The sequence below is a fragment of the Entelurus aequoreus genome, linkage group LG28 (assembly GCF_033978785.1).
Source record: "Entelurus aequoreus isolate RoL-2023_Sb linkage group LG28, RoL_Eaeq_v1.1, whole genome shotgun sequence".
Classification (NCBI taxonomy): Eukaryota; Metazoa; Chordata; class Actinopteri; order Syngnathiformes; family Syngnathidae; genus Entelurus; species Entelurus aequoreus.
Genome location: NC_084758.1, coordinates 15,356,801 through 15,491,800, shown reverse-complemented (window position 1 = coordinate 15,491,800; position 135,000 = coordinate 15,356,801). Strand labels below are relative to the sequence as shown.

At 38.0% G+C, this 135,000-nt stretch overlaps 5 protein-coding genes across 7 annotated transcripts in view; all 5 read right to left on the bottom strand.

The window, feature by feature from the left end:
- ccdc69 (coiled-coil domain containing 69) overlaps positions 1 to 18,291 on the bottom strand; it is a 29,337-nt gene extending 11,046 nt beyond the window's left edge. Inside the window, exons 1-2 of one of the 2 annotated variants that reach the window (XM_062040099.1) lie at positions 17,894 to 18,291; positions 2,399 to 2,435 (exon numbers count right to left, since the gene is read on the bottom strand). In XM_062040099.1, coding sequence (XP_061896083.1) covers positions 2,399 to 2,435; positions 17,894 to 17,914 — 58 coding nt within the window. In that variant the 5' untranslated portion in view covers positions 17,915 to 18,291. Of the gene's footprint in view, positions 1 to 2,398; positions 2,439 to 17,893 lie in introns of both variants that reach the window. The other variant, XM_062040098.1, reaches the window with a different exon arrangement.
- Positions 18,292 to 20,896: 2,605 nt separating this feature from the next.
- ltc4s (leukotriene C4 synthase) lies at positions 20,897 to 29,260 on the bottom strand. Its single transcript, XM_062039605.1, has 5 exons — positions 29,122 to 29,260; positions 28,930 to 29,029; positions 21,341 to 21,411; positions 21,198 to 21,279; positions 20,897 to 21,136 (listed from the first exon to the last, which is right to left on the bottom strand). Exons 1-5 carry the CDS (start codon positions 29,177 to 29,179, stop codon positions 21,013 to 21,015), a joined length of 435 nt encoding a protein of 144 aa, XP_061895589.1. The 5' UTR covers positions 29,180 to 29,260; the 3' UTR covers positions 20,897 to 21,012.
- Positions 29,261 to 29,351: 91 nt separating this feature from the next.
- On the bottom strand, positions 29,352 to 57,632 carry maml1 (mastermind-like transcriptional coactivator 1). Of its 2 annotated transcripts, XM_062039604.1 has the most exons (6): positions 57,306 to 57,632; positions 56,362 to 56,683; positions 37,798 to 39,153; positions 35,823 to 36,059; positions 35,618 to 35,747; positions 29,352 to 30,685 (listed from the first exon to the last, which is right to left on the bottom strand). In XM_062039604.1, exons 2-6 carry the CDS (start codon positions 56,674 to 56,676, stop codon positions 29,703 to 29,705), a joined length of 3,021 nt encoding a protein of 1,006 aa, XP_061895588.1. In that variant the 5' UTR covers positions 56,677 to 56,683; positions 57,306 to 57,632; the 3' UTR covers positions 29,352 to 29,702. The 2 variants fall into 2 exon arrangements, with proteins under 2 accessions (XP_061895588.1, XP_061895587.1); XM_062039603.1 differs by having other exon boundaries at positions 56,362 to 57,632.
- Positions 57,633 to 60,950: 3,318 nt separating this feature from the next.
- Positions 60,951 to 101,232, bottom strand: canx (calnexin). The gene is made up of 15 exons (XM_062040017.1): positions 101,124 to 101,232; positions 92,357 to 92,578; positions 84,449 to 84,522; positions 84,315 to 84,373; positions 79,920 to 80,061; positions 79,752 to 79,833; positions 79,475 to 79,667; positions 79,220 to 79,409; positions 79,016 to 79,129; positions 78,774 to 78,930; positions 68,071 to 68,286; positions 67,860 to 67,979; positions 67,625 to 67,730; positions 67,425 to 67,555; positions 60,951 to 62,130 (listed from the first exon to the last, which is right to left on the bottom strand). Exons 2-15 carry the CDS (start codon positions 92,573 to 92,575, stop codon positions 62,071 to 62,073), a joined length of 1,863 nt encoding a protein of 620 aa, XP_061896001.1. The 5' UTR covers positions 92,576 to 92,578; positions 101,124 to 101,232; the 3' UTR covers positions 60,951 to 62,070.
- Positions 101,233 to 112,538: 11,306 nt separating this feature from the next.
- Positions 112,539 to 135,000, bottom strand: part of mgat4b (alpha-1,3-mannosyl-glycoprotein 4-beta-N-acetylglucosaminyltransferase B) — an 81,182-nt gene continuing 58,720 nt past the window's right edge. The window contains 10 exon segments of the mRNA XM_062040154.1: positions 112,539 to 113,201; positions 113,901 to 114,013; positions 124,230 to 124,317; positions 124,384 to 124,462; positions 129,707 to 129,851; positions 129,854 to 129,899; positions 129,958 to 130,065; positions 130,124 to 130,254; positions 133,070 to 133,184; positions 133,253 to 133,328. Of these exon segments, the coding sequence (XP_061896138.1) occupies positions 113,178 to 113,201; positions 113,901 to 114,013; positions 124,230 to 124,317; positions 124,384 to 124,462; positions 129,707 to 129,851; positions 129,854 to 129,899; positions 129,958 to 130,065; positions 130,124 to 130,254; positions 133,070 to 133,184; positions 133,253 to 133,328 (925 nt within the window). The 3' untranslated portion in view covers positions 112,539 to 113,177.

The following is a 135,000-nucleotide window of genomic DNA, read 5'->3' as shown; positions in this document are numbered from 1 at the left end:
GCCTTAGATAGATTTTAAGTTGATCATTAAAGGCCTACTGAAATGAATTTTTTTATTTAAACGGGGATAGCAGGTCCATTCTAAGTGTCATACTTGATCATTTCGCGATATTGCCATATTTTTACTGAAAGGATTTAGTAGAGAACAACGACGATAAAGTTCGAAATTTTTGGTCTCTGATAAAAAAAAGCCTTGCCCCTACCGGAAGTAGCGTGACGACACCGGAGGAAGGACTGCTCATATTTTCCTATTCTTTACACCAGCAGCGAGAGAGATTCGGACCGAGAAAGCGACGATTACCCCATTAATTAGAGCGAGGATGAAAGTTTTGTGGATGAGGAACGTGAGAGTGAAGGACTAGCGTGCAGTGCAGAACGTATCTTTTTTCGCTCTGACCGTAACTTAGGTAAAAGGGTTCATTGGATTCCACACTTTCTCCTTTTTCTATTGTGGATCACGGATTTGTATTTTAAACCACCTCGGATACTATATCCTCTTGAAAATGAGAGTCGAGAACGTGAAATGGACATTCAGTAGGCCTTTAAAGGCCTACTGAAACCCACTACTACCGACCACGCAGTCTGGTAGTTTATATATCAATGATGAAATCTTAACATTGCAACACATGCCAATACGGCCGGGTTAGATTAGTAAAGTGCAATTTTAAATTTCCCGCAAAATATCCTGCTGAAAACGTCTCGGTATGATGAAGCCTGCACGTGACGTCACGGATTGTAGAGGACATTTTGGGACAGCATTGTGGCCAGCTATTAAGTCGTCTGTTTTCATCGCAAAATTCCACAGTATTCTGGACATCTGTGTTGGTGAATCTTTTGCAATGTGTTCAATGAACAATGGAGACAGCAAAGAAGAAAGCTGTAGGTGGGAAGCGGTGGATTTCGGTTGGCTGCAGCAACACAAACACGTAGCCGGTGTTTCATTGTTTACATTCCCGAAAGATGACAGTCAAGCTTTACCATTGGCCTGTGGAGAACTGGGACAACAGAGACTCTTACCAGGAGGACTTTGAGTTGGATACGCAGACGCGGTACCGTGAGTACGCAACCAGAATGTTGCCATAAGCATTTTGTTTAATTTGTATGTGTAACGCAGTACGCAGCTGGGGCTTCCAAACATTTGATCGCTTGCCCGTACGCGCGTGCCGCTATGTGCATGTCACGTACGTAACTTTGGGGAAATATATGTGCTGTATGAACTTTGGGGAGGTGAACGGTACTTTGGGCTGTGGGATTGAGTGTGTTGTGCGGGTGTTTGAGTTGTATTGGCGGGTTATATGGACGGGAGGGGGGAGGTGTTTGTTATGCGGGATTAATTTGTGGCATATTAAATATTAGCCTGGTTGTGTTGTGGCTAATAGAGTATATATATGTCTTGTGTTTATTTACTGTTTTAGTCATTCCCAGCTGAATATCAGGTCACACCCGCCTCTCACAGCATCTTCCCTATCTGAATCGCTTCCACTGCCCTCTAATCTTTCACTCTCACTTTCCTCATCCACAAATCTTTCATCCTCGCTCAAATTAATGGGGTAATCGTCGCTTTCTCGGTCCGAATCGCTCTCGCTGCTGGTGGCCATGATTGTAAACAATGTGCAGATGTGAGGCGCTCCACAACCTGTGACGTCACGCTACTTCCAGTACAGGCAAGGCTTTTTTTATCAGCGACCAAAAGTTGCGAACTTTATCGTCGATGTTCTCTACTAAATCCTTTCAGCAAAAATATGGCAATATCGCGAAATGATCAAGTATGACACATAGAATGGACCTGCTATCCCCGTTTAAATAAGAAAATCGCATTTCAGTAGGCCTTTAATAACAAATTCCTAAAATCAAAAGTTGAGTAAAAAAATTAAATAATGCTAATTATTACACTTTAATGACTGAGACCCTTTGGGGTCTCCAAGACCTTTAATGTGATATTTAAAAAAAATTGAATTGTTCAAAAATTCATCAAAAGCACGACCCTTTTGGGTCTTGGGGTCAGTGTGAATGTACTAACTCCTGCGCACTTCATCATCTTTTTACTTTGCTCTATTCACCACTGCACTACTACTTATTAACACTTATTAGTTATTGAAGTACTTGTTTATATTTGTAGTTCATTGCTTGGTGTCTAAATGTACTTGTGTGTTAAACATACTTGGCTAATGAAGCTGATCCTGATATATAAATATTGGATTGGTACTGAAAATGAAAAATAGCAAAAACGGCCGCCGCATGGTTCCATTTTTCAGTGTGTGGCCCACAACGGAAAAAGTTTGGACACCCCCGATATAAAGTCAGTCATTGTTGAGGCGTGACAGCAACTCTGTCATGTGACAGGAAGTCATCACCGTCTAAATGTTTGTTGGTCAACAAAACATTAAACACACACTGACCTCCATCTTTGGTGGACTTGCTGCCTTTCTTACTTTTCTTCTGGAGGAAGAAAGACAATGAATCAATTATGACCAAGTCACCAAGTACAAAGCCCGTTTCCATATGAGTTGGGAAATTGTGTTAGATGTAAATATAAACGGAATACAATGATTTGCAAATCATTTTCAACCCATATTCAGTTGAATATGCTACAAAAACAACATATTTGATGTTCAAACTGATAAAAAAATTTTTTTTGCAAATAATCATGAACTTTAGAATTTGATGCCAGCAACACGTGACAAAGAAGTTGGGAAAGGTGGCAATAAATACTGATAAAGTTGAGGAATGCTCATCAAACACTTATTTGGAACATCCCACACAGGTGTGCAGGCTAATTGGGAACAGGTGGGTGCCATGATTGGGTATAAAAACAGCTTCCCAAAAAAAGCTCAGTCTTTCACAAGAAAGGAAGGGGCGAGGTACACCCCTTTGTCCACAACTGCGTGAGCAAAGTCAAGTCAAACAGTTTAAGAACAACGTTTCTCAATTGCAAGATCTACGGTCCATAATATCATCAAAAGGTTCAGAGAATCTGGAGAAATCACTCCACGTAAGCGGCGTGGCCGGAAACCAACATTGAATGACCGTGACCTTCGATCCCTCAGACGGCACTGTATCAAAAACCAACATCAATCTCTAAAGGATATCACCACATGGGCTCAGGAACACTTCAGAAACCCACTGTCACTAAATACAGTTGGTCGCTACATCTGTAAGTGCAAGTTAAAGCTCTACTATGCAAAGCGAAAGCCATCTATCAACAACACCCAGAAACGCCGCTGTCTTCTCTGGGCCCGAGATCATCTAAGATGGACTCATGCATAGTGGAAAAGTGTTCTGTGGTCTGACGAGTCCACATTTCAAATTGTTTTTGGAAATATTCAACATCGTGTCATCCGGACCAAAGGGGAAGCGAACCATCCAGACTGTTATCGACGTAAAGTTGAAAAGCCAGCATCTGTGATGGTATGGGGGTGCATTAGTGCCCAAGGCATGTGTAACTTACACATCTGTGAAGGCACCATTAATGCTGAAAGGTACATACAGGTTTTGGAACAACATATGCTGCCATCCAAGCGCCGTCTTTTTCATGGACGCCCCTGCTTATCTCAGCAAGACAATGCCAAGCCACATTCAGCACGTGTTACAACAGCGTGGCTACGTAAAAAAAGAGTGCGGGTACTTTCCTGGCCCGCCTGCAGTCCAGACCTGTCTCCCATTGAAAATGTGTGGTGCATTATGAAGCCTAAAATACGACAGCGGAGACCCCGGACTGTTGAACGACTGAAGCTCTACATAAAACAAGAATGGGAAAGAATTCCACTTTCAAAGCTTCAACAATTAGTTTCTTCAGTTCCCAATCGTTTATTGAGTGTTGTTAAAATAAAAGGTGATGTAACACAGTGGTGAACATGCTCTTTCTCAACTACTTTGGCACGTGTTGCAGCCATGAAATTCTAAGTTAATTATTATTTGCAAAAGAAAAATAAAGTTTATGAGTTTGAACATCAAATATGTTGTCTTTGTAGTGCATTCAATTGAATATGGGTTGAAAAGGATTTGCAAATCATTGTATTCCGTTTATATTTACATCTAAGACAATTTCCCAACTCATATGGAAACGGGGTTTGTAAACACCATATTCCTGACAAGTAAACACAATATTCCTGACAAGTCACCAAGTAAACACCATATCCTAACAAGTAAACACCATATTCCTGACAAGTCACCAAGTAAACACCATATTCCTGACAAGTCACCAAGTAAAGACCATATTCCTAACAAGTAAACACCATATTCCTGACAAGTCACCAAGTAAACACCATATTCCTGACAAGTAAACACAATATTCCTGACAAGTCACCAAGTAAAGACCATATTCCTAACAAGTAAACACCATATTCCTGACAAGTCACCAAGTAAACACCATATTCCTGACAAGTCACCAAGTAAACACCATATTCCTGACAAGTCACAAAGTAAACACCATATTCCTGACAAGTCACCAGGTAAACACCATATTTCTGACAAGATCCCAGCTCCTTAGCGTCGCTAAGCTAGCTGCTATGCTGACTAAAGCGCTGACAGCAAGAAATCCAATTAAAGAGATAACATTTCTATTCTGAGATCATCAAAGCTTGTTGGACGTTACGTAAGAAGCTCTGCTCAGGCCATGAGAGCCCAGGGACTCAACAGGTTTGGACTGCTTGTTTTTTACAGGGCTGTCCTCGTCTCTGATTGGACCGCACCCGACCATGTGACCATGACATCGCTGCTGAGGTCAGCACACGCTGACGGAAAAGCAAACATTTACCAGATGATGGATGTCCGAATTAAAAAAGCAAGGAAGTGTCACATTAGTAAAAATACCAACAAGTGATGTCAGCCAGGGCGTTCACACTAGAACCAGATTGGAAACACATGTTGACTCAAGTCTAACTTGGCCTGACTTTCACTGACACCTTGTTGTCAATACACTGTGCTCATGTGTGTTGTGTAAGTGTAATGTCATTTGTGTTGTGTAAGTGTAATGTCATTTGTGTTGTGTAGTAGTGTAATGTCATTTGTGTTGTGTAGTAGTGTAATGTCATTTGTGTTGTGTAAGTGTAATGTCATTTGTGTTGTGTAGTAGTGTAATGTCATTTGTGTTGTGTAAGTGTAATGTCATTTGTGTTGTGTAGTAGTGTAATGTAATTTGTGTTGTGTAGTAGTGTAATGTCATTTGTGTTGTGTAAGTGTAATGTCATTTGTGTTGTGTAGTAGTGTAATGTCATTTGTGTTGTGTAAGTGTAATGTCATTTGTGTTGTGTAGTAGTGTAATGTCATTTGTGTTGTGTAGTAGTGTAATGTCATTTGTGTTGTGTAAGTGTAATGTCATTTGTGTTGTGTAGTAGTGTAATGTCATTTGTGTTGTGTAAGTGTAATGTCATTTGTGTTGTGTAGTAGTGTAATGTCATTTGTGTTGTGTAGTAGTGTAATGTCATTTGTGTTGTGTAAGTGTAATGTCATTTGTGTTGTGTAGTAGTGTAATGTCATTTGTGTTGTGTAAGTGTAATGTCATTTGTGTTGTGTAGTAGTGTAATGTCATTTGTGTTGTGTAGTAGTGTAATGTCATTTGTGTTGTGTAGTAGTGTAATGTCATTTGTGTTGTGTAAGTGTAATGTCATTTGTGTTGTGTAGTAGTGTAATGTCATTTGTGTTATGTATGTGTAATGTCATTTGTGTTGTGTAGTAGTGTAATGTCATTTGTGTTTTGTAAGTGTAATGTCATTTGTGTTGTGTAGTAGTGTAATGTCATTTGTGTTGTGTAGTAGTTTAATATCATGTTAGAGTGTCCGCCCTGAGATCGGTAGGTTGGAGTTCAAATCCCAGCCGAGTCATACCAAAGACTATAAAAATGGGACCCATAACCTCCCTGCTTGGCACTCAGCAACAAAGAGTTGGAGTTGGGGGTTAAATCACCAAAATGATTCCCGGGCGCGGCGCCGCTGCTGCCCACTGCTCCCCAAGGGGATGGGACAAATGCAGAGGACAAATTTCGCCACATCTAGTGTGTGTGTGACAATCATTGGTACTTTAATCTTTAATGTCATTTGTGTGGTGTAGTAGTGTAATGTCATTTGTGTTGTGTAGTAGTGTAATGCCATTTGTGTTGTGTAGTAGTGTAATGTCATTTGTGTTGTGTAGTAGTGTAATGTCATTTGTTTGATGTAAGTGTAATGTAATTTGGGTTGTGTAGTAGTGTAATGTCATTTGTGTCGTGTAGTAGTGTAATGTCATTTGTGTCGTGTAGTAGTGTAATGTCATTTGTGTTGTGTGGTAGTGTAAGTGTAATGTCATTTGTGTTGTGTAGTGTAAGTGTAATGTCATGTGTGTTGTGTAAGTGTAATGTAATTTGTGTTGTGTAAGTGTAATGTCCTTTGTGTTGTGTAGTAGTCTAAGTGTAATGTCATTTGTGTTGTGCAAGTGTAATGTCATTTGTGTTGTGTAAGTGTAATGTCATTTGTGCTGTGTAGTAGTGTAATGTCATTTGTGTTGTGTAAGTGTAATGTCATTTGTGTTGTGTAGTAGTGTAATGTCATTTGTGTGGTGTAGTAGTGCAATGTCATTTGTGTTGTGTAGTAGTGTAATGCCATTTGTGTTGTGTAGTAGTGTAATGTCATTTGTGTTGTGTAGTAGTGTAATGTCATTTGTTTGATGTAAGTGTAATGTCATTTGGGTTGTGTAGTAGTGTAATGTCATTTGTGTTGTGTAGTAGTGTAATGTAATTTGTGTTGTGTGGTAGTGTAAGTGTAATGTCATTTGTGTTGTGTAGTAGTGTAAGTGTAATGTCATGTGTGTTGTGTAATTGTAATGTCATTTGTGTTGTGCAAGTGTAATGTCATTTGTGTTGTGTAAGTGTAATGTCATTTGTGTTGTGTAGTAGTGTAATATCATTTGTTTTATGTAAGTGTAATGTCATTTGTGTTGTGTAAGTGTAATGTCATTTGTGTTGTGTAGTAGTGTAATGTCATTTGTGTGGTGTAGTAGTGTAATGTCATTTGTGTTGTGTAGTAGTGTAATGTCATTTGTGTTGTGTAGTAGTGTAATGTCATTTGTGTTATGTATGTGTAATGTCATTTGTGTTGTGTAGTAGTGTAATGTCATTTGTGTTTTGTAAGTGTAATGTCATTTGTGTTGTGTAGTAGTGTAATGTCATTTGTGTTGTGTAGTAGTTTAATATCATGTTAGAGTGTCCGCCCTGAGATCGGTAGGTTGGAGTTCAAATCCCAGCCGAGTCATACCAAAGACTATAAAAATGGGACCCATAACCTCCCTGCTTGGCACTCAGCAACAAAGGGTTGGAGTTGGGGGTTAAATCACCAAAATGATTCCCGGGCGCGGCGCCGCTGCTGCCCACTGCTCCCCAAGGGGATGGGACAAATGCAGAGGACAAATTTCGCCACATCTAGTGTGTGTGTGACAATCATTGGTACTTTAATCTTTAATGTCATTTGTGTGGTGTAGTAGTGTAATGTCATTTGTGTTGTGTAGTAGTGTAATGCCATTTGTGTTGTGTAGTAGTGTAATGTCATTTGTGTTGTGTAGTAGTGTAATGTCATTTGTTTGATGTAAGTGTAATGTCATTTGGGTTGTGTAGTAGTGTAATGTCATGTGTGTCGTGTAGTAGTGTAATGTCCTTTGTGTTGTGTAGTAGTGTAATGTCATTTGTGTTGTGTGGTAGTGTAATGTAATTTGTGCTGTGTAGTAGTGTAATGTCATTTGTGTTGTGTAAGTGTAATGTCATTTGTGTTGTGTAGTAGTGTAATGTAATTTGTGTGGTGTAGTAGTGTAATGTAATTTGTGTTGTGTAAGTGTAATGTCATTTGTGTTGTGTAAGTGTAATGTAATTTGTGCTGTGTAGTAGTGTAATGTCATTTGTGTTGTGTAAGTGTAATGTAATTTGTGTTGTGTAGTAGTGTAATGTAATTTGTGTGGTGTAGTAGTGTAATGTCATTTGTGTTGTGTAGTAGTGTAATGCCATTTGTGTTGTGTAGTAGTGTAATGTCATTTGTGTTGTGTAGTAGTGTAATGTCATTTGTTTGATGTAAGTGTAATGTCATTTGGGTTGTGTAGTAGTGTAATGTCATTTGTGTTGTGTAGTAGTGTAATGTCATTTGTGTTGTGTGGTAGTGTAAGTGTAATGTCATTTGTGTTGTGTAGTAGTGTAAGTGTAATGTCATGTGTGTTGTGTAATTGTAATGTCATTTGTGTTGTGCAAGTGTAATGTCATTTGTGTTGTGTAAGTGTAATGTCATTTGTGTTGTGTAGTAGTGTAATATCATTTGTTTTATGTAAGTGTAATGTCTTTTGTGTTGAGTAAGTGTAATGTCATTTGTGTTGTGTAGTAGTGTAATGTCATTTGTGTGGTGTAGTAGTGTAATGTCATTTGTGTTGTGTAGTAGTGTAATGTCATTTGTGTGGTGTAGTAGTGTAATGTCATTTGTGTTGTGTAGTAGTGTAATGTCATTTGTGTTGTGTAGTAGTGTAATGTCATTTGTGTTATGTATGTGTAATGTCATTTGTGTTGTGTAGTAGTGTAATGTCATTTGTGTTTTGTAAGTGTAATGTCATTTGTGTTGTGTAGTAGTGTAATGTCATTTGTGTTGTGTAGTAGTTTAATATCATGTTAGAGTGTCCGCCCTGAGATCGGTAGGTTGGAGTTCAAATCCCAGCCGAGTCATACCAAAGACTATAAAAATGGGACCCATAACCTCCCTGCTTGGCACTCAGCAACAAAGGGTTGGAGTTGGGGGTTAAATCACCAAAATGATTCCCGGGCGCGGCGCCGCTGCTGCCCACTGCTCCCCAAGGGGATGGGACAAATGCAGAGGACAAATTTCGCCACATCTAGTGTGTGTGTGACAATCATTGGTACTTTAATCTTTAATGTCATTTGTGTGGTGTAGTAGTGTAATGTCATTTGTGTTGTGTAGTAGTGTAATGCCATTTGTGTTGTGTAGTAGTGTAATGTCATTTGTGTTGTGTAGTAGTGTAATGTCATTTGTTTGATGTAAGTGTAATGTCATTTGGGTTGTGTAGTAGTGTAATGTCATGTGTGTCGTGTAGTAGTGTAATGTCCTTTGTGTTGTGTAGTAGTGTAATGTCATTTGTGTTGTGTGGTAGTGTAATGTAATTTGTGCTGTGTAGTAGTGTAATGTCATTTGTGTTGTGTAAGTGTAATGTCATTTGTGTTGTGTAGTAGTGTAATGTAATTTGTGTGGTGTAGTAGTGTAATGTAATTTGTGTTGTGTAAGTGTAATGTCATTTGTGTTGTGTAAGTGTAATGTAATTTGTGCTGTGTAGTAGTGTAATGTCATTTGTGTTGTGTAAGTGTAATGTAATTTGTGTTGTGTAGTAGTGTAATGTAATTTGTGTGGTGTAGTAGTGTAATGTCATTTGTGTTGTGTAGTAGTGTAATGCCATTTGTGTTGTGTAGTAGTGTAATGTCATTTGTGTTGTGTAGTAGTGTAATGTCATTTGTTTGATGTAAGTGTAATGTCATTTGGGTTGTGTAGTAGTGTAATGTCATTTGTGTTGTGTAGTAGTGTAATGTCATTTGTGTTGTGTGGTAGTGTAAGTGTAATGTCATTTGTGTTGTGTAGTAGTGTAAGTGTAATGTCATGTGTGTTGTGTAATTGTAATGTCATTTGTGTTGTGCAAGTGTAATGTCATTTGTGTTGTGTAAGTGTAATGTCATTTGTGTTGTGTAGTAGTGTAATATCATTTGTTTTATGTAAGTGTAATGTCTTTTGTGTTGAGTAAGTGTAATGTCATTTGTGTTGTGTAGTAGTGTAATGTCATTTGTGTGGTGTAGTAGTGTAATGTCATTTGTGTTGTGTAGTAGTGTAATGCTATTTGTGTTGTGTAGTAGTGTAATGTCATTTGTGTTGTGTAGTAGTGTAATGTCATTTGTTTGATGTAAGTGTAATGTAATTTGGGTTGTGTAGTAGTGTAATGTCATTTGTGTTGTGTAGTAGTGTAATGTCATTTGTGTTGTGTGGTAGTGTAAGTGTAATGTAATTTGTGTTGTGTAGTAGTGTAAGTGTAATGTCATGTGTGTTGTGTAAGTGTAATGTAATTTGTGTTGTGTAAGTGTAATGTCATTTGTGTTGTGTAGTAGTCTAAGTGTAATGTCATTTGTGTTGTGCAAGTGTAATGTCATTTGTGTTGTGTAAGTGTAATGTCATTTGTGTTGTGTAGTAGTGTAATACCATTAGTTTTATGTAAGTGTAATGTCATTTGTGTTGTGTAGTAGTGTAATGTCATTTGTGTTGTGTAGTAGTGTAATGTCATTGTGTTGTGTAGTAATGTAAGTGTAATGTCATTTGTGTTGTGTAAGTGTAATGTCATTTGTGTTGTGTAGTAGTGTAACTGTAATGTCATGTGTGTTGTGTAAGTGTAATGTCATTTGTGTTGCTTAAGTGTAATGTCATTTGTGTTGTGTAGTAGTGTAAGTGTAATGTAATTTGTGTTGTGTAGTAGTGTAAGTGTAATGTAATTTGTGTTGTGTAGTAGTCTAAGTGTAATGTAATTTGTGTTGTGTAGTAGTGTAAGTGTAATGTAATTTGTGTTGTGTAGTGGCAGTCTAAGTCTAAGTATAAGTATAAGTGGGCGGCATGGCATAGTGGGTAGAGTGGCTGTGCCAGAAACCTTTCCATCCAAATGGCTACCGTTGTGTCCTTGGGCAGGACACTTCACCCTCGCCCCCAGTGCCGCTCACACTGGTGAATGAATGATGAATGATAGGTGGTGGTCAGAGGGGCCGTAGGTGCAAACTGGCAGCCCCGCTTCCGTCAGTGTACCGCAGGGCAGCTGTGGCTACAAATGTAGCTTACCACCACCATTGTGAATGAATGATGGCTTCTCACTTCTCTGTGAAGCACTTTGAGTATCTAGAAAAGTGCTATATAAATCTAATACATTATTATTATTTGTGTTGTGTAGTAGTGTAAGTGTAGAGTAATTTGTGTTGTGTAGTAGTCTAAGTGTAATGTCATTTTTGTTGTGCAATAGTATAAGTGTAATGTCATTTGTGTTGTGTAGTAGTGCAAGTGTAGAGTAATTTGTGTTGTGTAGTAGTGTAGTGTCATTTGTGTTGTGTAGTAGTGTAAGTGTAATGTCATTTGTGTTGTGTAGTAGTATAAGTGTAATGTCATTTGTGTTCAGTAGTAGTGTAAGTGTAATGTCATTTATGTTGTGTAGTAGTATAAGTGTAATGTAATTTGTGGTGTGTAGTAGTGTAAGTGTAGAGAAATTTGTGTTGTGTGGTAGTGTAGGTGTAATGCAATTTAAGTTGTGTAGTAGTGTAAGTGTAATGTAATTTGTATTGTGTAGTAGTGTAAGTGTAATTTGTGTTGTGTTGTAGTGTAAGTGTAATGCAATTTGTGTTATGTAGTAGTGTAAGTGTAATGTAATTTGTTTTGTGTAGTGAGGTAAGTGTAATTTGTGTCGTGTAGTAGTGTAAGTGTAATGTAATGTGTCATACAGCAGTATAAGTGTAATGTAATTTGTGTTGTGTAGCAGTGAGTGTCATGTAATTTGTTATGTAGTAGTGTAAGTGTAATGTAATTTGTTTTGTGTAGTAAGGTAAGTGTAATCTGTGTCGTGTAGTAGTGTAAGTGTAATGTAATGTGTCATACAGCAGTATAAGTGTAATGTAATTTGTGTAGCAGTGAGTGTCATGTAATTTGTGTTGTGTAGTAGTGTAAGTGTAATGTAATTTGTGTTATGTAGTAGTGTAAGTGCAATGTAATTTGTTTCGTGTAGTAAGGTAAGTGTAATTTGTGTCGTGTAGTAGTGTAAGTGTAATGTAATGTGTCATACAGCAGTATAAGTGTAATGTAATTTGTGTTGTGTAGCAGTGAGTGTCATGTAATTTGTGTTATGTAGTAGTGTAAGTGTAATGTAATTTGTTTTGTGTAGTAAGGTAAGTGTAATTTGTGTCGTGTAGTAGTGTAAGTGTAATGTAATGTGTCATACAGCAGTATAAGTGTAATGTAATTTGTGTTGTGTAGTAGTGTAAGTGTAATGTAATTTGTGTTGTGTAGTAGTGTAAGTGTAATTTCATTTGTGTTGTGTAGTATTAGAATTGTATTTTGTGTTAGGTAATAGTGTAAGTGTAATGTAATTTGTGTTGTGTAGTAGTGTAAGTGTAATGTCATTTGTGTTGTGTAGTATTAGAATTGTATTTTGTGTTAGATAATAGTGTAAGTGTAATGTAATTTGTGTTGTGTAGTAGTGTAAGTGTAATGTCATTTGTGTTGTGTAGTATTAGAATTGTATTTTGTGTTAGGTAATAGTGTAAGTGTAATGTAATTTGTGTTGTGTAGTAGTGTAAGTGTAATGTCATTTGTGTTGTGTAGTATTAGAATTGTATTTTGTGTTAGGTAATAGTGTAAGTGTAATGTAATTTGTGTATGACTATAATATAAAAACTACTGTAATTTCACCAGAATCTTATCATAAAATTTAAACACCAAGGTGTTTAGTGTGGTATTTATTGTAGTACGAGTAATGTAGCCTTGTGTGTAGTGTTTATGTTTACTGTAGTAATGCTTTTGTGTTTAGTGTAGTGTTTACTCTAGTGTGGAAGGGTGGCGTTTAGTGTGGTATTTACTGTAGTACTAGTAATGTAGTGGTGTGTGTAGTGTTTACTCTAGTGTGGAAGGGTGGTGTTTAGTGTGGTATTTACTGTAGTACTAATAATGTAGTGGTGTGTGTAGTGTTTACTCTAGTGTGGAAGGGTGGTGTTTAGTGTGGTATTTACTGTAGTACTAGTAATGTAGTGGTGTGTGTGTAGTGTTTACTCTAGTGTGGAAGGGTGGCGTTTAGTGTGGTATTTACTGTAGTACTAATAATGTAGTGGTGTGTGTAGTGTTTACTCTAGTGTGGAAGGGTGGTGTTTAGTGTGGTATTTACTGTAGTACTAGTAATGTAGTGGTGTGTCTAGTGTTTACTTGAGTGTAGAAGGGTGGTGCTTAGTGTGGTATTTACTGTAGTACTAGTAATATAGTGGTGTGTGTAGTGTTTACTCTAGTGTAAAAGGGTGGTGTGTAGTGTGGTATTTACTGTAGTACTAGTAATGTAGTGGTGTGTGTAGTGTTTACTCTAGTGTGGAAGGGTGGTGTTTAGTGTGGTATTTACTGTAGTACTAGTAATGTAGTGGTGTGTGTAGTGTTTACTTGAGTGTAGAAGGGTGGTGTTTAGTGTGGTATTTACTGTAGTACTAGTAATGTAGTGGTGTGTGTAGTGTTTACTCTAGTGTAGAAGGGTGGTGTTTAGTGTGGTATTTACTGTAGTACTAGTAATGTAGTGGTGTGTGTGTAGTGTTTACTGTAGTGTAGAAGGGTGGTGTTTAGAGTAATATTTATTGTAATACTAGTAATGTAGTGGTGTGTGTAGTGTTTACTCTAGTGTAGAAGGGTGGTGTTTAGTGTGGTATTTATTGTAGTACTAGTAATGTAGTGGTGTGTGTAGTGTTTACTCTAGTGTAGAAGGGTGGTGTTTAGTGTGGTATTTACTGTAGTACTAGTAATATAGTGGTGTGTGTAGTGTTAATTGTAGCGATGAAGTGTACAAGGGTGGTGTTTACTTAACGTAGAGTAATACTGTAGTGTTTACTTTAGTAATGTAGTGTAATAGTGTTGTGTTTACCACAGTAGTGTAATGTTTAGTGTAGTTTTTACACTGGTGATGTTGTGTAAGAATGTGTTTAGTGTAGTATAATAGTACAGTGTACAATCATGTTGTGTTTAGTGTAGTATAATAGTACAGTGTACAATCATGTTGTGTTTAGTGTAGTATAATAGTACAGTGTACAATCATGTTGTGTTTAGTGTAGTATAATAGTACAGTGTACAATCATGTTGTGTTCAGTGTAGTATAATAGTACAGTGTACAATCATGTTGTGTTTAGTGTAGTATAATAGTACAGTGTACAATCATGTTGTGTTTAGTGTAGTATAATAGTACAGCATACAATGAATGTTGTGCAAGAATGTACTTAGTATACTAGTGTAAGGTACAAAGTTGTGTTTAGTGTAAAATATTGAATGTGTGTGTGTTTAGTGTAAAATAACGTACTGTGAGTGTTTAGTGTAAAATAATGCAGTGTGTCCTGAGTGTAAAATAATGTGGTGTGTGTTTAAAGTAAAATTATGTAGTTTGTGTGTTTAGTGTAAAATAACGTACTGTGAGTGTTTAGTGTAAAATAATGTAGTGTGTGTTTAGTGTAAAATAATGCAGTGTTTAGTGTAAAATAATGTAGTGTGAGTGTTTAGTATAAAATATAATGGTGTTGTTTAGTGTAAAATAAAGCAGTGTGAGTAATAAGTGTAAAATAATGTGTGTGTTTAGTGTAAAATAATGTAATGTGTGAGTGTTTAGTGTAAAATAACATACTGTGAATATTTAGTGTAAAATAATGTAGTGTGTGTTTAAAGTAAAATAATGTAGTTTGTGTGTTTACTGAAAATAATGTAGTGTGAGTGTTTAGGGTAAAATAACGTTCTGGGAGTGTTTAGTGTAAAATTGTGTGTGTTTAGTATAAAATAATGTAGTGTGAGTGTTTAACATAAAATATAACAATGTGTATTTAGTGTAAAATAATGCAGTGTGTGTTTAGTGTAAAATAACGTACTGTGAGTGTTTAGTGTAAAATAATGTAGTGTGTGTGTTTAGTATAAAATATAACAGTGTGTGTTTAGTGTAAAATAATGGTGTGTGTGTGTTGAGTGTAAATTCATGTAGTGCGAGTGTTTGGTATAAAATATAACGGTGTGTGTTTAGTGTAAAATAATGTGTGTGTTGAGTGTAAATGAATACAGTGTGTTAAGTGTAAAATAATGTAGTGTGTTTACTGCAAAATAATAATTGTGTGTGTTTAGTGTAAACAATGTAGTGTGTGTTTAGTGTAAAATAATGTATCGAATGTGTTTAGTGTAAAATATATTGTGTGTTTAGTGCAAAATAATGTAGTGTTTAGTGTAAAATAATGTAGTGTGTTTCATGCAAAATAATAATTGTGTGTTTAGTGTAATGTATGTGTGTTTAGTGTAAAATGATGTATTGAATGTGTTTAGTGTAAAATGTATTGTATGTGTTTAGTGCAAAATAATGTAGTGTGTTTAGTGCAAAATAATGTAGTGTTTAGTGTAAAATAATGTAGTGTTTCATGCAAAATAATAATTGTGTGTTTAGTGTAAAGTAATGTATGTGTGTTTAGTGTAAAATAATGTATTAAATGTGTTTAGTGTAAAATATATTGTATATGATTGGTGTAAAATAGTGTAGTGTGTTTCATGCAAAATAATTGTATGTTTAGTGTAAAATAATGCATTGTATGTGTTTAGTGCAAAATGATGTTGAGTGTGTTTAGTGTAAAATATTAGTTGTGTGTGTATGTTTAGTGCAAAATAATGTAGTGTGTGTTTATGTTTATATTAATGTAGAGTGTGTATGTTTAGTGCAAAATAATGTAGTGTATGTTTATATTAATGTAGAGTGTGTATGTTTAGTGCAAAATAATGTAGTGTGTGTATGTTTAGTGCAAAATAATGTAGTGTGTGTATGTTTATATTAATATAGTGTGTATGTTTAGTGCAAAATTATATAGTGTGTGTGTGTTTATATTAATATAGTGTGTATGTTTATATTAATGCAGAGTATGTATGTTTATAATAAAGTAGAGTGTGTATGTTTAGTGCAAAATAATGTAGTGTGTGTATGTTTATATTAATGTAGAATGTGTATGTTTAGTGCAAAATAATGTAGTGTGTGTATGTTTAGTGCAAAATAATGTAGTGTGTGTATGTTTATATTAATGTAGTGTGTATGCTTATATAAAGTAGAGTGTGTATGTTTAGTGCAAAATAATGCAGTGTGTGTATGTTTATATTAATGTGGAGTGTGTATGTTTATAATAAAGTATAATGTGTATGTTTAGTGCAAAATAATGTAGTGTGTGTATGTTTATATTAATGCAGTGTGTATGTTTAGTGCAAAATAATGTAGTGTGTGTAGGTTTATATTGATATAGAATGTGTATGTTTATAATAAAGTAGAGTGTGTATGTTTAGTGCAAAATAATGTAGTGTGTGTATGTTTATATTAATGTAGAGTGTGAATGTTTATATAAAGTAGAGCGTGTATGTTTAGTCCAAAATAATGTAGTGTGTGTATGTTTATATTAATGCAGAGTGTGTATGTTTATAGTAGAGTGTGTATGTTTAGTGCAAAATAATGGAGTGTGTGTATGTTTATATTAATATAGTGTGTGTATGTTTATATTAATGCAGAGTGTGTATGTTTATAATAAAGTAGAGTGTGTATGTTTAGTGCAAAATAATGTAGTGTGTGTATGTTTATATTAATATAGTGTGTGTATGTTTATATTAATGCAGAGTGTGTAGGTTTATAATAGAGTGTGTATGTTTAGTGCAAAATAATGTAGTGTGTGTATGTTTGTATTAATGTAGAATGTGTATGTTTAGTGCAAAATAATGTAGTGTGTGTATGTTTAGTGCAAAATAATGTAGTGTGTGTATGTTTAGTGCAAAATAATGTAGTGTGTGTGTTTATATTAATGTAGTGTGTATGTTTATATAAAGTACAGTGTGTATGTTTAGTGCAAAATAATGTAGTGTGTGTATGTTTATATTAATGCAGAGTGTGTATGTTTATAATAGAGTGTGTATGTTTAACTTTAATAATGTAGTGTGTTTATGTTTATATAAATGCATGAGTGTGTATGTTTAGTGCAAAATAATGTAGTGTGTGTAGGTTTATATTGATATAGTGTGTATGTTTATAATAAAGTAGAGTGTGTATGTTTAGTGCAAAACAATGTAGTGTGTGTATGTTTATATTAATGTAGAGTGTGTATGTTTGTATAAAGTAGAGCGTGTATGTTTAGTGCAAAATAATGTAGTGTGTGTATGTTTATATTAATGCAGTGTGTATGTTTATAGTAGAGTTTGTATGTTTAGTGCAAAATAATGGAGTGTGTGTATGTTTATATTAATATAGTGTGTGTATGTTTATATTAATGCAGAGTGTGTATGTTTATAATAAAGTAAAGTGTGTATGTTTAGTGCAAAATAATGTAGTGTGTGTATGTTTGTATTAATATAGTGTGTGTATGTTTATATTAATGCAGTGTGTATGTTTATAATAAAGTAGAGTGTGTATGTTTAGTGCAAAATAATGTAGTGTGTGTATGTTTAGTGCAAAATAATGTAGTGTGTGTATGTTTATATTAATGTAGTGTGTATGTTTATATAGAGTGTGTATGTTTAGTGCAAAATAATGTAGTGTGTGTATGTTTAGTGCAAAATAATGTAGTGTGTATGTTTATATTAATGTTGTGTGTATGTTTGTATAGTGTGTATGTTTAGTGCAAAATAATGTAGTGTGTGTATGTTTATATTAATGCAGAGTGTGTGTTTATAATAAAGTAGAGTGTGTATGTTTAGTGCAAAATAATGTAGTGTGTGTATGTTTATAATAATGTAGAGTGTGTATGTTTATACAAAGTAGAGCGTGTATGTTTAGTGCAAAACAATGTAGTGTGTGTATGTTTATACTAATGCAGAGTGTGTATGTTTATAGTAAAGTAGAGTGTGTATGTTTAGTGCAAAAATAATGTAGTGTGTGTATGTTTAGTGCAAAATAATGTATTGTGTGTATGTTTATATTAATGCAGAGTGTGTATGTTTATAATAAAGTAGAGTGTGTATGTTTAGTGCAAAATAATGTAGTGTGTGTATGTTTATATTAATATAGAGTGTGTATGTTTATAATAATGTAGAGTGTGTATGTTTATAATAAAGTAGAGTGTGTGGGCAGGTCGGGAGGCACCAGGCCGGTGGGTCTTCGGCCTCGGTGCTGCGGTCGCCTTCGGGCGGGCTCACCTTGCTGTGGCCGCAGCCCATGCCTTCCCCTCCGCCGTGAAGCGGCTCTTCTCAGGCTGCGCTCGACGCCTTCTTGTCCCGCGTCGTCTTTGTTTTCCTTCAACCTCCTCTGCTGAAAAGTTGCCAAGCATCAAACAATCGCCACAAAAGTTTCTCAACAAACAGCCCGCCCGGCTCGAGCCGCTGAGGGGTTCAAAGACACTTTGTGAACTTCAGCTTCCGGACCGCTGGGGAACTTCCGAGGTTTAAAAACTACTAAAGAAAAACGTCACGCCGTTGATTGACTTTAACGTAAACTTATTTACATAAATAATTTGCTAAAATCAGGACGATCCTGTAATTTGACACAATTTAGGAAATAAAATACAACAACAAAAAAGAAATCACTGTGCAGGATGCGTTGAGGATACTTTCCCACTATCTTTAAATGCACCAGTGGTTCACACACGGACATGCGCAGTAGCGAAGCTAGCTTGTAAATTCAAAAATCCAGCATCATGCCGACAAAAGTAGAAAAGTGTCTGGGTGTTCTCCTTTAATCCATGAAAAATAACGAGTAGAACAGACAAGTACCTCAGTAGAAAAAATGTTTTCTTCTTTTAAATGACCGCTAACGGCATAAAAAAAACATTAAAACCACGTGAAAAGGCACGAGTTGAATCGCGCCCCCAGCGGCGGCAGAGTGTCATTACAGTCAGCAGTGTGCAGAGTTTAGTTGGTGTTTGCAACACTGGTTTTTGTTGTTGTTACAGTTGGCTGCGTGGATGACATCACGCGTGGGGGAAGAAAGCAGCTGTTGTCACGTGGAAAGTTTGAAGTGACGCAAACAACTGCTGATGAAAATAGACACGCAACACATTCCACTCATGGGGCTGCAGTACTCGGGTCACCGCTAGGGGTCGTTGTGGCTCACACATATTCATCACTCTGTTTTGATGCTGCTTATGAACAATAACACGGTAATAACTGAAAAACTACAATAAAAAACAAAACGTTTTGCAGCACAAACGAATGGGAGATTTTGACATGGCTGTGTGGCTATTATGAATAATAACACATTAGTTACAAGTTAATAACCATACAACGTTATAAAACTATGTTAGGCAAATACAATTTGCAGCACAAACGATTGGGAGAAGTTTGGGGAGATTTTGACACATTTGGGGGGGTCTGGTTATGGATAATAACACGTTAATAAACTATGAAACAGTTTGCAGCACAAACAAACAGTAATGTTATATTTGCAATGATAAGCAAATGGCAGTGTAACTTTAATATTTGCAATAAAGAAATAGCAGTGTAATTTTAATATTCGCAATAATAAACAAGGCCGTGTAATTTTAATATTAACAATATTAAACACATTGCAGTGTAATTTTAATATTTGCAATAATAAACACAAGGCAGTGTCATTTTAATATTTGCAATAATAAACACAAGGCAGTGTCATTTTAATATTAACACAATGCAGTGTCATTTTAATATTTGCAGTAATAAGGCAGAGTAATTTTAATATTTGCAATAATAAACACAAGGCAGTGTAATTTAATTTGCAATAATAAACACAAGGCAGTGTAATTTTAATATTAACAATACTAAACACAAAGGCAGTGTAATTTTAATATTAACAATAATGAACGCAGGCAGGGTTATTTTAATATTAACAATAACAAACACAAGGCAGTGTAATTTTAATATTAATGATAATAAACACAAGGCAGTGTACTTTTAATATTAACAATAATGAACACAGGCAGTGTTATTTTAATATTAACAATAAACACAAGGCAGTGTAATTTTAATATTAATGATAATAAACACAAGGCAGTGTAATTTTTATATTTGCAATAATAAACACAAGGCAGTGTCATTTTAATATGAACAATAAAACACAGGGCAGTGTAATTTTAATATAATAAACACATGGCAGTGTAATTTTAATAATAATAAACACATGGCAGTGTAATTTTAATATTAATAATAATAAACACAAGGCAGTGTCATTTTAATATTTGCAATAATAAACACAAGGCAGGGTAATTTTAATATTATTAATAAACACAAGGCTGTGTAATTTTAATAATAACAATAAACACGGCAGTGTAATTTGTAATATTAATAATAATAAACACAAGGCAGTGTAATTTTAATAATAATAAACACAAGGCAGTGTAATTTTAATATTAACAATAATAAACACAAGGCAGTGTAATTTTAATATTCATAATAATAAACACAGGCATTGTTATTTTAATATTAATAACAAACACAAGGCAGTGTCATTTTAATATTAATTATAATAAACAAGGCAGTGTAAGTTTTATATTTGCAATAATAAATACAAGGCAGTGTCATTTTAATATGAACAATAAAACACATGGCAGTGTAATTTTAATATTGACAATAAAACACATGGCAGTGTAATTTTAATATTAATAATAAACACACAGCAGTGTAATTTTAATAATAATAAACACATGGCAGTATAATTTTAATAATAAACACATGGCAGTGTAATTTTAATAATAAACACATGGCAGTGTAATTTTAAATATTTGCAATAATAAACACAAGGCAGTGTAATTTTAATAATAATAATAAACAAGCAGTGTAATTTTAATATTTGCAATAATAAACACAAGGCAGGGTAATTTTAATATGAATAATACACAAGGCTGTGTAATTTTAATAATAATAATAAACACAGCAGTGTAATTTTTAATATTAATAATAAACACAAGGCAGTGTAATTTTAATAACAATAATAATATACACAAGGCAGTGTAATTTTATTATTAACAATAATAAACACAAGGCAGTGTAATTTTAATATTAATAATAATAAACACAAGGCAGTGTAATTTTAATATTAACAATAATAAACACAAGGCAGTGTAATTCTAATATTAACAATAATAAACACAAGGCAGTGTAATTTTAATATTAATAATAATAAACACAAGGCAGTGTAATTTTAATATTAACAACAACAAAGAAGGCAGTGTAATTATAAAACTTCACACAGGTGTGACAAGTGCAATGACTTTGTGATAGTTTAGTATTGTCGGTGGTTTCAATCATTATTTAAAAAAAAAAAAACTTCCTGAAAGTTGACCACATCAAACCTTTATTAGTTCCAGGTGCACGCCCACGTACACTCGCCACAAGCACACACAGACGCCGACGCAGGAGAAGCCGATGAGCAGCCATAGCACACGAGCGCTCCAATAGAGCGGCGCCAGCCTGTCAACATGAAAATGATGACTCTTCACTTTCAGGGTCATCTCCATCACTGACTGCTCACCGTTGCTGCGGCGACTGACCGTAGCCTCGGAAGTAACGCAGGCGTGCGTACAGGTAGAGCAGGCCGCACAGCGAGGACACACCTGAGACGCACACAGTCAACATCATGCAGTCTACAGCACACCTGAGAGCAGGTGACGTCACCTTGGTGGAAGAAAACTCCAGACGTCCACAAGGTGGCGATGAAGATCGGGAAATACTCTGAGCAGTTGACTCTGAAAGGATGCACAGGAAAGAGACATTTTTCTCCAAAGTGTTGAAAAAATATTAGTAAGAATAGTTTGAATATTGGAATGGTTTGAATGTTGAAGAGTTAGAATTTCCAGGAAAAAAACAGAATTTGGTTGGAACTTGGGAAAGTGTTAGTTGGATGAGTTGAATGTGTTGAAGGTGGAATGCTCTGAATGAGTTAAAAAATGTGCGAATTGTTGAAAGTTAAAAAAATTTACAATTCATTTTGAATAAGGAAAATGTCCAGGAATTTTCCTAAATTTTTAAAGGAGAGCACGCCATTTTGAACAAGCTGAATATTTTGGAGTTGAAACGGTTTGAATCGGATAAAAAATGTGGGAATTGATGAACTTTGAAAAATGTTCCATTCATTTCAATGGGAATTTCATGGAAATTTGGGGAAAGCGGGAATTTTGGGGGAAAATGTTAAAAGACTTGAATGTTGTGAATGAGTGGAAATGGTTGGTGTTGGAATTTTTAAAATCGGTCGAGGAAATGTGGAAGTAGTAACATTTTTAACTGAGAAATGGTATTGAGAAATTCCTGGAATTTCGGGAAAACCGTGCATTTTTCCAGTTAAAAAAAAAAAGGCTTTATTTTTTGTCCTGATTAAGAGGAATGTTTTGACGGTGGAACGGTTGAAATGGGTTGGAAAATGTGGAAGGAGTAGTCAACAGAAAAAAGTGTAAAAGAAGGGTTTGAAAAAAAGGGACAATTCATTTTGAATGAGGAAAATGTCCAGAAATTTTCCTAAGTTGTTGAAGGAGAGCACACCATTTTGACAGGCTGAATATTTTGGAGTTGAAACGGTTTGAATCAGATAAAAAATGTGGGAATTGTGAAACTTTGAAAAATGTTCCATTCATTTCAATGGGAATTTCATGGAAATTTGGGGAAAAGCGGGAATTTTGGGGGGAAATGTTAAAAGAATTGAATGTTGTGAATGAGTCGAAATGGTTGGTGTTGGATTTTTTAAAATCGGTCGAGGAAATGTGGAAGTAGTAACATTTTTAATTGAGAAATGGTATTGAGAAATTCCTGGAATTTCAGGAAAACCGGGAATTTTTCCAGTTAAAAAAAAAGCTTTGTTTTTTTGTCCTGATTAAGAGGAATGTTTTGACGGTGGAACGGTTGAAATGGGTTGGAAAATGTGGAAGGAGTAGTGAACAGAAAAAAGTGTCAAAAAAGGGTTTGATAAAAAGGGAATTCTGGGAATTCCTGGAAAAAACATTTAAGTGGGAAAAATACTAGTTTGAATGTCCAGGATGAGTGGAATATGTTGAGGTGTAATGGTTTGAATCGGTTGAAAAATGTGGAAGTTTGAAAAAATGGCCAATTCATTCTGAATGGGGAAAATGTCCCTGAAAACTCGGAATTCTTGGAAATCCGGGAGTTTTGTTTTAGAATTGTTGAAGTAGAGCACACAATTTTGAACAGGCTGAATATTTTGGAGTTGGAATGGTTGGAATCAGATCAAAAATGTGGGAATTGTGGAACTTAAGAAAAATGTCCCATTCCAGGAATTTCGGGAAAACCGGCAATTTTTCCAGTTCAAAAAACAACTTTGTTTTTTTGTCCTGATTAAGAGGAATGTTTTGACGGTGGAACGTTTTAAGTGGGTTGAAAAATGTGGGAGTGGTATCACCAGAAAAAAGGGTCAAAAAAAGGGTTTGGGGGAAAAAAGGGAAATACTGGAATTTTTTTTAACTTGGAAAAATGATAGTTTGAATTTCCAGGATGAGTGGAATGTGTTGAAAGTGGAATGGGTTGAAAAACGTGGAAATGGTGGAAGTTTGAAAAATGGTCAATTCATTTTCAATTGGAAAAATGTCCCGGAAAACCTGGAATTCTGGGGAATTTTTGGAATTTGTCAAAGGAAAGCCTGCGCGATTCCCAAATAGGCCGAACAGTTTAAAGTTTAAACCGTTTGAATTGGATGAAAAATGTGGGAATTGTGGAGCTTTGAAAAATGTCCCATTCATTTCAATGGGAATTTCATGGAAATTTGGGAGTTTTGGGAAAAACTGGATTTTTCTGGGAAAATATTAAAAGACTTGAATTTTCTGAATGAGTTTAAATTGTTGGTGTTGAAATTTTTCAAATCGGTCGAGAAATGTTGAAGTAGTAACATGTTTAATTGGGAAATTGTATAAAGGAATTCCAGGAATTTCGGGAAAACCGGGAATTTTTCCAGTTAAAAAAAACAACTTTGTTTTTTGTCCTGAATAAGAGGAATGTTTTGACGGTGGAACGGTTGAAAAATGTTGGAGGAGTAGTCGCCAGAAAAAAGGGTCAAAAAAGGGTTTGAAAAAAAGGGAATTCTGTGAATTCCTGGCATTTTTTTGAACTTTGAAAAATGATAGTTGGAATTTCCAGGATGAGTGGAATGTGTTGAAAGTGGAATCGTTTGATTCGGTTGAAAAATTTGGAAATGGTGGAAGTTTGAAAAATGGCCAATTCATTCTGAATGGGGAAAATGTTCCGGGAAACCTGGAATTCTGGGAAGTCTGGGAATTTGTCTCCAGGACCTTTAACATTCATCAAAACTGAGAGGAGTGAAGTTGATCTATAGATATTTAAGTGCTAAAAGTAAAGAAAGTAATACAGGACTTATTTTTTAAAAATTCAATGATCAAGACCCGTTCGGGTCTCAAAGAGCTTCAGTGTGATTTTTTTTTGTTTTTAACAGTCGTTGTTCAAAAAATAATAATCAAAAGCAATGTTTTGAATTATTCACCTATTTAACGCTCCAAATACTTCACATCAAATATTACATTTTGAAAAATGCTTTGGGGGAAAATATTGAATATTTTGTGTTTTTGCCATAAAAAACAGTTTCTTGAAAAATTAAACGTTATGGCAATGATACATCTGAAGTTGATCCATAGATATTTAAGGGCCAAAAGTAAAGAAAGTAATACAGGACTTATTTAAAAAAATTTAATGATCAAGACCCGTTCAGGTCCCTAGGAGCTTTAGTGTGATTTTTTTTTTGTTTTAAACTGTCATTGTTCAAAAAATAATCAAGAGCAATGTTATGAATTATTAACCTATTTAAGGCTCCAATTACTTCACATCAAATATTGAACTTTGAAAAATGCTTTGGGGTAAATATTGAATATTTTGTGTTTTTGTTATTAAAAAAACAAGGTTTGTAAAAAAAAAAAAAAAGGTCATAAAACAAAAAAAAATAAACGTTATGGCAATGATACATCTGTAGTTGATCTACAGATATTTAAGTGCCAAAAGTAAAGAAAGTAATACAGGACTTATTTTTAAAACTTTAATGATAATACCCGTTCAGGTCCCGAGGATCTTTAGTATGATTTTTATTGTTTTTAACTGTCATTGTTCAAAAAACAATAATCAAAAGCTATGTTATGAAATATTCACCTATTTAAGGCTCCAACTACTTCACATCAAATATTCAATTTTGAAAAATGCTTTGGGGAAAATATTGAATATTTTGTGTGTTTGTTATTAAAAAAACAAGGTTTGTTTAAAAAACACAGCATCAAAACAAAACAAAAAAAAACGTTATCGTAAAGGATGGATCCAAAGTTGATTCATAGAAATCAAAGTGCTGAAAGTATAAAAAAGAATATTAGTACATGGCTTATTTTTAACACGTAATGACTGAGACCCTTTTGGGTCCGAGGGACCTTTTTTTTTTTTAAGAAGGTCATTGTTCAAAGACTAATAATGAATCAAAAGGCAATGCTGTTAGGAATTATTTACCTATTTAAGATTCCAATTACTTCACATCAAATATTCCATTTTGTAAAATGTGTTGGGGAAAATATTGCATATTTTGTGTTTTTTCCATAAAAACTGTTTCTTTGAAAAATAGGTAAGAAAACAAACAAACAAATATGTTATGACAATGATACATCTGAAGTTAATTTACAGATATTTAAGTGACAAAAGTAAAGAAAGTAATACAGGACTTATTTTTAAAACTTTAATGATCAAGACCCGTTCGGGTCCTTAGGCGCTTTAGAGTGATTTTTTGTTGTTGTTAGCTGTCATTGTTAAAAAAAAAAAAATCCAAAGCAATGTTATGAATTATTCACCTATTTAATGCTCCAATTACTTCACATCAAATATACAATTTTGAAAAATGCTTTGGGGGAAAATATTGAAAAAACCTGGGGCCGTACTTATCAAGCTTCTTAGAGTGCCATTTTACACTTAAGTCCTGAGAATTTGCGAAATTTAGTCCTACTCTCAAACTTAAGAATAAAAGCTTTTTATCAAAGTTCTTAAGTCTAAGAATCACTCCTACTCTCCACGATATTTAAGAGACCTTCAGAGGTGTCTTAAGTGGTTAGGAGTTGCCAGCAGGGGATGGCACTGAGGCGAGAGAGACGTGCGCGAACGTTCAGGGAACGGAACAATGTTTGTTTGTTTTTTGATGACGAGCAGCTGATCAAACGGTATCGTTTAGACAGAGCGGATATTATTTTTGTCACAGATTTAATACTTTTCGATTCCTTGTTGATTTCTACATGTGTCTGCAGTGGGCTAGTATATATAGAGCCACCCACACCAGTTTCAAATTAGTTGCCTAATTAATGAATTGGAAAGAAAATGTTATGACAGTAGCGTATGTGTGTGGCCGTGAGGTGAGTGACGTCAGTGAGTGTGTGGGCGATAGAAGAGAGGGAGCGGTAGCGTGAGTGCCGGCGGGGACTAGTTTGTTTTGTATTATTTTGTAGTTTATTGTCAAAATATACACTCCCAATTGTCCACTTAAATATTTCCAAGATATTTCTTTATTCTTAGACAACGGATTCCCTTCCGTGATTGGTCATTTCTATGGACACAGAAATGACGTCACCTAAAATTCCGTTTACGGCACATAGTAATGTCGTAATTCAGCTCTGAGTGTGACACTTAAGATTCAGTCCTACACTTCGCTGAAAGTGTGAGTAAGACGCTTGATAACTAACTTTTAAGTGCAGCTTTCAGCGAAGAATTTATTTACTCTTAAGTCAACTCTTAGCAGACTTCTTAGGAGTAATTCTAAGAAGCTTGATAAGTACGGCCCCTGGTTTGTTAAAAAAAACTAAATAACCTTATGGTAAAGGATGGATCCGAAGTTGATCTATAGAAATTAAAGTGCTGAGTATAAAAATATTAGTATATGACTTATTTTTAACACGTTATGATAGACCCTTTTGGGTCCTTTAACATTCATTGAAACTGAGAAAAGTGAAGTTGATCTATAGATATTTAAGTGCTAAAAGTAAAGAAAGTAATACAGGACTTATTTTTAAAACTTTAATGATCAAGACCCGTTTGGGTCCCTAGGAGCTTCAGTGTGATTTTTTTTTGTTTTTAACAGTTATTGTTCAAACAATAATAATCAAAAGCAATGTTTTGAATTATTCACCTATTTAACGCTCCAAATACTTCACATCAAATATTAAATTTTGAAAAATGCTTTGGGGAAAATATTGCATATTTTGTGTTTTTGTTATTAAAAAAACAAGGTTTGTTAAAAAAGAAAAGGTCATAAAACAAAAAAAATAAACGTTATGGCAATGATACATCTGTAGTTGATCTATAGATATTTAAGTGCCGAAGGTAAAGAAAGTAATACAGGACTTATTTTTAAAACTTTAATGATCAAGACCCGTTTGGGTCCCGAGGATCTTTAGTATGATTTTTATTGTTTTTAACTGTCATTGTTCAAAAAACAATAATCAAAAGCAATGTTATGAATTATTCACCTATTTAAGGCTCCAATTACTTCACATCAAATATTCAATTTTGAAAAATGCTTTGGGGAAAATATTGAATATTTAGTGTGTTTGTTATTAAAAAAAACAAGGTTTGTTTAAAAAAAACACAGCATAAAAAAACAAAAAACGTTATCGTAAAGGATGGATCCGAAGTTGATCCATAGAAATTAAAGTGCTGAAAGTATAAAAAAAATATTAGTACATGGCTTATTTTAAACACGTAATGATTGAGACCCTTTTGGGTACCAGGGACCTTTTTTTTATTTTATTTTTTAAAAAAGGTCATTGTTCAAAGACTAATAATGATTTAAAAGGCAATGCTGTTAGGAATTATTTACCTATTTAAGATTCCAATTACTTAACATCAAATATTCCATTTTGTAAAATGTGTTGGGGAAAATATTGCATATTTTGTGTTTTTTCCATAAAAACTGTTTCTTTGAAAAATAAGTAATAAAACAAAAAAAAATTATGTCATGGCAATGATACATCTGAAGTTCATCTACAGATATTTAAGTGCTAAAAGTAAAGAAAGTAATACAGGACTTATTTTTAAAACTTTAATGATCAAGACTCGTTCGGGTCCCTAGGCGCTTTAGAGTGATTTTTTGTTGTTGTTAACTGTCATAAATAAATGATAAATGGGTTATACTTGTATAGCGCTTTTCTACCTTCAAGGTACTCAAAGCGCTTTGACAATATTTCCACATTTACCCATTCACACACACATTCACACACTGATGGCGGGAGCTGCCATGCAAGGCGCTAACCAGCAGCCATCAGAGGCAAAGGGTGAAGTGTCTTGCCCAAGGACACAACGGACGTGACTAGGAAGGTAGAAGGTGGGAATTGAACCCCAATAACCAGCAACACTCCGATTGCTGGCACAGCCACTCTACCAACTTCGCCACGCCGTCCCTACATTGTCATTGTTCAAAAAATAATAATCCAAAGCAATGTTATGAATTATTCACCTATTTAAGGCTCCAATTACTTCACATCAAATATAAAAATTTTAAAAATGCTTTGGGGGAAAATATTGAAAAAAACAAGGTTTGTTAAAAAAACAAAAAAACCTATGGTAAAGGATGGATCCGAAGTTGATCTATAGAAATTAAAGTGCTGAGTATAAAAATATTAGTATATGACTTATTTTTAACACGTTATGATAGACCCTTTTGGGTCCCCGGGACCTTTAACATTCATTGAAACTGAGATGAGTGAAGTTGATCTATAGATATTTAAGTGCCAAAAGTAAAGAAAGTAATACAGGACTTATTTTTAAAACTTCCAATGATCAAGACCTGTTCGGGTCCCTAGGAGCTTTGGTGTGATTTTTTTGTTGTTGTTAACTGTCATTGTTCAAAAAATAATAATCAAGAGCAATGTTATAAATTATTCACCTATTTAAGGCTCCAATTACATCGCATCAAATATTCTATTGTGAAAAATGCTTCGGGGAAAATATTGAATGTGTTTTGTGTTTTTGTTATTAAAAAACAAGGTTTGTTAAAAAACAGAAAAAAGAAAAAATTGCATAACAATAATAAATTAAAAAAACCTTATGGTAAAGCATGGATACAAATATTAATTTATGACTTATTTTTAACACGTTATGACTGAGACCCTTTTGGGTCCCCGGGACCTTTAACATTCATCAAAACTGGGAGGAGCCCTATGGTTTACAATTAATAATGTATTGATCAATTTGATGAAACAGACGTGGGTGAAGGTGCGGGTCACTCAAGAACTCACTGGGCTCTGAAGACCCTCTGGAACTGTGGCGGCCCGGACGTAGAGGGTGGCGACACCGAGAACTTCCTCCTGGCGTAGATCACCTGCAGGGAGAAGTATGCTGCGCACGCACACACGCATTCAATAAAAAGTACGCTCCGTTTGTGTGACTAAAAACTGCAAACCAAGACAAGGTCCCAGCATGCACCTCACCTTGCTCCAGGACCGCCATGATGGTGATGGCGGCGAGGCAGACGACTTGGTCAAGCATCTCTGCCGGAGTCCTCCCAGGGAGTCCAGGACAGTCAGCCGGACTGTTGGTTTACCTGCAGGGGGCGGGGCCACACTGACGATTGACAAGTGGGCGTGTCCCCGCTTGCAAATTGCCTTTGGACTATGGACGAGCGCACGAGTGAAGGACACAGGCCAGCAGAAGGTTCTCGAGTAGAACTATATTTACATAATACTCTTGTTTTACAGAGAGATATCAAAAGTAGAAAATACTTACAAAAATTGTCTGCCATATATAAAAATAACATCTATGTCCAGATCATTAGCAAAGGTTTACATACAAAAAATAGATTTATAGACATTTACACACAAATGCTGGGAGGCCAGAACAACCGTGTCAGAAGTGAAAACAAGCTCCGCCCACAAGGCGAGGAACAAAACTCCCAGCATGCATCGGAAAGGTTCCAAACGGCCGCTCTCAGTGAGTCGGTCCAATCAGGGCCAGCCAAAGACAGGAAATGACATTCGCACCGACGCACAAGCCCTTGAGTAGGGGGCGTGGCCTAATGGTGGCTGGCGAGCAGCTCGTCCAGGTCGGCCATCCACTCCTGGGTGCTCTGGGCCTTCAGCAGTGAGTCCACCAGGTCACTCTCGCCGGCGAAGCTCCCGGACGCGGCATTGTAGCCAAAGGAGAGCTGCTGCTGATTGGCTGTCCTGCTCACCTGGTAACCTTGGTTACACGGCAGGCCCTGGCGACCGTTGGTCTGCGCCGGTCCAAATGCAGCCAGGTCGGGGAGGACGTTCTGGTTCTGAGCAGCCTGCTGCTGGTTGGACATGGGCGGGCCTAAGCTTTGAGGGTTGGGCGCCGCCCGCTGCTGGCCGACCGGCATGTTTGTTTGCATCATGGCCCCCATTGGACGGCCCGCAGGGTTGGAACTGAAGGCGGCGCTGCCGGGAGCCATCTTGGGAATGCGAGACTGCTGCATGTGGAAGGCGTTGGGGGGGTTAGTGAAGGCGTTGGGGGGCAGGCCGGCGTTACCGGACGGCGGCTGGTTGGCCAGCTGCTGCTGCCACACAGCATTCTGGGTACTCTGCATGGAGGTCGCCATGTTGGCTCCCACGTTGACTTGCATTGAGCCCGGCATGCGGGCGGCGGCGAGCTGCTGCTGCTGCTGTTTCAACATGGCGGCGTTCGGCTGCCCCTTAAGGTGCTGCTGCTGCTGGGCCAGGAGGCTCTGCCTGTACGTTGCGCTCATAGAACCCAGAGGCTGGCGCTGGAGGCCCGCCTGTTGGGGCGGGTGACCCGGGTGGAGGTTCATGTTGTTGTACAGGACCTGCTGGACGTCCACGCCGGCTCCGCCCCCTCCGCAGGATGGAAGACTGATGTCGGTTTGGCTCGCCGTTGGGGGCGGCGCCACACCGCCCGCGGGGCCGCCACCCTGAGCCATGTTCATGGTCATCATGCCTTGATTCTGGGGGAACATACGTTGGGGTCCAGGGGCTGGGCCTCCCATGGAAGCAACACTGGCCATTGACTGAGAGGAAGCTGTGCACACAAAAAAATGGATTCAAAAAAATATATATATATATATATATATACACACACACACTTGTGGTCAAAAGTTTACATACACTTGTAAAGAACATAATGTCATGGCTGTCTTGAGTTTCCAAACATTTCTACAACTCTTATTTTTTTGTGATAAAGTGATTGGAGCACATACTTGTTGGTCACAAAAAACATTCATGAAGTTTGGTTCTTTTATGAATTTATTATGGGTCTACTAAAAATGTGACCAAATCCACTGGGTCAAAAGTATACATCCATCCATCCATCCATTTTCTACCGCTTGTCCCTTTTGGGTTCGCGGGGGATGCTGTAGCCTATCTCAGCTGCATTCGGGCGGAAGGCGGGGTACACCCTGGACAAGTCGACGCCTCATCACAGGGCCAACACAGATAGACAGACAACATTCACACACTAGGGCCAATTTAGTGTTGCCAATCAACCTATCCCCAGGTGCATGTATATAATATATAAATACTACATATATGTTATATTGTTACTATGGTACATTTTAGTCTACTTTATACCTGCATTATCCTTTCCATCCTTTGTAAATGAGCTACTGTGTGGAACAATTTCCCTCGTGGATCAATAAAGTTTGTCTAAGTCTATACAATGTGACCCAGAGGTGTACTTATAACCATTTTATAGACAAATTATACTATTTATAGTCGTGATGGAGAGTGGGGAGACGCGAAATAGTTTCTTCATCCTAGGGCAGGGTTGTAACAGAATATAACTGAGAAGTGTATGAGAGTAATATCAAGTAAAACATTTTTGAGGATTTTTCGTGTGCCACAATTTTTTTGATTGATTGAAACTTTTATTAGTATATTGCACAGTGAAGTACATATTCCGTACAATTGACCACTAAATGGTAACACCCGAATAACAGCAATGTTAATATTTGGTTACATGTCCCTTGGCAAGTTTCACATTTTTGTTTTATCTGACATCACATGGACAAAGATAAGACCTTCTGGAAGAAAGTTATGTGATCAGATGAAACAAAAATTGAGCTGTTTGGCCACAAAACCCAGCAATATGCTTGGAGGAGAAAAGGTGAGGCCTTTAATCCCAGGAACACCATTCCTACCGTCAAGCATGGTGGTGGTAGTATTATGCTCTGGGTCTGTTTTGCTGCCAATGGAACTGGTGCTTTACAGAGAGTAAATGGGACAATGAAAAAGGAGGATTACCTCCAAATTCTTCAGGACAACCTAAAATCATCAGCCCGGCGGTTGGGTCTTGGGCGCAGTTGGGTGTTCCAACAGGACAATGACCCCAAACACACGTCAAAAGTGGTAAAGGAATGGCTAAATCAGGCTAAAACTAAGGTTTTAGAATGGCCTTCCCAAAGTCCTGACTTAAACGTGTGGACAATGCTGAAGAAACAAGTCCATGTCAGAAAACCAACACATTTAGCTAAACTGTGCCAATTTTGTCAAGAGGAGTGGTCAAAAATTCAAGCAGAAGCTTGTGGATGGCTACCAAAAGTGCCTTATTGCAGTGAAACTTGCCAAGGGACATGTAAGCAAATATAATAATACATATATAATTTTGACCCAGCACATTTGCTCACATTTTCAGTAGACCCATAATAAATTCATAAAAGAACCAAACTTCATGAATGTTTTTTGTGACCAACAAGTATGTGCTCCAATTACTCTATCACAAAAAAATAAGAGTTGTAGAAATGATTGGAAACTCAAGACAGCCAGGCCAGGGCAGGCGAGCACATGATGCATATCATATCTGTTGAAACTAAGAGTCAGCTTCTCAAACATGGGCTATTTGAATCAAAATACATCTAATTTCACAATATCATCAAAGAAACGTAGAAATGGCATTAAAGGGTTAAACACTTACATTCTCTTTTAGTGGGAGCAGTGCTGTTGATCACCCATTTTTGCCAGTGCATCCAAGTCTAGTATCAGTTTTGTTGCGGCAATTCTCAAAACAGATCCTTGCTCAATTTTGTTTTAATACGGAGTAAAGGAACAAATGTGGCCCGCGGGCCGTAGTTTGCCCATCCCTGACCTAACCAGCAACCTGTTTTGAAAACGTTTCATTGTAATTATTATACAAAATACATTGCAAGAGTCGTGTTGAATCGACAATGGATTCTGAATCGAATCGTCACCCTAGGAATTTACACCCAACGATTCATACCCCTACAAATTAGCGTTTCTTAAAAACAGAACGTCCACATAAGAGAATACTTTTATTATAGATAAGTAAACTGTGGTCTACGCAAATGAGCTAGCAGCCTCATTTGCATTGCCATGGTCCAAACACGCTCATGGTGATGATTTATGACGCAGAAGTCTACTTATTTACAGTGCAGTCCAGGGGCCATTTGAAGCTCATTTTCTAATGCCCCATGGCACTTTTTAAAAATACTTTTACAAAAAAAAAAAACATAATACGTGGAATGTAACAGGCAAATGTTGCAATATTGACAGTAATAACACAAAGCTACCATTTATTTTTTTTTAACTTTAAAACTGTTTTTACTATTAAAAAAACTATCAACAGAGATCTGAAATTGATTTAGAGATTTAAGCATTGAAAGTAAAAAATATATATATTGATATGACTTAAACACTTAGAGTAATGTTAAAAACACTTTTTTAACTCACTGTTCAAAAAATTATGAATCAAAAGCAATGTTATGAATATTTTACCAATTTAAGGCTCCAATTACTTTACATCAAATACTCCATTTTGAAAAATGCTTTGGGAAAACATTGCATATTTTGTGTTTTGGTCATAAATAAGTTTTTTTTATTCAAAAAAGGGCATAAAACGTTAAAAAAAAATGTATGGCAAGGGACAGAACTGAAGCTGATCCATAAATATTAAAGTGCTGATGGTAAAAAAATATATATACATATGACTTTATTTTTAACATTTTAATGACTGAGACCCTTTTATTTGGTGTAATTTTTTCAAACTGCCATTGTTCAAAAAAATTAATAAAAGCAATGTTGTTATGAATTATTTACCTATTTAAGGCTCCAATTACTTCACATCAAATATTCCGTATTTTGTGTTTTTCCCATACATTAAAAAAAAAGAAAAACAATAAAAAAGGGCAGAAACCTGGGGTACCCAAACTACAGCCCGCCAGCGTCCAAAACCCAGCCCACGGGAAGTCCCAAGTTAAAGTTTTTATTATTATTTTTAAAAATCTGTTCTTTGTAATCCATTTTCTACTGCTTGTTACTCTCTGTGTCTCCTAGCCGCTCAGGCAAATCATATTGTCTAAAAATGCAATTTTCCATCAATAACGTGACATCATCGCGCATACATACACAGTATATATATATATATATATATATATATATATATATATATATATATATATATATATATATATATATATATATATATATATATATATATATATATATATATATATAGAGAGAGAGAGAGAGAGAGAGAGAGAGAGAGAGAGAGAGAGAGAGAGAGAGAGAGAGAGAGAGAGAGAGAGAGAGAGAGAGAGAGAGAGACCGGCCCCCGGCCAAATTTTTTTTAAACCAATGCGGCGCCCCCGAATCAAAAAGTTTGAGGACCCCTGGCATAAACCATGCAAAATTAAAAACATTATAGCAATGGATATATGATATGATCTGCAGATATTCAAGTGTTGAAAGTAAAAAAAAAAGAAAAAAAGTTAAAATATCAATATGACTTATTTTTAACGCTTTAAAGACTGAGGCTATTTTAGGTCCCAGGGTGTGATTTTTTTTTAAATTATTTGGTGTAATTTTTTTAAACTGCAATTGTTCAAAAAAATTAATAAAAGAAAAGTTATTATAAATTATTTACCTATTTAAGGCTCCATTTACTTTACATCAAATATTCCATTTAAAAAACTGTTTTAGGGAAAATTCCATATTTTGTGTTTTTTTCATACATTAAAAAAAAAAAAAAAAAAACCCAAATGGAATAAACCATACAAAATTAAAAACGTTATAGCAACGTATATATGATATGATCTGCAGATATTCAGGTGTTGAAAGTTAAAAAAAAAGTTAAAACATCAATATGACTTATTTTTAACACTTTAATGACTGGGACCTTAAACATTCACCAAAATGAAGGGGAGCCTAAAGGGTGACATTACAGTGTTTCCCATAAACGGTCAAGATACCTGTGGCGGTGGGGGCGTGGTCACCATGACATCATCGAGTAATTTGCATAATTTACTACAATGATATGATTTTCTCTAAAAAGGCTAAAAAAATGTATACTTACTAATTAATAATAACAGTTTTGTTTTAAACGTCCATCCATCCATTTTAAAATATAATTACAACACTTTATGTACATATTTATTTGAACAATAAGTTATTCACTGAAATATATTTATTAATTGTGGTTCTTACAAAAAATATATCTTATAAAATATAAAAGCTAAAATGTCTCTTAAAGCTCTGCCCCTTTAATTAGTGCATACTAATTAATTTAACTTTAGCCTACTACTACAACCATATTATTTACCAGCAACATAAAGTGAAACAGAGGCAGAGGTGTCCTGCCACAGTCAGTAACAAATAAACAGAAAACAGTAGTGGTCAAATACAAATAGGGCAACAAGAGAAGTATCCTACACTTCTCTTTTGTAAAGTAAATCTGAACAGCCTATATGGGCATCTACATATGATTTGCCTGAGAAGCTGGACAGGACAAAATGTTGTTTTTTTTTAAATAAAAAATTGTTTTTTTTATTTTAATTTTTTTATTTGTGGCGGACGTAATTATTTCGTGGCGGGCCGCCACAAATAAATGAATGTGTGGGAAACACTGCATTATATACTGTATTGTACTGGTTTTGTAAATGAAAAATCTCAAAATGGTGATGTAAAAAGTTTGAACACCCCTGATGTTCTATAATCTCCTCACCTGTAAACTGGCTAACCGGCGGCTGTGGGAAAGCGTTCTGATTAGCCTGCTGGCCTGGCTGGTCCTGGTACTGCGGGGGAGGTCGGGTCAGGTGTCTCTGCAGCTGCTGGTCCTGTTGTCGCTGCTTCTCCTGGACAGAAGCGACAGAAGAGAACTTCAAACAAGTGAGGACGAGAAGAGAAGGACATGGCAGGTGTCCACGTACCTGTTCCGCCATGAGCTGCTGTCTCTGCAGGTACTGCTGCTGTTTCTGCTGCTCCAGGATCTGTTGATGCTGCTGCTGTTTGAGCGCGGCCGCCACCGCAGCCTGGCTGCTCAGGTAGGCCGCGTTACTATGGTTACCCGCCCCGGGCTGGGCCGCCATGCCGTTGTTTACCGGCGCGGACGCCATGGTGTTGCTGGGATTCGGGCCCTGAGGAGGGGCGGGGTAGGAGTTCTGGTCCTGTTTGAGGAGGAGACACCTCAAGTTATTATCTGAAAAGGCGCACTAGCGCCCTCCAGGGGTTGCATTGTTTGTTACATTAATGTAAAGCACACATGATAAATAATCTTCTGAAACAAGGACTTGATTCTTTTTCACAGCTCAAAGTTGTGAGTTTCTCATTTTCAGAGGACACAAACAAGAAGTAGCAGCTATATTTACATACAGACTGGAGCCAAAATGAAAGGCTGCTTTGTCGTCGCCTTGCACCCCCGCCCCTCCAGTGCGCCTAAGCAACCAGCTGCTAAGCATGCACACAACCCAACACACACACACACACACACACACACACACACACACACACACACACACACACTCACACACACACTCACACACACTCACACACACACACGCATTCTTGTATTTGTTAACTTCTTGAGACCTCCAAAAAATGCCTAACCACCCCATATATATAAAGATTTGTATTTACAACATTAATAATATATACAAACTATGCAAATATAAAAAAAGAGTTTGAATTTCACAAGAAAAAACTTTTGGCAGTAGTATAATAAAAGTTGTCATTTTACTCAACGCAAGTAAAAATTTGACAAGAAAAACTGAACATTTGTGCAATATTATGATAAAAGTTGGAATTTTACTCAATAACAGTTCCAATTTTACAAGAAAAAGCTTAAAATGTTGGCAATTTTATGAAAAGAGTCATCAAAAGTTACAATTTTATTAGAAAACTTTAACATTTTGGCAATATAATAATCAGAATTTTACTTAGCAAAATGATGTCATAATTTTACTCATAAAATGTCACTATTTTACAGGAACAACAAAAAAATTGGCAATATTGTGACAAAAGTCAAGAGTTTTATATGACACATGTCGCCATTTTGCATTCAATCAATCAATGTTTATTTATATAGCCCTAGTAATTTTGAGACAAGTGTCTCAAAGGGCTGCACAAGCCACAACAACATCCTTGGTTCATATCCCACATCAGGGCATTAAAAAGTAATAATTTTACATAAAGAAATGTAATAATTTTATGAGAAAATATTGCAATATTAGAGAAACAGAAACAATATGAGAAATTGTTCTCAATTTTATAAGAAAAAAGTCGACACATTGTGAGAAAAAGACTGCTTTTAGTTCATTTATTTTTGTTGTTGAATTTTTTTGTAATTTGTTTTTAATCTTCATGACTTACTTTACGTTATTACAGTATGTCTCTATTTTTTTTAATGTTTTTAAATAATTTTGGCCAAAGGGGGCGCACTTCAAATTTTTACACACACTTGTTATTTCATATGTTGACCAGAGGTGGAGCACTTTTAAAACAGACACAGTCAATTTGAAAAATCTCTCCTTTTTGGGACCACCCTCATCTTGGTAGATTTTACCACCAGGGGTGCAAATGAGACATTCTCTATTAGATGTACTGGTTTCCTGTATTGGGACCATGATTTATGTCATCACTTGTTCACACCTCCTCATATGGAAAGTACTTTTCCTTGTTGATGTCTCAAGAAGGGTAGAAATACAAGAACACACACACACACGCACGCGCACACGCACTGAGGATACTCTTGTGTGCAGCCTGAGTTAGTCAGAACCAGAACAAAAGAGCTCCCTGATTCACTTTTACTCACAATTCAAATTGTTCTGTAATGAACTCCACTCAGTCACACCTGCTGGAACAAAACCAGAACCAGAACCTGACCGAAACACAACAAAACAAAGTTACCTGTGAGTGTGTGAGATGCTGGCGGAAGTTCATGTTGTTCTTCTGCTTCATCTGTTGTTGTTGCTGCTGTTGTTGTCGAAGCAGGTTCAGAAGGGCGGCCTTGTTCTGGTTCTGGTTGATGGGGGCCCTGGACAGACCAGGTCCTGCTTCAAAGTGGGACAGGGGTTTGGTGTTGTTGTAATTCAGCATGGCCGCTTGGGCCTGGGCTCCTGGCGTTGGCGGGTGGTTGAGAGGCGGCCCCTGAGTCGGGTGGCCCAACATGTTTGGGTGTCCGCCGCCCACTGGCATGTAGCTGTTGGCCCCCGCCGCCTTGGGGGAACCCTTGGTGGGCTGGCCGGACATCAAGAGCTGCTTCTGGGCATTGGGATTGAAATCCTGCGGGTACAAGGAGGGGCTTGTAGGCTTGTCCATGCTAAAAGCCGCCCCGAGTGGGCTCTGAGAGGGTTTGGCCATTTGTGTCCAGGCTGAGGGGTGGGCATGAGGGCCCTGGGAGTGGAACTTGGCCCCCGCTTGCGGCTGCTTGTGCTGCAGCTGGCTGTGCAGGTGCTGGACTCTCTGCTGCTGGGCCGCCAACTGCTGGAGCTGCTGGGCAGGCGACAGGTCTTTGGGGACCGGGGGGCCTGGAGGAAGTAGGTGGCCAGGGGGAGGCTGGTGCTGCCGGGGGGCCGGGGCCTGTTGGGGCGGGGGCACGGCCGGGGAAGAGGCTGACGAAGTGGCGACAGGAGAGGTGGTGGGGTGAGGCGGAGGAGGACCAGAAGATGTGGACCTGACGTGGGGGGAACCTGTGCGGGAGTCCTGATCGAAAGCGGACGAGACGGGCGAGAACTCTGCTTTGACGCTGGCCAAGTCCAGAGAAAGGAGACTCTGGGAGGACTGAGCGCCTCCTCCACCAGTGCTCCCTGGATTTGGCGTCATCTCCAGAGGGTCTTTGCGATCTTCAAAGCCATCGTTAAGAATGTCCTGGATGTCCTCGTAGGCCACGGTGCGGTTCAGCTCCTCCATCAGCTCCGTCCACTCCTGCTCGTTGAGGTCGGGGAGCAGGCTGTTGTTGTTGTTGCCTCCTCCGGAGGGAGGCATGATGGGAAGGATGTCGTCCGGCTCCTGCTTCATTTCCTTGCGCTGAAACTCCGAGCCCGACTCCTTGTTGCCGTCCGTCGACTCGCCCGCCGACCCGCGCGGGCCGTTGGTGTTGAGCGAGTCGCTGATCCCCAGTTTGGAGTCCATCGGGGAACCGTTGGCGGTGGCGTCCATACACGCCTTCTTGCTGGGGGGGAAGCCATCGGAAAAACCGTTGACCTGTTCTCTTCCGAGCGGAGACGCGGCGCTCTCCAACTTCCTCTTCACCGTCTCCTGTAACTGGACAACACACACAGTCCAAAACGTCAAGAGCTGTCAAGAGTGCCCCAACATGGCATGAAAAAGTGTGACACAGCAGGGGGCGCTGCAGCTGGTGTGGTCTAATAGAAGCTGGAGATCAACCCATTATGGCATTTTGACATATTTCAGTATCAAACTACATCAGCACATACAATATATACACACACACGATACCAGTATTTTAAAAATGTTGAATTAGTCAGGTAGGTAAGTAATAACCACTGCTCAAGCACCAGCCTGTTTGCCCTGCTTACTGTGATTTCCGGACCATAGGGCGCACCGGATTATAAAGCGCACTGCCAATGAATGGTCTATTTTAAATCTTTTTTCATCTATAAGGCGCACCGGATTATAGGGCGCATTAAAGGAGTCATATTATTTTCTTTTTTTCTAAATGTAAAAGACTTCCTTGTGTTCTACATAACATGTAATGGTGGTTCTTTGGTCAAAATGTTGCATAGATGATGTTTTACAGATCATCTTCAAGCCGCTTTCTGACAGTCGCTTCGGGATGCGCCGTTTTGTGGGCGGTCTTATTTACGTGGCTCACCTACGGCAGTGTCTTCTCCCCGTCATCTTGGTTGTAGCGGTGTAGCGTGCAAGGACGGGAGTGGAAGAAGTGTCACAAAATGGAGCTAACTGTTTTAATGACATTCATACTTTATGTCAATCAATAACGGAGCATCATCCGGAAACAACAACACCGGAAATGTGTCCCGTGAAAAAACGACCGACTGGAACTCTCTAATAACTAAAGTTCCTTGTGTGAATAATGTAAACTCACTACACCGGTATGTTTTAACGCTTTCATGGCGAGTTTACTGAGCGATATAAGTAAGAACTTTACACTACATTATATTTCAAATGACAACAGTGGAGGATGAATGTCCTATAACAAGAAGATAGAGAAAAAGAAGAAGCTTATCGACTACGGCGTCGCCATGAACTACAAAGACTGATGCGTGCAATTTTTCAGGATTTATGCAGATCCCAAATACAGATCAGCAGGTACCAGAAGGTAAGAAAAGTTGCTTTTGCATAATATTGTGCAACAAAGCGCAAAAAGATCATCAGGACTCCTCTTCCTCCTATCCAGGAGATCGCAAAAAGCCGCTGCCTGACCAGGGATCAGAAAATCTGCAAAGACTCCTCCCACCCCCACCAAGGACTGTTTTCACTGCTGGACTCTAGAAAGAGGTTCCGCAGCCTCCGAAGCAGAACCTCCAGGTTCTGTAACAGCTTCTTCCCTCAGGCCGTAAGACTCTTGAACCCATCATAATGAAATTATCTCCTCAACTCCCCCCAAAATGGATTAACTCGCTGGAATAAAAAAGACAATATAACATACATCCATAAATGTGGACGCATGTGAAAAAGTGCAATATATTTATCTGTACAGTAATCTATTTATTTATTTATATAGAATTATATATATTTATTTATTTTATATATATATATTATTTATATATATTTATTTATTTATATATGCACCGTATTGCTTTTTTATCCTGCACTACCATGAGCTTATGTAACGAAATTTCGTTCTTATCTGTGCTGTAAAGTTCAAATTTGAATGACAATAAAAAGGAAGTCTAAGTCTAAAATAATATGTCTTACCTTTTACACACCCTAATAATACTCGTATGTTGAAGCACATCAAGCTTACCAAAGTCGTACTAAAACATTTTGATAGATTTTTGAGCGGTGTGTGTAATGTTCTATATTTTCAATGGAACATATAAAATGCTGGTGTTGTTTACTTGAGTCATATTGCCATCATAGTGCAACCTACACTTATCTCTTATGTGTGACTGCAATCTACTGGTGACACTTATCATTACACCATGTAGCAAATAATATAGCTTCTAGGTGTGTAAGCTCAATCAAACGTATTCCTTACATTAGGCGCACCGGGTTATAAGGCTTTTGAGGGGAAAAAAGGGGTTTAGGTGCGCCTTATAGTCCGGAAAATACGGTAATTTCTCTTTGCTGGACCCTCTTTTTTTTAGATATCCAAGAATTATAATCACCCTCATTGTCAATAATTCTCCCAAAATATGTTTTGATATCTGACGGGGCATTTATTCGAGTTCTTGTGAGAATTCTTCTCTGGGTGTGCTCACGCAGCCACGCCCACCCTTTCACTCCCTCCTGCAGTTCGTCTCCTCAGCTTACCGGCCAAATCTTTACATTTTTGCCGGGAAATCCAATTTTTGTCGTTCTTCCCTGGCATCTTCCCGGTCCCGCTTTGTTTGCGTTCGCTACCGCGGAAATCGAGTCGCTGGACAAGCCTCCGTACACAACACTCGGAGTGTGGGCTCATGAAAGGAGCGCGCAGAGTTTCTTGTTGTGTGATTCAATCAAATAATGCGACATTACGACGAGAGAAAAGTTATCTGGCAAAAATCAAAACTTTGTGTAAATATCCTGACAAATAGATTATCATAAAAGAGGAGCAGGCAGCAGCTCACACATTTTCATACTTTCTGTAACATCCAGGAAGAAATGTCAGCCAGCTTGGAAAAATGTCTCAACTATCATCTACGAGAGGGAGCCAAGAATTGTTTATATTCTAAAGTTCACGATATTTTAGGGTTCCCTTACAATTTGTTAAATCTATAAAATTTGGTAGATGGCAAGTTATTATGATGTAGAGAAACGCAATATATTTATATAAGTAAGCAAACAAAGGCTCCTAATTAGTCTGCTGACATAGGCAGTAACATATTGTCATTTATCATTCTATTATTTTGTCAAAATTATGAGGGACAAGCTGTAAAAATGTATTATTAATCCACTTGTTCATTTACTGTTAATATCTGCTTATTTTCTCTTTTAACATGTTCCATCTACACTTCTGTTAAAATGTAATAATCACTTATTCTTCTGTTGTTTGATACTTTACATTAGTTTTGGATGATACCACAAATTTTAGACATCGATCCGATACCAAGTAGTTACAGGATCATACATTGGTCATACTTTAAGTTCCCATGTGTCCAGGGACGTATTTCCTGAGTTTATGATTATACCGTATTTTTCGGACTATAAGTCGCAGTTTTTTTCATAGTTTGACAAGGGGTGCGACTGATACTCAGGAGCGACTTATATGTGAAATTATTAACACATTACCATAAAATATCAAATAATATTATTTAGCTCATTCACGTAAGAGACTAGACGTATAAGATTTCATGGGATTTAGCGATTAGGAGTGACAGATTGTTTGGTAAACGTATAGCATGTTCTATGTTATAGTTATTTGAATGACTCTTACCATAATATGTTACGTTAACATACCAGGCACGTTCTCAGTTGGTTATTTATGCCTCATATAACGTACACTTATTCAGCCTGTTGTTCACTATTCTTTATTTGTTTTAAATTGCCTTTCAAATGTCTATTCTTGGTGTTGGGTTTTATCAAATACATTTCCCCCAAAAATGCGACTTATACTCCAGTGCGACTTATACGTTTTTTTCCTTCTTTATTATGCATTTTCGGGCGGTGCGACTTATACTCCGGAGCGACTTATACTCCGAAAAATACGGTATATATGTATATATACACACGCACACACTGTGTATATATATAGTACAGGCCAAAAGTTTGGACACACCTTCTCATTTCAATGTGTTTTCTTTATTTTCATGACTATTTACATTGTAGATTGTCACTGAAGGCATCAAAACTATTGACACATATGAAGTGAAAACCATTTCAGGTGACTACCTCTTGAAGCTCATCGAGAGAATGCCAAGAGTGTGCAAAGTAGTAATCAGAGCTGGCTATTTTGAAGAAACTAGAACCGCCCGAATGCAGCTGAGATAGGCTCCAGCACCCCCCGCGACCCCAAAAAAGGGACAAGCGGTAGAAAATGGATGGATGGATGGATATAATGTAAAACATGTTTTCAGTTAATTCACCTTTTTTTGTTAAGTACATAACTCCACGTGTTCATTTATAGTTTTGATGTGACAATCTACAATCTAGTCATGAAAATAAAGAACACGCATTGAATGAGAAGGTGTGTCCAAACCTTTGGCCTGTACTGTATACAGTATATACTGCTGATTGCGGATGGACATTCGCCGCTAGCTAGCTAGCCATATCTTAAAGCACCTCTTCCTGAGGGCGTTTCATTGTTATAACTTCACCTTTATCGTTAGTTTTTAAGCCAAAATGCATCCATTCTCCCTTTTCATTAGTACAGCGAGACTATAATAGTACCGGTATACCGTACAACCCTGGTCACTACTGGTCCCATTTTTCCTAAAAAAAAAAGCTTTCTCCAGCTGTTTACTGACATATCCTATATTCATGTTTAAATAACTTTTACTGTGAAAGAAAATCGGCTCCAAATATCCGTTATCGGCCTCTTTGACTACGAATAAATCGTATCGGCCGTGAAAGAAGCGGTCGATCTCTTATAGAAACAGCTGCAGGCAGCTTTTACACAAGACAAAGAGCCTCCTCAGAGTGGGGACTATCTGATGGAAAGATTCAGAAGGCGCAGAGCATCAGCTGATCATCACACTGCTACAGTCTCTCACTGTCCCCTCATCTCGTCTGTCCACCATGGGGGCCACAGCCATAGCCGCTCGGCCCCTCGTCTCCGCAATATGGACTCATTTAGTCTCTTCAAATCAAGCAACAACAACACTTACTCTGCTTATTCACTCTAATATTAGAAATCCATTATGTTTTTAATAGACAGTCTGCAATTCCTTCCGTTATAAGTTCATCTAATTTTTTCAAGATTTTATTGGTCCCTATTTGGTGTTTTGTCCTGTGTCCTTCAGTGACTAGAAAGGCGCTTTATAAATAAAATGAAGCATCATATTTATTACAATATGGCTGAAAATTGTATCACCATATAAATGCTTTATATCGGTCGAAATCGACTATTGATATTTTTATAACCTATCAAAAATAAGGACCAGAAGAAAAATATATTAAATGTAAACGGTTTTTTTATCTCAAATGTAGCCTTCCTCTGATTATAATCCCCTCAGCTATCAAGACGGAAAGGAAATGTCAACACAAGCATGGAAATGAAGATGCAAACATAAGGAATAGTGTAACAAAATAGTTAGTGTGAAAATGTAAACATAAAAAAACACAAGAACTATTTTCTGTAGGTTTAGTGCCAGGAAGTTAGGGCTGTAAAGTGCGAGCGATTTAATTGCATTTGCGAGTACAAATAGGTTCTGTAAAATAAATCCATCCAAATTTGATCAAACTAGAGTAAAATGTTCACCCATCTGTATAGCATGAACAAGTGATTGAGCGCGATGAAAGCTGTGTGTGTCCCTCTCTCCTGCGCCATGCACAAAGAGGTGCAGGACTTGAACCCCGAGCTCACACACAGAAGAAACAAGGTCTGAATGGAGGAACTGGTCAGTAAAAAAACTTTTTTCACCACCTTAACACTTGACAAACGGCACTGCGCACTAGTTACTATACAAGGGTCGGAGGGAATATTGAAGAACACATCCAAACAATACCCTGTTTGTTGACAAGAACACAGCCATGGAAGCATATTCAATCTGTTAAGCAGAGGAAACACAAACCAGTGAAAGATTCAAGAGAGCTGCCGTCAGACGTCAACTGCAAAATGCCGCTGCTAGCCTGCTAAGCTAACAAAAACAGCTCAAGCTAAGTACCTGTGAGACTCAGAGCGTGGACTCACTGATGTCACTATGCACCGCATTTTCAACACGCTGCTCTCATATACTTGGTATAAAACTAATCTTAACTGCTTATGCCAGATATTTAAAGTTTTTATTTTTTTTTAAAGTAACAAATTAATTTATTTCCCTAGTAATTAACTACATTTATTAAAGAGTAATTTTGGTTAGTAAATCAATTACTTTTTTGGTAAAGTCATTTTCAGTACACAGCATCATGAAGCAGTTGTCAGGTTGGTGGTCTTTGTGTGTATGTCCTATAATGTGTACCTATAAAAACACCATTGTCAAAGGTCAATTATTTTCATCTTGCCGTGGACGATTGAACCGCGTAACTTTATTTCACATTTTGCTCATTTGTGTCTTTGTTAGCTGAAGAATTGAGGATAGCTAAATGTCTTTTTACAGTAGATTGTCGATTAAATTGGACTTTTCTTATATTATTTTCAAGGCTTTTTTCTTTTGTATTATCTCAAAACACCTTTTAAGTTGGGATCCTATGCTACAAAACCAATTTTTCCTACTTGTTTTTGTGTATTTACACATATGTACCGTATTTTCTGTACTATGATGGGGCACTTAAAATCCTTCTTCCCCCTCAAAACTCGACAGTGCGCCTTATAACCCGGTGCTCCTAATGTACGGCATAATTCTGTTTTTTCTTACCGACCTCGAAGCAACGTTCCGCAATTGTTAACTGTTAGCATGCTAACAATAGCATGCTAGTAAGCTAACTTAAGCCTGCTAACTTTTTCATCTAATTTCACACTTTTTTTTCTATTTCCACAGCCATACACCTTTTGAGTCATATAACTTGGTATATGAAACATGCTGACTGTTATCATGCTATCGTTAGCACACATGCTAAGTGTTAGCATTTTTATGTAAACATGCTACTGATTTAGGCTAGCTCTGTGGCTCATTTTGTACAGTTACACCTAAAACTCACGGATTCAGACACTCGGCACCATCTAATAAGTACGCCGGCGAAAAACTTCTGCTTTTTTCTCCGACAAATAAAAAAAAGTTTAGCATTTTATCAAACACATTTTTTATTGATATCGGTTACGTGTCTATTGCGATATATATATATATATATATAGATATATATATATATATATATATATATATATATATATATATATATATATATATATATACACACACCGTATTTTTCGGACTATAAGTCGCAGTTTTTGTTGTATTTCCGTAGCCATACACCTTTGAGTCATATAACCTGGTATATGACACATGCTGGCTGTTATCGCTCTTATACTCAGGAGCGACTTATGTGTGAAATTATTAACACATTACCGTAAAATATCAAATAATATTATTTAGCTCATTCACGTAAGAGACGTATAAGATTTCATGGGATTTAGCGATTAGGAGTGACAGATTGTTTAGTAAACGTATAACATGTTCTATATGTTATAGTTATTTGAATGACTCTTACCATAATATGTTACGTTAACATACCAGGCACATTCTCAGTTGGTTATTTATGCGTCATATAACGTACACTTATTCAGCCTGTTGTTCACTATTCTTTATTTTAAATTGCCTTTCAAATGTCTAATCTTGGTGTTGGGTTTTATCAAATAAATTTCCCCCAAAAAATGTGACTTATACTCCAGAGCAATTTATATATGTTTTTTTTCTTCTTTATTATGCATTTTCGGCCGGTGCGACTTATACTCCGAAGCGACTTATACTCCAAAAAATATGGTATATTATATATATATATATATATATATATATATATATATATATATATATATATAGTTTTATAACTCACCTCACAAGGTTATGAAGCTAACATCTAATTTCCTGTTGAATTCATGTAGACGACACGTTATGACGACATAAATAATAGACTTGGGGTGATGAATACATATGTTTTGCAGCGGATTTAAAAAGGTAATTAGAGCCATAAAATAAAAATGTTAGAGAGGGCTTGTAAAAGTCTGATGAATGAACTGTCCTCCAGCCTCAGAGAAGTAAGTCACATGAGCACAAAGGCGCCATGGCGGGCACCACTAAACTATGCAGAGAATTTCCTGATTGGTGGACCGGTATCCTCACAGTCTAGATCGGAGACGTGCTCCTGGTCCAGTTGTGCTATGGCGGGGGCGGGGGGGATATGATGACATAATCAACATGACACCAGACCATTAGCCCGTTCACCGGGAAGACGTGCGTGCCAGCAGCTACACGGCGACTGCTTTGTAAGGAATGTCCCTACCAGCGTCACGCAAAGAAGACAAATCCACACAATGACATGTGTGCCGTCCTCTTTGAGAGGCTTTTCTGAGTCACTCAACCTCTGGAACCTGAAATACTGGTCTGAGCCCTCCCTTTGGTTACCATGGAAACACACCTGCTTGGAAGGGTGGGGGGGGGGTGTAAAGCATTCAGGCTATTAGTGTCTTGTCTACTTCAGTGATCACGGAACAACACACCGTGGTCAACTGAAACTAATGATGCTAACATGTAGCACTTGCTAAGGGCTAACGCTACCTGGGCTACCTACTCCCAAAGAAAGTGTTTACATTGAGTACAGAAAATGGTTATCTACCAACGGCAACACAATGGATAAACAAGGTGTCTGGTGTTCTTGGATGTTGGCTGCACACAACAATGCTAAGTATGCATGAAGTCTTATCGCCAATGGAATGCTGAGGTTGTTGTGGCTGCTATCACCGTGACAACATAAACTCATGTAAAGTACGATATGTATTAGGAGTACGTACCACCATTTTTAAAGTCACAGTACAGTACAAGAACAAAATGCACAACGTATAAAACTGCTTAGCTTTTGCATTAACAGCTAGCTTCCATTGCTTTTTCCAAATCAAACCTAAAAAACAGTGGCAGGTAATCCGACAACCATTAACAATGAAAAGAGAAATATTCATGTAGCATACAGAAAAACTGAGGAAAGCTTTGTGTTATCTACGAGGTCAGATTTTAATATTGAATTTAGGGCCAATAAAACAAGGCTACAAAGCATTTATTTTAAGCAAAGTGCAACAATAGTTTAAAGGCCTACTGAAATGAAATGCTTTTATTTAAACGGGGATAGCAGATCCATTCTATGTGTCATACTTGATCATTTCGCGATATTGCCATATTTTTGCTGAAAGGATTTAGTAGAGAACATTGACGATAAAGTTCGCAACTTTTGGTCGCTGATAAAAAAGCCTTGCCTGTACCGAAAGTAGCGTGACGTCGCAGGTTGAAAGGCTCCTCACATTTCCCCATTGTTTACACCAGCAGCGAGAGCGATTCGGACCGAGAAAGCGACGATTACCCCATTAATTTGAGCGAGGATGAAAGATTTGTGGATGAGGAACGTGAGAGTGAAGGACTAGAGTGCAGTGCAGGACGTATCTTTTTTCGCTCTGACCGTAACTTAGGTACAAGCTGGCTCATTGGATTCCACACTTTCTCCTTTTTCTATTGTGGATCACGGATTTGTATTTTAAACCACCTCGGATACTATATCCTCTTGAAAATGAGAGTCGAGAACGCAAAATGGACATTCACAGTGACTTTTATCTCCACGACAATACATCGGCGAAGCTCTTTAGCTACGGAGCTAACGTGATAGCATCGGGCTTAACTGCAGATAGAAACAAAAGAAATAAACCCCTGACTGGAAGGATAGACAGAAAATCAACAATACTATTTAACCATGGACATGTAAATACACGGTTAATGCTTTCCAGCCTGGCGAAGCTTAACAATGCTGTTGCTAACGACGCCATTGAAGCTAACTTAGCTACGGGACCTCGTCAGAGCTATGATAAAAACATTAGCTATCCACCTACGCCAACCCTCATCTGCTCATCAACACTTGTGCTCGCCTGCGTTCCAGCGATCGACGAAGGACTTCACCCGATCATCTATGCGGTCGGCGGCTAGCGGCGGCTAGCGTCGGATAGCGCGTCTGCTATCCAAGTCAAAGTCCTCCTGGTTGTGTTGCTGCAGCCAGCCACTAATACACCGATCCCACCTACAGCTTTCTTCTTTGCAGTCTTCATTGTTCATTAAACAAATTGCAAAAGATTCACCAACACAGATGTCCAGAATACTGTGGAATTTTGTGATGAAAACAGAGCTTTTTGTATTGGATACAATGTGTCCGAATACTTCCGTTTCAACGATTGACGTCACGCGCATACGTCATCATACATAGACGTTTTCAACCGGAAGTTTCGCGGGAAATTTAAAATTGCACTTTATAAGTTAACCCGGCCGTATTGGCATGTGTTGCAATGTTAACATTTCATCATTGATGTATAAACTATCAGACTGCGTGGTCGGTAGTAGTGGGTTTCAGTAGGCCTTTAAATAGTGTGAGTGATTACTTTATTTTTGGTTGAAGTTCACCAATAATTGTTCACCATTAGGGATGCAAGGATAAACTGGGATGCAAGGATAAACTGTATAATGATAAAGTGCAGTAAATTTCCCATGGTTAGTATTACCGTATTTTCCGGACCATAGGGCGCACCGGATTATAAGGCGCACTACCGATGAATGGTCTATTTTTTATAAATCTTTTTTACTGGATTATAAGGCGCATTAAAGGAGTCATATTATTATTTTATTTTTTTCTAAATGGAAAACACTTCCTTGTGGTCTACATGTTCTTTGGTCAAAATGTTGCATAGATGATGTTTTACAGATCATCTTCAAGCTGCTTTCTGACAGTCGCTTCCGGATGTGGCGTTTTTTGGGCGCTCTTATTTACATGGCTCACATTTGGCAGCGTCTTATCCCTGTCATCTTTGTTGTAGCGTGCAAGGACGATGGCGCTAACTGTTTTAATGACATTCAGACTTTACTTCAATCATGACGGAGCAGCATCTCCTCATCCGGAAACAACAACACCGGAAATGCGTCCCGTGAAAAAACGTCCGACCGGAACTCTCTAATAACTAAAGTTCCTTGGGTGAATAATGTAAACTCACTACACCGCTTTCATGGCGAGTTTACTGACAGATATAAGTAAGAACTTTACACTACTTTATATTAGAAATGGCAACAGCGGAGCATGAATGTCCCATAACAAGAAGATAGAGAAATAGAAGAAGCTTATCGACTACGGCGTCGCCATGGACTACAAATGCGGATGCGCGCAATTTTTCAGGACTTATACAGATCCCAAATACAGATCAGCAGGTACCAGAAGGTAAGAAAAGTTGCTTTTGCATATTTTGTGAAACAAAACACCAGATAATATGACACCATAATAATACTTGTATGTTGAAGCACATCAAACGGTGCAGCCTACACTTATCTCTTATGTTTGACTGCCATCTACTGGTCACACTTATTGCACCATGTACCAAATAAAATTGCTTCGAGGTCGGCAAGCTCCACCAAACTTATTCCTTACATTAGGCGCACAGGGTTATAAGGCGCGCTGTCGAGTTTTGAGGAAAAAAAAGGAATTTGAGTGCGCCTTATAGTCCGGAATATACGGTACTTTTTCAAATAACAATTATCGTAAAACTGTGAATGATAACACTTTGATAATGTCACAGACCGGTGGTGACACTGCTCCTATACCGAAGAAGCAAGCTAGCCAGCTTAAATACTAATATGAAAACAAGAGACAAGGGATCGACCGATTAACAGCACCGGTATTTGACGTACATTGGAATCCATCTTTTTTTAGTGAACATAGTCAACAACATGTAATAGTACTGTAAATTCTAGATTATTATAGTGCTATCTTGCACAATTTTCACATTTATCTTGGTTATTTATGTTATTGTTTTTTCTGCCATATGATTTTGTTTATAATGCTTTTGTTGCTTTCATATGCACATTAAATGTTCTACATGTGGTCCATGAAACATTGTTTTCATCCACAGAAATGTTTCTCCTACAAATGAAATCATTTTGAATGTGTTTTTTTTAAAGAAAACTTGGTTAAAAGATTTCAGTATATTTGTAGAAAATTTTGAGCACATTTAAAAATACCGCGATAAAGAGCAACTCCTATTGTCTCCAATGTTAGCTGAATTTTGCTCACGTTTATTTACAAGTTAGAATGCATTAAAAATAAAACATAAAGCTTCTTGTCTTACATAAGGATTGTGAATGATAGGCAAAACAAGTGCACCTCCTCTTTAAAGGTACCCAATGATGCAAAAGCAACATTTCTTACCTATTGGTACCTGTTATTGTGTATTTGGGATCTGCATAAGTCCCAAAAATGTGAAATCAAACCATGGAGGCATGGCGTAGATGTTTATAAAACAATCTTGCCTTCCTTCATACTTCCTCCAAACGAGCCGTTTGGAATTTGCCCAAGTTGTGACGTCAGCAGATATCTCAATACATGGTTAAACTTTAAAACAGATCTTTGCGCGAGTCCGCCACTGTCGTCAATTAGTGCATTATTTTTCTCTATCCTCTTATCGTGGAGCAGACTGGCTCGTACATGCACATGCATCCTTTGCCGCTGCCATTTCTAAAACAAAGTAGCTTGCAGTTACAACATATAGTCAGTAGACTCCAAATGGAAGCGCTAAAAACCACAACAAAGATGATGGGGAGAAGACGCTGTCGAAGTGGAGGCACGTAAATAAGACCACCCACAAAACGGCACATTTGAAAGAGACAGTCAGAAAGCAGCTTGAAGATAAAACATCATCTATGCAACATTTTGACCAAAGAACCACTATGACATGTTATGTAGACCTAGGGCTGGGCGATAAGGCTGAGAACTATCACGATATACGTTTTTTATATTGATCGATCATTATGGATATTTTTTATGACCTATAGAAAATATTAACCAGGGGGAAAAAAATTAAATGTTAATATTTTCCTTTCCTCTGATTATAATACCCTCAGGTATCAAGGCAGAAAGGAAAGGAAATGTAATATTTACGTGTGTTGCTCATTTTAAGCATGCGGCGACATATTAATTTCACAGACGCATCACAACGTTCACTTTTCCCTTCAAAAACAACACTGCTAATCGTGGCAGATTTGTGAGAGACCACAAGGACTACTTTGGGACAAACAATGATCCAGAAACTTTTTTTCTGAAGCTGAATAAAAAGAGGATGATGTACAACTTTTAGAAGCTGTGTGGTAAGCAGATCCAGCAAGTCGCAGTATTGCCAAAAGCTAAACAAGATACACAAACTACGAACATAGTCAATCAATCACTTACTGTACAATGTCTGCTCTCACTGGGATGCAGACCGATAGGATGTTTATATATTCCAGTTTAGATGAAGAATTAATGATAAACCTCAGGATAATAAAAATTTAAAAAGGTGCTGCAAACTAGCGCCTTTTCCACCATCTCTGGGTCTAAGTTGAATGTCAAAGTTGACCAACCAGTCAGAAGGCATAAAAAAAGAAAAACGTGTGTTATTGTCTATATAAGGGATTGTGAATTTTAGGCAAAAAAAAAAAAATTGCTGTTCCCCTTTAAAGAGGAGTAATCAAATTACATAGTGACAGCTGACACGATCTCCATCACACAGTTGAGTCATCGAGTCTACTCATCAGCACGAGTAGATGTTTTGTGTACTTTGGTTGGAGCGTCCTCATAAAAACAACAACATTCTGGCTTGTCGGTCATCCACACTGTTGCTAGGAGACATGAACACAGCCTGGGCCGTGTAGTACTGGGCAGTAGTAGTATTAATAAATCATTAAGTCCTGGGCAGTAGTAGTAATAGTAAATCATGTAGTACTGGGCAGTGGTAGTATTAGTAAATCATGTTACTACACAGTAGTCGTATTAATATATCATGAAGTCCTTGACAGTCGTAGTATTAGAAAATTATAAAGTCCTGGGCAGTGGAAGTATTAGTAAATCATGAAATCCTGGGTAGTAGTAATATTAGTAAATCATGAAGTCCTGGGCAGTGGAAGTATTAGTAAACCATGAAGTCCTGGGTAGTGGTAGTAATAGGAAATCTTGAAGTAGAGGTACTATTAGGAAATCTTGAAGTCCTGGGTAGTGGAAGTGTTAGGAACTCTTGAAGTCCTGGGTAGTGGTAGTATTAGTAAATCATGAAGTCCTGGGCAGTGGTAGTATTAGTAAATCATAAAGTGCTGGGCAGTGGTAGTATTAGTAAATCATGAAGTCCTCGGTAGTGGAAGTATTAGGAAATCTTGATGTCCTGGGTAGTGGTAGTATTAGGAAATCATGAAGTCCTGGGTAGTGGTAGTATTAGTAAATCATGTAGTCCTGGGAAGTAGTAGTAGTAGTAAATCACGTAGTCCCGGGAAGTAGTAGTAGTAGTAGTAAATCATGTAGTCCCGGGAAGTAGTAGTAGTAGAAGTCCTGGGTAGTGGAAGTATTAGTAAATCATGAAGTCCTGGGTAGTGGAAGTATTAGTAAATCATGAGGTCCTGGGTAGTGGTAGTAATAGGAAATCTTGAAGTAGAGGTACTATTAGGAAATCTTGAAGTCCTGGGTAGTGGAAGTGTTAGGAAATCATGAAGTCCTGGGCAGTAGTAGTAGTAAATCATGTAGTCCTGGGAAGTAGTAGTAAATCATGTAGTCCCGGGCAGTGGTAGTAGTAGTAAACCATGAAGTCCTAGGCAGTGGAAGTATTAGGAAATCATGAAGTCCTACACAGTGGTAGTATTAGGAAATCCTGAAGTCCTAAGCAGTGGTAGTATTAGGAAATCATGCAGTCCTGGGCAGTGGTAGTATTAGAAAATCATAAAGTCCTGGGCAGCGGTGGTAGTAGTAGTAAATCATGCAGTCCTGGGCAGTGGTAGTATTAGAAAATTATAAAGTCCTGGGCAGCGGTGGTAGTAGTAATAAATCATGTAGTCCTGGGCAGTGGTATTATTAGAAAATTATAAAGTCCTGGGCAACGGTGGTAGTAGTAGTAAATCATGTTGTCCCTGGGCAGTGGAAGTATTAGTAAATCATGAAGTCCTGGGTAGTAGTAATATTAGTAAATCATGAAGTCCTGGGTAGTAGTAATATTAGTAAATCATGAAGTCCTGGGTAGTAGTAATATTAGTAAATCATGAAGTCCTGGGCAGTGGAAGTATTAGTAAACCATGAAGTCCTGGGTAGTGGAAGTATTAGTAAATCATGAAGTCCTGGGTAGTGGTAGTAATAGGAAATCTGGAAGTAGAGGTACTATTAGGAAATCTTGAAGTCCTGGGTAGTGGAAGTGTTAGGAAATCTTGAAGTCCTGGGTAGTGGTAGTATTAGTAAATCATGAAGTCCTGGGCAGTGGTAGTATTAGTAAATCATAAAGTGCTGGGCAGAGGTAGTATTAGTAAATCATAAAGTGCTGGGCAGAGGTAGTAGTAGTAAATCATGAAGTCCTCTGTAGTGGAAGTATTAGGCAATCTTGATGTCCTGGGTAGTGGTAATATTAGGAAATCATAAAGTCCTGGGTAGTGGTAGTATTAGTAAATCATGAAGTCCTGGGCAGTAGTAGTAGTAGTAAATCATGTAGTCCTGGGAAGTAGTAGTAGTAGTAAATCATGAAGTCCTGGGCAGTAGTAGTAGTAAATCATGTAGTCCTGGGAAGTAGCGGTAGTAGTAAATCATGTAGTCCCGGGCAGTGGTAGTAGTAGTAAACCATGAAGTCCTGGGCAGTGGAAGTATTAGGAAATCATGAAGTCCTAGACAGTGGTAGTATTAGTAAATCATGAAGTCATGGGTAGTGGAAGTATTAGGAAATAATGAAATCCTACGCAGTGGTAGTATTTGGAAATCATACAGTCTTGGGCAGTGGTAGTATCAGAAAATCATAAAGTCCTGGGCAGCGGTGGTAGTAGTAGTAAATCATGTAGTCCCTGGGCAGTGAAAGTATTAGTAAATCATGAAGTCCTGGGTAGTAGTAATATTAGTAAACCATGAAGTCCTGGGCAGTGGTAGTATTAGTAAATCATGAAGTCCTGGGTAGTGGTAGTATTAAGAAATCTTGAAGTCCTGGGTAGTGGTAGTATTGGTAAATCATGAAGTATTGGTAAATTACATAGCACTAAGAAGTAGTAGTGTTGGTAAATCACATAGTACTAGGCAGTAGTAGTATTAGTAAATCACGTAGTACTGGGCAGTAGTAGTATTAGTTTAATCACATAGTACTAGGCAGTGGTAGTATTAGTAAATCACGTAGTACTAGGCAGTAGTAGTATTAGTAAATCACATAGCACTAGGCAGTAGTAGTATTAGTAAATCACGTAGTACTGGGCAGTAGTAGTATTAGTTTAATCACATAGTACTAGGCAGTGGTAGTATTAGTAAATCACGTAGTACTAGGCAGTAGTAGTATTAGTAAATCACGTAGTACTGGGCAGTAGTAGTATTAGTTTAATCACATAGTACTAGGCAGTGGTAGTATTAGTAAATCACATAGTACTAGGCAGTAGTAGTATTAGTAAATCATGTAGTACTAGGCTGTAGTAGTATTAGTAAATCATGTAGTACTGGGCAGTAGTAGTATTAGTAAATCACATAGTTTGGGCAGTAGTAGTAGTATTAGTAAATCATGTAGTACTGGGCAGTAGTAGTATTAGTGAATCACATAGTTTGGGCAGTAGTAGTAGTAGTAGTATTAGTAAATCACGTAGTACTGGGCAGTAGTAGTATTAGTAAATCACATAGTTTGGGCAGTAGTAGTATTAGTAAATCAAATAGTTTGGGCAGTAGTAGTAGTAGTATTAGTAAATCACATAGTTTGGGCAGTAGTAGTATTAGTAAATCACAGTTTGGGTAGTATTAGTAAATCACATAGTTTGGGCAGTAGTAGTAGTAGTATTAGTAAATCACATAGTTTGGGCAGTAGTAGTAGTAGTAGTATTAGTAAATCACATAGTTTGGGCAGTAGTAGTATTAGTAAATCACAGTTTGGGTAGTATTAGTAAATCACATAGTTTGGGCAGTAGTAGTAGTATTAGTAAATCACATAGTTTGGGCAGTAGTAGTATTAGTAAATCACATAGTTTGGGCAGTAGTAGTATTAGTAAATCACATAGTTTGGGCAGTAGTAGTAGTAGTAGTAAATCACATAGTTTGGGCAGTAGTAGTAGTAAATCACATAGTTTGGGCAGTAGTAGTGGTATTAGTAAATCACGTAGTACTAGGCAGTAGTAGTAGTAGTAAATGACATAGTACTAGTAAATCATGTAGTACTAGGCAGTAGTTGTATAAGTAAATGACATAGTACTAGTAAATTACATAGTACCAGGCAGTAGTTGTATAAGTAAATGACATAGTACTAGTAAATCACGTAGTACCAGGCAGTAGTTGTATAAGTAAATGACATAGTACTAGTAAATCACGTAGTACTAGGCAGTAGTTGTATAAGTAAATGACATAGTACTAGTAAATCACGTAGTACCAGGCAGTAGTTGTATAAGTAAATGACATAGTACTAGTAAATCACGTAGTACTAGGCAGTAGTTGTATAACTAAAAGACATAGTACTAGTATTAGTAAATCACGAAGTACTAGGCAGTATTGATAGAGGTGACTCACGGCAATCAGCGTGCTGTTCCTGCTCTGTTCAGCCGCTCCTCCGCCGTCTCCAAGCTCCGTGCTTCCGCCTCCGGTTCCTCCGCCGCCGCCGCCTCCACCTCCCGGCGCCCTCTGGCCGGCCTGCTCCCCGGCGGCCGGGGGCTGCTGGCGGTGCTTGTTGGAGCGCTTGGCCTTGGCCTGCAGGCACCGCTGGTGCAGGGCGAAGGTCTGCTGCCTCTCCAGCTCCAGACGCTCCAGCGTGGCGCTCTCGTAGCGGCGCTCGCAGCTGTTGTGATGCTGCCGGAAGAGCTCGATCCTCTGGCGGAGCCTCTCCATCACCGCGCTGTGTCGCGGTGTAACAAAATCCGCCATCATCAATCAAAAAGCGACTCCCCCCGGGCCTCGGGTTTCGTCCATAAAAATGCTGAATCTGGCTCTTTCACACACACCCCCCCTCGCCCTTTACAAAGCCTCCTGTGCTGGCTCCATGGAGGCGACCTTTGTCTTGCTAATGGCCTTCAGTCGCAGCGGCACTCACCGCCGGGGAGGAGAATGAAGGAAGCCCGTGAACTAGCAATCACTGCTACTTTAACGCTTCTGGAAGTCGACATCGGTGGGGGGGAAGAACCATTCGGACTGCCCTCAATCAGTGTTTACATGCGACCTGAACAAGCACATTCCTGCACTCACTCGAATCACACTTGCTGCGGAAAAAAAACATCCAGAAAAAGTTGCCCTTCGCCGCTGAAACCGGCTAATTTCCGCCACAAATGTGCTCTTTTCGAACACTTCCACTTCTTTTTAAACTAACTCGTCAAGCTAGCTTAGCCAAGCCACAAGCTAACAACTTCATAAACTTGCCGGCACTTACTCGGCAGATTTCCCCGCCTTGGGGCGAGCTGCGACGGGGGGAAAGGGAACAGGCGAGCGCGGAGGAAGACGGTCCATGCAAGGGGAGCACTTACTGTGGAAGCGGCTTTGCTACAGCATCTGTTCAGCCAACAGCTGATCCTCCGCCTCCGTGTAGCCGTTAGCTGCTAGCGCTCTGTTTTGGGAGGGCTGGCTAGCTAGCTAGCTTAGCTCAACGCGTTTAAATGAAGCATACTTTGATTTGTGGCTGTTCTCTGAATAATCCTCCCCCTGGCCGAGCCCGAGCCGAGTGGATGGGAAGCGGTGAAAAGCGGCTGGCTCGGTCCCTCCACTCCGCCTCTATTGTTTTCCAGCAAACAGGCAGGTTGACGCCGCCATTTTGCTAACTTTCTCTTTTTTTCCCTCCCCTGTAGAACCAGAGGGATGTTGCTGGCCCCGCCCCCCAGTGATTGACAGCAAGAGGAGCCAATAGACAGCCTCTGGTTTGTGTGACGTAGCAGCTGTTGTGGTTTAAAGCTTTTTATTTTGCTATATATATATATATATATATATATATATATATATATATATATATATATATTGCATTCTATTTTAGTTACTTTGAATTTACAACCCCCTGGCGCTGTTTTGTACTTTTTTTGTACTTTGATTATTAGTTTCAACGGTTTGTAAATGTTGAAATTGATAAATAAAGGTTTATATTAAAAAAATATAAAAAAGAGTTTTGGTTGAATTATTTCAAGTTATTAATTAAATCTGAGAAAATGGCGAAAAGTTGAAAAAGCCCTACATTATTATCTTTATCGGGGCATTTAAGTTGGGGGGAATTGAGGAACTTACATTTATGAATATAAAACTTAGCTAACAGTATAATGAGGTTGCAAAGGTAAAATTCTTTTTCAATTCAAAAACTTTTTTTTTTATTATGACTTGATTTCTTTAATATGTTTCGTTTGTATGAGGATTTATTTCATATTGCTCAACCTATTGTAAAATATTGAAACAAATATTGAATCGTATTGTATTGAAAGTGCCTTAATTAAAAAAAAAAAAAAATGCTTTGAATTTTTTTTTCTTTACGTCATGACGTAACATTCAAGGCTTTAAAGATTATTTCCCAAAGAGTTTCACATGAAAAAGGTAATTATTTTTTATTATAATGTATTATTATTAATATAAATGTATATTTAATACATTTACAGTGGACTGAACAGCCCTTGCATTTGAATATTATATTTTTTTTACATACGCTGTACTGTAAAATATAAATATGGGCAGTTCAGTCGCCAGCATTTTACTGTAAATGGAATTTTTAAAAAACTTTTTTACAGTAAAATGTATGCAACAGAGCTGCCTTTTTTCTTTTTTACGTAAAATATGTTTTTGTAGTGTAATACTGTAAATGGAAAAAAGGTTAAACATTTTTTTTACAAAAAGTCGCCAGAATTTTACTGTAAAGTTTATTCATTTTTACAGCGTACAATTTGATGGAAAACTTACTTTGGAAATCAGAACTCATTTTTATTTTAACACAAAATGTTTCAGAATGTATGATAACATATTTTGTTGCAATATTAGACAATATTAACATAAAATATATGCAATTGCATGTATTGTTTTAATTCAAAATAGAAGTAAATACATTTAGTAAAAAAATAAACACCCCGGTTTTTATTGCTACAACAAAAAATATGCCATATTTTCTCCTAAAAAATGTTCAAAGTGGATTATTTTTAGTAAAGTAATTGGAACCTTAAATAGGTCAATGATTCATAACATTGATTTTATTTGATTATTTTTGAGCATTGAGGGTTAAAAATAAAATCCCACCAAAATTATTGGGTGTCTGAAAGTGTTAAAAATAGGTCATACATTGCAGTATATATATACACAAATATATGTATATAATCTATATAAAATATATATATATTTATATTATATATATAATATATTTGTATGTATATATATATATATATATACATACAAATATATTATATATATAATATATATATATATATATATATATATATATAGTATACATATATATACACACACACACATACAGTATATATACAAACCCCAAAAGCAGTGAAGTTGTCACGTTGTGTAAATGGTAAATAAAAACAGAATACAATGATTTGCAAATCCTTTTCAACCTATATTCAATTGAATAGACTGCAAAGACAAGATATTTAATGTTTACACTGGAAAACTTTATTTTTTGCAAATATTAGCTCATTTGGAATTTGATGCTTGCAACATGTTTCAAAAAAGCTGGCACAAGTGGCAAAAAAGACTGAGAAAGTTGAGGAATGCTCATCAAAAACTTATTTAGAACATCCCACAGGTGAACAGGCTAATTGGGAACAGGTGGGTGCCATGATTGGGTATTAATGCAGCTTCCATGAAATGCTCAGTCATTCACAAACAAGGATGGGGCGAGGGTCACCACTTTGTGAACGAATGTGTGAGCAAATTGTTTAAGAACAACATTTCTCAAGCAGCTATTGCAAGGAATTTAGGGATTTCACCACCTAAGGTCCGTTATTTCATCAAAAGGTTCAGAGAATCTGGAAAAATCACTGCACGTAAGCGGCATGCCTGTGACCTTCGATGCCTCAGGCAGTACTGCATCCAAAAGAAACCTCAGTGTGTAAAGGATATCACCACATGGGCTCAGGAACACTTCAGAAAACCACTGTCAGTAACGACAGTTGGTCGCTACATCTATAAGTGCAAGTTAAAACTCTCCTATGCAAAGCCAAAGCCATTCATCAACAACACCCAGAAACGCCGCCGGCTTCGCTGGGCCTGAGCTCATCTAAGATGGACTGATGCAAAGTGGAAAAGTGTTCTGTGGTCTGACGAGTCCACATTTCAAATTGTTTTTAGAAATTGTGGACGTTGTGTCCTCCGGAACAAAGAGGAAAATAAACATCCGGATAGTTATAGGCGCAAAGTGGAAAAGCCAGCATGTGTGATGGTATGGGGGTGTATTAGTGCCCAAGACATGGGTAACTTACACATCTGTGAAGGCACCATTAATGCTGAAAGGTACATACAGGTTTTGGAGCAACATATGTTGCCATCCAATTAACGTTATGCTTATTTCAGTGTTACAACAGCGTGGCTTCATATTAAGAGTGTGGGTACTAGACTGGCCTGCCTGTAGTCCAGACCTGTCTCCCATTGAAAATGTGTGGCGCATTATGAAGCCTAAAATACCACAACGGAGACCCCCGGACTGTTGAACAACTTAAGCTGTACATCAAGCAAGAATGGGAAAGAATTCCACCTGAGAAGCTTAAAATATGTGTCTCCTCAGTTCCCAAACGTTTACTGAGTGTTGTTAAAAGGAAAGGCCATGTAACACAGTGGTGAACATGCCCTTTCCCAACTACTTTGGCACGTGTTGCAGCCATGAAATTCTAAGTTAATTATTTGCAAAAAAAAAAAAAATGTTTGAGTTTGAACATCAAATATGTTGTCTTTGTAGTGCATTCAATTGAATATGGGTTGAAAAGGATTTGCAAATCATTGTATTCCGTTTATATTTACATCTAACACAATTTCCCAACTCATATGGAAATGGAGTTTCATATATTAATGTAAATGTGACATTTTCATGGATTACTACTAGTTATGTTTTCCTGGTCAAGAGGCCAACTTAATTGTTATTTGCACATTGATAAAAACAGAACGCCATTGAAAAGCAAGAAAACACAACCATCCAACTCCAGTGTTCTTCCGGTTCCATTTGGCCTTTTTATTCATCAAAACAACGCCGAGTGCACACATCAGCTCGTGTCACAGTATTTCTAGGCAAAGTCGGACCTCCTGGCGGCATCTCAGCAGGAAGAGGCGGGGCCATCTCGAAACATAAGAAAGGTAGGTTTATAAAAGAAGAAGGGGAGCAAGCAGCAGAGCTACAGAGTGGAGCTGATGCTGTGTTCAGTCTGTTAGTAGGCAGCTTGCTTCACGGGGACACACCACTTTTGTTCTCCAACCGTAAAAGAAAGCAGACTCGAGTACCACCGCCAAGGCAAATCATCTAGCTAACTAGCTAACAGGAGAGGGTAAAAAAAAACAAGACAAAAAAAAAAAAAGGGTTAAATGGAAGATTTTGCGGGATGGAGAAACCCCTCAAACATGATCCCTCACATGGAAACACCTCCCAACGCTCACTTCCTGTTCCACCAGCAGCCTGTCAGTGCAGAGCTCCCCTGACCTTTCACCTTTTAACGCCTTTGAAATCCAAATAAGTTCACTAACACTTCCTCCTTGGCGCCAGCGCTGTAGTCGACGCCCGCCTGATGGAAGGGGACTAGATGTTTCTCAGCAAGATGGAAAAACGAGGCTTGGCAAGTTGTGACGTCACCACTTCGCCAACGCTTCTGACTCGTTAATCACTCAACGCCAATTGATGGAACTTTGAAGAGTCGGGGGTCTACTTTGGTTAGAATCTCGCCAAAGGGGTCAAATCCAAGTTTACCTGCGAGGTCGTAATTGCACGTATTTAATAATATTATTCATCATCTCCTCGGATTAGCCCCGTCAGGTTGCTCATGGGAGGGGCTGCTGGGCCAGGGTGGTCTGCTCAGCTGTCGCCAGGGAATGACGCGGAAGTTTTAGCTGAACGCGGGATCAAAACTAAATCTTTTAGTGACGCTAACTGGGTTACTGGAATCGTCGGTCATTCTTATTGGAGGTCTGGAATCTTGCCCGTCCACGTCCTACTTTTTAGGCTGCCTGGCCTCCGACCGCAGGGGAGGGGGCGGGGGGGGGGGGTGGGGCGAGGGGGCGGGAATGTTAGGAGGGAGGGGCGTGGCGGTCGTCACGGTCAGGGCTGTTTTAGAGTCATCAGTCCTTTCTGACCTTCCTGTTCCTGGGAGATCTTCGCAGAACGTCGTCCTCCAACTTCTGGGAGGAGGAGAGTGGTGTGTAAATACATTGGTAGGCAAACACTCAAAGACCATGGAATGTGGATCACATCAAGGGATGGGCACCGATTCACGTAAAATCCATCGGTGCCAGGTGACGCTACCTGGCTTACCGAATCATGCAGCAATGTTCAGTTCCAAAGAAATTACCTCAAAAATGCTTTAAAGTACCGTATTTTCCGGACTATAAGGCGCACTTAAAATCCTTTTTTCCCCCTCAAAACTCGACAGTGCGCCTTATAACCCGGTGCGCCTAATGTACGGAATAATTCTGGTTTTGCTTACCGACTCTCAAAGCAATTTTATTTGGTACATGGTGTAATGATAAGAGTGACCAGTAGATGGCAGTCAAACATAAGAGATACCGTATTTCCTTGAATTAAAACCTCTTCTCACTGGGCGCTAACCAAAGGAATGCGGTAAATTTAGGCCGGCGCTTATAAATTTGAGTGTGATGTAAGGATACCATCATGAAAAGCACATTTAATTAAAAAAAAACTTTATTATGGTCTTACTTTTACTTATAAATGAAGTCCATGCGCCGCTCCTTCTAAACAAAAGCATCGATAACTTGTTTATAGAAGTCTTCCTTATCTTTCAGTTTTAAAAGTCTCTCTGTCTCGATGGAGATCTTCCTTTAATTATTACCTCCTGCTTCGATTGAAAGTCCAGTTTAGAAAACTGTTGTCACTTCTTCTGCAGCCGAGTAGTTGCAAGAATGATCCCTGGGATCACTATAGCGCCTTCTACCACCATGAGGCGGGAGTCATTTAATTACTCATATTTGACACACGCAGCTATATTAATAAAACGTTTTTACTGTTCTTTTTAGCATATTCAATAGATTGGACCTTAAATCCTACTGAATAGCTCTTTATCTTCTTCCCTTTAAGAGATTTTAAATTATTGAAATTAGCCTCCTCCATTTTGGAAAATGATGCCTTGAAAGGTGAAGTGTCACTCGTGACGTGACGAGTTTGACCCGGCGGTAAAACGAGGCATATGCTAATTATTCTGCGAAAAAAGTTTGACCCGGCGGTAAAACGAGGCATATGCTAATTATTCTGCGAAAAAAGTTTGACCCGGCGGTAAAACGAGACATGCACTAATTATTTTGCTAAACAAGTTTGACCCGGCAGTAATTCTAAGCATGCGCTAATTATTTTGCGAAACGAGTTTGACCCGGCGGTAAAACGAGGCATGCGGATAATATATACCCGGCGGCAATTCAAGGAAATACGGTAACTGAGTTTATTTCGAACATGCAAGCATACAACATGATACATCACAATTTCCAGTTTCTCTTTTCAACATGTTCGAAAAGGAGTAGGAAGAAGCAGAGCTTATTTAATCCTACCCCTTTTCTTTTACATAACAGTTGCTAAAACTAGGGATGTCCGATAATATCGGACTGCCGATATCATCGGCCGATAAATGCTTTAAAATGTATTACCGGAAATTATCTGTTTCAATACTTGGTCAACAGCCATACAGGTCACACTGAGGGTGGCCGTATAAACAACTTTAACACTGTTACAAATATGCGCCACACTGTGAACCCACACCAAACAAGAATGACAAACACATTTCGGGAGAACATCCACACCGTAACACAACATAAACACAACAGAACAAATACCCAGAATCCTTTGCAGCACTAACTCTTCCGGGACGCTACAATATACACCCCCCGCCCCCCTCAACCTCCTCCTGCTCTCTCAGGGAGAGCATGTCCCAAATTCCAAGCTGCTGTTTTGAGGCATGTTAAAAAAAATAATGCACTTTGTGACTTCAATAATAAATATGGCAGTGCCATGTTGGCATTTTTTTCCCATAACTTGAGTTGATTTATTTTGGAAAACCTTGTTACATTGTTTAATGCATCCAGCGGGGCATCACAACAAAATTAGGCATAATAATGTGTTAATTCCACGACTGTATATATCGGTATCGGTTGATATCGGAATCGGTAATTAAGAGTTGGACAATATCGGAATATTGGCAAAAAAGCCATTATCGGACATCTCTAGCTAAACTTTTGTTCACTTCCTGTTCTCAATTTATTCACAATATACTCCATAAGTAATCACACTCAATCAATCAATCAATCAATTTTTATTTATATAGCCCTAAATCACAAGTGTCTCAAAGGGCTGCACAAGCCACAACGACATCCTCGGTACAGAGCCCACATACGGGCAAGGAAAAACTCACCCCAGTGGGACGTCGATGTGAATGACTATGAGAAACCTTGGAGAGGACCGCATATGTGGGTAACCCCCCCCTCTAGGGGAGACCGAAAGCAATGGATGGACAATAAAAATAAATAAATAATACTAGGTGAAGTAAGTTACATTTCATATGTTGAGATGAAAAAATGAACGGATGGATGGATGAAATAAATTCAGGATGTTTATCATGGTTCTTCTTCTTCTTTGTACTTTGTAAACACTAAGTTTGAAGAGTTTCTTGAAGTGGATCATATTAGTACATTGTTTGATTGCTTTGCTTAATCCATTCCATAATTTAATTCCACATACTGATATACTGAAGGTCTTCAGTGTTGTACGTGCGTACAAATGTTTTGAATTACATTTTTCTCTAAGATTGTATTTCTCTTTTTTTGAGAAGAATTGTTGTACATTCTTGGGTAGCAGGTTATAGTTTGCTTTGTGTATAATTTTAGCTGTTTGCAAATTCACAATTTTGTGGAATTTCAGTATTTTGATTCAATAAATAAAAGGTTGTATGTTCTCTACATCCAACATTATGTATTGTAATTTATCTTTTTTGTCACACCGTTAATGAATGAAGTGTACTTTTATAGTTATTTCCCCATATTTCTGCACAATAACTCAGATATGGTAAGGAACTTTAGTTATTAGAGCGTTCCGGTCGGACGTTTTTTCACGGGACACATTTCCGGCGAATGAGATGCTGCTCCGTTATTGATTGAAGTAAAGACTGAATGTCATTAAAACAGTTAGCTCCATCTTTTGACACTTCTTCCACTCCCGTCCTTGCACGCTACCACAACATAACTGTATACACTTTTGTTTTTTGCCAATTATTTATGAGTCTTTTCTAATGCAGTATATTTGATGGCCGTAGTTTTCAGACTATAAGGCGCCCTTAAAGGGGAACTGCACTCCCCCCCCCCATCATTCACAATCATGAAAGACATGATAGAAGGAATTATTTTTTAATATGCATTCTAAAAATTAAATAAATGCGATCAAAATTACGTTTACAAATGGAGCCTATAAAGCTCGTAAAACATGATTTAAGTATATATGTAATGTAATAACGGGCACATTTATAATAACATTCAATATTTATGTATTTTGATTATTTTAAGCATACCTGTGCATTAATTTCAAAAACGCATGACGTTTGCTTTTCCCCCTTCATCACTGATTTCGACTCACTGCAGACTTCATGAGAGCCAACAAACATAATAAAACATCCCTTACTGTACAATGTCTGCTGTCATTAGGATGCAGACTACTGGGATTTTCATATATTCCCATTTAGATGAAAAACGTCTCATAATCCTCACAAAGAAACGGGGTGGGAGGAACAAGCGCTTTTCGTGTCGTTCTCGCCAGTTTCAAGTCCTAGAAGGCTGTCAAAGTGACCCAACTTGTCGGATTATATCCTAAACCTTCAGCTATCAAGGTCGGAGGCATGATTTGTGATCTACAATAAACTTATAGCAGGGGTGTCCCAAGTGCGGCCCGGGGGCCATTTGCGGCCCGCAGCTAATTGTTTGCTGGAAATACTATTGTAAAAATAAAAAAGAACATTAAAAAAAGTGGAATGAGGTTAAATCTAACGAGAAAAAGTTGCAATGTTGACACAAAAGCTGCCTGCAGGCTGTTTTTTTTTTCTTTTGTCTTTCTTCATTTTTCTTTTTTTGCCATTGCTCAAAAAAAAAAAAAAAAGACAAAAAATCCAAGTTATAATGAATTATTTTCAGGGCTCCAATTACTTCAAATATTTCACTTTAAAATGTTTTATGTAGTAAATATTGCATATATTGTGTAGTAGCCATATAAAAACATCAAAGTTTTCTTTGACAAAAGCGCATAAAACAAAATAATAGTTCCAGCATAAAATCGACAGATATATCTGAAGTTGATCTCGTAACTTAAGTGTTGAAAGTAAAAGAAAAACCTAATAAAAATGTATCACTTTATGAGTGGGGCACCTTTTGGATCCCAAATATATTTAGTGATTTTTTATTTATCTTTTCACTGTGATTACACAAAAATATGAAATAACTAAAATCAATGGTGTCCTGCATTATTGATCTTTTAGGGCTCTAATTACTAAATACTGCATATTTCAGTTTTACTATAAAAAAATCTAAGTTGTTTTTGACAGAAAAGCCATAAAACATTTTTTAAAATTTGTATTACTTTGTATCAACTTGAAGTTGATATAGAGATTTACTGTAAGCGTTAAATAATCAATCAATCAATCAATGTTTATTTATATAGCCCTAAATCACAAGTGTCTCAAAGGGCTGTACAAGCCACAACGACATCCTCGGTACATATATAAAAATCTGACTTATTTTTAACATTTTAATGACTGAGACCCTTTATGGTCCCCGGGACCCCTAAAGGTAAAATAAATAAAAAATGCATATGTTTTGAAAATGAAAAATATCCAAATGGCCCCCACATGCTTTAATTTTTCCGTGTGCGGCCCTCAGTGGAAAAAGTTTGGACACCCCTGACTTATAGGGAGCAGGGAAGCGAGGAAGCAGCTGATTAGTCGATGATGTCAACATTGGCACACAGGAAGTGATTACGGCGCCACTATAAATAGTTTGTCTGCGTCAGCGCTTAGAATAACAATATCATTAATACTTGGTTATTATTCAAGGCATGAATTGTAAATGGAGAGTTGTTGGCGCTTTTTGGATGGTTATTGGATTTTATGGGCGGAATAGTGGAGCTCCCTTTAGCTCAGCTGTAAACTGACTATTTGTTAAATATTAAGAATGCAATAAAAAAAAAAAAAATTCCATCCGTCATCATGTCTTTCATAATAACAAAATTATGAACCGGTACTTTTTAGAGGCGGTATAGTACCGAATATGATTCAGTAGTATCGCGGTACTATATATTAATACCGGTTTACCGTACAACCCTAGTACTGGTACTGATTCCCGAGTACCGGAAATTGGTACTGTATCAAATTAACTGTGAGCGGTACCCATCCCTAAATATAAATTGGTAAAAAAATAAATAAATAAATCTTTACCTCGTCACCCGTCGCCTGCTCCTCCTCTTCTTCCTCCTCCTCCTCCTCGCCCTCCTCCTCCTTCTCAGCTTCTGCTTCTACTTCCTCTTCCTCTGCAGGATTCTCCTCGCTGCCGCTGCCCTCGTCACCTTCTGCAAGCACACCTTCAGTGAATAAAATGGAAGAAAAGGGGAAAGAGAAAAAGCGAAGGAGAAAAAGACCTGGGCTGGTCTTGTCTTCCTCTGCCTCTTCTTCCTCCACAATGTCCGGCTGAGGTTGGTCGGTTTTCTTGTACTCGGCGGCTGGCGTGGCGGCCTCACTCTTCTTCTGCACAAAAGACAAATGGCGACATCAACACCGGCGCGCACGGTTCAACACTTCCTGTGAAATGGTCGGACTCGCCTGACCTCCTGCCCCGGATAACATCCACACACACACTATGACATCACGTGTTACCTTGCCAGTGCAGCAGAAGACGACGATGAGGACGAGCGGCAAGGCGACAGTCAGGACGTAGACCACCCAAAGCCAGGGACGTTCCTCTGCAGCGTTCAGCATCTGAACAACCAAACCCGGCTGGGAGGAAGCAGGTAAACGTTGTCATGTTCGTCTCCAGTTAAAAAAAAGGAGGGCGGACAGCAGACATGATTATCATGCAATTAGTCACCTCAGCAGCGCCCTCTGCTGCCCTCTTCAGGCCCCAGCCGTCGGCGGCCCAGCGCTCGGCCACGTTGCGGTCGTTGGTGATGAAGAAGTTGTCAAAGAAGATGTCGGAGGTCATGGACCACAGCTCCAGTCCCACGGCGCTGAACGGGCTCATCCTGAACGGGTGCAGGTCCTCGAAGAAGTCCGGGTTGGGAATCTTCCTGGGCTTCCAGATGCCCTGAGAGACAACAAGATCCCTGGTTAAAAAGGTGATAACCTACCAGGGACAGTGGAACCTCAATTTACGAACGCCTCTATTTGCAAAATTTACGAGCCAAATATGCCTCTGTGTGCGAACCAATACTTCATTTTGTGTCCCGCCTGCAGGCAAAAAGGCAGGGCTGAGCATTTTTGGGAAAGCGGAGCCCTCCATGTCGCTTGCTGTGCAGTACACTCTGAGTCACTTCAGCGTGTGTCTGTTTTTTCTCGTTTGGCCATTCTTTTAACTCAACATGAGTACCAAAAAGACAACACACCAGCATAGAGAGAAGGAGGGAATCGTTGAGTCAAAAAAGAAAAAATTAAAACAAATACTATTTCAGGGTTTCCCCTTAATGCACCGCCACAACATTTTGATCAATGACACACCTTGAAAATGTGTTTTTTTTTACTTGAAAACACATTAAAATTATATAATACACAAAAGACCCAAGAAGAAATCAAAGTGACACTATTTTTAACTTTTATTACCAATCTTATGATAACCGGCACAATTCCAACAGGTTTTACCTCCCGAGTAGGGATGGGCGATATATCGATATATTGCGGGTTTGTCTCTGTGCGATATAGAAAATGAATACCGTGATATCGAGTATACGTTCTCACGCAGTTGCATTTAGCTGCTGGGCATTAAACTGCATGCGTTTCTTACTCTTTCCTGTCTCTCCTTCTCATAGACACTTAAAACAAGCGCACCTTCTTACATACATCACATACTGTCACATGAGCAACGTCACACGCTCCCGTGGAGCAGACAAATGTCGACATGGTAACATTAGCTGTGATGCTAACAGCTAACAGTGTGGTTTGAGTGGTTATACGAGAGAAAGAAGGTGCAAATCTGGTAACAAATGGAGGAATAATTAATTCCCAAGTACGGGGTCCATCGTCTGACGGTGGTTTGGCTTCAAGTGGGAATGTCTTTACATGTCAACATCTTCGTTCGGTGCCACACCAACTAAATGCCGAAGCAACTATTTCCACATCAACACCGTAGGACATACACTATTTGATATGCAGCTCATTTTTATGTGACACTTATTGAAATATCTTGTGTCATCATGCACAAACGTGCACTTATAGCTTGTTTTAAAATGTCTGACAATCTTGCACTTTCTGTTTTGAAATGACATGAATGTTTGTGCCACTGCTTAATAACTTAAATAAATACACTTTTGCTAAATTGACATAGTTGTGATTTCCCTCTCTGCATGAAAGTTTAAATGAGCATATATTAATGCAGTATGAAGAAGAATGTTTTAATGCAGACACATAGAGTCATCATACTGCTGTGATTATATGCATCAAGTGTTCATTCAAGGCTAAGGCAAAATATCGAGATATATATCGTGTATTGCGATATGGCCTAAAAATATGGAGATATTAAAAAAAGGCCACATCGCCCAGCCCTACTCCCGAGCAAACACTTTCATTTCTTTGAGTCCGCGTTTTCGCAGACACACAACTACGCTTCCTCATTCTCCGCCAAATCACCTTTCAGGCACGGGCGGTGTGTTTGCAAACATGGGAAAAACTGACATCAAATCCAAACCACATGAACAAAAAACATTAGCTGGTCGTTAAAGTACGAATCGATATATGAAGCCTATTTTTGCACTATTAACAAGTGATGTACCGAAAACTCGACCACCGAAAAAAAGACTGATCACTAGGGGTGTAACGGTACGTGTATTTGTATTGAACCGTTTCGGTACGGGGGTTTCGGTTCGGAGGTGTACCGAACGAGTTTACACACGAACATATTAAGCTAAAGTCTTAACAAGCTGCTCTGCTTTGTTCTGCCTCTGTCAGTACTCTGCAGCACGCAGCATTGTCCCACCCACACAACCATTTGATTGGCTGTTACCGCTCTGCGTGTAACCAATCAGCAGTGCGTATTCAGTGCACAAACACCTACTTGCTCGTTATGAGCAGGTAGGTGTTTAGCAGGTAAGCATCAGGCAGCGGACTCTCCCCAAATTATAACAAACACCTCCCAGTCAACTACTAGTAACATCACTATGAGCCCGTTGACCTTCTAGTAACATAAAACGGCAGCAGAGCTCACTCGCAGTCCTGGCTTGAGGTGAAGGCTAAATAGCTTTTAGCGTAACGTTAGCTCATTTTGCGGTGTGTGTGTGTGTTACGGACAGCAAAGCCCCGTCTGTCTGTTATTTCACTTTACCTTTTTCTGTGTTGATTGAGCTGTGTTGAAGCAGCAAAAAAGGACATTATGTTAAATGAAGAGTTTCTGTCTCTAATAAAGTAAGTGCATCATTTAGCCTACATAAACTCCATGGTGCTCAGGGATGAATAGTCTCTCCTATTGCTATTGTACTATTTTTTCAGCTATAGTTACATTAATCATTAGTAATGGAGCACCCTCGTATTGAATGGCAGGGTCCCTGCTATCACATGTTGATAAAAATATAACATTTACATAATAAAAGTCAACTACAGACTTCCCAAATGCTGTAATAAATTAAGCATGATGAGTTGACTTGAAACTGTTTAATGTTGTACTTTTTATATGTAGAAGAAAAGTTTTGTCATTTTATTTAATCTGAGCAACAATTTGAGGCAGTTTAATGTTGATTAACGTGGGCATAATTATTATAGTGTTCCCAATGTTAAAAGGATAAAGCCATTGTTTACAAATTTGGTAAATAAATAACCAAAACATTTATATTTTGAGGTTTTCTTACTGTACCGAAAATGAACCGAACCGTGACCTCTAAACCGAGGTATGTACCAAACCGAAATTTTTGTGTACCGTTACACCCCTACTGATCACTGAAAAATGCGGTGCCGAAACGGTCCATACACCCATTTTCTACTGCTCGTCCTTCTCCGAAACTGGTTGCAAACAAAATGCACGCTGGAGTGTTGTCAGCATGTTTTCAATGCGGACTTAAATTCAGTATATCCCAGATATACTCGCAGACAGCCGCCTACAAAATGAGCAAATATTAAGGAGACAAAATCCAAATGGAGCAACAGTGCCAAGCAAGTGTGACGTCATGCTCGCCTCTTTCGTCAGGGACATAAGTAGTCTCTGAACACGAGTACAGTCTATAATAACACCAGAAGAAGATGCTAGATTTGTTGCTAGTTTTTCATTTAAAAAAAGTCACTACAAGTCTCTTAACACTTGAAAAGATCTCAAAGTACATTGTGCAGAAAGCAGCAACAATTGAAAATATGGCAAAACGATAAATATATTTGTTAATGAATATTTGTTTTCAAATGTATACATTTTTAGCCTTTTTAAACAAAATGATGCTATTACTCGATGTCATGTTGACCAGACCCACCACAGGTATCTTTGCAGTCTAGGGGAAACACTATTTGTGAGGAGTACATTAATGGCGCTCAAGTATGGAAGAAGCAACGCAGCAGTCTTTGTACTGCAAGTTTTAATTGTAATGAGACCACACTTTTCTGGAAAAAAGATGGGGAGCAAGTGATTGAGAGCTGACTCTGTCCTTGGTTGCCCACTAGACAGCTTTGAGGAGGTGGGTGACAGAAGAAGTTGACAGCCATAATGTCCAATCCCTCTCACCCCATGCACAGCACTTTGGAAGACCTGAGTATCTCCTTCAACATTAGACCGTTACATTCCTACCCACAGCCATAGGACTTTACAACGCACCTGTGTGGTTACTGTGATCTTTTATCTTGGTGTGCAATATGGGTGTTACTGATTTTTATGTGATCTTTTATCTATACATATTGGAGCCCAATAAGTATAAATTTTTTTTTTTTACCAATTACGTTTTACTTCCGCTACTGCATGTTTAAACTTGCATTGCAACAACGTAAATTCCCCATTGTGGGATAAATGAGTCTATTCCGTCCCACTCTCGTTCAGTGGACCCTCTTTCAAAGCACACTGATGGACCCTCCCCCCATTCTCCCATGGTGCTCCTTTGTAGTCAGCTCCTCTTTCTCCAACGTTAATGCAAGTGGATTTTATCTTTCAAAAGTATTTATTAGTGTAGCAATTAGGGCTGCAACAACTAATCGATTGAATCGATAAAAATCGATTACCAAAATAGTTGGCGATTAATTTAGTCATCGATTCGTTGGAACTATGCTATGCGCATGCGCGGAGGCTTTTTTTTTTTTTTTTGTAATTTAAAAAAAAAAAAAATTTTGTTGTTTTTTTTTGTTTTATAAACCTTTATTTATAAACTGCAACATTTACAAACAGCTGAGAAACAATAATCAAAATAAGTACAAAAACAGTACAAAACAGCGCCAGGGCGGCGCTGAGGCTACGTCTCATGAGGTGGCGTAAGCTAGCCAATGATGTGTCATGTGCAGCTCACGTGACCACGGCGTCTCCTTTGCTGGAAACATTCGAAAAATGGCGCAGGAAAACACTCCCGATAGTTTAGCGGAGAAACATCTTGAGGTTATTGCTTCAATGGAGAAAAGTGTACGACCTAAGTCGTCAAAAGTGTGGGAACACTTCACTTTAAAGACTTCAAAGAAGAAGGTTTCCTGCAAAATGGCACGGAAGTACAACATTGGTTCAGGAGCACCTGAAGAAGAAACATGTTGGAGCCATGGATGAAGGGAAGAACTCACAGTACGTAACTTTTTAAGTCCATAGTGGCAACAAGCATTCATGAGTTCAGCTTTTTTGTGAGTTACGTTAAAGTTATGCCTTTGTTGCAACGCGGGGCTGATAATGTGTCTCCGGCACATTTGACTCCGTTTTGAGAGAGAAAACGCACGGTTACCAATTTGGAAATAAACGTAACGGACAGAAATATCTCAGGTTGGTTTCATAATGGATCAATGTAGCCGGGCTGATAAAGCTATATAAATATATTTAGATTTGAGTGACGCTTTAGTATAACTAAACGTTATGAAGGTGCTGGAATATTTCATGCTATTATTCAGAGGCAGCCTAAAATGAATCCTTTATTATTCACAACAGAAACGTGTACAATATCTGATTCAGTTCTGATGAGTTACATTTATGTGTTATTATTGGTGTATGCTGCAGCCCCAATGTCCACAACATGGTGCCAGTATGCTGTTTTTTTTCAATAAAATACTGGAAAGGATAGAAATGTAGTTTGTCTCTTTTATCCGATTATTAATCGATGTAATAATCGACAGATTAATCGATTATCAAATTAATCAGTTGCAGCCCTAGTAGCAATAGGTTTTTTGTGATTTCTGATAAGTTTGTGAGGGCATCAAAGGGACTTGTACGAGTGTTGGCAGAGCAGCGCATACAGCACAGTTTAGCTTGTTATTAAAAACTGATCCATCACCTCCTTGTTTGTTTTATATTGATTACCGTATTTTCCGCACTATAAGGCGCACCTTCAATGAATGGCCTATTTTAAAATTTTTATAAGGCGCATAGAATAGACGCTACAGTAGAGGCTGGGGTTACGTTATGCATCCATTAGATGGAGCTGCGCTAAAGGGAATGTCAACAAAACAAATAGTGATTGTACTGACACTTCTACTTGCTGCTCTCTGTTCAACAACTCACTGTTTGAGTTTGTCCTCCAACTGTAGCCATCTCGCTATGTTCCCTCGGAAACTCTGTTTAGTCTTCTTTACTTGGCGCAGGTCATCATGTTGCTTCCTCCACTTCCGCACCATTGATTTGTTAATGTTCAATTCTCTCGCTGCTGCTCTATTCCCGTGTTCTACTGCGTGACTTATCCCCTTGAGTTTAAACTCTGCGTCGTAAGCGTGTCTCTTAATAGGAGCCATTTTTGGGTCTTTACATAAAGTTTAGGTCTCGCAACTACGGGACTTCATTTTCCCCCGTAGAAGAAGCGCTTCTTCTTCTTCTTCTTTTACGGTAAGCAGCCGTAGAAAGGGGGAAAATGAAGTCGGCGTAGTTGCGAGACCTGTTGTGGCTCAATATTGGTCCATATATAAGACGCACCGGATTATAAGGCGCTCTGTCAGCTTTTGAGGAAATTGGAGGTTTTTGGGCGCGTCTTATAGTGCGGAAAATACGGTACTATATGGCAGTGTTTCTTAACCATAGGGCCAGGGCCCATTGTTGGGCCGCCCAAAAAACGTGGTCCGTGAGGGCTGCAGTGGTACTCTGTTGTAATACCCTTTTTCCACCACTCGTGGCAGTTATGGCAATCTCAAACAAATATAAAACGTCTGCAGCTGAAGTCAGAGAAGTTTCTTAAGCGCAAAAATTATGACTCAAGTGGTGAAGCTGTATTTTCATTTGAACTTAAATTTTATTGACAGTTTAACAAACATGTACAAATTGTCATCATCATGGCGCCGATGAAGGCTGCCTCGGTGCTTTCGTGCGCTCTGTTTTGTTTGTTTTTGTACATAAATTGTGTTTCCGGGTGCTCTTACACCCGTGAAGAGCTACTGAACATCAGATCCAACATCCCTATGGACTTGTTACCGGTCATCTTAGCGTCAGCTGCGGATTTGGTCCATTCTGCGATCAAAAGAGGGAAACCGCATCGACGAGGAAAGAGAGCGGGCGCACTTGTCCGTCTTCGCGGACGGGGATTACGCACGCCTCTACCAGGCATCTTCCTCTCCAACGTCCGCTCACTTGCCAACAAGATGGACAAGCTAGTGTTGCTGATGAGAAGGAACAAAGACTTCTCCTCATCATGTGTGTTGTGTTTCACGGAGACTTGGCTGAGCGCAAGTGTCCCGGACAGCGCGCTTCAACTGGAGGGCTTTCATCTCCTCCGCGCGGACCGAGACGCGGCGCTCTCTGGCAAAAAAAGAGGCGGGGGACTATGCTTCTTTATCAACAATAGCTGGTGCACAGACGTGACTGTCATTTTTAGACACTGTTCTTCCTCTCTGGAATATTATTTCATCCACTGTAAGCCCTTTTACTCACCGCGTGAGATTGTTTCATTCATTCTCGTGGCTGTTTACATCCCGCCCGGCGCGGACGTGCGTGACGCTCAGCGCGCGCTCGCAGGGTAGATCTTACATGTGGAACGGTCTTTTCCTGACTCTCTTGTTATCGTGCTTGGTGACTTTAACAAGGGAAATTTGAGCCAGGAATTACCAAAGTATAGACAGTTTATTAAATGCCCGACCAGAGAGGAGAACACGCTGGATCACTGCTACACTACACTGAGCAAGGCTTTTCATGCAGTCCCGCGCGCTGCTCTTGGACTATCAGATCACGTGATGGTGCACTTAATCCCTTCATACAGACAGAGACTGAAACTGGCTAAACCTGTTATGAGGAACATTAAGTGTTTCACCGCCGAGTCTGTGGACGAGTTGCGTGCTTGTTGGGAAACGACAGACTGGGAGGCAATTGGAGCGGCCACGAACAATCTGGACGAGTATACGGACACTGACCTCATACATACAGTTCAATGAGGCGCGCATCATTCCAACGCGCACCAGGGTTTGTTATAACAACGACAAGCCCTGGTTCACACCCAAGCTCCGACAGCTGCGCAAGAAGAAGGAGGCTGCGTGGAGAAGCGGGGACCGAAGTACATACAGAGAAGCGAAGTACCACTTCACCAGGGAAGTGGAGAAAGCTAAATCTGTGTACTCTAACCGTCTACAGGAACAGTTCCGATCCAATGATTCTGCGGCAGTTTGGAGAGGTCTAAGGGCCCTTACGAACTATAAGCCCAAAACCCCCCAGGCCCTGAATGACCGGACTCTCGCTCAGGGCCTCAACACACATTACTGTCGTCATGAACGGCCTTCAGCTCATCAAAGCCATGCTCCCCCCACCATCACCCTCCTCACCAATGCCAGCACATCATTAAAGGAGTTAAAGGACTCAAAGGACTCCAATGACAGCACAGGACTCCAAAACATCATAAGACTGTAAAGACCCTCTCCATCAAAGAAGAGGATGTACGCCGGCAGTTCTTGAAGCTGAATACGCGGAAGGCCCCCGGGCCGGATGGTGTCTCCCCCTCCACTCTCAGACACTGTGCGGACCAGCTGGCTCCTGTCTTCACTGACATTTTTAACACCTCTCTGGAGCTATGCCGCGTGCCGTCCTGCTTTAAGACCTCTACCATTGTCCCTGTCCCCAAGAAAGCACGGATCACAGGACTAAATGACTACAGGCCGGTCGCGCTGACGTCTGTGGTCATGAAGTCCTTTGAGCGCTTGGTCCTGCCCCACCTCAAGGACATCACCGCCCCCCTCCTGGACCCACTGCAGTTCGCCTACAGAGCCAACAGGTCTGTGGATGATGCAGTGAGCCTGGCCCTCCACTTCATCCTGGAGCATCTGGACTCCCCAGGAACCTACGCTAGGATCCTGTTTGTGGACTTCAGCTCTGCCTTCAACACCATCCTCCCTGGACTGCTACGAGACAAGCTCTACCAGCTCAGCGTGCCCAACTCCCTCTGCAGTTGGATTAATGACTTCCTGACAGACCGAAGACAGCACGTACGGCTGGGGAAGATTGTCTCGGACAGTCGAACCACAAACACTGGTACTCCTCAGGGCTGTGTACTCTCCCCCTGGCTCTTCTCCCTGTATACAAACTGCTGCACCTCCAGTCACCAATCCTAAAAACTGCTCAAGTTTGCGGATGACACCACCCTCATCGGGCTCATCTCGAATGGCGATGAGTCCGCCTACAGGAGAGAGGTGGACCGGCTGACGTCCTGGTGCAGCCTTTATAAATGTCTAATGATAATGTCAATGAGGGACTTTTAATAACTGCTATGTTGAAATTGTAACTAATATGGATACTGTTGTTGATAATATTCATTTTTGTTTCACTACTTTTGGTTTGTTCTGTGTCGTGTTTGTGTCTCCTCTCAATTGCTCTGTTTATTGCAGTTCTGAGTGTTGCTGGGTCGGGTTTGTGTATTGTTTTGTTGGATTGATTAATTTAAAAATAAAAAAAAATAAAAAATGGATTTAAAAAAAATGAGAATCGATTCTGAATCGCACAACGTGAGAATCGCGATTCGAATTCGAATCGATTTTTTCCCACACCCCTATTAGGTATAATTATAGAATTAGGGCTGTAACAACTAATCGATTAAAAAAATAGTTGCGGATTAATTTAGTCATCGATTCGTTGGATGTATGCTACGCGCATGCGCAGGGGTTTTTAAAAAAAATAAAAATAAAATAAATATATATATATATTTTTTTTTAAATAAACCTTTATTTATAAACTGCAACATTTACAAACAGCTGAGAAACAATAATCAAAATAAGTATGGTGCCAGTATGCTGATTTTTTTTCAATAAAATACTGGAAAGGATAGAAATGTAGTTTGTCTCTTATCCGATTATTAATCGATTAATCAAAGTAATAATCGACAGATTAATCGATTATCAAATGAATCGTTAGTTGCAGCCCTATATTGAATACAATCAAAATCAACAGTAAGATGACAAATTCAGTGTTAATATTTGAGTGGGCCCCTCTGTGGTGGAAAAGGTGGGCTCTGAGGTCAAAAAGGTTAAGAACTCCTGCTGTGTAGCACTTTATATTTTTGTGAAGGTTTGTACACAATATAAACTTTTGTTGAGGCTGGAACGGATTATTCATATTTACATCAGTGTTTCCCATAAACTGCCAAGATACCTGTGGCGGTGGGGGCGTGGTCACCATGAAATCGAGTAATTTACATAATTTACTACAATATGATTTTCTCTAAAAAGGCTAAAAAAAATGTATACTTACTAATTAATAACAGTTTTGTTTTAAACGTCCATCCATCCATCCATTTTACAATATAATTACAACACTTTATGTACATATTTATATACAGATTTGAACAATAAGTTATTCACTGAAATATATTTATTAATTGTGGTTCTTACAAAAAATATATCTTATAAAATATAAAAGCTAAAATGTCTCTTAAAGCTCTTCCCCTTTAATTAGTGCATACTAAATAATTTAACTTTAGCCTACTACTACAACCATATTTTTTACCATCAACATTAAGTGAAACAGAGGCAGAGGTGTCCTGCCACAGTCAGTAACAAATAAACAGAAAACAGTAGTGGTCAAATACAAATAAGGCAACAAGAGAAGTATCCTACACTTCTCTTTTGTAAAGTAAATCTGAACAGCCTATATGGGCATCTACATCAACTATATGATTTGCCTGAGAAGCTGGACAGGACAAAAAAAAAAAAAAAAGACAAAAAAAAAAAGTATTTATTTATTTTTATTTGTGGCGGACGTAATTCTTTCGTGGCGGGCCACCACAAATAAATGAATGTGTGGGAAACACTGTACATGGTTTCTTATGGAGAAATGTGCTTTACTACGCAAACTCGGATTTCCAACCATGTTCAAAAACCGTGTTGTAGAGATTCATTTAGCCTACTAATGTGTATTTATAAATGGTTGATTTATATAGCCTATATAAATCAACCATTTATAAATGTTCAAAAACCAATTAAGTTTGTAGATAGAGGTTCCACTGTAGTGTCCAGCCGATCTCAACTCACCTGGTAGCTGGGATTGTCAATCATGGGGGCCTTCCACTTGCCCTTGTAGTCAGGGTTGTCCATCATCGGTCTCTTCCAGGCTCCGCAGCCGGGCGCCGCCTCGCAGGCGGGGTTAGGGATCTGAGGCGCCTCCCACTCGCCGTCCATGTCCTCGTCCCTGGAGGCGCAAGGCACACACACACCAAAAGGGGTCAGGGCGAGTGGCCGTTGGGAGTCATGTGACGGTCGCCGTGGTAACACACCAGTCTTCAGGTTTGACGGCATCGGGGTCTCCGATGTACTCCGGCTCGTCGTCCAACCAGCCTTCGGGTTTGACGGCGTTGTCGTCGGCGATCTGAGCGGGAGCGTCTTCATCCCTGGCACAAGTACGCACAAATTCAGATGTTTCTACAGACGCCTTCGAGTGGGTCATCTCCACAGCAACCAGACAAGAGACCAGCACTGACCAGTCTTCAGGTTTGACGGCGTCTGGGTCCTGGATCTTGGGCCTCTCGTCCCAGTCCTCGGGTTTGTGGTCGTCAGGGTCCTCGATCTCCGCCAGGGGGTTGATGGGGGGGCTCATGTCGGTCAGCATGTTGCCGCTGTTCACCACCGTCTGGTCCACCAGCACCTCAAAGCTGTTGTCTGGGTTCACCACTGGGGGGCGCCATGGCAACAAGTGAGTCACCAGCTCTGACACAATGTGTGTGTGCGCGTCTTACCCAGTGTGTACAAGTGTGTCTTCTTGTCCGTGTAGTACGTGCGCAGGTCTGCGTCAGGCTTCTTGGCGTGCTTCTCCTCATACTCCCCGGTTATGGGGTTCTTGTGTCGGAAGATGAAGTGCAGCTTGTAGTCCTCGCCGCATTTGTCCGGTCCGAACATGATGGTGTACGGCGTTTTGTCCACAAATTGGTCCTTAGCGCACACGCAAGGTCAACACAAAAGGTCAGTGCGGTCAAGCTAAAACGTTAAGACCACGTGATGCGTATTCACACTGACCAGGTCCAGGTCGGACGTCTGAGTCAGCAACTTGACGTAAGCACCGCCACAGTCGATACCGGACTGGAAGTTGACCTCGTACCTGGACACACAAAGGTTACACGGTTAACACATTGATCTTCCGCAACGTGGTTGTGTGTGTGTGTGTGTGTGTGTGTGTGTGCTTACTGAACAATGAGCGGGTCGTTGTCAAAGATGAAAGGTCGTAGAAGCTGTGCAGAAATGGCGTGATGTTTGGCTCGAGACTTGAGGACCAGACCTTTATCGCCGGGCAGCTTGCTGTCCTTCATCTCCTCCACCTCCCACTTGCCTGTCCATCATCATCGACATCATGTTTCAAACCAGAGGACATGGGGCGGAGGAGGGTTGCGCAATACTGACGATGTAAATGAAATCAATTTGGCCGACCACAGACATTTCGATTAGTGGAACCTAGTGTTGTCCCGATACTAATATTTTGGTACCGGTGGCAAAATGTATTTTGATACTTTTATAAATAATGGGCACCACAAAAAACGACATTATTGGCTTTATTTTAACAAAAAAAATCTTAGGGTACATTAAACATACGTTTCTTATTGCAAGTTTGTACTTAAAATAGTGAACATACAAGACAACTTGTCTTTTAGTAGTAAGTAAGCAAACAAAGGCTCCTAATTAGTCTGCTGGCATATGCAGTAACATATTGTGTCAATTATCATTCTAATTTGTCAATATTATTAAGGACAAGTGGTAGAAAATGAATTATTAATCTACTTATTCATTTACTGTTAATATCTGCTTACTTTCTCTTTTAACATGTTCTATCTACACTTCTGTTACAATGTAATAATCACTTATTCTTCTGTTTGGATGCTTTACATTAGTTTTGGATGATACCACCAATTTGGGTATCAATCCGATACCAAGTAGTTACAGGATCATACATTGGTCATATTCAAAGTCCTCATGTGTCCAGGGATATATTTCCTGAGTTGATAAACATAACATACATTTTCTTTAAATTAAAGAAGATTTTGTGATGCTAAAAAATATCGATGGAATCATAGTATCGACTAGATACTAGGGCTGCGGATCTTTGGGTGTCCCACGATTCGATTCAATATCAATTCTTGGGGTCACGATTCGATTATAAATCGATTTTTTCGATTCAACGCGATTCTGGATTCAAAAACGATATTTTTCCAATTCAAAAGGATTCTCTATTTATTCGATACATAGGATTTCAGCAGGATCTACCCCAGTCTGCTGACATGCAAGCAGAGTAGTAGATTTTTGTAAAAAGCTTTTATAATTGTAAAGGACAATGTTATATCAGCCGATTGCAATAATGTAAATTTGTTTTAACTATTAAATGAACCAAAAATATGACTTATTTTATCTTTGTGAAAATATTGGACACAGTGTGTTGTCAAGCTTATGAGATGCGATGCAAGTGTAAGCCACTGTGACACTATTGTTCTTTTTTTATTTTTTTTATTTTTATAAATGTCTAATGATAATGTCAATGAGGGATTTTTAATCACCATCAAAGTCACCCGCTAGAGAATGAAGAGTGCTTCAAACTCCGCATGTCAACAACTCCGTTCGGTGCCACACCAACAAAATGCCGAAGCAACTATTTCCACATAATAATAATAATAATAATAATACCTGGGATTTATATAGCGCTTTTCTAAGTACCCAAAGTCGCTTTACATGTTAAAAACCCATCATTCATACACACCTGGTGGTGGTAAGCTACTTTCGTAGCCACAGCTGCCCTGGGGTAGACTGACGGAACATCAACACCGTATGACATATACTATTTGATATGCAGCTCATTTTTATGTGACACTTATCGAAATATCTTGTGTGACATCATGCACAAAAGTGCACTTTATTTGTTTTTAACTATTGTAGTGGCGTTCTGTACAAAAAGTTCACTTTAATTTAGTGTTGTTTTGATATGTCATCTTAGTGACATCATGCACAAAAGTGCACTCATAGCTTGTTTTGAAATGTCTCTGACAATCTTGCACTTTGTTTTGAAATGACATGAATGTTTGTGCCACTGCTTAATAACTGTTTAATAAATACACTTTTGGTCAATTGACTTAGTTGTGATTTCCCTCTCTGCATGAAAGTTTAAAATGAGCATATATTAATGCAGTATGAAGAAGAATGTTTTAATGTAGACACATAGAATCATCACACTGTTGTGATAATATGCATCAAGTGTTCATTCAAGGCTAAGGCAAAATATGGAGATATATATCGTGTATCGTGACATGGCCTAAAAATATCGAGATATTAATAAAAGGCCATATCGCCCTGCCCTAGTAACAAGTAACTATAATTCATTTTTAAAAGTAATTTGAGAACACTAGTAGGAACAGTAATGTGGTGTTGAGTTTAAATTAAACCCTTTGGTTAAAATAACGTTACATATCATATACCGCGATGCAACCTAAAAATACCGGGGCATCAGTTTTGGTCCATATGCTCAAAGTGTACAAAACTTCACTAAAATATGGACTTTTGTGGAGGCAAGAGCTCATTATTCATATTTACATTGTTTCTTAGGGAGAAATTTGCTTCACTGTACAAACATTTCCATATACAAACCCCGTTCAAGAACCAGTTATGTTGGTAAATCGAGGCTTCACGGTATATCGCCATGTCGTGATAATGCGTGTTCATAAGACGTTCTAACGGTGTCCTGCCAAGGTCATTGCATCCTAAATGTAATGCAACATCCTTGCTAGTGAGCACGGCTAATGTGCCGCTTTTAAGTCACTGGCACTTGCCTCCATGGCGGTAAATAAACTAGGTTTCTTCCAAGTGGAAGACTGGAGGACGAGGAATAGCTCCTAAACAATGCGAGACTACACACTGCAAGGGACAAGAAGCCATGCTAACCACTAAGCTAGAGCTCTTGGATGTAAACACGGTTGGGCGGATTGGCACAAAAATCGACAGTAAAGTAAACAAGCATAAGCGTATCAGGAAATGGCTGAAATTGCAGTGATCACAGCAAAGTTAATTATTACAAAATCATTGTTTTTCTTATCGTTTACAAACTCAGGAAAGAAGTCTCTGGACAAAAGATTTAGATCACAACTAATACTTTGTATTTAAGTGAGGTTAAAAAAATGTTTACCGGTAACTTTCGAATCAATCAAGGATCTTGAAAATGTTAGGTGTTGGCATCAGAACTGGTGTTGATGTGCAACTACTTGGTATTGGATCGATACGCAAATTTGTAGTAATTCCCAAAACTAATGTCAAGTGTCAAATCAACAGCAAGTGGATTATAGTTTACAAAAATACTACAATGCATTGTACTACCGCAAACGGGACAAGCGGTAGAAAATGGATGGATTGATATGGCAGCAGTTAAATTTAGGAGCCATTGTATAATACAGTGGGTCTGTTTGTTTTTTTATCCTCACTCAAGGTGTGAGTGATGAATACAGTATTTGCTCACAGATGCCACATGGTGGTTGTTTGAGCACACTGCAGCTACTCCTGGAAGGCCCACTTCTTCATGCTTCAGTCACACAGTAATGAGGCAACAATACAGTAGTACCTATTGTACCTGTATATCACTATCACAAGAGGCTGCAATTTACAATATGCTCTCTCTCTCTCTCTCTCCAATTTAAAATCAATACATTACTTAAAAGAAAAACAACATTTCAATATATATATTTTTTTTGTCAATTAAGAATCGTTACAAAGAATCACTCTTCATTTGAAAATCAATTTTTTGACACCCCTAATAGATTAAAAAAAAAATTCATACAGTATAAAAAAAGACCTGTAGATTTTACAGTAAAAAACTGGCTACTCAGTTACCAGAATTTTACTGTAAAATATTCTGGGTTTTTTTTCTTTTCTTCTAACAACATATGGTAAATGGGTGAAAAAAACAGTAGCACTGTATGTTTGTTTTTACAGGGGAATTGTTTTTACAGGGGAAAAATGGCAGCTTCATTGCCAGAAGTTTACAGTAATATTTATGGTGGTAAATTGATGTAAATTTGGGGGGGACCACTTTTTTACCAGTAGCAGGTTTTTTTTAATTCTGGCAACTGAGGTGCCATTTTTTTTTTTTACCTTAACAAAAATGTAGCACCGTTTTCCCATTCAGCGCAATATACCATAAAAACAATAGATTTAATGCTAAAAACTGGCAGTTCAGTAAAAATACAACTTTCAATTTAGAGTAATATGCTGTACATTCCACCGTAAAGGCTATTGTATTTTATTATTATTGTGTGCTACAGTGTACAATTTGATGGATAACAGGCAGACATTAATTATTTTTCAATTTTGACAAAAAAAAAAGGTATGATTATATAATATTTATTGCAATATTGGGTACTATTAAAAGTTTAAAAAGGTATGCAATTTCAAGCAGTACCTTTTTCCCCCCGTCATAATAAGACAAAAACAAGGTATTTAGTTGACGCATATTTTTCCAGGCATTTGCGGGCCACATCTGGCACCTGTGATTGAGATTTTAGGCCACATGGTTTACCCTAGTGTTATAGGATGGAAATTGGGGGGTGCACTCACCATCATACTTGGCAATATCTTCATCGGTGTCCTCCTTCTTGGCGGACGACAGCACCCAACTGAAAGATGATTTGACAGGCGCTCACTATCTCTGTGCTTAGTTGCCTATGGAGGAGGGGGGGGCGTGCGCTCACCTGTCCAGTGTTCCCCGGTGGAAGGGTTCGGCAAAGAAGTGTTCTCCCTTGGGCTCTGGAGCCTTGTAGGTCACCTGCACAGGTTGAGACCCGACAGCATTGGCATGAGGGCTTAAAACTGAATTGAACGAGTGTAATGGTGCAACTCTGTCACACAGAGCTGCAGGAAGGGAGTGACGAGTGGAATTTGCATGCCAGGCCAGCAAATGTGTGCGTTTAAAAAGGTACGTCACATGCATGTAGAGATCCACCGGCTATATTTGGCACTTTGATGAATATCGTATCAGCCTTTTTTCTTTTTTTTACTACAACAGAAATATCAGAACTAGTATAAAAATATATCAGTTAAGTAGATAGTACCGTATTTTCCGGACCATAGGGCGCACTGCCGATGAATGGTCTATTTTTTGTGTGCTTTTTTCATATACAAGTCGCACCGCATTATTGGACCGTCAGATTGGCACAGTGGTGAAAGCCAGCTTTTTTTATTTACGTCAGCTGGATAAGGTTAAAAACCTTCTTTCTAGGCAACAGTTTGAGACAGTAATCCATGCCTTTATTACATCTCGGCTGGATTACTGTAACGCTTTATATTTTGGAATTAGTCAGTCCTCCCTCTCACGTCTGCAGCTGGTCCAAAATGCAGCTGCCCGACTTTTAACAAACACAAGAAAAAGAGAGCACATTACTCCTGTTTTAGCCTCCCTCCACTGGCTGCCTGTGTCTTTTAGAGTCCATTTTAAAATGATCTTACTTGTTTTTAAATCCTTACATGGTCTTGCCCCACCTTACCTCTCTGAGCTGCTCCACCTCTATGCCCCCACCCGGTCCCTCAGGTCAGCTGATCAGCTGATCCTGGAGGTACCCAAATCCAAGCGTAAGCTCAGGGGGGACAGAGCCTTCTCTGTTGCGGGCCCCAAACTCTGGAATGATCTTCCACTTCATGTGAGACAGGCCCCTTCTTTGGCTATTTTTAAGACCCTTCTTAAAACCCATTTTTATTCACTGGCTTTTAACCCAGCATGAGACTTTAAACTGTTTTTAACTTTTAACTTTTTTAACTGCTTTTTATCTAACAAAATTGTTCTTAGGGTAATTTTGTATTTGCTTTTTTAATGTGTATTTTACTTCTGTTTTAAATTTCATTTTTTAGTCTGTCCTTTGCCTTTATTTCTTTGTGGTGTACAGCCCTTTGTTTCTCAACTGTGGTTGTTTTTAAAGGGCTTTATAAATAAAGTTGGTATGGTATGGTATAAGGCGCATTAAATGAGTCACATTATTAATGTTTTTTTTCTAAATGTAAAAGACTTCCTTGTGGTCTACATAACATGTAATGGTGTTCTTTGGTCAAAATGTTGCATAGATGATGTTTTACAGATCATTTTCAAGCCGCTTTCTGACAATCTCTTCAGGATGCGCCGTTTTGTGGGCGGTCTTTTACGTGGCTCACCCTCGGCAGCGTCTTCTCCCCGTCATCTTTGCTGTAGCGTGCAAGGACGGGAGTGGAAGAAGTGTCAAAAGATGGAGCTAACTGTTTTAATGACATTCAGACTTTACTTCAATCAATAACGGAGCAGCATCTCCTATTACGCCGGAAATGTGTCCCGTGAAAAACCGTCCGACCGGAAATCTAATAACTAAAGTTCCTTGGGTGAATAATGTAAACTCGCTACACCGCTATGTTTTAGCGCTTTCATGGCGAGTTTACTGAGAGATATAAGTGAGAACTTTACACTACTTTATATTTGAAATGGCAACAGCGGAGGATAAATGTCACATAACAAGAAGATAGAGAAAAAGAAGTAGCTTATCGACTACGGTGTCGGCACGGACTACAAAGGCGGACGCGCACAATTTTTCAGGATTTATGCAGATCCCAAATACAGATCAGAAGGTAAGAAAAGTTGCTTTTGCACAATATTGCAAACAAAACGCCAGAATATGTCTTACCTTATACACACACCATAACAGGGTTTCCCACACATTCATTTTTTTGTGGCGGCCCGCCACGAAAGAACTACGTCCGCCACAAATAAAATAAAATAAAAATTTGTTTTAATTTTTTTTGTCCTCTCCAGCTTCTCAGGCAAATCATATAGTTGATGTAGATGCCCATATCGGCTGTTCAGATTTACTTTACAAAAGAGAAGTGTAGGATACTTCTCTTGTTGCCTTATTTGTATTTGACTTTATTAAATGTATTTATATTAGAAACACAACATGTGTATATAACAAAGGGTGCAAAGTCTGCAGGCAGTAGGAAACACATGGTTAAGTGTAGGGAGTAAAACTGATGGCAGTCTAAAGTTCAAGATTTTTGGAGCTCTTTGTTCAGTGGATCAGATGTTTGATGAAGCTCTGTGTCTATCTACCACCACTACTGTTTTCTGTTTATTTGTTACTGACTGTGGCAGGACGCCTCTGCCTCTGTTTCACTTTATGTTGCTGGTAAATAATATGGTTGTAGTAGTAGGCTAAAGTTAAATTATTTAGTATGCACTTATTAAAGGGGCAGAGCTTTGAGACATATTAGCTTTTATATTTAATAAGATATATTTTTTGTAAGAACCACAATTAATAAATATATTTCAGTGAATAACTTATTGTTCAAATCTGTATATAAATATGTACATAAAGTGTTGTAATTATATTGTAAAATGGATGGATGGATGGACGTTTAAAACAAAACTGTTATTAATAAGTATACATTTTTTGAGCCTTTTTAGAGAAAATCAAATCATTGTAGTAAATTATGCAAATTACTCGATGATGTCATGGAACCACGCCCCCACAGGTATCTTGGCAGTTTATGGGAAGCACTGCATAATAATACTTCTATGTTGAAGCACAGTACAAGCGGTGCGGCTTCATAGCTTACCAAAGACGTACTAAAACATTTTGATAGATTTTTGAGCGCCGTGTGTAATGTTCTATATTTTCAATGGAACATATGAAATGTTGGTGTTTACTTGAGTCACATTGCCATCGTATTGAAGTCTACACTTATCTCTTATGTTTGACTGCCATCTACTGGTCACAATTATCATTACACCATGTACCAAATAAAATAGCTTCATGGTGGGTAAGCTCAACCAAACTTATTCCTTAGATTAGGCGCACTGTCGAGTTTTGATGAAAAAAAAAAAAACTGATTTTAAGTGCGCCTAATAGTCCGGAAAATATGGTAATCTCATTGTAAATAATCCCCAACCTTGTTTTGATAGTAGACAAGGCCTTTATTTCAGTTCTTGTGAGAATTCTTCTCCGGTCTGCTCAGCTACGTTCATGTGTGGTCTCCCTCCTGCATCTACATCTTAGTCTACCTGTCAAAACTTGCATTTCCTCCTGGGATATCCAGTTTTTGTCCTTCCTGACGTCTTCCCAGTCCCGTATTTTTAGTATTTATTTATTTTTTGCTACTGCAGCGATAGGGTGGCTAAAAAAGCCTCCATCGTCAACACTCGGAGCAAGCGCTCATTAAAAGGAGCGCGCAGTTTTATGTTCCGTGAGTCAATCAAACAATAACGTGACAGATGGATGGACATGAAGACGACAAAAGAAATCTCCGCCAAAAATCCAAACTTTGCGTAAATATCTTGACTAATTATCGTATTAGTAAAGAGCAGGCAGCAGCTCACACATTCTCATACTTTCTGTAACATCCAGGAAGAAATGATGTCAGCTAGCTCGAAAAATGTCTCAACTATATGAAGGAGCCCAGAATTGTTTTTATTTATTCAATTTAGTTTATTGAAATGTTCCTCACAAGGAAAATCTTACAATGTAATACATTTATAAACTGCTATTTAATTGTATAACATTTAGTAGATTGTGAGTTATGGTGATGAAGGGAAATGCCATATTTTCCCAGGAGAATTTACATACTTTGAAATGCACACGTAATAAGCGTATTGCTGCTAAATTAAGCACAACATTAGCGCCGCATAAAAACTATGTTGCTACTGGTCCCACGTTTCCCAACAACAATAATAAAAAAAAAAAAGTGTTAAAAAAACAATTCAAAGTCTTGTCCAGCTACTTCAGACTATAAGCCGCTACTTTTATCCTACGCTTTGCATCCTGCGGCTTTTAAAACGGTGCGGGTAATTTGAAAATTTTACTTCACTAACGGCCATGATGTTTTGTGCTCAAAAGATGTCATTAAACCACAAGCAGAGACACTCAAAAGGTGTGTTATTGTTTGTGATATGGGGCTATCTTTTGGACGAGTCAATTATTGCAGGTGATGCGAATTTGAAAATGTACTTACTGTTTTAATGCGTTGAACCGAAAATAAAACCAGCCATAGCGATTCTGCTCGAAAGGATTATTAATTCATCACTCCGAGCAACGCTTATAAGTTTTCCAATATAACTAAAACAATTTATAACTTACTAAACCGTCCCATAAGTGATGTCTGTAGGAGTCTTTTCATGCATATTTGTACATACACTACCGTTCAAAAGTTTGGGGTCACCCAAACAATTTTGTGGAATAGCCTTGATTTCTAAGCACAAGAATAGACTGTCGAGTTACAGATGAAAGTTCTCTTTTTCTGGCCATTTTGAGCGTTTAATTGACCCCACAAATGTGATGCTCCAGAAACTCAATCTGCTCAAAGGAAGGTCAGTTTTGTAGCTTCTGTAACAAGCTAAACTGTTTTCAGATGTGTGAACATGATTGCACAAGGGTTTTCTAATCATCAATTAGCCTTCTGAGCCAATGAGCAAACACATTGTACCATTAGAACACTGGAGTGATAGTTGCTGGAAATGGGCCTCTATACACCTATGTAGATATTGCACCAAAAACCAGACATTTGCAGCTAGAATAGTCTTTTACCACATTAGCAATGTAGAGAGTGTATTTTTTTTTAAGTTAAGACTAGTTTAAAGTTATCTTTATTGAAAAGTACAGTGCTTTTCCTTAAAAAATAAGGACATTTCAATGTGACCCCAAACTTTTGAACGGTAGTGTATAATGTAATTAACCTAGCGTCATTAGCATGCTAACACTTCCGGGTGTGTGTTACTACTACTAACTTACAAAGGCATTCTTTTTGTGTTGTTTGTTTCACAAATTCCTCAGTATATTCACCAAGATGCCACCATGGACTTATTGAGTCTGTTTAGCTGATTGGAGAGCTAGCTTGCGCAGCTAGTGGGTCCATGACTTGGGACTTAGACAAACTTTATTGATCCACAAGGGAAATTTTTCCACACAGTAGCTCAGTTAGAAAAGGATGGAAAGGATAAGGACGGAAGGATAATGCAGGTATAAAGTAGACTAAAAATGTACCATAGTAGCAATATAAAATATATGTAATATTTACATATTATATATACACAGTATAATATATACTAATATATTATATTTTTACATAGGGCTGGGCGATATATCAAGTTTGTAAGATATATTTTTAAACAAGATATGAATTAGGAAAATTTCGTAATATTGATATAATTCATATCACGTAAAAATGACCAAACGCCGCTTATTTGTTGAGTTCCTTGTTCTCCACCGCTCCTCTCTCCTTCTCATGGGCTACTAAACCCCTCCCCTTCCTCAACTATGATGAGTCACGATTGGTTAGGGACAGGCCAATCAGAGGCAAGATACGGCAGGTCATCGAACCAGGAAGGGAAATCACAAAGTTCCTGCCTGCAAATGTATTTTTTGTATCCGAGTTTGATACATTTTGTAATATTTGCACAGCTACGTTATTTATTTTACGTGGAAATAATATTTTTCCATTTTATATATGTTATGTAATTCTGTACTACTTAAACCGTTTCTTTTCTGAGCTGTTAATACCCATCTTGACTAGCTGAGTTAATAAAAGTATCACTGACTGTTTATAGTACAGTTCTCATTCACTTCAATTTCACCGAATATCCCCCAAAAATGAATATCTTTATATGTATACCGTATTTTTCGACTATAAGTCGCAGTTTTTTTCATAGTTTGACAGGGAGTGCGACTTATACTCAGGAGCGACTTGTGTGTGAAATTATTAACACATCACCGTAAAATATCAAATAATATTATTTAGCTCATTCACGTAAGAGACTAGACATATAAGATTTCATGGGATTTAGCGATTAGGAGTGACAGATTGTTTGGTAAACATATATCATGTTCTATATGTTATAGTTATTTGAATGACTCTTACCATAATATGTTATGTTAACATACCAGGCATGTTCTCAGTTGGTTATTTATGCCTCATATAACGTACACTTATTCAGCCTGTTGTTCACTATTCTTTATTTAATTTAAATTGCCTTTCAAATGTCTATTCTTGGTGTTGGGTTTTATAAAATACATTTGATAATAATAATAATAATACCTGGGATTTATATAGCGCTTTTCTAAGTACCCAAAGTCGCTTTACATGTAGAACCCATCATTCATTCACACCTGGTGAACGAATGATGAAATTTCCCCCAAAAATGCGACTTATACTCCAGTGCGACTTGTGTTTTTTTCCTTCTTTATTATGCATTTTCGGCCGGTGCGACGTATACTCCGGAGCAATTTATAATCCGAAAAATACGGTAATATATACAACTTCTGTTTTGTTTGATCAGCCGTTTTACTGCCGTGTTACAGACACCGTTTGGAAACAATTAAGGTATGTAAATAAATATTTACAATATATTTCTGTGTAAATAACTCATTTCACAACGTATACATCCGCGGCTTATATATGGAAATATATTTTCTATTCGAAAATGTAGTGGGTGTTTCTTATATACCGGAGCGCTCTATAGTCTGGTATTTGTTTAGATAACTTTTACTGCAAATATCCGTTATCTGCCTCCTTGACTACCGTATTTTTCGGACTATAAGTCGCAGTTGCGACTTATACTCAGGAGCGACTTATGTGTGAAATTATTAACACATTACCGTACAATATCAAATAATATTATTTAGCTCATTCACGTAAGAGACTAGACGTATAAGATTTCATGGGATTTAGCGATTAGGAGTGACAGATTGTTTGGTAAACGTATAGCATGTTCTACATGTTATAGTTATTTGAATGACTCTTACCATAATATGTTACGTTAACATACCAGGCACGTTCTCAGTTTGTTATTTATGCCTCATATAACGTACACTTATTCAGCCTGTTGTTCACTATTCTTTATTTATTTTAAATTGCCTTTCAAATGTCTATTCTTGGTGTTGGCTTTTATCAAATAAATTTCCTCCAAAAATGCGACTTATACTCCAGTGCGACGTATATATATATATATATATATATATATATATATATATATATATATATATATATATATATATATATATATATATATATATATATATATATATATATATATATATATATATATATATATATATATATATATATATATATATATATATATGTTTTCCTTCATTATGCATTTTCAGCCGGTGCGACGTAAACTCTGGAGCGATTTATAATCCAAAAAATACGGTAATATATACAACTTCTGTTTTGTTTGATCGGCCGTTTTACTGCCGTGTTACAGACACCATTTGGAAACAATTAAGGTATGTAAATAAACATTTACAATATATTTCTGTGTAAATAACTCATTTCACAACGTATACATCTGCGGCTTATACCGGTAGTCCAGTGCAGCTACTAATGGAAATCTATTTTCTATTCCAAAATGTAGTGGGTGTTTCTTATATACCGGAGCGCTCTATAGTCCGGTATTTGTTTAGATAACTTTTACTGCAAATATCAGTTATCTGCCTCCTTGACTACTAATAATGGTGATTGTATTGGCTTTGAAAAAAAACACATTGGTCAATCTCATGCCATGTGTCTTTATGAAACCATCTGCATTAAGACCAGTTTTCAAATGTTTGCGGACACGTTCAGCGGTTTTCACGGCCAATCAGCCGACTTACTTTGGGAGCGGGTGGAGCTTTGGGAGGCGCCTCGTCGTCGTCGTCGTGCAGGTGTTCGTCCAGCTCGTCATCCGATCTCACCATGTCCACGTCCATTTCCATGTCGTCCTCCACATCCATGTCTTCTTCGTGGTGGTGCTCGGCTCGACAAAGGGGGGCCAGGCCGAGGCAAAGGACGCCGGTCGCCAAGGCAACGCACAACCACACCCTCCGATCCATCGTCTGCAGAAAGAGATACACACGAGCTCTTTTGATTTGAAGGTTTATTTTCAGCGACGCACGTCATCCGTGCATCGACTAAAATAGAGGCATGTCAACATGTTTAATGAGCCTTCATTAAAGAAAAGCGGTTACCATGGCACCCGTTCACCACCACAGTAACCAGCCAGCACCCACAGGACAAGTAGCGCCCACAGGGATACTGCGCACACACACACGGCGTGAAAACAAACAAAAACATTCTGGGTCCTTGCAGAGGTCACATGACTTGCCTAAAACCCATGAAGCTGCCGTCAGAGCAGCGTGATAGCCCACACACGTTAATCAGATTAGCTCACAGGGGGATTAACAGCGACTGTCGGTTAGCTTAGCATCGCAGCCGCCCACGTGGTGGACAATTTAACTCAAATGGGTGCCAAGACCCCTACAGTGTCAGAGACGCCAAGAGGTCCCACCCTGATTGGCTAAGGCAGGAAAACAGACCTCAACTGGAAAACGTCCATGTTTGTTCACTCCCGATGTGTCAAATTAGCAACACAAAATGGTCGGACACCAGTCGAGTCATCCAAGTGGTGCACCGAGATTTAAAACAGCTCATTTCCTGCACCGGTGAAAACAAATACAGACACCGAGCCCTCATTATTAGCACTAAACATTAACACATGTGAATGAATGAAGGAATGCATTAATGTCAACATTCAACAGGCAGGTTGAAGCGGATCCACCGGACAGACTGGATCCAAACACGGGGAAAAAGAGGTTGGGTGGCCTTTGGTCTCCTAGCAACTACCAGGATGGGCAGGGATATAAAAGATTACAGTTATATCCTCTTTATCTACACTCTGACAATGTTACAACGCAACTCTCCATGCTGACACTTCCTAAAGGTGATAATCAGGAGCAGTCTAATGCAAGCCTGGGCAATTATTTTGCCTCGGGGGGTCAAATTGAGAAAAAAAAAATGTGTCTGGGGCCCAGTATATCTGATTTTGAGGAACAAAACCTCATAATAATGTCTGATTGAACACTAAAAACGTTATAACAGACCGCCTTAAAAACGGAATTACTTTTTTTTTTTTTACTAAATGAAACACCCAGAATGTACATGAAAATAAAGAATGTGAGATTTACAATATTAACTATGAACGATAAAACACTGAATATTGACAACGTATGAAAGTCACACCCCCTCTCGATCGACATATTTTACAATCAAGCGAAACGTAACTAACAGCGAAATATAAACGCTAAGGGTAAAAAAATAAAATTAAAAAAAACCCACCTACAATCTGATACATCAATCAGCTTTTATTTTGACTCGGGGGGTCAAATTTAGAGGAAAAAATGTGTCTGGGAGCCGGTATATCTATTTTTAGGAACACTAATAAAAAACCTCACAATAATGTCTGATTGAATGCTAAAAACGTTATGACAGACCGCCTTTAAACCGAATTGTATATTTTTTTACTAAATGAAACAGAATGTACATGAAAATAAAGAATGTGGGATTTACAATATTAACTAGGAACGATTAAACACTGAATATTAACATATGAACGCCACACCCCCTCTCGATCGACATATTTACAATCAAGCAAAACGTAACTAACAGCGAAACAAACGCAAAGGGTAAAAAAACAAACAAAAAAAACACCTACAATCTAAAATATCACTCAGCTTTCATTATGACTCGGGGGGTCAAATTTAGAGGAAAAAATGTGTCTGGGGGCCGGTATATATATTTTTAGGAACACTAATAAAAAACCTCACAATAGTGTCTGATTGAATGCTAAAAACGTTATAACAGACCGCCTTTAAACCGAATTGTATATTTTTTTACTAAATGAAACACAGAATGTGCATGAAAATAAAAATGTGGGATTTAGAATATTAACTATGAACGATAAAACACTGAATATTGACAACATATGAACGCCACACCCACACTCGATCGACATATTTTACAATCAACAAACACAGCAAAATATGAACGCGAAGGGTAAAAAAAAAAACCCACCTACAATCTGATATATCACTAAGCTTTAGAACTTTGTTGTGAAAATCTCCTTCCGCGTCTGTCCCTGACACCCGCATTTCAGGCTCTGGAAACAAACCACGCCCACACTGCTTGGTGCCTCCTCTGAGCTGCTGTGACTTAGATTACCAGAGTAACTGATTAGATGACCATAGTAGCTAGTATATCATGCAAAAGCACAGATTGCAACCATTGAAATACTTTGTATAGTTAGGACTTAGTCATTTGAAAACATCACATCACATCATAATGGCAGCTAGAGTTTCCATCTTAAAGATCTAAAATCTGTTTTGGGAATGTCCGGCGGGCCAGATTGAAAAGCTTAACGGGCTGCATGTGGCCCCCGGGCCTTAATTTGTCCAAGTCTGGTCTAATGCCATGAGTAGTCAGTGTTGGCGTCAACGCACTTTTCGTGTCTTTTTACGCATTGAAATCGGAAAGGAAGCGCATTTCCGTAAGTCTGCGCGTCCCTAGGACGCAGAGTTTTATTTGTTTTGTTTTTTACCAACCCTGCCTTCTCCGCATCAAAACTGCAGTTTGCTTGTTTTTTTAAAATGTATTGATTATCGCTTTCCGGCAGTGGTTTGTTTTGTTTATTGTGACGGTGTGCTCTTATCACGCCGTCACTTGAGGACCAGCACGTGGAATAAAAATGCTTACAGGTGAAATGTTTTTTCTTTAAAACTGTCATAGGTCAAAACATAATGTTGACTCAAAATCAATGTTTTTTTAATTAATTATTGACCTATCCAAGGCTCAGATTACCTCAAATGAAATATTCCACTTTGAAAAATAGTTTTTGTGGAAGATTTTGCATATTTTGTGTGTTTGCCATTAAAAAAAAAAATTCTTTGACAAAATGGGCAGAAAACAAACAAAACATAAAAATAAAAAAACACTTATAGAATTGAGGGATAGATGTGAAGTTGACGTAGACTCTATAGAGATTTAAAGGCCTACTGAAACCCACTACTACCGACCACGCAGTCTGATAGTTTATATATCAATGATGAAATCTTAACATTATAACACATGCCAATACGGCCGGGTTAACTTATAAAGTGACATTTTAAATTTGCCGCTAAACTTCCGGTTCGAAACGCCTCTGAGGATGACGTATGCGTGTGACGTAGCCCGGCGAACACGGGTATGCCTTCCACATTGAAGCCGATACGAAAAAGCTCTGTTTTCATTTCATAATTCCACAGTATTCTGGACATCTGTGTTCGTGAATCTGTTTCAATCATGTTCATTGCATTATGGAGAAGGAAGCCGAGCAAGCAAAGAAGAAAGTTGTCGGTGCGAAATGGACGTATTTTTCGAACGTAGTCAGCCACAACAGTACACAGCCGGCGCTTCTTTGTTTACATTCCCGAAAGATGCAGTCAAGATGGAAGAACTCGGATAACAGAGACTCTAACCAGGAGGACTTTTGATTTGGATACACAGACGCCTGTAGAGAACTGGGACAACACAGACTCTTACCAGGATTACTTTGATTTGGATGACAAAGACGCAGACGTGCTACTGTGAGTATGCAGCTTTGGCTTTTTTTTGCGTATGTACGTAACTTTTTTAAAATATATAAGCTTTATGAACCTTGGGTTAGGTGAACGGTCTTTTGGGCTGAGTGATTGTGTGTGTTGATCATGTGTTTGAATTGTATTGGCGTGTTCTATGGAGCTAGGAGCTAGCAGAGGAGCTAGGAGCTAGCATAACACGTACCGTACCGTACGTGCGCGTCACGTACGTAACTTTTTAAAAATATATAAGCTTTATGAACCTTGGGTTAGGTGAACGGTCTTTTGGGCTGAGTGATTGTGTGTGTTGATCAGGTGTTTGAATTGTATTGGCGTGTTCTATGGAGCTAGGAGCTAGCAGAGGAGCTAGGAGCTAGCATAACAAACACGCAGGTGTTATTATGCAGGATTAATTTGTGGCATATTAAATATAAGCCTGGTTGTGTTGTGGCTAATAGAGTATATATATGTCTTGTGTTTATTTACTGTTGTAGTCATTCCCAGCTGAATACCAGGTACCGTGAGTATGCAGCCTTGGCTGCTAAACATTCGATAACTTGACCGTATGTGCGCGTCACGTACGTAACTTTTTAAAAATATATAAGCTTTATGAACCTTGGGTTAGGTAAACGGTCTTTTGGGCTGAGTGATTGTGTGTGTTGATCAGGTGTTTGAATTGTATTGGCATGTTCTATGGAGCTAGGAGCTAGCAGAGGAGCTAGGAGCTAGCATAACAAACACGCAGGTGTTTTTATGCAGGATTAATTTGTGGCATATTAAATATAAGCCTGGTTGTGTTGTGGCTAATAGAGTATATATATGTCTTGTGTTTATTTACTGTTGTAGTCATTCCCAGCTGAATATCAGGTCACCCCCGGCTCTCACAGCATCTTCCCTATCTGAATAGCTTCAACTCCCCACTAGTCCTTCACTTGCACTTTACTCATCCACAAATCTTTCATCCTCGCTCAAATTAATGGGGAAATTGTCGCTTTCTCGGTCCGAATCTCTCTCACTTCATGCGGCCATCATTGTAAACAATAGGGAACTTTGCGTATATGTTCAACTGACTACGTCACGCTACTTCCGGTAGGTGCAAGCCTTTTTTTTATCAGATACCAAAAGTTGCAATCTTTATCGTCGTTGTTCTATACTAAATCCTTTCAGCAAAAATATGGCAATATCGCGAAATGATCAAGTATGACACATAGAATAGATCTGCTATCTCCGTTTAAATAAAAAAAATTCATTTCAGTAGGCCTTTAAGCATTAAATAAATAATGCATGTATGCCCTGGCACACCATTATCATCATTTCATGACCCAAGCAAAACACTTTTTACACTTTTATACTGAAATAAATACACCTACAACTTATTAAATACAAATATAGAAAAAACTACCAGCAGCGGTAAAGTTTAGATCCATGAAGGAAAGAAGAAAGTGAATGAATACATTTACATATGCATAAAAATGTGTTTTCTTTTGCATTATTTTTTTAATGAACTAAGTAACGTTTTATGACAACCTTTTTTCCAAAACACAATATAGAATGTGAGATACAACAGGATAATGCACACATTTATAATTTCATCAATCAATCAATGGTTATTTATATAGCCCTAAATCACAAGTGTCTCAAAGGGCTGCACAAGCCACAACAACATCCTCAGTTTAGATCCCACATCAGGGCAAGGAAAAACTCAACCCAACGGGACAATGAGAAACGTTGGAGAGGACCGCAGATGTGGGGGACCCCCCCTGGGGCGACCGGTGCAATGGATGTCGAGTGGATCTAGCATAATATTGTGAGAGTATAGTCCATAGTGGATCTACAATAATAGTGAGAGTTCAGTCCATAGTGGATCTAACATAATAGTGAGAGTTCAGTTCATAGTGGATCTAACATAATAGTGAGAGTCCAGTCCATAGTGGATCTAACGTAATAGTGTGAGAGTCCAGTCCATAGTGGATTTAACATAGTGTGAGAGTCCAGTCCATAGTGGATCTAACCTAATAGTGTGAGAGTCCAGTCCATAGTGGATCTAACATAATAGTGAGAGTCCAGTCCATAGTGGATCTAACATAATATTGTGAGAGTCCAGTCCATAGTAGATCCAACATAATAGTGAGAGTCCAGTCCATAGTGGATCTAACATAATAGTGTGAGAGTCCAGTCCATAGTGGATCTGACATAATAGTGTGAGTCCAGTCCATAGTGGATCTAACATAATATTGTGAGAGTCCAGTCCATAGTGGATCTAACATAATAGTGTGAGGGTCCAGTCCACAGTGGATCTAACATAATGTTGTGAGAGTCCAGTCCATAGTGGATCCAACATAATAGTGAGAGAGTCCAGTCCATAGTGGATCCAACATAATAGTGAGAGAGTCCAGTCCATAGTGGATCTAACATAATAGTGAGAGAGTCCAGTCCATAGTGGATCTAACATAATAGTGAAAGTCCAGTCCATAGTGGATCTAACATAATAGTGAGATAGTCCAGTCCATAGTGGATCTAACATAATAGTGAGATAGTCCAGTCCATAGTGGATCTAACATAATAGTGAGAGTCCAGTCCATAGTGGATCTAACATAATAGTGAGAGTCCAGTCCATAGTGGATCCAACATAATAGTGAGAGACTCCAGTCCATAGTGGATCTAGCATAATAGTGTGAGTCCAGTCCATAGTGGATCTAACATAATAGTGTGAGAGTCCAGTCCATAGTGGATCTAACATAATAGTGAGAGTCCAGTCCATAGTGGATTTAACATAATAGTGTGAGAGTCCAGTCCATAGTGGATCTAACATAATAGTGAGAGTCCAGTCCATAGTGGATCTAAAGTAATAGTGAAAAGTCCAGTCCATAGTGGATCTAACATAATAGTGATTGTCCAGTCCATAGTGGATCTAACATAATATTGTGAGAGTCCAGTCCATAGTGGATCTAACATAATATTTTGAGAGTCGAGTCCTTAGTGGATCTAACATAATAGTGAGAGTCCAGTCCATAGAGGATCTAACATAACAGTGTGAGGGTCCAGTCCATAGTGGATCTAACATAATATTGTGCGAGTCCAGTCCATAGTGGATCTAACATAATAGTGAGAGACTCCAGTCCATAGTGGATCTAACATAATAGTGAGAGACTCCAGTCCATAGTGGATCTAGCATAATAGTGTGAGTCCAGTCCATAGTGGATCTAACATAATAGTGAAGAGTCCAGTCCATAGTGGATCTAACATAATAGTGTGAGAGTCCAGTCCATAGTGGATCTAACATAATAGTGAAGAGTCCAGTCCATAGTGGATCTAACATAATAGTGTGAGAGTCCAGTCCATAGTGGATCTAACATAATCGTGTGAGAGTCCAGTCCATAGTGGATCTAACATAATAGTGTGTGAGTCCAGTCCATAGTGGATCTAACATAATAGTGAAGAGTCCAGTCCATAGTGGATCTAACATAATAGTGTGTGAGTCCAGTCCACAGTTGATCTAACATAATAGTGAAGAGTCCAGTCCATAGTGGATCTAACATAATAGTGAGAGAGTCCAGTACATAGTGGATCTAACATAATAGTGAAGAGTCCAGTCCATAGTGGATCTAACATAATAGTGAAGAGTCCAGTCCATAGTGGATCTAACATAATAGTGTGAGAGTCCAGTCCATAGTGGATCTAACATAATAGTGTGAGAGTCCAGTCCATAGTGGATCTAACATAATAGTGAAGAGTCCAGTCCATAGTGGATCTAACATAATAATGTGAGAGTCCAGTCCATAGTGGATCTAACATAATAGTGTGTGAGTCCAGTCCATAGTGGATCTAACATAATAGTGTGTGAGTCCAGTCCATAGTGGATCCAACATAATAGTGAAGAGTCCAGTCCATAGTGGATCTAACATAATAGTGTGAGAGTCCAGTCCATAGTGGATCTAACATAATAGTGACGAGTCCAGTCCATAGTGGATCTAACATAATAGTGTGAGAGTCCAGTCCATAGTGGATCTAACATAATAGTGTGTGAGTCCAGTCCATAGTGGATCTAACATAATAGTGAAGAGTCCAGTCCATAGTGGATCTAACATAATAGTGTGTGAGTCCAGTCCATAGTGGATCTAACACAATAGTGTGAGAGTCCAGTCCATAGTGGATCCAACACAATAGTGAAGAGTCCAGTCCATAGTGGATCTAACATAATAGTGTGAGAGTCCAGTCCATAGTGGATCTAACATAATAGTGTGAGAGTCCAGTCCATAGTGGATCTAACATAATAGTGTGAGAGTCCAGTCCATAGTGGATCTAACATAATAGTGAAGAGTCCAGTCCATAGTGGGGCCAGCAGCATTTATTTTCAAAACGCTTACAAAAAAGTGGGACCCCAAAAATTGACCGTGGGACCCCATTTTTATGACTTGAGGGCCTATTTTGAAAATTCCTAGCGCCATCAGAGTAGTAAAAGCTAAATTTGCCATAAATTGACATCATATTTCCATATATTGGCTACATTAAAATTACATTTTTATTATTGATAAAACAGGTTTGAGAGTTCACGCAAGAAGATTGCACAATGCTCGTTACTAATTGAGTCAGGTTGATTTTGCGTACAGGCGTTGGTGAATAAGGAAGAAGCGTAACGTGACGATGACGGCGCTTCTCATCGAGATGCGCTAAATGAGTAAACAGCCGCCCGGAACTAACACTGATTAACTGGCACTAACTAGGGCCGCGGAGGGATATTTAAGCCAAGTCGAGTTGGGTGTGAAGCGACGTTAATTATTAGCGGAGGGCGACAGAATGGAATATGGACGACTAGCATCGCATGCTAACAGCGGGCCGCCTTGGTTAGCTGCTCGCTAGCATGCTGACGGAGCGCAGCAGCCAGTTTCTCGCACGACCAACAAGTGGACATTTACAAAATGCCGCCGCAGCGGACAACCAAAGCATCGCTTACAAACACCGCGAGTGCGGGAAAATAATGTTTCTTTCTCACCTCTGCCGCTGCGATGTGACCGCCTGGGAACTGCGAGGAGAATCACGTGGGGATATTCCTCGGCGAAGACCGCCCCCGCTCGTTGCTGATTGGCCAAAACTTGGGTGTAGTCGTCGTTTCCTGTCAACTGTCAGACGCTGATTGGTCTGTGGGACGGCTGCACCTCGTGGACAGCGTTGATTGGTCAAACCGTTAACGGATGTCTCTGCTGATTGGCTACTTCAGCGGGTCGCTGGCTCAAAGATGACAGAGAATCCAGTTCTCCTACTTGAATATGCATTTTTGATATAATATTATATATACTCGTATCGTTCTACTTCACGTTAGGTGCTTCTTTTTTGAGTGTGTGTGTATTTTCTGAAAAAAATAGTTTGTGTCGTTTTATTTTGAAGGAGCCGTGTAGAAAACGTGATATTTTAGGGAGCTTTAAAACAGTTAAAATGAAGAATGTGAGGCTGATTTAAATAAGAAAAAGGACAAACAAAGAGGCTACAGGCACATCCGGCTTCTTACTAGACTGGAATACTGATTAGTGCTTTTTCAAAATAGTCTACTACAACCTAATGATGTCACCTGTGTGAAGTTGCCCCACTTCGAATTGTAAATATTAAAATAACACTGTGCTGGTTACTGCCGTTAAAACATGTCGTTTGTGCCGTTAAAGTTCTAAAATACATTTTCTGCCTGCTGACGTCATCCATCTTGTCAAAATCCCCCCCAAATGTGTCCCATTCGTTTGTGCTGCAAAATATTTTTGTTATAGTTTTTATGTAGTTATTGTTTTGTGATTCATAACCATATTGTCTATATATATATATATATATATATATATATATATATATATATATATATATATATATATATATATATATATATATATATATATATATATATATGTGTGTGTATATATATTATGGCTGCAACTAACGATTAATTTGATAATCGATTAATCTGTCGATTATTACTTCGATTAATCGATTAATGAGAGACAAACTACATTTCTATCCTTTCCAGTATTTTATTGAAAAAACCCAGCATACTGGCACCATACTTATTTTGATTATTGTTTCTCAGCTGTTTGTACATGTTGCAGTTTATAAATAAAGGTTTAGAAAAAATAAAATAAATCAATAAATTTAAAAAAAATAAATAAATACAAAAATTGCCTCTGCGATAATCGATTAGTTATTGCAGCCCTAATATATATATATATATATATATATATATATATATATATATATATATATATATATATATATATATATATATATATATATATATATATATATATATAAGGGCTGCAATATATATATATATATATATATATATATATTTAAAGTTGTTATGTCAATTTGTGATTTGGGACGTTCCCTCTCCGGTTTATGAAATTGTAAGTTTTGTTTTCCTGTTTTCTGAATTTAATAGTTTGTTTCATGAAATGTTGAAGTGTTTTGCACTGCCAGGCCACCGTAGCCTTGACAAAATCTCCCTATGCGTGTCTCAAACATTTGTGCTACTAATCTTTTATCGAATTATTAGAGTTTTTATGTTTTAGAATTAAAAAAAGCCCCCCCAACCTTGTCAAAATCTCCCAAAACGTGTGCCTATTATTTGTGCTACATTTGTGCTGCAATTCTTTTGACAAACTGTTATATTTCCTTATGTTATTACCGTTTTATAGTTTTTATGTTATTAACGTGTTATTAATCATACCCAACCCACCCCCCCACCTTTTCAACATTTTTCTAAACTCGTGCCTATCATTTGTGCTACATTTCTGCTGCAATTTTTTTGTCTGTTATATTTCCTTTTGTTATTACCGTTTTATAGTTTTTATGTTATGAACGTGTTATTAATCATAACCAACCCCCCCCCCCCACCTTGTCAAAATCCCCCCAAACGTGTGCCTATCATTTGTGCTACATTTGTGCTGCAATTATTTTGTCAAACTGTTATATTTCCTTATGTTATTACTGTTTTATAGTTTTTATGTTATTAACGTGTTATTAATCATACCCAACCCCCACCTACTTTGTCAACATTTCTCTAAACTCGTGCCTATCATTTGTGCTACATTTGTGCTGCAAACTTTTTTGTCTGTTATATTTCCTTATGTTATTACCGTTTTATAGTTTTTATGTTATTAACGTGTTATTAATCATAACCAATACCCCCACCCCGCCTTGTCAAAATCTCCCCAAACTTGTGCCTATCGTTTGTGCTACATTTGGGCTGCAAACTTTTTTGTCTAACTGTTATATTTCCTTATGTTATTACCGTTTTATAGGTTTTATGTAATTAATGTGTTATTAATCATACCCAACTCCCACCTTGTCAAAATCGGGGGGGTGTATATTGTAGCGTCTCGGAAGAGTTAGTGCTGCAAGGGGTTCTGGGTATTTGTTCTGTTGTGTTTATGTTGTGTTACGGTGCGGATGTTCTCCCGAAATGTGTTTGTCATTCTTGTTTGGTGTGAGTTCACAGTGTGGCGCATATTTGTAACAGTGTTAAAGTTGTTTATACGGCCACCCTCAGTGTGACCTGTATGGCTGTTGACCAAGTATGCAATGCATTCACTTGTGTGTGTGAAAAGCCGTAGATATTATGTGATTGGACCGGCACGCAAAGGCAGTGCCTTTAAGGTTTATTGGCGCGCTGTACTTCTCCCTACATCCGTGTACACAGCGGCATTTTAAAAAGTCATACATTTTACTTCCTGAAACCGATAATTTCCGATTTTACATTTTAAAGCATTTATCGGCCATTTATCGTCCGATAATATCAGCAGTCCGATATTTTTGGACATCTCTACTTTTTTGTGTTTCCTTTTAAACATCACAAAATGCCACAAATTCAGTCGGCTATTTTGAATATTATTCTCCGAATACAGCAACCCGCATGCGGCTCTTTAGCGCCGCCCTTGTGGCTCCCTGGAGCATTTTTAAAAAAGGATTGAAAATGGAAAAAGATGGAGGGGGGGGGGGATACAAACAAATGCAACAGCTTGTTTACATGTAAGACCTTCCACTCCTTCTTTGTCTCATTTTGTCCACCAAACGTTTTATGCTGTGCGTGAATGCACAAAGGTGCGCTTTGTTGATGTTATTGACTTGTTGGAGTGCTAAACAGTCATATTTGGTCAGTGCATGACTGCAAGCTAATCAATGCTAACATGTTATGTAGGCTAGCTGTATGTACATATTGCATCATTATGCCTCATTTGTAGGTATATTTGAGCTCATTTAATATCCTTTACTTTTATCCTCTTTATATATAATTTATATTTGCATGTCTCATAACACATTATCTGTATGTAATATTGGCTGCATTTCTGTGCCATGTTGTTCCAGACCACAGCAAACATTACCAAGCTTGCCAAAGATTGCAATAAATCTATTAAAAGAAGAAAGTCTGTCGTTTCCTTTAACTTGGACACACACATCTATACCTTTGGCCATTCTAAGACAGTCATTTCCAGGAGTTATCTCACCTTCTGAGTAGCCTCTGATTTACTAATGTTTTCTAATGTTGTAAAAATGTGTAGAATAAATATTAAAATACAACATTTCTGTCAACGAAGATTTGCTTCAGCCTACGACACATAGTCATTTTGATAGTAGGCTAATATAGCTAATATAGACACTTACATCATGTGTTGCCTTCATTATAACACTTATATAAGACTTTTAAGGTCATTTTGATCATAGGCTAATATAGACACTTACACCATGTGTTGCCTTCATTATAACACTTATATAAGACTTTTAAAGTCATTTTGATAGTAGACTAATATAGCTAATATAGACACTTACATCATGTGTTGCCTTCATTATAACACTTAAATAAGTATTTTAAAGTCATTTTGATAGTAGGCTAGTATAACTAATATAGACACTTACATCATGTGTTGCCTTCATTATAACACTTATATAAGGCTTTTAAAGTAATTTTGATAGTAGGCTAGTATAACTAATATAGACACTTACATCATGTGTTGCCTTCATTATAACATTTATATAAGTATTTTAAAGTCATTTTGATAGTAGGCTAGTATAACTAATATAGACACATCATGTGCTGCCTTCATTATAACACTTATATAAGACTTTTAAAGTCATTTTGATAGTAGGCTAATATAGCTAATATAGACACTTACTGTACGTCATGTGTTGCCTTCATTATAAAACTCATATACGGCTTTTCATTTTTTGCGTCTCCAGACAGATTAGTTTTTGGTAGTTTTGGTCCAATATGGCTCTTTCAACGTTTAGAGTTGCCGACCCCTGACCTAGGCTATTTTCGGAGATTGACGTCATGGTAGTAACGCTTCTGCACTCTGACCATATTATTAGATCAGTCATACTGGAAATATGCAACAATTAGAAAGAGATGTGTTTATTATTCACAATCCAAGAACACATGTTTGGCTTTTTTATGCATTTAAAATTGTGAATAAATAAATACCTAACAAATAATAATAAAACACCCAGAAACTTAACAATATTCCATTTATCATCATCATGGCGCCGATGAAGGCTGCCTCGGTGCTTTCGTGCGCTCTGTTTTGTTTGTTTTTGTACATAAATTGTGTTTCCGGGTGCTCTTACACCCGTGAAGAGCTACTGAACATCAGATCCACCATCCCTATGGACTTGTTACCGGTCATCTTAGCGTCAGCTGCGGATTTGGTCCATTCTGTGCTCAAAAGAGGGAAACCGCATCGCCGAGGAAAGCGAGCGGGCGCACTTGTCCGTCTTCGCGGACGGGGATTACGCACGCCTCTACCAGGCATCTTTCTCTCCAACGTCCGCTCACTTGCCAACTAGATGGACGAGCTAGCGTTGCTGATGAGAAGGAACAAAGACTTCTCCTCATCATGTGTGTTGTGTTTCACGGAGACTTGGCTGAGCGCAAGTGTCCCGGACAGCGCGCTTCAACTGGAGGGCTTTCATCTCCTCCGCGCGGACCGAGACGCGGCGCTCTCTGGCAAAAAAAGAGGCGGTGGACTCTGCTTCTTTATCAACAATAGCTGGTGCACAGACGTGACTGTCATTTTTAGACACTGTTCTTCTTCTCTGGAATATTTTTTCATCCACTGTAAGCCCTTTTACTCACCGCGTGAGATTGTTTCATTCATTCTCGTGGCTGTTTACATCCCGCCCGGCGCGGACGTGCGTGACGCTCAGCGCGCGCTCGCAGGACAGATCTTACATGTGGAACGGTCTTTTCCTGACTCTCTTGTTATCGTGCTTGGTGACTTTAACAAGGGAAATTTGAGCCAGGAATTACCAAAGTATAGACAGTTTATTAAATGCCCGACCAGAGAGGAGAACACGCTGGATCACTGCTACACTACATTGAGCAAGGCTTTTCATGCAGTCCCGCGCGCTGCTCTTGGACTATCAGATCACGTGATGGTGCACTTAATCCCTTCATACAGACAGAGACTGAAACTGGCTAAACCTGTTATGAGGAACATTAAGTGTTTCACCGCCGAGTCTGTGGACGAGTTGCGTGCTTGTTGGGAAACGACAGACTGGGAGGCAATTGGAGCGGCCACGAACAATCTGGACGAGTATACGGACACTGTGACCTCATACATACAGTTCAATGAGGCGCGCATCATTCCAACGCGCACCAGGGTTTGTTATAACAACGACAAGCCCTGGTTCACACCCAAGCTCCGACAGCTGCGCAAGAAGAAGGAGGCTTCGTGGAGAAGCGGGGACCGAAGTACATACAAAGAAGCGAAGTACCACTTCACCAGGGAAGTGGAGAAAGCTAAATCTGTGTACTCTAACCGTCTACAGGAACAGTTCCGCTCCAATGATTCTGCGGCAGTTTGGAGAGGTCTAAGGGCCCTTACGAACTATAAGCCCAAAACCCCCCAGGCCCTGAATGACCGGACTCTCGCTCAGGGCCTCAACACACATTACTGTCGTCATGAACGGCCTTCAGCTCATCAAAGCCATGCTCCCCCCACCATCACCCTCCCCACCAATGCCAGCACATCATTAAAGGAGTTAAAGGACTCCAATGACATCACAGGACTCCAAAAACACAATAAGACTGTAAAGACCCTCTCCATTAAAGAAGAGGATGTACGCCGGCAGTTCTTGAAGCTGAATACGCGGAAGGCCCCCGGGCCGGATGGTGTCTCCCCCTCCACTCTCAGACACTGTGCGGACCAGCTGGCTCCTGTCTTCACTGACATTTTTAACACCTCTCTGGAGCTATGCCGCGTGCCGTCCTGCTTTAAGACCTCTACCATTGTCCCTGTCCCCAAGAAAGCACGGATCACAGGACTAAATGACTACAGGCCGGTTGCGCTGACGTCTGTGGTCATGAAGTCCTTTGAGCGCTTGGTCCTGCCCCACCTCAAGGACATCACCGCCCCCCTCCTGGACCCACTGCAGTTCGCCTACAGAGCCAACAGGTCTGTGGATGATGCAGTGAACCTGCCCCTCCACTTCATCCTGGAGCATCTGGACTCCCCAGGAACCTACGCTAGGATCCTGTTTGTGGACTTCAGCTCTGCCTTCAACACCATCCTCCCTGGACTGCTACGAGACAAGCTCTACCAGCTCAGCGTGCCCGACTCCCTCTGCAGTTGGATTAATGACTTCCTGACGGACCGAAGACAGCACGTACGGCTGGGGAAGATGGTCTCGGACAGTCGAACCACAAACACTGGTACTCCTCAGGGCTGTGTACTCTCCCCCTGGCTCTTCTCCCTGTATACAAACTGCTGCACCTCCAGTCACCAATCCGTAAAACTGCTCAAGTTTGCGGATGACACCACCCTCATCGGGCTCATCTCGAATGGCGATGAGTCCGCCTACAGGAGAGAGGTAGACCGGCTGACGTCCTGGTGCAGCCTCAACAACCTGGAGCTGAACGCCCAGAAAACAGTGGAGATGATCATGGACTTCAGGAAAGTCACAGCCCCACCATCCCCCCTCACCCTGATTGACTCTCCCACCCCCGTCCCCATTGTGGACTCCTTCCGTTTCTTGGGCACCACCATCACCCAGGACCTCAATTGGGAGCTGACCATCAGCTCCCTCATCAAGAAGGCCCAGCAGAGGATGTACTTCCTGCGGCAGCTGAGGAAACTTAAGGTGCCGACAGAGATGCTGGTGCAGTTTTACTCAGCCATCATAGAGTCCATCCTGACCTCCTCCATCACAGTGTGGTTCCCCGGCGCCACAGTCCAGGATAAGAATAGACTGCAGCGCATCGTACGTGCTGCTGAGAAGGTGATTGGCTGCAAGCTCCCATCCCTCCAGGACTTGTTCTCCTCCAGGACCAGGAGGCGTGTGGGTCGGATCACAGCTGACTCTTCTCACCCTGGACACACGCTATTCTCCCCTCTCCCCTCAGGCAGGAGACTACGCTCCATCCAGACCCACACCTCCCACCACCTGAACAGTTTTTCCCCCTCGGCCATCAGGCACATGAACAATAACTCCTAACAGCAGCTCCTTGAATTCCTTGAATCCCTTCTAAGTCTATCTGATAGCTCAGTTACAGCTCTTTTTATACCAAATATGTGTTATATGTGTTTTATGTCGCACGTTTGCACCAAGAAAAATTCCTAGTTTGTGAACCCGTTCTCAAACAATGGCAATAAAACTATTCTGATTCTGATTTACATGTTGTGAGATGAGAATTAACCAAATATTAGCGATATTGTTATTATAAGTGCTAACGCAGACGGACTATTTTAGCAGTGAGCTAATGCTAGCTTACACTGCTATCGTTGGTCTCAAACTTGCTCGAAGTAAATTCTAGATGAAAATCCATGCATCTCTCCCCTGCTAGTAGACAAATGTGGCCGTGGACCGACAGGCTGGTCGACTTTCACGTCTGACGATATGGCGAAAAAAAGACGCTAATTGCGGCAATTTAGTTTTCAACCCTAATTGCAATTGAATCGTCATACAAACAGAATTATGCGAGCGTCCTGTCGGCCAGCATCCCAGTGAGAGTGGAACTATTACACTGTATGTTTTATTCTGGTTTATTATGGTTAGTTTGTATGTTTAGCACCTAGCAATGCTGCTAATGCTACTTTTAATGAAGCTACATCTGTTTAGCTCAGGGGTCCCCAAACTTTTTGACTCGGGGGCCGCATATATATATATATATATATATATATATATATATATATATATATATATATATATATATATATATATATATATATATATATATATATATATATATATATATATATATATATATATATATATATATATAGGGCAATCCTTTTTCAAACAGTTCAAGTTTTGTTTCATCTGACATCACATGGACAAAGATAAGACCTTCTGGAGGAAAGTTCTGTGGTCAGACGAAACAAAAAATTAGCAGTTTGGCCACAAAACCCAACAATATGTTTGGAGGAGAAAAGGTGAGGCCTTTAATCCCAGGAACACCATTCCTACCGTCAAGCAAGGTGGTGGTAGTATTATGCTCTGGGCCTGTTTTGCTGCCAATGGAACTGGTGCTTTACAGAGAGTAAATGGGACAAAGAAAAAGGAGGATTACCTCCAAATTCTTCAGGACAACCTAAAATCATAAGCCTGGAGGTTGGGTCTTGGGCGCAGTTGGGTGTTCCAACAGGACAATGACCCCAAACACACGTCAAAAGTGGTAAAGGAATGGCTAAATCAGGCTAGAATGAAGGTTTTAGAATGGCTTTCCCAAAGTCCTGACGTGTGGACAATGCTGAAGAAACAAGTCCATGTCAGAAAACCAACACATTTAGCTAAACTGCACCAATTTTGTCAAGAGGAGTGGTCAAAAATTCCACCAGAAGCTTGTGGATGGCTACCAAAAGCGCCGTATTGCAGTGAAACTTGCCAAGGGACATGTAAGCAAATATTAACATTGCTGTATGTATACTTCTGACCCAGCACATTTGCTCACATTTTCAATAGACCCATAATAAATTCATAAAAGAAACAAACTTGGGGCGGTATAGCTCGGTTGGTAGAGCGGCCGTGCCAACAAATTGAGATTTGCAGGTTCGATCCCCGCTGCCACTGCCGTTGTGTCCTTGGGCAAGACACCTTACCCACCTGCTCTCAGTGCCACCCACACTGGCTTAAATGCACTGTAAAAAAAATGTATCCTATTTTTATGGTTAATTTACTCTAAATTTCTACTGTAATTTTTCTATTTTTTTTAAATAGTTTATAAAACTGTAGAATTGAAGACATTATCTGTAAATAAACAATCCGCCTGTTATTTTAAGTAATATGCCAGTAATGACAAACTATGTATATTTCTATTTTTTTTACAGAAAAATACCAAATTAATTATACATAGCAGTTTCTGTTTTCTTAAATTACTTTCAAATTCATGTAAAATTACAGTAATTATCTTTCATTAAAATATGTAGCTTGTTATACAAACCCCGTTTCCATATGAGTTGGGAAATTGTGTTAGATGTAAATATAAACGGAATACAATGATTTGCAAATCCTTTTCAACCCATATTCAGTTGAATATGCTACAAAGACAACATATTTGATGTTCAAACTGCTAAAAAAAATTTTTTGTGCGTGGCGAAGTTGGTAGAGTGGCTGTGCCAGCAATCGGAGTGTTGCTGGTTACTGGGGTTCAATTCCCACCTTCTACCTTCCTAGTCACGTCCGTTGTGTCCTTGGGCAAGACACTTCACCCTTTGCCTCTGATGGCTGCTGGTTAGCGCCTTGCATGGCAGCTCCCGCCATCAGTGTGTGAATGTGTGTGTGAATGTGGAAATACTGTCAAAGCGCTTTGAGTACCTTGAAGGTAGAAAAGCGCTATACAAGTATAACCCATTTATCATTTATTATAAATAATCATTAACTTTAGAATTTGATGCCAGCAACACGTGACAAAGAAGTTGGGAAAGGTGGCAATAAATACTGATAAAGTTGAGGAATGCTCATCAAACACTTATTTGGAACATCCCACAGGTGTGCAGGCAAATTGGGAACAGGTGGGTGCCATGATTGGGTATAAAAGTAGATTCCATGAAATGCTCAGTCATTCACAAACAAGGATGGGGCGAGGGTCACCACTTTGTCAACAAATGCGTGAGCAAATTGTTGAACAGTTTAAGAAAAACCTTTCTCAACCAGCTATTGCAAGGAATTTAGGGATTTCACCATCTACGCTCCGAATTTTCATCAAAGGGTTCAGAGAATCTGGAGAAATCACTGCACGTAAGCAGCTAAGCCTGTGACCTTCCATCCCTCAGGCTGTACTGCATCAACAAGCGACATCAGTGTGTAAAGGATATCACCACATGGGCCCAGGAACACTTCAGAAACCCACTGTTAGTAACTACAGTTGGTCGCTACATCTGTAAGTGCAAGTTAAAACTCTCCTATGCAAGGCGAAAACCGTTTATCAACATCACCCAGAAACGCCGTCGGCTTCGCTGGGCCTGAGCTCATCTAAGATGGACTGATACAAAGTGGAAAAGTGTTCTGTGGTCTGACGAGTCCACATTTCAAATTGTTTTTGGAAACTGTGGACGTCGTGTCCTCCGGACCAAAGAGGAAAAGAACCATCCGGATTGTTATAGGCGCAAAGTGTAAAAGCCAGCATCTGTGATGGTATGGGGGTGTATTAGGGCCCAAGACATGGGTAACTTACACATCTGTGAAGGCGCCATTAATGCTGAAAGGTACATACAGGTTTTGGAGCAACATATGTTGCCATCCAAGCAACGTTACCATGGACGCCCCTGCTTATTTCAGCAAGACAATGCCAAGCCACGTGTTACATCAACGTGGCTTCATAGTAAAAGAGTGCGGGTACTAGACTGGCCTGCCTGTAGTCCAGACCTGTCTCCCATTGAAAATGTGTGGCGCATTATGAAGCCTAAAATACCACAACGGAGACCCCCGGACTGTTGAACAACTTAAGCTGTACATCAAGCAAGAATGGGAAAGAATTCCACCTGAGAAGCTTCAAAAATGTGTCTCCTCAGTTCCCAAACGTTTACTGAGTGTTGTTAAAAGGAAAGGCCATGTAACACAGTGGTGAACATGCCCTTTCCCAACTACTTTGGCACGTGTTGCAGCCATGAAATTCTAAATTAATTAAAGTTTATGAGTTTGAACATCAAATATGTTGTCTTTGTAGTGCATTCAACTGAATATGGGTTGAAAAGGATTTGCAAATCATTGTATTCCGTTTATATTTACATCTAACACAATTTCCCAACTCATATGAAAACGGGGTTTGTAGATATTGGGTTTCACAATGTAAAGCGCTTTGAGTCACTTGAGAAAAAGCGCTATATAAAATGTAATTCACTTCACTAATGTTTTTCGTGACCAACAAGTATGTACTCCAATCACTCTATCACAAAAAATAAGAGTTGTAGAAATGATTGCAAACTCCAGACAGCCATGACATTATGTTCTTTACAAGTGTATGTAAACTTTTGACCACGACTGTATTTGATAATAGCTTCAATATAGAGGCAACTTGTTTTTCCCAATACTTTGGTGGAGAACATCTCCCAGAAGAAGAACACCAATGTGCAGACCCTTCATGTAATAATTCCTATTTTACTGTTGACGTGACAGGAAAGTGGGCAAGAAAAGAGCAGAAAGGTCCTGGCGGCACGGAGCACCAGTACAAAGTGTTTATTGAGAGCGGGTGTCACGTGATGCTCTCCGCCCGAAGCGGAGCAGATAGCATCTGACTTCCTCCATGATCTCATGAGGAGCACGTCTTATTGACAGGCAGGAGGTCTGCAGGATGTCTCCGGGCTCCCCCGGGGCCCACAGCAGCCCTTCAAAAAAAGGCACACGGCATCTTGTCGATCCTCCACCACGCATGTCCACGTCTCCGCCGCAAAACCGGCCTCCGTCTTGAGAAGGTCCCGCTTAAGCCATGGCGGTGGGTTTCGCAGAGAACACCTGTCTGGGCGCCTCGCCCTTTTCTGTCTTGTCTGACTTGCAGTGGCAAAGCTCCACCAGAGGGCGGCGCCGTCGCACCGTGGTGGGAAGGGATCAGGCGGAGGTTGACTGAGCAGGAGGACCCTCACTCCGCCTTCTTGATGAAGATCTGATGGAGGACATGTGTGGATTAGGGATGTCCGATAATGGCTTTTTGCCGATATCCGATATTGTCCAACTCTTAATTACCGATACCGATATCAACCGATACCGATATATACAGTCGTGGAATTAACACATTATTATGCCTAATTTGGACAACCAGGTATGGTGACGATAAGGTCCTTTTTAAAAAAGAAAAGAAAATAAAAAAAGATAAATAAATTAAAAACATTTATTATTTTCTTGAATAAAAAAGAAAGTAAAACAATATAAAAACAGTTACATAGAAACTAGTAATGAATGAAAACGAGTCAAATTAACTGTTAAAGGTTAGTACTATTAGTGGACCAGCAGCACGCACAATCATGTGTGCTTACGGACTGTATCCCTTGCAGACTGTATTGATATATATTGATATATAATGTAGGAACCAGAATATTAATAACAGAAAGAAACAACCCTTTTGTATGAATGAAGGGGAAATGGGGGAGGGAGGGTTTTTGGGTTGGTGCACTAATTGTAAGTGTATCTTGTGTTTTTTATGTTGATTTAATAAAAAATAAAAAATAAAAAATAAAAAAAAACGATACAGATAATAAAAAAACCGATACCGATAATTTCAGATATTACATTTTAAAGCATTTATCGGACATCTCTAGTGTGGATGTTAGCTCGTTAGCATGTTAGCACGTGCGTGTGGCCTCACCTCACTGAGGATGATCCAAACCGGGGAGTCGGTCATCACGGTGAGGCGCATGGCCTCCAAGGGCCCGAAGGTGGGATCCACCTCCCCCTCGGCAATGCCCTTCTGGAACATTCCTGCCGGAGAAAAGTACAAAAGCAGTGAAGTTGTCACATGAATGGTAAATAAAAACAGAATACAATGATTTGCAAATACTTCTCAACTTATATTCAATTGAATAGACTGCAAAGACAAGATATTTAACGTTCACATTGGAAAACTTTGTTATTTTTTACAAATATTAGCTCATTTGGAATTTGATGCCTGCAACATGTTTCATAAAAGCTGGCACAAGTGGCAAAAAAGACTGAGAAAGTTGGGGAATGCTCATCCAACACTTATTTGGAACATCCCACAGGTGAACAGGCTAATTGGGAACCGGTGGGTGCCATGATTGGGTATAAAAGCAGCTTCCATTAAATGGAAGGATGGGACGAGGGTCACCACTTTGTCAAGAAATGACTGAGCAAATTGTTTAGGAACAACATTTCTCAAAATGCTATTGCAAGGAATTTAGGGATTTCACCATCTACGGTCCCTAATATCATCAAAAGGTTCAGAGAACCGTAAGCGAAGATATTATGGACCTTGGATCCCTCAGGCGGTACTGCATCAAAAAGCGACATCAGTGTGTAAAGGATATCACCGCATGGGCTCAGGAACACTTCAGAAAACCACTGTCAGTAACTACAGTTGGTCGCTACATCTCTAAGTGCAAGTTAAAACTCTACTATGCAAAGCGAAAGCCATTTATCAACAACACCCAGGTTTTGGGTTTTGTATATATACAAACCCCGTTTCCATATAAGTTGGGAAATTGTGTTACATGTAAATATAAACGGAATACAACGATTTGCAAATCATTTTCAACCCATATTCAGTTGAATAGGCTACAAAGACAACATATTTGATGTTCAAACTGATAAACATTTTTTTTTTTTGCAAATAATCATTGACTTTAGAATTTGATGCCAGCAACACGTGACAAAGATTTTGGGAAAGGTGGCAATAAATACTGATAAAGTTGAGGAATGCTCATCAAACACTTATTTGGAACATCCCACAGGTGAACAGGCAAATTGGGAACAGGTGGGTGCCATGATTGGGTATAAAAGTAGATTCCATGAAATGCTCAGTCATTCACAAACAAGGATGGGGCGAGGGTCACCACTTTGTCAACAAATGCGTGAGCAAATTGTTGAACAGTTTAAGAAAAACCTTTCTCAACCAGCTATTGCAAGGAATTTAGGGATTTAACCATCTACGGTCTGTAATATCATCAAAGGGTTCAGAGAATCTGGAGAAATCACTGCACGTAAGCAGCTAAGCCCGTGACCTTCGATCCCTCAGGCTGTACTGCATCAACAAGCGACATCAGTGTGTAAAGGATATCACCACAAGGGCTCAGGAACACTTCAGAAACCCACTGTCAGTAACTACAGTTGGTCGCTACATCTGTAAGTGCAAGTTAAAACTCTCCTATGCAAGGCGAAAACCGTTTATCAACAACACCCAGGTTTTGGGTTTTGTATATATATATATCGTTTTTGTTACAAACCAAAAACAATGTTAATAAAGTTATTTGTTGTTGTAAGTTGATTTATATATTGTTTTCATTTTCTATAATGGATTTAATGTTATGCAGAGGCGCACTTATAACAATCTCATAGGCAAATGATACCATATGTAGTCACAGTGGAGAATGTTTTCTTGAGTTAAACAGAAAATGAAGCACTGAATTGAGGACAGCTATTTTGTATGTCTAGCTTGAGTGCTATTTGGTGCTTCGCTGTTGTGTAACTGCTAGCTCCTAGTAGCTTATAGCCTAGCATGATTACTAGATATGTCCGATAATATGTTTTAAAATGTAATATCGGAAATTATCGGTATCGTTTTTTTTATTATCGGTACCGTTTTTTTTTGTTTTTTTTTAAAATTAAATCAACATAAAAAACACAACATACACTTACAATTAGTACACCAACCCAAAAAACCTTCCCCCATTGACACCCATTCACACAAAAGGGTTGTTTCTTTCTGTTATTAATATTCTGGTTCCTACATTATATATCAATATATATCAATACAGTCTGCAAGGGATACAGTCCGTAAGCACACATGATTGTGCGTGCTGCTGGTCCACTAATAGTACTAACCTTAACAGTTAATTTTACTCATTTTCATTAATTACTAGTTTCTATGTAACTGTTTTTATATTGTTTTACTTTATTTTATATTCAAGAAAATGTTTTTAATTTATTTATCTTATTTTATATATTTTTTAAAAAAAAGAACCTTATCTTCACCATACCTGGTTGTCCAAATTAGGCATAATTAAAGCTGCAAGCAGCGATGGACGGGACCGACTTTGAGGGCTCATAACATCCAAACCGGAGCAGTAATTAAAACTCTTTCATCCACTTTTAATCAGAAGGGTTCAATCTCTCTCCTGTGCTAATTTGAAGCCGACACGACAAACGCGCTCAGAGGAGATAATGTTTGAAAAAAAGTGACTGTTTTTACACAACTTTTGTTTTGAAGGGGGAATTTCAAACTTCCTGTCGATTTTTGCTGGGGGTTGTCAGCGTATGAAATATAGGTCTAAGTGAGACCTACATAGAGGATTTTGTTTCATGTCTCTACGACATTCCTACTGGGAGTTATAGGCAGTTTTGTCTGTGTTTTCTTCCTAGGGGCGCTAGAGCGCAATTTTGAGTTTTGGGGTTTGGGTTTTTTTGATTGGATCGCAATTTTCGCCAGTCCTGATGTGTGTGTCCAATATGGTGAGTTTTGAAGCATGTTAAGGGGGTCAAATTACAGCTCAAAGAGACAGTAATAAAATGCTAGAAATTCAATAGGGTCCTCTGTGCCAAAGGAACTCGGTCCCTAATAATGTGTTAATTCCACGACTGTGTGTATCGGTATCGGTTGATATCGGTATCGGTAATTAAGAGTTGGACAATATCGGAATATCGGCAAAAATCCATTATCGGACATCCCTAATGTTTACCTTTTTATCGGAGCACTTACTTCACAGATTTGAGGTCTTTGTTTAGGCCTCTATCTCCCTGTGATGCAGCTCCATTGCTGGGCAGGCTCAGAGTGCTAGAAGATGCCTGGAGGTTTGTAGTGTACATAATCCATAGCCAGTCATGATTGATCATCATATGCTGTAATAACTGCCAGTGTTGAGGCTGGGCTGTAGCCATGCAGGCTCGTGCGAGTGCTACTGTTACCCAATTTAGACACTGCTTTATCCTTTTACCCTTTTTCTGCAGAATAAACACTTATAAAAACCAGAGCCTTCTCAGTGGAACAACCTTCCATTTTCTATTATATCTTCCCGGTCTCTCAGACAATGATATAGTCACAGTGGAGAATGTTTTCTTGTGTTAAACAGAAAATGAATCGATCATATTTGTACTCCCTGGTGTTCAAATCCAGTTAGACAGAATATCTTGGTTGTTTTATTTCTTGTTTCATCCTCTTCTATTTATTTGTTACATTTTAGTATTTTAGGTGATATATTCTGCCCTTTTTTAAAGGTATACTTTACTATCGTATTTTATTCATCCTTCCGTGTTAACATGTAAACGTGACACTATGTGCCCCTTTTCTGAAGTTTGTCCAGCACTTTGGCCAACTGGGATTGTTTTTAAATGTACATCAACTGACTCAACTCATTTTTACACAGAAAAATCACGCTTGTTTTACAACAAATAAAACTTTTGTAAGAAATAAGTTGTTGTATTTTGTTAATTTGTTTACTGTAATTATAAGTTGTTTTGTTTTTTGTTAATTTGTTTACTGTAATTATAAGTTGTTTTGTTTTTTGTTAATTTGTTTCCTATAATTATAAGTTATTTTGTATTTTGTTAATTTGTTTGTGTAATTATAAGTTGTTTTGTATTTTTTTTTATTTGGTTTGTGTAATTATGAGTTGTTTGTTTCTGTTATTTGGTTTCTGTAATTATAAGTTGTTTGGTTTTTGCTAATTTGTTTACTATAGTTATAAGTTTTTTTGTTTTTGTTAATTTGTTTACTGTAATATAAGTTGTTTTGTTTTTGTTAATTCGTTTACTGTAATATAAGTTGTTTTGTTTTTGTAAATTTTTTTTACTTTATTTATAAGTTATTTTGTGTTTTGTTAATTTGTTTGTGTAAATATAAGTTGTTTCGTTTTTTGTGAAATTGTTTACTCTAAGTTGTTTTGTTTTTTGTTAATTTGATTACTATAATTATAATTATACGTTGTTTTGTTTTTGTTAAATTTGTTTTGTGTAATTGTAAGTTGTTTTGTGTCTTACGTTGATTTGTTTGTGTAATTATAAGTTGTTTGTTTTTGTTATTTGGTTTGTGTAATTGTAAGTTATTTGTTTTTGTTACTTGGTTTGTGTAATTGTAAGTTATTTTGTATTTTGTTAATTTGTTTGTGTAATTATAAGTTGTTTTGTATTTTTTTTTGTTTTTGTTTCTGTAGTTATGAGTTGTTTGTTTTTGTTATTTGGTTTCTGTAATTGTAAGTTGTTTTGTTTTTGTTAATTTGCTTACTGTAATATAAGTTGTTTTGTTTTTGTTAATTTGTTTACTGTAATATAAGTTGTTTTGTTTTTGTTAATTTGTTTACTTTATTTATAAGTTATTTTGTGTTTTGTTAATTTGTTTGTGTAAATATAAGTTGTTTCGTTTTTTGTGAAATTGTTTACTCTAAGTTGTTTTGTTTTTTGTTCATTTGATTACTATAATTATAATTATACGTTGTTTTGTTTTTATTAAATTTGTTTTGTGTAATTGTAAGTTGTTTTGTATTTTTTTTTGTTTTTGTTTCTGTAGTTATGAGTTGTTTGTTTTTGTTATTTGGTTTCTGTAATTGTAAGTTGTTTTGTTTTTGTTAATTTGTTTACTGTAATATAAGTTGTTTTGTTTTTGTTAATTTGTTTACTGTAATATAAGTTGTTTTGTTTTTGTTAATTTGTTTACTTTATTTATAAGTTATTTTGTGTTTTGTTAATTTGTTTGTGTAAATATAAGTTGTTTCGTTTTTTGTGAAATTGTTTACTCTAAGTTGTTTTGTTTTTTGTTCATTTGATTACTATAATTATAATTATACGTTGTTTTGTTTTTGTTAAATTTGTTTTGTGTAATTGTAAGTTGTTTTGTATTTTTTTTTGTTTTTGTTTCTGTAGTTATGAGTTGTTTGTTTTTGTTATTTGGTTTCTGTAATTGTAAGTTGTTTTGTTTTTGTTAATTTGTTTACTGTAATATAAGTTGTTTTGTTTTTGTTAATTTGTTTACTGTAATATAAGTTGTTTTGTTTTTGTTAATTTGTTTACTTTATTTATAAGTTATTTTGTGTTTTGTTAATTTGTTTGTGTAAATATAAGTTGTTTCGTTTTTTGTGAAATTGTTTACTCTAAGTTGTTTTGTTTTTTGTTCATTTGATTACTATAATTATAATTATACGTTGTTTTGTTTTTGTTAAATTTGTTTTGTGTAATTGTAAGTTGTTTTGTGTCTGACGTTGATTTGTTTGTGTAATTATAAGTTCTTTGTTTTTGTTATTTGGTTTGTGTAATTGTAAGTTATTTTTTTGTTATTTGGTTTGTGTAATTGTAAGTTATTTTGTATTTTGTTAATTTGTTTCTGTAATTATAAGTTGTTTTGCATTTTTTTATTTGGTTTGTGTAATTATGAGTTGTTTGTTTCTGTTATTTGGTTTCTGTAATTGTAAGTTGTTTTGTTTTTGTTAATTTGTTTACTATAGTTATAAGTTGTTTTGTTTTTGTGAATTTGTTTACTTTAATTATAAGTTATTTTGTGTTTTCTTTATTTGTTTGTGTAAATATAAGTTGTTTCGTTTTTTGTGAAATTGTTTACTCTAAGTTTTTTTGTTTTTTGTTAATTTGATTACTATAATTATACATTGTTTTGTTTTTGTTGAATTTGTTTTGTGTAATTGTAAGTTGTTTTGTATCTTATGTTGATTTGTTTGTGTAATTATAAGGTGTTTGTTTTTGTTATTTGGTTTGTGTAATTGTAAGTTATTTGTTTTTGTTATTTGGTTTGTGTAATTGTAAGTTATTTTGTATTTTGTTAATTTGTTTGTGTAATTATAAGTTGTTTTGTATTTTCATATTTTTTTTTGTTTCTGTAATTATGAGTTGTTTGTTTTTGTTATTTGGTTTCTGTAATTGTAAGTTGTTTTGTTTTTGTTAATTTGTTTACTGTAATATAAGTTGTTTTGTTTTTGTTAATTTGTTTACTGTAATATAAGTTGTTTTGTTTTTGTTAATTTGTTTACTTTATTTATAAGTTATTTTGTGTTTTGTTAATTTGTTTGTGTAAATATAAGTTGTTTCGTTTTTTGTGAAATTGTTTACTCTAAGTTGTTTTGTTTTTTGTTAATTTGATCACTATAATTATACGTTGTTTTGTTTTAGTTAAATTTGTTTTGTGTAAATGTAAGTTGTTTTGTGTCTTATGTTGATTTGTTTGTGTAATTATAAGTTAATTTGTATTTTGTTAATTTGTTTGTGTATTTATAAGTTGTTTTGTATATTGTAAATATAGTTTACGTACCTGCAAGTATTTTTTTTGGCTTGTTTAATTGTAATTTTTTGTCCTATGTTAATCTGATTTATGTAATTGTAAAATTTTAGCCTTTTGTTAGTATTTGTAGAAGATTTATGACAGTTTAGTTGTATTTGTAGAATATTTATGACAGTTTAGTTGTATTTGTAGAATATTTATGACAGTTTAGTTGTATTTGTTGAATATTTATGACAGTTTAGTTGTATTTGTAGAATATTTATGACAGTTCAGTTGTATTTGTAGAAGATTTATGATAGTTTAGTTGTATTTGTGGAAGATTTATGACAGTTTAGATGTATTTGTAGAAGATTTATGATAGTTTAATTGTATTTGTAAAATATTTATGACAGTTTAGTTGTATTTGTGGAAGATTTATGACCGTTTAGTTGTATTTTTAGAATATTTATGACAGTTTAGTTGTATTTGTGGAAGATTTATGACAGTTTAGTTGTATTTGTGGAAGATTTATGACCGTTTAGTTGTATTTGTAGAAGATTTATGATAGTTTAGTTGTATTTGTGGAATAATTATGACAGTTTAGTTGTATTTGTGGAAGATTTATGACAGTTTAGTTGTATTTGTAGAAGATTTATGACAGTTCCGTTGTATTTGTAGAAGATTTATGACATTTTAGTTGTATTTGTAGAAGTTTTATGACAGTTTAGTTGTATTTGTAGAAGATTTATGACAGTTTAGTTGTATTTGTAGAATATTTATGACAGTTTAGTTGTATTTGTAGAAGATTTATGACAGTTTAGTTGTATTTGTAGAATATTTATGACAGTTTAGTTGTATTTGTAGAAGATTTATGACAGTTTAGTTGTATTTGTGGAAGATTTATGACCGTTTAGTTGTATTTGTGGAAGATTTATGACAGTTTAGTTGTATTTGTAGAAAATTTACGACCGTTTAGTTGTATTTGTAGAAGATTTATGACAGTTTAGTTGTATTTGTGGAAGATTTATGACACTTTAGTTGTATTTGTGGAAGATTTATGACCGTTTAGTTGTATTTGTAGAATATTTTTGACAGTTTAGTTGTATTTGTGGAAGATTTATGACAGTTTAGTTGTATTTGTGGAAGATTTATGACCGTTTAGTTGTATTTGTAGAATATTTATGACAGTTTAGTTGTATTTGTAGAAGATTTATGACAGTTTAGTTGTATTTGTGGAAGATTTATGACAGTTTAGTTGTTTTTGTAGAATATTTATGACAGTTTAGTTCAGGGGTCACCAACTTTTTTGAAACCAAGAGCTACTTCTTGGGTACTGATTAATGCGAAGGGCTACCAGTTTGATAAACACTTAAATAAATTGCCAAAAATAGCCAATTTGCTCAATTTACCTTTAAATCTATGTTATTATTAATAATTAATGATATTTACACTTAATTGAACGGTTTAAAAGAGGAGAAAACACACAAAAAATTACAATTAAATTTTGAAACATAGTTTATCTTCAATTTCGACTCTTTAAAATTCAAAATTCAACCGAAAAACAGAAGAGAAAAACTAGCTAATTCGAATCTTTTTGAAAAAATTTAAAAATAATTTATGGAACATCATTAATAATTTTTCCTGATTAAGATTAATTTTAGAATTTGATGACATGTTTTAAATAGGTTAAAATCCAATCTGCACTTTGTTAGAATATATAACAAATTGGACCAAGCTATATTTCTAACAAAGACAAATCATTATTTCTTCTAGATTTTCCAGAACAAAAATTTTAAAGAAATTCAAAAGACTTTGAAATAAGATTTAAATTTGATTCTACAGATTTTCTAGATTTGCCAGAATAATTTTTTTGAATTTTAATCATAATAAGTTTGAGGAAATATTTCACAAATATTCTTCGTCGAAAAAAACAGAAGCTAAAATGAAAAATTAAATTAAAATGTATTTATTATTCTTTACAATAAAAATTTTTTTTTACTTAAACATTGATTTACATTGTCAGGAAAGAAGAGGAAGGAATTTAAAAGGTAAAAAGGTATATGTTTAAAAATCCTAAAATCATTTTAAGGTTGTATTTTTTTCTCTAAATTGTCTTTCTGAAAGTTATAAGAAGCAAAGTAAAAAAATTATTGTATTTATTTAAACAAGTGAAGACCAAGTCTTTAAAATATTTTCTTAGATTTTCAAATTCTATTTGAGTTTTGGCTCTCTTAGAATTAAAAATGTCGGGCAAAGCGAGACCAGCTTGCTAGTAAATAAATAAAATTTAAAAAATAGAGGCAGCTCACTGGTAAGTGCTGCTATTTGAACTATTTTTAGAACAGGCCAGCGGGCTACTCATCTGGTCCTTACGGGCTACCTGGTGCCCGTGGGCACCGCGTTGGTGACCCCTGGTTTAGTTGTATTTGTTGGATATTTATGACAGTTTAGTTGTATTTGTAGAAGATTTATGACAGTTTAGTTGTCTTTGTAGAATATTTATGACAGTTTAGTTGTATTTGTAGAATATTTATGACAGTTCAGTTGTATTTGTAGATTTATGACAGTTTAGTTGTATTTGTAGATTTATGACAGTTTAGTTGTCTTTGTAGAATATTTATGACAGTTTAGTTGTATTTGTAGAATATTTATGACAGTTTAGTTGTATTTGTAGATTTATGACAGGTCAGTTGTATTTGTAGAAGATTTATGATAGTTTAGTTGTATTTGTGGAAGATTTATGACAGTTTAGTTGTATTTGTGGAAGATTTATGACAGTTTAGTTGTATTTGTGGAAGATTTATGACAGTTTAGTTGTATTCGTAGAAGATTTATGACAGTTCAGTTGTATTTGTAGATTTATGACAGTTTAGTTGTATTTGTAGATTTATGACAGTTTAGTTGTATTTGTAGAATATTTATGACAGTTTAGTTGTATTTGTAGAATATTTATGACAGTTTAGTTGTATTTGTAGATTTATGACAGTTCAGTTGTATTTGTAGATTTATGACAGTTTAGTTGTCTTTGTAGAATATTTATGACAGTTTAGTTGTATTTGTAGAATATTTATGACAGTTTAGTTGTATTTGTAGATTTATGACAGTTCAGTTGTATTTGTAGAAGATTTATGATAGTTTAGTTGTATTTGTGGAAGATTTATGACAGTTTAGTTGTATTTGTGGAAGATTTATGACAGTTTAGTTGTATTTGTGGAAGATTTATGACAGTTTAGTTGTATTTGTGGAAGATTTATGACAGTTTAGTTGTATTCGTAGAAGATTTATGACAGTTGAGTTGTATTTGTAGAAGATTTATGACAGTTGAGTTGTATTTGTGGAATATTAATGACAGTTTAGTCGTATTTGTGGCCAGAGCAGGATGTTGGTGGTTCATGAAGAGCCGCTGCCTTCAACCAAAGTCCATTAAGTAAAGCTGTTGGGTTTTGTCGCGGTTGTCGCTCAGCATTGGTGGTGGTCCACGTGCTTCCTGTGGGAGGCGCTCTTCCCGCTCAGGAAGCATGTGAGCACTAATGGGATAGTCCTGGTGTCTGGGAAGTGTCCGCGCACCACAGTGTGTCTTATTGCTTCTGACACACACTCCCACGCAGCAACATTACAAGGCAATGCTCTTAAATAATAAAAGGCAATAAAAGGCAATTTGTTCCTGCCTTTAAGTGCATTAAAAAGCAACTTCATGCTTGCTGAGCTCTCCACAACCCCAACAGTTCTTCATCAGACTAAGTGCAGACTACAAGGTGCAGGTACCGATTCTGATGAAGCCGTCCTCCGTGCGATGGTACTGTTGGCTCCTCTGCTTCCCGTCCGCCAGGACTTCTTTGTCTGCCTGGATGTTCTAGAAGACACCACATATCAGAGTGGAGCGTCTGCAGAGATCTGCTGACTCGCTGCACAAACTCACATCGAAAGGGAGAACTTCTACGGACGTGTTGAAGAGTTTGTCTCCCGGGTGCTCAATGTTCCCACTGCGGAAGAAGTACCTGAAGAGAGACGCTTTGGTGAGAAAGGTGACTTTAGTCTCCTGGCATGAACACTCAACACGCCCTTTTTCCACCACAGGAACTTCCCCACTTATAAATAAAGTTCCCACTGTGTTTCCACCAAAAACTACCCAGGTACATTTAGTTATTCAAGAACCTTTCCGAGTTCCTCCTAGCTAGGTGGGATTTTTCCAAGTGACCAGGAACCTTTTCGGGAGCATTATTATTGATATATTGTTATTTACAGATAAACACTGACATTTATTATTGATATATTGTTATTTACAGAAAAACACTGACATTAAATATTGATTTATTGTTATTTACAGATAAACACTGACATTTATTATTTATATATTGTTATTTAAAAATAAACACTGACATTATTATTTATATATCGCTATATACAGATAAACACTGACATGTATTATTGACATATTGTTATTTACGGATAAACACTGACATTTATTATTGATATATTGTTATATACAGATAAGCACTGACATGCATTATTGATATATTGTTATTTACAGATAAACACTGACATTTCTTATTGATATATTGTTATTTACGGATAAACACTGACATTTATTATTGATATATTGTTATTTACGGATAAACACTGACATTTATTATTGATATATTGTTATTTACAGATAAACACTGAAATTATTATTTATATATCGTTATATACAGATAAACACGGACATTTATTATTTATATATTGTTATTTACAGATAAACACTGACATTTATTATTGATATATTGTTATTTACAGATAAACACTGACATGTATTATTGATATATTATTATTTACAGATAAACACTGACATTTATTATTGATACATTGTTATTTACAGATAAACACTGACATTATTATTTATACATCGCTATATACAGATAAACACTGACATTTATTATTGATATATTGTTATTTACAGATAAACATCAACATTTATTATTGATATATTGTTATTTACAGATAAACACTGACATTTATTATTTATATACTGTTATTTACAGATAAACACTGACATTTATTATTGATATATTGTTATTTACAGATAAACACTGACATGTATTATTGATATATTGTTATTTACAGATAAACACTGACATTTATTATTGATATATTGTTATTTACAGATAAACACTGACATTTATTATTGATATATTGTTATTTACAGATAAACACTGACATTTATTATTGATATATTGTTATTTACAGATAAACATCAACATTTATTATTGATATATTGTTATATACAGATAAACACTGACATTTATTATTGATATATTGTTATTTACAGATAAAAATCAACATTTATTATTGATATATTGTTATTTACAGATAAACACTGACATTTATTATTTATATACTGTTATTTACAGATAAACACTGACATTTATTATTGATATATTGTTATTTACAGATAAACACTGACATGTATTATTGATATATTGTTATTTACAGATAAACACTGACATTTATTATTGATATATTGCTATTTACAGATAAACACTGACATTTATTATTGATATATTGTTATTTACAGATAAACACTGACATTTATTATTGATATATTGTTATTTACAGATAAACACTGACATTTATTATTGATATATTGTTATTTACAGATAAACACTGACATTTATTATTTATATACTGTTATTTACAGATAAACACTGACATTTATTATTGATATATTGTTATTTACAGATAAACACTGACATGTATTATTGATATATTGTTATTTACAGATAAACACTGACATTTATTATTGATATATTGTTAATTACAGATAAACACTGACATTTATTATTGATATATTGCAGTGACGTGCGGTCACTAGAGGCAGGGGAGGCGGGGCCTCACCCGCCATCATGGGAAGAAAAAAAATGTAAAATGAAAAAAAATTAATTAAATTGTTATGTGTTCAGTGATTATACTATAAAGTCATGTTCCATTTAACTTCACCAGTTTTAGATTATTTTTTATTGAAAATCGCTGAATTTTCACATTTGCCGTTCAAATACTGAGAAGAGACTTGCGGTGATCAGCAGCCAGTTGAGGCACATCACTGTGTTGTGCCTCACCATGGATTGCGGACTCGGCTAACTGCTGGCCTGCTGTGCAGTGAGACCGTATTGCTATATGAATTATATTATACATTTCCATAGTTTAGTTAGCTGAGGTATATAATGTACAGTGTATTTTGTCAACAACTGTATGTGTGTAAAGTATTTCTTGTGCTGAGCGATCATAAAACTGCTGCGAAGACGCACTGTGGGAGGCTCGCAGTAACCCCGCCTCCTTGTGCCGGCTAATGCACCCCGCCGCAGAATGCACCCTGGCCCCCGACGGGAGCGCCACACCAACCAAAGCCCACACCCAAACCCTCCACGTGCAAGACCGAATCCACCCAAAAAAAGACACTTAACAAGAAGCCAAAAAGTGCAAAAACAACAATGCTCGCGCGGCGCGCCGGAGGAGCCGTGAACAGGGACACATTAGGTACACCTGCAGACTGCAGCACGGATTTCATATTTCATTCATTCACAACTCCTCCAACAGGAACACCACTGTTCCCACACTTATAAGTAAATGTAAGACAATAATAACATTTTTTTTATTAAATGTGCTTTTTTGTGTGCTACAGTTTGTATGTGTAAAGTTAAAGTTAAGTTAAAGTACCAATGATTGTCACACACACACTAGGTGTGGTGAAAGTTGTCCTCTGCATTGGACCCATCCCTTGTTCACCCCCTGGGAGGTGAGGGGAGCAGTGGGCAGCAGCAGCGCTGCGCCCGGGAATAATTTTTGGTGATTTAACCCCCAATTCCAACCCTCGATGCTGAGTGCCAAGCAGGGAAGAATGCTGGTATGAGCTTTTAAACATAACCCGTTAACTGCTGCCAATCAAATGGTGAATAAGATACTCTTTAGGGTTCATATGTTTGTAAATCTGACTGTGATGAAGTCAGTGCCTCACCAGTCATGAACCTCACCGCACGTCACTGATATATTGTTATTTACAGATAAACACTGACATTTATTATTGATATATTGTTATTTACAGATAAACACTGACATTTATTATTGATATATTGTTATTTACAGATAAACACTGACATTTATTATTGATATACTGTTATTTACAGATAAACACTGACATTTATTATTGATATGTTATTTACAGATAAACACTGACATGTATTATTGATATTTTGTTATTTACAGATAAACACTGAGATTTATTATTGATATATTGTTATTTACAGATAAACACTGAAATTATTATTTATATATCGCTATATACAGATAAACACTGACATTTATTATTGATATATCGCTATATACAGATAAACACTGACATTTATTATTGAAATATTGTTATTTACAGATAAACACTGACATTTATTATTGATATATTGTTATTTACAGATAAACACTGACATTTATTATTGATATATTGTTATTTACAGATAAACACTGACATTTATTATTGATATATTGTTATTTACAGATAAACACTGAGATTATTATTTATATATCGCTATATACAGATAAGCACTGACATGTATTATTGATATATTGTTATCTACAGATAAACACTGACATTTATTATTGATATATTGTTATTTACAGATAAACACTGACATTTATTATTGATATATTGTTATTTACAGATAAACACTGACATTTATTATTGATATATTGTTATTTTCAGATAAACACTGACATTATTGACATTTATTATTGGTATTATGATATTTACAGATAAACACTGACATTTATTATTGATATATTGTTATTACAGATAAACACTGACATTTATTATTGATATATTGTTATTTACAGATAAACACTGACATTTATTATTGATATATTGTTATTTACAGATAAACACTGACATGTATTATTGATATATTGTTATTTACAGATAAACACTGACATTATTATTTATATATCGCTATATACAGATAAACACTGACATTTATTATTGATATATTGTTATTTACAGATAAACACTGACATTTATTATTGATATATTGTTATTTACAGATAAACAGTGACATTTATTATTGATATATTGTCATTTACAGATAAACACTGACATTTATTATTGATATATTGTTATTTACAGATAAACACTGACATTATTATTTATATATCGCTATATACAGATAAACACTGACATGTATTATTGATATATTGTTATTTACAGATAAACACTGACATTATTATTTATATATCGCTATATACAGATAAACACTGACATTTATTATTGATATATTGTTATTTACAGATAAACACTGACATTTATTATTGATATATTGTTATTTACAGATAAACACTGACATTTATTATTGATATATTGTTATTTACAGAAAAACACTGACATTTATTATTGATATAGTTATTTACAGATAAACACTGACATTAATTATTGATATATTGTTATTTACAGATAAACACTGACATTTGTTATTTATATATGTTATTTACAGATAAACACTGACATTTATTTTTATATATTCGCTATCTGGCAACTAGAGCGCTAATCGCTAGCTGGTAATTAGGGAACCATCTGCTATCAGAGAAATAGGGCATTAATCGCTGGCTGGCAACTAGAGCACGTAATGCTACCTGGCAACTAGAAGGCTAATCGCAAGCTGGCAAATAAAATGTTAATCGCTACCTGACAACGAGAGCGCTAATTGCTCGCTGGCAACTAAAACATTAATCGCGATCTGACAATGAGAGCACTATTTGCTAGCTGGTACCTAAAATGTTAACCACTAGCTGGCAACTAGAGCGTTAATCGCCATCTGAGAGCACTATTTGCTAGCTGGTAACTAAAATGTTAACCACTAGCTAGCAATTAGAGCGCTAATTGCTAGCTGGCAACAGGCGCACCAATTGCTGAGAACTAGGGCATAAATTGCTAGCTGGCAACTAGAGCACATATTGCGAGCTGACAACTAGAGCGCTTCTCGCTAGCTGGCAAACAGAGTACAAATTGCTAGCTGGCAACAGGAGAGCTAATCGCTAGCTGGTAACTAAAACATGAATCGCAAGCTGACAACAAGAGCGCTAATTGCTAGCTGACGACAAAAACGTTAATCGCTAGCTGGCAATTAGCGCACCATTTGCTATCATTGGACATCACCAGGACTATAAACACATGACCAAGCCGAGGGTCTCTAGAACTGGTTTTGTTGGCGGGGCGGGGTACCGACCTCTCGATGCGCACGGGCGTGAAGAAGCGGATGCGTACAAAGTCCCCGGCCACGGGGGTGAAGGCCCAGAAGAAGTCCTCTCCAAGGTAGGCCTTGTCCAGCGTGAAGTGCTGGTAGGTCTTCAGACTGGTGGTCACCTCGGCCAAGGGTTGGCGTGGCCCTTGTGGAGGGTCTGCTTGCCAAAGTCCTTGTCCTGGACCAAGGGGACGTCATGTGACATCGCTCGCACTCCACTCACCTGAGGGCCTCACCTTGAGTTTCTGGATTTTCCCGGCCAGGGAGGAGTGTGTGCCCACGTGCTGGAACAAGGACGGCTTGAAGCGGATCCTCATGTTGGCTTTTTGTCTGTCGCAGTGTTTCTGAGGACCAGAAGACCGTTGAGGACCAGACTTTGAGAGCTGGGTGGAGGAAACTCACCGCGTCCTTCTCGGGGTTGCAGACTTTGACCCACATGATGTGGTCCAGGAGCCAGTCTATGGGCTTGTCTTTGTAGAACATCAACATGAACTCCACAATGAGGGACAAGTCTGAGGACTTGAACATCTTACCTGCACACACACACACCTTTTTAATTGTTTAGCAATTGTTAGCATTCTATCATTAGCATGCTAGCTTTTTATGACAGTTTAGTGGTATTTGTCATTTGTCATATACAGTATATACGTATGTACACATATATAATATGTATATATATATATATATATATATATATATATATATATATATATATATATATATATATATATATATATATATATTATATATATATATATATATATATATATATATATATATTACACACATACATGCATATACTGTATATATACAAATTCCAGAAATAATGTAATGTTTTCTATATATATATTCCAAAAATAATGTATTGTTTTTATAAGTGTAATATATATATATTTTTTTCATTATTAATTTTTTAAAATTTATTTATTCTTTTGATAGTGAAATTATAATACAGGTATTGAGAAAACAGAACCCCCCCCGAAATAAATAATTAAATAAAACAAAACAAAAAGTTGGAAAAAAAGAAGAACAATAAATAAAATAACATTTGTAATAATACATTCTTATTGATCAGCAACATTAACTTAGCACAAAACATGAACAAAAAGTTAAGCTGCCAAACAAACACAAATAAAATAATTTGTGCTGATTTTTATTTATTTTTCCTAAACAAAATGAGGAAGTCAGGATAAATGGCTACAATGAGCGCGCTTTGTATTTGTTTTGGTTTGTGTAATTGTAAGTTGTTTTGTTCTTTGGTAATTCATTGTTGTTATTGTACATGGTTTTGTCTTTTGTTAGTTTGATTCATGCATATGTAAGTATTTCCATCCATCCGTCCATCTTCTTCCGCTTATCCGAGGTCGGGTCGCGGGGGCAGCAGCCTAAGCAGGGAAGCCCAGACTTCCCTCTCCCCAGCTATTTCTTCCAGCTCCTCCCGCGGGATCCCGAGGCGTTCCCAGGCCAGCGGGGAGACATAGTCTTCCTGGGTCTTTCCCGTGGCCTCCTACCGGTCGGACGTGCCCTAAACACCTCCCTAGGGAGGCGTTCGGGTGGCATCCTGACCAGATGCCCGAACCACCTCATCTGGCTCCTCTCCGTGTGGAGGATCAGCGGCTTTACTTTGAGCTCCTCCCGGATGGCAGAGCTTCTCACCCTATCTCTAAGGGAGAGCCCCGCCACCCGGCGGAGGAAACTCATTTTGGCCGCTTGTACCCGTGATCTTGTCCTTTCGGTCATAACCCAAAGCTCATGACCTTAGGTGAGGATGGTTTTATAATACACCTCATGGTGCAACCTGGACACATCATCAGTGATTCTACCGGGGTCATAGGGTGTTTCGGGTCTTAATCAAACAACCTCACCCGGGCGACCCAGCCGAGGGTGATCAGTCCCTCGACATGTGTCCAGGTAGCGCTCTACGCCACGCGTCCCCCCTCTGACGGTCTGCTTTGGGGTTGCGCGGTGGTGCTTGGAGGTTCTGGGCACTGTGGGGAGTGTCCGGGCCTGGATCTTCCTCAGTCTCATCATGTGCCGTACAGAGTACTGGCACTGTGCGTTGCACCACGGGTTTCCTTAGGCAGCCTATCTTGGTCTGATGTATCTTTAGGGTTTTTCGTAGCGTTGTATGGGTGCTCCCTTGCGAGAGCTGCAGCTTGGGATGCTACCCCTCCCTGCCCCGGTTGCCGTCTTTCCGGGCTGTCAACTGTCTCTCCAGTTGTCACCACTCTTTCGGGGTTGTCATCCAGCCTCTTCCGGAAGTCAATGGCGATGCCATACTAGATTACTAGGAACGTAGATCGACCGGTAAATTGAGAGCTTTGCCTTCCGGCTCAGCTCCTTCTTTACCACAACGGATCGATACAGCGTCCGCATTACTGAAGACGCCGCACCGATCTGCCTGTCGACCTCACGATCCACTCTTACCCCACTCGTGAACAAGACTCAGAGGTACTTGAACTCCTCCACTCGGGGCAAGATCTCCTCCGCAACCCGGAGATGGCACTCCACCCTTTTCTGGGCGAGAACCATGGACTCGGACTTGGAGGTGCGGATGGCTTCACACTTGGCTGAGAACCGATCCAGTGAGAGCTGAAGATCCTGGCCAGATGAAGCCATCAGGACCACATCATCTGCAAAAACCAGAGACCTAATCTTGCAGCCACCAAACCAGATCCCCTCAACGCCTTGACTGCGCCTAGAAGTTCTGTCCATAAAAGTTATGAACAGAATGGGTAACAAAGGGCAGCCTTGGCAGAGTCCAACCCTCACTGGAAACGTGTCCGACTTACTGCCGGCAATGCGGACCAAGCTCTGACTCTAATCGTACAGGGAGCGGACCGCCACAATCAGACAGTCCAATACCCCATACTCTCTGAGCACTCCCCACAGGACTTCCCGAGGGACACGGTCGAATGCCTTCTCCAAGTCCACAAAGCACATGTAGACTGGTTGGGCAAACTCCCATGCACCCTCAAGGACCCTGCCGAGAGTATAGAGCTGGTCCACAGTTCCACGACCAGGACGAAACCACACTGTTCCTCCTGAATCCGAGGTTCGACTATCCGGCGTAGCCTCCTCTCCAGCACACCTGAATAGACCTTAACCTTGTAAGTTGTTTTGTCTTTTGTAAATGTTTTGGTTTGTGTAATTGTAAGTTGTTTAGTTTTTGTTAATTTAGTTTGTCTAATTTGTTAAACACTTTTCTGCAATTGTAATTTGTTTCATGAAATGTGAAAGTGTTTTGCCCTCGGTGGAGAAAGTTTGGACGCCCCTTGGTTAAAGACAGACGAGGACGGGGGGGGCACAAACTGTCAATCAGAGGAAGAGGAAGAGGAAGGGACCCACCGATGAAGCCGAGCTGAGAAAATTCCAGAATCATCCACTCCTCCGAAGGCTGCTGCAGAGCGAAGTTCTTCATGGTGGTCAAGTAGTTGGGCCGCGCCACGATGTCGTCCTCCAGCTGAGACACGGGTCACCACGGGTCAGTGTTGTTGCGGCAGAGAGGGTTCAAAGGTCAGCGTGTCCTACCTGGACGTAGTAGGTGCCTTTGGACTGAGCGTACATCATCAGGAAGCAGTAGTCCAGGTTCTGCTTGCTCCTCCACCTGGACAATATGTGGTCATGTGACTCGTCAACATGTGCAATCACACTCTTTCTACGGCACAAAGTGTGGCCCGGGGCGCCATTTGTGGCCCGCAGGTCGTTTTTTAGGGCCTGCGGGACATTTTAAATATGCTTAAAAAAATTAAAAAACATAAAAAAGTGGAATAAAACAGCAAATAGGTGAAATATAACGGGAAAAAGTTGCAATTTTGATTCCAATTACACAATTTTTCATTATTACTTTATTTCTTTTTCTTTTGTCATTGCTCAGAAATTAATGTCATGAATCAAAATGAATGTTGTCATGAATTATTGACTGGTCAAGGCTCCAATTACTTCACGCCAAATATTACACTTTATTTTTAGGGGGAAATGACGAACTATGGGAGACCGGGCTTTCTGCTCCGCCGCTCCCAGTCTGTGGAATGCTCTCACTGACCACCTGAGGGCACCACAGACTGTGGATGCTTTTAAAAAAGGTTTAAAAACCCTTCTTTTAAAAAAAAGCCTTTTTATAGATATATGCATACTAGTTCTAGCTATTAGGCTGTTCTAGTTTTAATTTTTTTAATTTTAAATTGTTATTATCTTTTATTATTATTTTTCAATACACTGTAGCACTTTGAGGTTGTTTGCTCAATGTAAAGTGCTTTTTACAAACAAAATCTATTATTATTATTATTATTAAATATTGCACATTTTGTGTTTTTGCCATATAAAAATGTGAGTTTTCTTTGACAAAAACGGCAAAACCCCCCCCAAAATAATAAGATGTATAATTGACAGATCTGAATTTGATCTAGAGCAGAGGTGGTTTTCACTGAGGGCCACATGGCAGTTCTGTTTGGCCCCATAGGGCCGCTTTTAACAGTGAATACTATTATTACACCATTTTTTAAATGCATTTTTTTTGTAGATTTAATGTCATGAATCAAAATCAATGTTGTCATGAATTATTGACCTGTTCAAGGCTCCAATTATTTCACGCCAAATATTACACTTTATTTTTAGGGGAAAATTACGAACTATGGGAGACCGGGCTTTCTGCTCCGCCGCTCCCAGTCTGTGGAATGCTCTCACTGACCACCTGAGGGCACCACAGACTGTGGATGCTTTTAAAAAAGGTTTAAAAACCCTTCTTTTAAAAAAAAGCCTTTTTATAGATATATGCATACTAGTTCTAGCTATTAGGCTGTTCTAGTTTTTATTTTTTTATTTTAAATTGTTATTATCTTTTATTATTATTTTTCAATACACTGTAGCACTTTGAGGTTGTTTGCTCAATGTAAAGTGCTTTTTACAAATAAAATCTATTATTATTATTATTATTAAATATTGCACATTTTGTGTTTTTGCCATATAAAAATGTGAGTTTTCTTTGACAAAAACGGTAAAAACCCCCCCAAAATAATAAGATGTATAATTGACAGATCTGAATTTGATCTAGAGCAGAGGTGGTTTTCACTGAGGGCCACATGGCAGTTCTGTTTGGCCCCATAGGGCCGCTTTTAACAGTGAATACTATTATTACACCGTTTTTTAAATGCATTTTTTTTGTAGATTCAATGTCATGAATCAAAATCAATGTTGTCATGAATTATTGACCTGTTCAAGGCTCCAATTATTTCACGCCAAATATTACACTTTATTTTTAGGGGAAAATTACGAACTAT

What these genes read in the sequence shown, in the direction of transcription:
- ltc4s (XM_062039605.1), bottom strand. Translation starts at nt 29,179, where the DNA reads ATGCTTGACCAAGTCGTCTGCCTCGCCGCCATCACCATCATGGCGGTC. An exon ending in CAGAGGGTCTTCAGAGCCCA is followed by an intron (nt 21,412 to 28,929) that starts GTGAGTTCTTGA and finishes GCATCCTTTCAG; the next exon opens with AGTCAACTGCTCAGAGTATT. An exon ending in GGTCAGTCGCCGCAGCAACG is followed by an intron (nt 21,137 to 21,197) that starts GTGAGCAGTCAG and finishes TCATGTTGACAG; the next exon opens with GCTGGCGCCGCTCTATTGGA.
- maml1 (XM_062039603.1), bottom strand. Translation starts at nt 56,715, where the DNA reads ATGATGGCGGATTTTGTTACACCGCGACACAGCGCGGTGATGGAGAGG. An exon ending in AGCAGCTCATGGCGGAACAG is followed by an intron (nt 35,748 to 35,822) that starts GTACGTGGACAC and finishes GCTTCTGTCCAG; the next exon opens with GAGAAGCAGCGACAACAGGA. An exon ending in GCCGGTTAGCCAGTTTACAG is followed by an intron (nt 30,686 to 35,617) that starts GTGAGGAGATTA and finishes TTGTGTGCACAG; the next exon opens with CTTCCTCTCAGTCAATGGCC.
- canx (XM_062040017.1), bottom strand. Translation starts at nt 92,575, where the DNA reads ATGGATCGGAGGGTGTGGTTGTGCGTTGCCTTGGCGACCGGCGTCCTT. An exon ending in CACCGGGGAACACTGGACAG is followed by an intron (nt 84,374 to 84,448) that starts GTGAGCGCACGC and finishes ATCATCTTTCAG; the next exon opens with TTGGGTGCTGTCGTCCGCCA. An exon ending in AACGACCCGCTCATTGTTCA is followed by an intron (nt 79,834 to 79,919) that starts GTAAGCACACAC and finishes TTGTGTGTCCAG; the next exon opens with GTACGAGGTCAACTTCCAGT.